The sequence below is a fragment of the Bactrocera neohumeralis genome, chromosome 4, assembly GCF_024586455.1.
Source record: "Bactrocera neohumeralis isolate Rockhampton chromosome 4, APGP_CSIRO_Bneo_wtdbg2-racon-allhic-juicebox.fasta_v2, whole genome shotgun sequence".
Taxonomy (NCBI): domain Eukaryota; kingdom Metazoa; phylum Arthropoda; class Insecta; order Diptera; family Tephritidae; genus Bactrocera; species Bactrocera neohumeralis.
This window is the reverse complement of record NC_065921.1, coordinates 48,563,323-48,707,501: the sequence shown is the minus strand read 5'-3', so window position 1 is coordinate 48,707,501 and position 144,179 is coordinate 48,563,323. Positions and strand designations below refer to the sequence as shown.

General features: G+C 36.8%; 5 protein-coding genes and 1 long non-coding RNA gene across 13 annotated transcripts in view; 1 reads left to right on the top strand and 5 right to left on the bottom strand.

The window, feature by feature from the left end:
- The window catches only part of LOC126754517 (kinesin-like protein KIF12), a 69,124-nt gene extending 39,667 nt beyond the window's left edge, over positions 1-29,457 (bottom strand). The window contains exons 1-4 of one of the 2 annotated variants that reach the window (XM_050466569.1): positions 28,633-29,457; positions 8,408-8,579; positions 8,050-8,277; positions 6,966-7,106 (exon numbers count right to left, since the gene is read on the bottom strand). In XM_050466569.1, coding sequence (XP_050322526.1) covers positions 6,966-7,106; positions 8,050-8,277; positions 8,408-8,579; positions 28,633-28,931 — 840 coding nt within the window. In that variant the 5' untranslated portion in view covers positions 28,932-29,457. The remainder of the gene's footprint in view (positions 1-6,965; positions 7,107-8,049; positions 8,278-8,407; positions 8,580-28,632) is intronic. The other variant, XM_050466568.1, reaches the window with a different exon arrangement.
- A 10,229-nt stretch (positions 29,458-39,686) lies between these two features.
- LOC126754489 (uncharacterized) lies at positions 39,687-50,533 on the bottom strand. Of its 2 annotated transcripts, none has more exons than XM_050466498.1 (5): positions 50,204-50,533; positions 48,694-48,738; positions 45,801-48,617; positions 44,702-45,706; positions 39,687-44,644 (listed from the first exon to the last, which is right to left on the bottom strand). In XM_050466498.1, the coding sequence occupies exons 3-5, from the start codon at positions 48,602-48,604 to the stop codon at positions 40,519-40,521; spliced, it is 7,935 nt and encodes a 2,644-aa protein (XP_050322455.1). In that variant the 5' UTR covers positions 48,605-48,617; positions 48,694-48,738; positions 50,204-50,533; the 3' UTR covers positions 39,687-40,518. The 2 variants fall into 2 exon arrangements, with proteins under 2 accessions (XP_050322455.1, XP_050322454.1); XM_050466497.1 differs by having other exon boundaries at positions 50,227-50,533.
- A 1,974-nt stretch (positions 50,534-52,507) lies between these two features.
- Positions 52,508-86,199, top strand: LOC126754689 (uncharacterized). Of its 2 annotated transcripts, none has more exons than XR_007666361.1 (3): positions 52,508-53,077; positions 53,136-53,385; positions 85,706-86,199. It is a non-coding gene; the product is annotated as an uncharacterized LOC126754689 (long non-coding RNA). The 2 variants fall into 2 exon arrangements; XR_007666362.1 differs by lacking the exon at positions 85,706-86,199 and adding an exon at positions 60,527-60,779.
- LOC126754580 (uncharacterized) lies at positions 62,538-82,340 on the bottom strand. 5 transcript variants are annotated; one of them, XM_050466679.1, is made up of 4 exons: positions 82,012-82,340; positions 65,027-65,271; positions 64,625-64,968; positions 62,538-64,517 (listed from the first exon to the last, which is right to left on the bottom strand). In XM_050466679.1, the coding sequence occupies exons 2-4, from the start codon at positions 65,230-65,232 to the stop codon at positions 64,054-64,056; spliced, it is 1,014 nt and encodes a 337-aa protein (XP_050322636.1). In that variant the 5' UTR covers positions 65,233-65,271; positions 82,012-82,340; the 3' UTR covers positions 62,538-64,053. The 5 variants fall into 5 exon arrangements, with proteins under 5 accessions (XP_050322636.1, XP_050322641.1, XP_050322637.1 ...); XM_050466684.1 differs by having other exon boundaries at positions 64,634-64,968; XM_050466680.1 differs by having other exon boundaries at positions 82,207-82,340.
- A 40,950-nt stretch (positions 86,200-127,149) lies between the features above and the next one.
- Positions 127,150-129,103, bottom strand: LOC126754578 (uncharacterized). The gene is made up of 2 exons (XM_050466674.1): positions 129,019-129,103; positions 127,150-128,960 (listed from the first exon to the last, which is right to left on the bottom strand). Exon 2 carries the CDS (start codon positions 128,580-128,582, stop codon positions 127,557-127,559), a length of 1,026 nt encoding a protein of 341 aa, XP_050322631.1. The 5' UTR covers positions 128,583-128,960; positions 129,019-129,103; the 3' UTR covers positions 127,150-127,556.
- Positions 129,104-133,773: 4,670 nt separating this feature from the next.
- The window catches only part of LOC126754502 (activated Cdc42 kinase Ack), a 14,327-nt gene continuing 3,921 nt past the window's right edge, over positions 133,774-144,179 (bottom strand). Inside the window, exons 2-6 of the mRNA XM_050466524.1 lie at positions 137,577-138,094; positions 136,843-137,513; positions 136,449-136,774; positions 134,472-136,389; positions 133,774-134,362 (exon numbers count right to left, since the gene is read on the bottom strand). Of these exons, the coding sequence (XP_050322481.1) occupies positions 134,263-134,362; positions 134,472-136,389; positions 136,449-136,774; positions 136,843-137,513; positions 137,577-138,074 (3,513 nt within the window). The 5' untranslated portion in view covers positions 138,075-138,094 and the 3' untranslated portion in view covers positions 133,774-134,262. The remainder of the gene's footprint in view (positions 134,363-134,471; positions 136,390-136,448; positions 136,775-136,842; positions 137,514-137,576; positions 138,095-144,179) is intronic.

Below are 144,179 nucleotides of genomic sequence, written 5' to 3'. Positions count from 1 at the left end.
AGATTCTAATAAAGTTATACGTACAGCCCTTGATATTTGAGCCAAAAGTTTCTCTAACATCACATAAAACTAACTGGTTGAAGTATAGAAAGTATATGAGCAGCCACATCAATATTTATTGCAAAATAAATACAGGAAGAGACATACATAGATGAAAGCATAAGAGAATTTAATGATGTAATAACTAATGCAGGTGTATTGGCAACACCAAACAGAAACAATAAACCAGTTGGTTTTAGAATGATCACCAATAATGAAATAGAGAAACTTGTAAATGAGAAAAGGCGAGCTGGACGTGAATGGTAGTTAAGTCGCTCACCTTCAACTCTTCTTCAACTGAAATTTGCTGTGCGAAAGCTAAAAAAAGCGCTTAAACGCGAGGAAGAACACAACACTGAAAATTATATGAAGAAACTGTGTCAAAATCTAGCAAGCAAAACTTCCTTTGGAAAGTCCAAAAGTCGTATAATCCACCAGCAGATTCCAACATGCCTCTAAGACAGTTGAATGGGCACGTAGGGATGAGGATAAGGCAAATTGCTTTGCAAATCACCTAAAAAGGTATTTCAACAACTTTAAGTTGCCAACCTTGCCCAATACCGGTAATGATTCGCTTGTGTCTATTAGGATTTCTACTTCAGAAGTTACTAGAATCATAAAAGAGCTAAATCCGAAAAAGGCATCAGGACACGATAATATTGCTCCAAAAATGATTATTGAGTTAACAAAAATTGCTACAGCGGAGCTCATCTTGCTCTTTAATGCAGTTCTTAGTTTCGGATACTATCCAATTTCGTAGAAAAAGTCGCAGATCAACATGATACATATATAAACCTGGTAAAGACCTAACACAGCCGTCTTCCTACAGACCAATAAGTCTCTTACCCTGCATTTCTCATATATCTGAAAGTGTTACTATCAAGGATGACTCCTTTCCTCCACGAAAATAATATAATACCAACGCACCTATTCGGTTTTCGTGCTAAACATGGCACTGTAGAGCAAGTAAATAGAATTACTAACGAAATCAGGAAAGCATTCAAGCACAGAGAGTACTGTTCACCTATTTTTCTAGATGTAGCTCAGGTGTTCGATAAGGCCTTTTATGGAAAATCAAAAGCCTTTTACCTTAGGAATTGCATAAAACTTTGAAGTGATATTTAAGAAACAAGAAATTTAGAGTTAAAGTAGCAGACTTCATCTCAGAAGAATGAGTAATAAGGGCTGGTGTAAATCAGGGTAGCGTCTTAGGCCCCACTCTGTACATAAAATATACTGCATACATTCTGTCAACGATAGATGGCAAGCCTACTAAATGAGCAACAGGTGGCAAGACGAGGGATGCTTGCGAGGGAGTATCGAGAGCGAACGCGAGGAAGTAAGACGCGCAACTTTGGTTTTTGGAGCTTTACGTTTAATATTCTTGAATTAAATACTAAATTAAACATTTTAATATTCTCAATTAAATATAAATATACTCGGTTAATAAACGGTGTTTTATTTTGATCAATACCTCACAATTCCAACAGCTACTAACGTATTGACACCACTTTCGAGGATGACATAGCTCTAGTAAGCCGTAACAAATGCCCCATCAGAGCATCAAGAGTATTAGAACAGCACTTAACTTTTGTCGAAGAATGGCCAGCCAACTGGCGTATTAATATGAATGAGCAAAAGTGCAAACATGTTACATCCTCGCTAATACCAGAAACTTGTCGGGCAGTGAAAATAAACAATGTTCTAGTACCCCAAGCGAATGAAGTAACTTATCTTGGGATTCACCTGGATCGAAAAATGGAAAACATATGGCGAGTAAAATAACTTGCAAGAAGTTAAGAACAGTAAATTTAAATAGGCTTTTAAACAAAAATTCTAAACTTAGCCTAGACAACAAAGTCGTGTTATACAATGCAATAATAAAACCGATTTGGATGTATGGCATTCAACTGTGGGGTACGACCTGTGCAAGGTTCCAATCTGAAATGTTTAGAATAATCACGGGTGCATTCATAAAGATCTTGATATGCTACGATAATTAAAAACCTGTGATTTTTTAATATATGTATAACATGTAAACATTACATTATTATATTATTATTAATCTTATTATTATTATTATACATATTAAATGTTATATAATCACTAATATTCGAATACGTGTTGGGAAATAAAGAAGAAGAATGATGTAGAGAAAATACATTGCCTACCTCGCAACGTTACGATCGACCACAACACGTGCGGGATGGGATTGATACCGAGAAATGAGGAGGGAAGCGAGACGCATTTGCAGACAGAAAAACAAAGAGGCCGAAATGCATGAGTATGAAGAGCTTGACAAGCTGGCCGCCGGGGGTAATGCTCGAAAAATTTACGAAAAAATGCGGCGAATATCACAAGGTTTCAAGACCAGATCGTACTCTTGTTGAACCCAAGGAGCTGATCTAGTAACCAATTTCCCAATCGATGACGATGGAAGAGACGTTCCATTGCTCGACCATAAAGAAGTTCTAAGACCAACTACTCGTCTGAAGAACAACAAAGTAGCGGGGGCCGATGGATTGCCGGCCGAGCTATTCAAACACGGCGGCGAAGAACTGATAAGGAGCATGCATCAGGTTCTTTATAAAATATGGTCGGATGAAAGCTTGCTCAAAAAGGGAGGCTCCAAAATCTGCGCCAAATACCGTGGGATAAGCCTCCTCAACAACGCGTATATGGTTCTATCGAGCTTTAGATCAGGCAAATCAACAACTGACCTGATATTCACCATCCGCCAAATCTTGGAAAAGACCCGTGAAAGGAGAATCGATACACACCACCTCTTCGTCGATTTCAAAGCTGCCTTTGACAGCACGAAAGTGAGCTGTGTAAGCTAACGTTGAGCAACACGAAAAGCTCCGTCAGGATCGGGAAGGACCTCTCCGAGCCGTTCGATACCAAACTAGGTTTCACACAAGGCGACTCTCTTTCGTGTGAGTTCTTCAACCCACTGCTGTAGAAAATAGTTCGAGCTACAGAACTAAACATCTGTAGCATCATCTTCTATAAGAGCGTACAGCTGCTGGCGTACGCCGATGATACTGATATCATTGGCCTTAACAACCTCGTCGTTGTTCAGCTTTCGCCAGAATGGATAAGGCAGTGAAGCAAATGGGTCTGGAAATGAACGAGGGCAAGACGAAATATCTCCTGTCATCAAACAAACAGTCGTTACACTCGCGACTAGGCTCCCACATCACTGTTGACAGTCATAATTACGAAGTTGTAGATAATTTCGTCTATCTTGGACACCAACAACAACGTCAGCCTCGAAATCCAATGCAGACAGGTGCTACTTCGGCAATTGAGAAGTAAAGTCCTCTCTCGACGAACAAAAACAAAACTCTATAAGTCACTCATTATTCCCGTCCTGCTATATGGTGCAGAAGGATGGACGATGACAACATCTAATCAGTCAACGTTGCGAGTTTTCGAGAGAAAAGTTCTGCGAAAGATGTATGGTCCCTTGCGCGTTGGTCACGGCGAATATCGCATTCGATGGAACGATGAGCTGCATGAGATATACGACGACATTGACATAGTTCATCGAATTAAAAGACAGCGGCTACGCTGGCTAGGTCATGTCGTCCGAATGGACGAAAACACTCCAGCTGTGAAAGTATTCGAAGCAGTACCCGCCGGGGGAAGCAGAGGAAGAGGAAGACCTCCACTCCATTGGAAGGGTTAGGTGGAGAAGGACCTGGCTTCGCTTGGAATCTTCAATTGGCGCCACTTTGCGAAAAGAAGAAACGACTAGCGCACTGTTCTTAACTCGGCTAGTTGCTTGTGCGCGACTTTTTGGCCAAAAACAACACACTAATGATGCCGCAGCCACCGTATTCCCCTGATCTGGCCCCCTGTGACTTTTTCTTGTTCCCTAAACTGTAGAGGCCCATGAAAGGACGACGTTACGCTTCTCTTGACGAGATAAAGACGGCATCGAAGGAGGAGCTGGAGAAGATAAAAAAAATGATTTTTTGAAGTGCTTCGAAGATTGAAAAAACCGTTGGCACAAGTGTGTAATATCTCGTGGGGATTACTTTGAAGGGGACAAAATAGATATTCATGAATAAATAAATAATTTTTGAAAAAACACAAAATTCGCGATATTTTTTGAACACACCTCGTATGGACCTTTGCGCATTTTCAACGGCGAGTACCGCACTCGATGGAACGATGAGCTGTAGGCGCAATACGACGACAGTAACATAGTTCAGCAAATCAAGAAAACACTCCAGCTTTGAAGGAGCACCTACCGGTGGAAGCAGAGGAAGAGGAGGATCCGTCACTCAGTCACTCCATTGGAGAAATCAGGTGGAGAAAGACCTGGCTGCACTTGGTATCTCGAATTGGCGCCAAATTGCGAAAAGAAGAAACGCGGTGTTTTTAACTCGGCTATAACCGCGTAAACGGTGTCTACGCCATTAAAGAAGAAGAAGATATAGCTAGACGGCATCCTCCTTAGATACAGATCTAAGAAAACTTACGGAAGTCGTTTTAGCTGTTCCAGCAACCAAAGTTTCAGTGGAATAGGTATTTAGTGTAATATCCCTATTTTTTTTTTTTTAATTTCTATATTTATTGGATCTGCTTGGTAAAGCTTAACCAAGCTCAAGAATGTGGTTGAGCTTTTTCTGGTAGAACGTTGCTCTCTGGTAGGCTTGTAGATCACTTCTTTTTAAACGTGTTTGATTGTGGGAATTTAGAAAAAAATCTCATTCTGCTGTCCTCTATTTCCTTCTTTATCATAGGAATATCAAGATCTTTATGAATGTTTTCATTATGCATGTACCATTGTGAACCTGTGATTGTTCTAAGCATTTTAGAGTGGAACCTTTGTATTATATCAATGTTGGTTGCGCAGGTCGAACCCACAATTAAATGCCATATATCCAAATCGGTTTTATTATTGCATTCTATGTTTGTTGTCTATGCTAAATTTAGAATTTTTGTAAAAAGCCAATTTAAATATGCTGCTCTGAGCTTCATGCAAGTTATTTTATTCGCTATATGTTTTCGCCACATGAGCCTTCGACCCAGATGGATTTCAAGATAAGTTACTTCGAGGTATTGTTTATTTTAATTGTCGACACGTCTCTGGTATTAGCGAGAATGTAACAAGCTTGCATTTTTGCTCATTAATATTTATACGCCAGTTGGCCAGCCATTCTTCGACAAAAGTTAAGTGCTGCTCTAATACTCTTGATGCTCTGATGGGACATTTGTTACGGCTTACTAGAGCTGTGTCATCCTCGAAAGTGGATGTCAATACGTTAATAGGTGTTGGCTTGTATTCTGTATATAGTATGTACAGAGTCGGGTCTAGCATGTTACCGTGAGGAGTCATCTTTGATAGATTTGATTTCAAATATTTTAAAAATACAGGGTGAGAGACTTAAGTCTGTAGGAAGACGGCTGTGTTAAGTATTTTCCGGGTTTATCTATCATGATGATCTGCGACTTTTTCCCTGAAATTGGATAGTATCCGAAACCAAGGAGTGCATTAAAGAGCAAGAAGAGCACCGTTATAGCAATATTTGGTAACTCAATTATCATTTTTGGAGTAATATTATAGTGTCCTGATGCCTTTTTCGAACTTCGGAAGTAGAAGTCCTAATAGACACAAGCGACTCGTTACCGGTATTGGCCAAAGTTGGCAACTTAAAGTTGTTCTTTGGTCAATTAGGTTGAAATACCTTTTCTAGGTGATTTGCAAAGCGATTTTCCTTTTCCTCATGACTACGCGCTCAATTACCATTCAACTGTCTTAGAGTCATTTTGGAATCTACTGGTGGCTCAAAAGACGTTTGAGCTTCCCAAAGGCAGTTTTGCTTGCTAAAATGTGGGCACAGTTTCTTTATATAATTTTCAGCGTTGTGTTCTTCCTCGCGTTTAAGTGCTTTTTTTAACTTACGTACATCAGATTTCAGTTGAAGCGGAGTTGAAGGTGAGCGACTTAACTGCCATTCACGTCTAGCCTGCCTTTTACAAGGCTATTCATTTTAATGATCTTTCTAAAACCAAATGAGATATTGTTTCTTTTTGGTGTTGCCAATACAGCTGAATTAGTTATTACATAATTAAATTCTCTTATAATTTCATCAATGTCTCTTCGTGTATTTATTTTGCAATCAATATTCATGTGGCTGCTCATATATTTTCTATACTTCAACCAGTTAGTTTTATGAGATGTTACAGAAACTTTTGGCTCAAATATCATTGGCTGTTCGTATACTTCATCAGTACAGAAGAATGATCAGATGATAGGTCTGTACATGTATCAGCTGTCATAAGCGATCTATCTATATTTTTGGCTACAACAAAATCTATAACGTCTGGTATTTTTTATCTATCACTGGGCCAGTATGTCGGTATACCAGGAGATATTATATCAAGGTTATTATGCTTATTCATAAGAGTGTAGTACACACTAATTTTAATAAAAATCGCTCGAAACTAAACTGCTAAATGCTGCTATCATTAATAATTTACTTATCACAAAACCAAATTTCTTCACAAGACAAAAATTGTTTGGTTTACTTACTTTTGCCTATTTATAAACAATAATATTTCCTTAGTTAAAGAAAAAAAATTATTTGAGTGCATTTTTCAAAAAATTTGAAGTACACAGATGAGCATGTGTTTCATATTGAGGTGCACACACAAAAATTTTGAGCAAATGAAAAATATTTTTAAACATACACAAGTGTATCAATAAAAATTTCTTTAAAACTCATGTGTGCAAATTCGAACCCTCCAGAACTCCTTATTCATGACATTTTATTTTTACGGTCTAATCGCACTACATAATTTATCATTAATGTATAAAAATTGATGAGATATACTTTAAGTATATATGTATATCTAATATTTAAGTATATATATTCTAATATTGTTTATAATTAAGATTAAAGAGCACTTACTCGTTCATTGTAGATTTCAAGAAAAGATGCTTTCAATACATAATTTACGTCCTTTCGATTTTTTATCAACTGGAAGAGGTATAAAAACGACCGGAAGATAAGACCATGTCGGGGATCGTTTAGATTCGGTTTGCCGTGAAACTGTAATAACAAGAAACACCTTAATTATGATTCTTCTTTATACGAATATTAATATAGGTTTCAAATAAAAAAGACAACTGATAAACTTATTCAAGAGCGCAACATGTTATAATAACTGTAAAAATCACTTTTTGTTGAAAAGTGAAGAGAAGTGATTCAAAAAGGCTCAATATTTCAAAAAGAGCCTCTGCTGCACTAAAAGTTATGTCATTTATTGTAATAATATGCTAATTAATCTAAATAAATTGAAATAATTACAACCATTAAAAAAAATTTATTGATATTGCGGTTCAAGCGACGGCAATCGATCCGGGAGGCGAGAATATAACATAACGGTAGTAATCTCGGAGTGGAAATATATGCTAAAAAAACTATCAAAATACCTACATATATTGACCGAAGACGTCTTCAACTGAACAACTGAAAAACTGAAATTTACAGCGTGTTGCTATCATTAATAATATTTTTGCATGCAACGGAAACAACTGTCATGAAATTTTACTATTGTTAATTTACTCACTTAATGATTAATATTTAAAACAACACATTACATAATTTGTAAATCTATCACCACTACGCCATCTTCGCGCAGATTCATTTCAATATGAATATACCACATAAAACCTACATCAAAGGTAGAGGTTTCACAAAAACCGTTAATTTTTTGGTTTTTCTTGTTTCAATATGTAGACAAAAAAACTTGATCATAGCTTCGGTTCTACTCATCAGACACTGAATAGATTTCTTCGGCACTCGCTCTTGTTCTTGTAGAGAATATCTAACCCCTGTCTGTAGGAAGTTCAATTAAGAATTTCCATAGATTACATTTGACGTCTTGAAAAAAGGTGTCAATAGGAATATTGGGAAAGGAGTGTTTGAAATGTTAGTTCGAACAGATATACAGAGAAATACATGCTTTCAGTTATAGCTCAAACTTTCTTACCAAGTCAGGTGGACCAGTCAACGTATGAGTTTTCCCCGATCCAGTTTGTCCATAACAAAATGCAGTACAGCTAAAACCTTCGATTGCCATGTCAATGATGCGTTTGATACCTGAATAATCCAAAATATCCTCCTGAGTCGCTCCGGGTTCAAATACAACGTTATAAGTAAATACATGAACATTCTCTTGATTTCGTGATCTCTTGTTGTTTCTCTCACTGCTTTCGATCTGTAAATATAGTATATTTAAACAAACACATGTTTTATAATTGTTTGAAAGTTAGCTTCTCCTTAATATATAAATATATTGGTATTAATTTAAGCAATTAAATAAATACATATGCGTAATTAGCTCTCACAATAATTTGTCCATTTCCAGGGAACTGAAGAATCATGCCATATCTGTCACGTTTTTCCTTCTCATTCAGCGGTCGCACCCTCACCACAACATTGATGTTGTCCTCCGGTGTCGAGGGTTCACTGCCAGTGGATTTCGAGGCCACTATTTCCAAAGTATCCGCACTACCAATTCTGCAAAATCAAAACAGAGATCAAAACAGATACTTACAGATATGTAAATATTATATATGTATATGTGATGTGTTTGGGAAGTAAAAGTCTAACTTTACTTAATTGGGTTAAGATTTTAGGCATGAACTTGACTCATAACCTTGGTCGAACAACATTTCCTTGAACTTGACGTCAAACTTCGACATCCGTTGCGTTGGCTGTGGAATTGCCTATACACATGTACACACATAAGGTACATATGAAATCAAAGACGGCAACCACCTTTTCTATGCTGAGGTAGGTGAATAATTATACTACATCGTATTTCAGCAAAATAGCTTTTGTACTCCCATGCCCATACAGATATATACGTGGATGTACATGCTATGTACTAACATAAATACGTGTTAGTCAGCCGTATAAATTAGTCAAGTTAAAGTTAATGACACGCGAGCAACCCATTCCTGGTCCGTTTATTACGTGATTGTGTCAGTTTGTTCATTATATGTATGTTTGCACTGTGCACAAATATAAATATAAAGGAGTAGAAATGAAAATACTTTTTATACTCTTGCAACGTATTGCTACAGAGTACCTGTATAATAGTTTTGTTCACCTAACGGTTGCATATTATGTATCATCTAAAACTAATCGAGTTGGATATAGGATTATATACCATATATAAATCATCTGGATTATGATACGAGTAGAAATCCGGGTGACTGTCTGTCTGTCCGACCGTCTTCCGTCCGTGCAAGCTATAACTTGAGTAAAATATGAGATATCCTAATGATGTAAATGGGTGTGATCACGCCCCACCTAAAAACGCCATTAAAGGAAAACCTATAAAATGTCGTAACTAAGCACTAAATTAAGATATAGAACAGTAATTTAACACAATTGATTGCGGTAGAAAGGGGCACCAAAATTTTGAAAGAGTGGTCGTGGCCCCGTCCCCTAATAGGTTTAATGTATGTACATACCTCTCAAACCGGTCAACCAAAAGTAACTAAATTCACTTAAAATAAATCCTATAATAAACTCCTACCGAAAGTGTGAAAATTAATGAATTCGGATCATAACTCCGCTCAATCCCCCTTTAACGATACTGTTAGAAAGCCCTAAAAGCGCGAAAAATCAATTACCAAAAACTCCAGAGACGCACGTATAGTGTCTGTAAAATATGCTTTATAGTACAAGTACCAATGAAAACTAAACGACAACTCTTGCCAACAGGTGCTACTTCGGACTGAGTAGGCAATTGAGAAGCAAAGTCCTCTCTCGACGAACAAAAACCAAACTCTATAAGTCACTCATAATTCCCGTCCTGCTATATGGTGCGGAGGCTTGGACGATGACAACAACTGATGAGTCGACGTTGCGAGTTTTCGAGAGAAAAGTTCTGCGAAAGATTTATGGCCCTTTGCGCGTTGGCCACGGCAAATATCGCATTCGATGGAACGATCTGTACGAGATGGAACGACATGAGCCAGAGATTACATATATTTCTGCCATTGAATGCTCATATCTGCTAAATAGAGCGACTTACTTCAATCATAGTTCAGAATTCAATTTGCACCTTCTCTATGTTTTATGTTCTCTGGTTCAGCGAATTAAAAGACAGCGGCTACGCTGGCTAGGTCATGTTGTCCGAATGGATGAAAACACTCCAGCTCTGAAAGTATTCGACGCAGTACCCGCGCGCGCTGTTGTTAACTCGGCTATAATCACGTAAGCGGTGTCTACTCCAATTAAGAAGAAGAAGAATATTGGAGATGCTATAATTTACTACCATAAATATGTGAAATATGGCGGTCAGTGTATCTGTTATATACATATATGTATATGTAATTGCTTGGATTCTGAACCTCTGGTTGACGTTTTGCACCTTAAGGCATTTCCCTGGCTTTGGTCCTGGCAAGTTGCAAGAGTATGAAATATTCGGTTAAACCGTAATATACTGCGTTTTTCTTTAATTATTGTTATTAGATTGATGTAAAATACTTGAATTGAAATACTTTGATTTAGTGCGTGCGTTTCATTGCATACTATATGTACATATAGCACATATATGTATATTTGGAAAAGAAAATTCATTAATTTTATAAATAAATAAGTCGTAGTAAATATTGACTTTATCAGACTTGGCTAAGTAACTTAGTGTTAATGAATGTGTAAGAATATAAATAATCCATATATCATATACCAATACAATAATCATTAATAGTATTGATCATCCAACGTTTGTATGTCCCACTTAAATTAATCGGGGTAGATACAGAGTTATATATAGTAATAGAGGACCCGTTCACGCCATACTGTGGCTGATACATATGTAGGTGGTACTACTAATACCATCTCTATGATTTCTAGTCAGTATTTAAAAGAAACGTATACAAATTTGGCAACTGGGAAACTATTAGTTAATGAGATATGTATATCATTTTGGGTAAAAAATAGGTTGAATTTGGGTTCTGCACAGGGGAAATTAATCGTTGAAAAGAGATGAAGGCAGTGGACTCCCTAAAGAGGCGAAAGCTCTGTGCAAAGTGGTTGCCGCGCAAGTTCACAATCCAACAAAAACAACAAATAACTGATTCTGAGAAGTGTTTGAGTGCTCTTTAATCATAATACAATTTTTTTGCGTCGGTGTGTGACAATCATTTCACACTGGAGTCCAATCGACAGTTAGCCTAGTATACTGCACATAATGAACCGGTCCTCAAGCGTGGAAAGATGAAAAAGTCGACTGGCAAGGTTATGGAATCATTCCTTTGGGATGCAGTTGGTATAATATTCATCGGCTGATTACTGAGCCTGTTATGATCCATTGCACTGCGTATTTGATTACAGTCGAGTCAATACTCAGGGTGACTGAAGTACTTTCGCATATTACTCCTTTAAAACTATAAGTATTTTATTACGTAATATTATTATTTAATAAAACTAAGTTGTTTATTAAATTTAAATAAGAACATATCTATGTATATGCATGGAAATATTGTTTATACTCATTTTAATTTGAAATATAATTTATAGAAGCTTCTTTTTATTAGAACTAAGATTGCTAAATAAAGTAAGAGGAATTATAGCGAAAAGAGAAATTTCAGGGAATTGCTCTTATCTGTTTATTATCATATGGCAGCGTTCCATGTCCTCATAATTGTTGACATATAAATGATGTTCACAACAAGTGTAAAAAGTAATTTTTAAAATAAAGATTTCTTAAGTAAAAAGCCTGCAAAAAGTGTAAAATATGGATTTATTTAAATGTTTATAGTTTAATTTAATCAATATGAAGTAAAAAATGTGCGTAAAGTGTGTTTAATGTGGTGAAATAGCTTGATGAAATGTTCGAATTTTGGGGAGAACTTCCTCTTTCCAACGGTACCTTCAGATCGCGGCGCCAAAGAAATCGGAATTGTGCCAAATAGGTAAGTCGTAGTAGGTGGTGAGAAGTTATGGAGTAGTGCAAAGTAACTGTGAAAATTATACGAAAATTGTTGCATACGAGTATGAATATCAATCTCATAGTTCCAAAAGATTTCATAAAACCATAATTTAAAATACAAATAATACTTAAATAATAATAATAGTAATAATAATATTTATACCAAAATATACATACATACATAAGGAGTTTATTAATATTTTATACATACATACATATGTACATAAGAGCGAGTCGATTTACTGGGAACCAAAAACGGAAAAAATCGCGTATGCGGCAAATGCTCTACGGATCATTCTAAACAACTTTGCTAGGGGACTATGGGTCTAAAAGCGGTTCATTGGTGATGTCAATTCACGAGCAATCAGTGTGCAATAGATTGAAATTATCACCGATCTATCGAGGATGCGGCGGTTTACGTGTTTGCTTAGTGTGAAATAGCATTTTATAACGACTAAAAATCCTTTGGTTTATATTCACAGATATTTTGTTCGTATTATTAATATTTATCCCAAGATCTTAAACCCGATAACCAATTCAAAGTTATGCTCGCCAAATATTAAGTTTTGTTCGTACTATGGTACACTGATTTCGTCGTTGAGAATATTAGTACTTTCGTTCTTTCTTCGTTTATTGTAAGACCCATAAGCTTTACAGCTTGTTGTATTCTTATACTGTTGCTTTAAATTATAATAGTTTTGTTCACCTAACGGTTGTATGTATGTATCAGCTACAACTAATCGAGATAGAAATAGAATTATAATATACTAGAGGACCCGTCCACGCTTCACTGTGGCTGAACCATAGATAATACTACTACTACCATCTATATGATTTCTTTTAGTTGGATTATAACTATTAGTTAATGAGATATAGCATTTTTATGAAGCAACTTGTGTTAGTTTAAAAAAAAAATGGATCATAAGGCATTTCGAGTGTTAATAAAGCATTGCTTTTTGGGGGAAAATACTGTTGAATTTGGGCTCAGGGAAATCCACCGATGAAAAGATATTTCCTAAGCTTAAAGAGGCGAAAGCTCTGTGCAAAGTGGGTGCCTTGCAAGTTCATAATCCAACAAAAACAACGAATAACTGATTCTGAGAAGTGCTTGAGTTCTCTTTAATCGTAATAAAACCGAATTTTTGCGTCGATGTGTGACAATACAAAGCTTCATCATTTCCCATTGAAATCCAATCGACTGTCATTCTAGTGAACTGCACATGATGAACCGGTTCTCAGGCGTGGAAAGACTATAAAGTCGGATGGAAAGGTTATTACATCAGTCTTTTCGTATGCATGTTGTATAATACATACTCAACAACTGATTACTGAGCCAGTTATAATCCATTGCACTGCGAATTTGGTTGCAGTTCTTTTCTACTATTACAAATACTTAGCAATTGTATTATTTTTGAGGAAGAAACTGTTTAAAATTGTACGCATATATTCAAATGATTCCTACAAACATGAATTTTGAACAAATGCTTATTATGTGAAATATAAATTTTGTATTTATGAGTTGTATGTATTAAATTTTGACATAAAGAGATAAAAGGTATCCTATGTCCTTACCCTGGTTCTAAGCTACCTCTCCACCAATTTTCAGCCAAATCGGTTCAGCCGTTATATTTATAAATGGTGTAACTAACACAACTTTCGTTTATATATAGTATATACATAGATGTGAGAGTTCGTAGATGGGCATAATCGCACAACTGCCACGGCCACAAATCGCCATTAACCGAACACCTATGAAGTTCCATAAGAAGAGCACTAAATTAAGATATAAAATTGTAATTTGACACAGGGAATCGCAGTAGCAAGGGGCACTTGTAGGCCAAAATTTTTGAAAAAGCAGGCATGGTCGCGCGGTCTAATAAATATGTATAATGTACATATGTATCTCTTAAATATGCTATAGCTACAACAACCAAATTTGCTGAGCGTAAATATTATAAGAACTCCTACCGACAATGTAATAATGGATGAAATCGCAAGATAACCCCCCTCACTCCCCATATAACGGTACTGTTCAAAACTACTAAAAGTGCAATAAATCAAAAACTAATGACACCAGAGATATTAAATTTTACCTCCGAGATTTTATAAGAAGGTTTTATGGGAGCCGGTGTGAAAATTAGACGATGGGCGTGGCACCACCCACTTTTTGATGAAATTACATATTTTGGGACCCGACCAACTGATTTCGACAAAACTTATTATGCCTTGATCACACGTAACGAGTAGAGCGGCGAGACAGTGACTCTGCCGATTTAGAAGTAAAGTCCTCTCTCGACGAACAAAAACAAATTAAAAGACAGGCGCTACGCTGGTTAGTCATGTCGTTCGCTCCAGATCTGAAAGTATTCGACACAGTACCCGCCGGGGGAAGCAGAGGAAGAGGAAGACCTCCACTCCGTTAGAAACACAAGGTGGAGAAGGACCTGGCTTCGCATGGAATCTGCAATTGGCGCCACCTTGCGAAAAGAAGAAACGACTGGCTGTTGTTAACTCGGTAATAACCGCGTAAACCGTTTCCACGCCAGTAAAGAATAAGAAGCATTTGAATAAGTTATTACTTCAAAAAAAAAAAATAAAGCCATTTAATCCTTTCGAGCTGGTCCAAGAATACTACTTTACGTATAGGCTAAATTAAATTAAATTTGAAATGCTTATAATTAACAAGTAAGGAACGGCTAAGTTCTCATGCACCCGAACATTTTATATAGCAAGCAATTTTATATATACATATACTTTATAAAACTCCTACACTGACCGAAATATTCGACATAAGGTCTGTTAGAAAATCGAAAACATTTTATGTAGAATATAGGAGTGGTGGTATACCAAACCGATTTTATCAATTAACTATTATCATGCCACGTACTAAAAAATGTTCAGTGGGTTTTAGTAAGGTACCTCACATACAATCACACATCACATGGAGTAAAGTCAGCCGGATGTTCGAAAATCCTGATATTAGTTATATGGCGGCCAAGTTTTCGCTCAATTTTATCAATTTTAGGCACAAAGATGCATTATTATGAGTAAAACACGCTCTCTACTTTTCATTCGCCGATATACGCAGTATAAAGCCACCCGGAAGCTCGAAAATGTTTATATGAGGTATATAGGGCTCAGGGAAGTAATGACCCGATTCAACCCATTTTCGGGACGGATGGATGGACAGAGTTAGTTTTAGGTGATACGTAAAACCGTAAGGTGAAAAAGCTGGTTACAAGAGTATAAAAAAGTAGCTAAAAGGTTCAACTTCATTCTTTGACAAAATCAAATTTGCTATCAAATTATCTTATTTTGATAGTTTTCTCCTATTATACTTTACTTCCCGTCAAGGAAAATTGTACTAAAACCACTCGGGGCAGAGAAATGGAAGGGCGGTTGCATTAATTTTTGAAATTGTTGCCGGACATTTCAAAATCCTGAATATCAGTTATATGGTTGCTCAGGGGCTTGTATACCACTTATAACATTTTCGTCTTAATTCATTCCACATGAAATTTTACTGTATTGAATGGCTTATAATAATATAATTTAGTGTATACCTAGTACAGAAACTTGTGACCGTCTACTTTTAAATAAAATAAAACTATTTTGTCTTTCTTTCAGCAAAACGAACCTCATCTTTCTGAAACATATTACCAGCAAGGAGCAAACAGTACGAATATGTAGAAGCATTAGTACATAGCTGAGGATGACCTTCAAATGTGTTTTTGATAAAATAATATTTATTTCTATAAGAATTCATTCGTGTTCAAAGCAGTATAGCCGATATAACCCCATTTTCTGGTTGACGATAAAAAATTTTTTCAGACTGAGAATGAAGACACATTTAAACTACTTTTGATACTCGTATGCTTTAAAGATCTGCCTTATTTATTTTAGATTTGAGAACTGGGAGTATTTGAATATAAGTGACCAGAAACGGATAAAGGTAGGGCTTTCGCAGCTATAATGCCATAACGTTAACGTTTTTACCAATTTTGTCAACAATTCACATTACCCTAAATTTTTTTGGTGGTATACCTTGTATTGACAATGTTCGGATATCTAAAGTTACTCCAACGTCTAATGCAGCCTTTAAAAGAACTGATAGTCTTGGGCAGCGTTCGTACACACAAAATAGCCGGCAAATAAAGAAAATATATATTTGCATTTATATATATGTCGTCAGTTTGCGTCCTTATTACAATTATATTACCCAATTTAAAGGAGGTTGTGGTATTTCTCTATTCAATTAAAAACAGAGGTAATACATTTGATACATGGATATAACAATGTGCAGTAATTTGGCTAGATTAATGTGACCCCTCATTCCGGGCATTTCCCTTTATTTAAGTCTTCATTTATCTCGATGATTATTTTCTGTCACAATTATAATTATACAGTTAATTACGTATTAAATGCATACCAATTTATTTGACGGTAAATATGGAACGATTAAACAAAAGGGTCGTACAATTCCATTGTAATAAAGCTCATAATTTTATACAAATATATGTGCACATATTAACCTTAATATATCAACGCAAGAACTTGAATTTATATTCATTCAATCGACTCATGTACTTTTCAATATCTAATGATTAGCCTAATAGAGTGTAACAGTATATTTTTATCATTATCTTCCGGTGATTGCGGATTTTTTATCGTTTATTTTTAGCATTAATTCTTTATTCATAAATGGCAACCTCATCGATAACTAGAATTGATCAAAATTTAGTCTTTAATTTAAATTATGTAAAATATTAGAATCTATTGTGGAGGCGAAGTAGTTCGTAGTAAATAGTATTAAATGAATATGTACTTTAAATTACAACTATGTACCTCTTGCAACTCTGTATTCCTTTTCTATATTCTCTTTTGTTACATCCTTTTATAAACTGTAAACACATGTTTATCCATATTGAATAAATTCAGTCGTTATTTAACCTTAAACCTTCTCGGACCATCAGGTTATGGGCCCAGCATCCCATGTGATCGCGAACGACTGGTCGATATAGAATAAAAGTGCATTTAATTAATTGAAAAAATAATTTGAGACTTCAGCATAATGGCTGGTATAGTAAGAATCGAGCCGCTAAACGCGGAAAATTATGATTCTTGGAAGCTACAAACGCGGGCAATTTTAATAAAGAATGATTTGTGGGAATACGCTGATGGCACTAAATTGTGTCCCACAGACGAGACAAAACTCTCCGAGTGGAAAAATGCTGACCAGAAGGCATCAGCGGACATTACGTTGGCGATAGCGCCATCAGAGCTAGGGCTGATTTCAGAGTGCAGAAGTGCACGTGATATTTGGATAAGGTTGGAATCGACATTCCAATCAAAGGGGCCAGCTAGGAAAGCAACGTTACTTAAACGTGTAGCGTTGTCGCGTATGTCAGAAGACGAGAAAGTTCGAGAACATCTTAACGGGTTCTTCGATGCAGTAGCGAAGCTAAAAGAAATAGGCGTCGAAATTGGCGACGAGTTACTGGCAATCTTGTTATTGTACAGTTTGCCGGCGTCATACGAGACATTTAGATGTGCAGTTGAAACGCGAGATGAACTACCGAAGCCAGACATTCTTCGTGTTAAAATTCTCGAAGAACACGAGTCGCGAAAGTCAAAAGAAGACAAAATGGAAGACAATAACGTGCTTTACATAAAGAAAAAGCAAAGCCAATCGTATGTTGATCGTAATTCGTCAAATTCAATGGAAACAAAAAAGTGCTATCGGTGCGGTAAACCGGGACATTTCGCGTGAAATTGCAATGACAAACAACAAGAACAAAATACGTGTGTGAGTGAAGAAACAAACGAAAAGGCAAAAGTGGCTTTATGTTCAGTAGAAAAAGCATTTGCCGTCCCTATAGGAAATATGAGATGGTGTTTGGACAGTGGCTGCACATCTCATATGAGTGCGAATAAAAACATTTTTGAAAGTGTTAAACTAGTAAATGACGAACGAAGTTTGGCAAATAATTGCTCAACGAAGATAAGTAGTGTTGGTAAAGTGTGCACCACAGCAAACGTTCGCGGAAAACAAATTGACTTAGACTTAGAAAACGTTTTACATGTGGCCGATTTGCGTACAAATTTGTTGTCTGTTGCTAAAATTACTGACAGGGGTTACACAGTTAAATTCAAAAAGAACGAAGCCGTGATTATGAACAAAGATAATGAAGTGGTGTTGGAAGCTGAACGAATTGGCAATTTGTATTATTTAAAAACTTCGAAAGATTTCGCCAATTTGGCAAATTACAAAAACAATATTGATTTGTGGCATTACAGAATGGGACACGTTAACGAACGCGATTTGAAATCAATGGCAAACGGTTCGGTATATGGTTTAAAATTTAAACAAACTGAAGTACTTTCCGATTGTGAAATTTGTGCAAGTGCGTGCAACTTTTCCTAGATCAGATGGAAATAGAGTTGGCGATCTGCTAGAGATTGTGCACAGTGACGTGTGTGGACCAATGAGGTGTGAGTCCCATGGCGGTGCGAAATATTTTGTGACATTTATTGACGAAAAGTCAAGGTGGTGTGAAATATTTTTCATAAAACAAAAATCACACGTACTGAAAGTTTTTAAAGAATATAAAGCTAAAGTTGAGACATTCACGGGAAAGAAAATAAAAGCGTTGCAATCGGACAACGGGCGTGAATATTGCAATAATGAGTTCAATACATTTTTAAAAGAGTGCGAAATCAATCGTCGACTTACGGCACCGTATACTCCGCAGCAAAACGGTATGGCTGAACGTAAAAACAGAACTCTCGTTGATATGGCCAGGTGCATGATGAAACATGCGGGTGCACCACCATCATTTTGGGCTGAAGCGGTGAATACGGCGTGTTATATTCGAAATCGTTGTGTAACAAGAACAACGGGTGATTCCATACCGGGTATGGACCAAGAAAAATCCGACAGTGGCGTATATGAAAATATTTGGTACAATAGCATACGTTCTAAACAAAAATCCTTCAAAAGGAAAATTCGATTCGCGCGCTGAGCCATGTATATTTGTTGGCTACTCATGCGAATCAAAAGCGTACCGTTTATATTCAAAGACTAAAAAGTGCATTATAATAAGTCGTGACGTAAAGTTCATCGATAAATCTGCTTTTGATGGAACTTTTGAAGAATTTGAGCACGAAAATGAAAAAGACGTTGAACATGAAAATAAAATGGACGTTATATTCGAAAATAGTAATACAGATAGCGAGGTCGAATGTGGAAATGAAGACTTGGTAGACGCGTCTAATTGTGAGGTAGGTGTAGGTAATAAACTACGTGGCAGAGGCCGACCATCGTATGTACGTACGGGGCAAAGGGGGCGACCACGAAAAGTGTATCGCCAGTTAATCGCTAATAATGATTCAGAGGAGGAGGTTACTGATCCAGACGATTTCTACGAGTGCAACGAAGCACGTTTTATAATTCATGATCCACAAACTTTGGCAGAGGCATTGAAGTGTGAGGACGCGTCTTTATGGGTAAAGGCGCTTGAAGACGAACTTATGGCGCATATGAGAAACCAAACTTGGCAAATAGTTGAAAAGCCTTTAAATCGTAAAGTAATTGGTAACAAGTTTGTGTTCCGTACCAAAGATGAACATTTAAAGAAAGTTCGACTCGTTGCAAAGGGTTATGCTCAACGACCGGGGGAAGATTTTCACGAAGTTTCTTCTCCGGTTGCACGGTCAACTTCAGTACGGCTCTTTACAGCACTGAGTACAGAGCTGGATCTCCAGATACATCAGATGGATGTAGTCACCGCATATTTGAATGGAGATCTAGACGAAAACATCTACATGGATGTTCCAGACTTACTTAAGAGTGTGTTGAAGAAAATTCAACGAGGTCAACCTGTGGGCTTAAAAGGCTTGACAAAGCATAGTAGCGAAATACAACAAACAGCAAGAGAATGGCAAGCAGCTCTACAACGAGAAAACCCCGTATGCCCCCCGTGAAGAAAGCATTGTATGGTTTGCGACAGTCAGGGTTAATGTGGTATCACAAATTATCAGCAACTCTAAACAAGATTGGATTAAAATCAACGAAATTTGATCCATGTTTCTATGTACGTCGAGAAAGTGGTAACATTATGTTGGCTATTATATACGTAGATGATTTATTGTTAGCATCTAATAACGAAAGTTGGTTAAAAACAACGAAGAAAACGCTCTCGCAACATTTCGATATGAAGGATATCGGTTACGTCAGTCGTTGTTTGGGTATAGATTTTCATCAGAATCTAGAGAAAGGCGAAATATTTATATCACAGAAGACATACGCGGAATCAATAGTGAAGCAGTTCGGAATGTTAGAGTGCAATCCTTCAAAAACACCTATAGAAGTGAATTGCAAACTTACCATTCCTACGACAAAAAATGAGGCGATTATGGCGAAATATCCATACCAAAGCTTAATCGGCGCTTTGATGTATTTGGCGGTATCTACAAGACCAGATATAGCGTATGCCGTAAATTTTATGAGTCAATTTAACAGCAACTACACTGAAGAGCATTGGAAGTCAGCAAAACGAATTTTACGTTACGTCAAGGGCACAGTACAACAGGGTTTACTGTATAAGAAGACAGGTGCAGATTTGTATGGTGTAGTTGATGCTGATTGGGGAGCAAATTCATTAGACAGACGATCGTATTCAGGTTTTGCATTTATATATGCTGGGTCGTCTATAAGTTGGGAAGCACGGAAGCAACGTACTGTTTCGCTTTCCAGTACTGAGTCAGAGTACATCGCCATAACTGAAGCGGCTAAGGAAGCCCTTTATTTGAAAGGCGCTTTGGAAGAGGTGGGAATTGAGTGTGCCAGCGTAAAGTTATTTAACGATAACCAGAGTGCACAAAAGTTAGCAGTATCCTCGAATTTCCACCCTCGGACGAAACATATCGATGTACGGCATCATTTTATCCGAGACTGCGTACGAGATAAGGCAATTACACTAGAATATATGTCAACACAGAAAATGCCAGCGGACATATTAACCAAGGGTCTTACGGAACTGAAGCATAGTAATTGTTCATCAAGTTTGGGCCTTATCGAATGCAATCAAGAAGAAGAAGAATAAGCTCTCTACTTCGAGAGGAGGTATTGTGGAGGCGAAGTAGTTCGTAGTAAATAGTATTAAATGAATATGTACTTTAAATTACAACTATGTACCTCTTGCAACTCTGTATTCCTTTTCTATATTCTCTTTTGTTACATCCTTTTATAAACTGTAAATACATGTTTATCCATATTGAATAAATTCAGTCGTTATTTAACCTTAAACCTTCTCGGACCATCAGAATCTATTACAAATTGGTTAAAATTGTATGCTTGTATATTAAAATCTTATAGTTTTTTATTTTAAAATCTTATAATGAATACTCAAGCAGAAAATATGAAATGTTTCAAGGTTTTTCAATTCTGATATTGTAAATTAGCGAAAGTATTCTTTGACTAATTTCAATCAAGAGAAGGACTAGTAATTTGAATATCATCCATTTATACATATAGAATGCATGCTTGGTGATTGGATCATTTTTATTTGTAGCTATGAATCGTTGAATTAAGTGAAATAAAAAGACTAACCGTTCACACCATAATCAATTTCAACTAATTTCCTTTGCTATATGCACATATGCACACATACATATAGAACTGTACATACAAACATACACTCGTTAGTTAAAAGTTAATAGAATCAGCACAAGGTGGTTAAGGGAGTTGAAGTTAGGGTTGAAGTAAAATAAAGTGTCAGACGTTGTGCTTTTACAAGTAGAACCAATGAGCGCGAACAATGATAAGATATTGTTTACGTTATTAGTTGTAGCCTTCCCCCTTAGCTTATATTTTTTCGGAACGCAATCGATTTTACAATTATTGAAAATAACTCCCCACGACTCATAAAATTTGGCTTATTGTAGCAATGCTATGCAAATGAACTTAATTCAAACGAACTTTGGAATTTTTTATCGTAAATGATTTTTCTAGTATATAGTATTTATGTGTGTTTTGAGAAAATTAACCTAATTTCTTAAATATGTTTTCATTAAGAAGAATAGATTTGTACACATAGATTTTTATTTCCTTATATTTAATTCAACAGACATACTATTATCTACAGTATGTCAACTATTTGATATTATCAAAAAAAGGTTTTTGTTTCAACTTTTTTATTTGTAATGGCAATCCAATTTTATTTTATATACAAAACAATTAAAAGTAATATAATAAAAATAACACATTTGTTTTTCAAACACTTCCTAGATTTTATAGAATTTCAAAAAATGTCTCCGCTGCACATTTGATCAATTGGTTGACATAAACCATTTTTTTTACTTAATATTTAATATGACCCCCTTTTGCTTTGATTACTGCCTCAATTCGTTTGGGCATGGACTGGACCACCTTCCTACAGAAATCTCCGCTAATATTTTGCCAGGAATTTTTGGCCTTCTGCCATAAATCGTCAAGATTCGGACACTCACCTTGGTCATCAGAAATCGCACGCTTGACCTCAACCCAAGCATGTTCGATTGGGTTGAGGTCTAACGATTGAGGGGGCCAGTCGAGTACTTCAAAACCATTGTTTTGAAGCCAAGTTTTGGCTACACGAGAAGTGTGTTTCGGATCATTATCTTGCTGAAAGATGACGTCCGACACATTCTTGCCCCACACTTCCAGACTCTTGCGCAAACCTTGTTGAAGGATATCGACATATTGGTTGGCATCCATTCGTCCTGCAACCCTTACGCACTCTCCTACCCCTTCCATCCTCATACACCCCCACATCATTACATTACCGCCTCCAAACTTGACCGTTGGTTGAACAATACGGCTAGTCAAAGGTTCTCGGGGTTTCCTCCAAATCCATTGACGCCCATCTTTTCCCAGACGGTTTATTTTTGTCTCGTCGGACCATATGACTCGCATCCAGTCATTTTGGGTGTAGGTTTTATATTTTTTTGCAAATTGGAGTCTCAATTTACGGTGTCGTTTTGTCAAGATTGGTTTTTTTACTTTCGCACGTCCGTGGAACCCATTTTTCCGCAATTTCTTCCTTATAGCTTCACTTGTTACATTTACTCCATCACTATGGAAGAAATCACGTCTGATTTGGCCCGCATTCTCATGCACACCAAACTTTATCTGCCTAACAATGCGCCTTTCCAGGGTGGCATTCAAAATTGGCTTTCGTCCGGGAGGGTTTTTTACACACGAAGGGCTCCTTGATTGTCTTATTTTTGAAATCACGCCTACAGAAACACCAACGAGTCTTGCAATTTCTCTATGCGTTGTGTTTAAATGAATAAGCCTTTTGATTTCATCCATTTTTGTTGCACTTAGTTTTTTCATCTATAGTCAAGCCAAACTTAAGAAAATAACAAAGAAAAACAATAAAAAATACTCACATTTTACTAAAAACAAGAATCTAATGATTCCACAACTATTAATTAAATAATCAAAAGAAATACTTGAATTTCAGAGCAAAATTACGGCGATCAATACTCATTTACTTCACAAAGTCAACTAATTGATCACATGCCTTTGTCTACATTTGTAAATATTCTCTGAAAAGTAACGGCATATTTTGGGTAACTCCGCACTTCCTAACTTCGCTTGCATAGGCCTACTTAGTGTACCTATCTCTTTTACTCAAAAGTTTATTTAAATAAAAAAGAACAAAATAGAGTGTTTTTGGAAATGTATGTGATCAAATAGTTGACATACTGTATATATTATATGTATGTATGTGAGTATACTCTAACCCTGGTCGAGACCAACGGTCTGATACACTTATCGAGACCAATGGTGCTTGGCTAGGCTAAGTGGTGTTTACATACATTTGTATGGAAATACGTGTTGCATTTACGCTCATACATATATGTACAATATAGATACATTTTTGAAATTTCTTACCTCTCGATTTGGTTGAAATCAAATTGACTGCCTTGTTCACGCTTGGCGTGGCAATAGCGTTCACAAAAAATGTAACATTTTGAGAAAAATTACATTTTTCTTAACCTTTAAAACGCTCTAGCGGCTAAAGTATTTGACCTAGACAAACACACAAACCAATTTGGACATGTAACGAACATGAAAACAGATAAATCAACCGTGCGAAGTACCAAAGTTCATATATTTTCATTCAAAATATATGGGGTCTAGCCAAGCACCATTGGTGCACTAAGGTGTAATATTATAATATCCTCTTTTCGTCCTTTTCGATACGATATCCTTGAATTTTTTTTCTGAATTCTATAGACAATAAAATTCTAGGAAGCTACCTGGAAGCGCAAGTCGTTTGCTACACTCTAAATATATTTAAATAACGTTTAAAAACAAAATATGCCTTGCCAGACCCGAGGGTCTCGATGAGGGCTAACAGGGTAAATTACTTGAAGAACATGTTAGGGCTCAAGCCTTCATTGACTTCATCTCTTTTAGTATGCTTACTTTCATTACTTGGCTACTTGTTAGAATTTGTAGTATCATATAAGAAACCAATTCCAAAATACTGACATACATACATATACCTAATTTAAAAATCCCTTTTGAAAGAGCAGAGCAGCAACAAGAATTCCCAACTGCAATCGCTAAAACTTAATATACATACGATATAAAGCAGATGAATTAATATGCACAGAATTTAATAACTATAATCCTCTTATGCACCATATTATTCAATAAACGGATCGAGAATACTTGAATTAAAGCAAATACATATGTATAGCCGAATCGTTGAATAATAAAACGGGATAATTTATTGGTGTAAAGAAATTCTGAATTTAAGTGTGAAAAATCAGACCAGGCCATAATCCGCCCATAACCAATGAGATACATATATCATTATTCGTCTTGAATATTGAATATTTTGGAAAATTAGAAACATAGATATATCAACGAAACTTAGTGAACAGGGGTAAATTAGCAACTAAGTCCAAATGTCTAACACATACATCTGATATCTGGCACCTTTATTAGCATAAGATCAGATCATAAAACGAATTTGAAGAAGCTGCACTGATTTGATAGTAAATGATCCCATATCGAAGTCCGAAAACACTGGATTTGTTTTTTTACGCAAAATTGTTTAAGGTTCGTGATTTTTAGAGAAAAAAAAATGGCCGAATTGTGCAATTGTAGCATAAAATTAATTTTGTTTGTAAACTTTAAATTAGACCTAAAGAACAATTTTCGAATTTTTAGTATATCTTGATTAATAGCTTCTTCTACTTCTTAATTGGCGTAGACACCGCTTACGCGATTATAGCCGAGTTAACAACAGCGCGCCAGTCATTTCTTCTTTTCGCTACGTGACGCCAATTGGATATCCCAAGCGAAGCCATGTCCTTCTCCACTTGGTCCTTCCAACAGAGTGGAGGTCTTCCTCTTCCTCTGCTTCCCACTGCGGGTACTGCGTCGAATACTTTCAGAGCTGGAGTGCTTTCATCCATCCGGACAACATGACCTAGCCAGCATAGCCGCTGTCTTTTAATTCGCTGAACTATGTCAATGTCGTCGTATATCTCGTACAGCTCATCGTTTCATCGAATGCGATATTCGCCGTGGCCAATGCGCAAAGGACCATAAATCTTTCGCAGAATTTTTCTCTCGAAAACTCGTAACGTCGACTCATCGGTTGCTGTCATCGCCCAAGCCTCTGCACCATATAGCAGGACGGGAATTATGAGCGACTTATAGAGTTTAGTTTTTGTTCGTCGAGAGAGGACTTTACTTTTCAATTGCCTACTCCGTCCGAAGTAGCACCTGTTGGCAAGAGCAATCCTGCGTTGGATTTCCAGGCTGACATTATTGGTGGTGTTAATACTGGTTCCTAAACAGACGAAATGATCTACAACTTCAAAGTTATGACTGTCAACAGTGACGTGAGAGCCAAGTCGCGAGTGCGACGACTGTTTGTTTGATGACAGGAGATATTTCCTTTTGCCCCCGTTCACTGCCAGACCCATTTTCTGTGCTTCCTTGTCTAGTCTGGAGAAAGCAGAACTAACGGCGCGGGTGTTGAGGCCGATGATATCAATATCACCGGCATACGCCAGCAGCTGTACACTCCTATAGAAGATGGTACCTTCTCTATTTAGTTCTGCAGCTCGAACTATTTTCTCCAGAAGCAGGTTGAAGAAGTCGCACGATAGGGAGTCGCCTTGTCTGAAACCTCGTTTGGTATCGAACGGCTCGGAGAGGTCCTTCCCGATCCTGACGGAGCTTTTGATGTTACTCAACGTCAGTTTACACAGCCGTATTAGTTTTGCGGAGATACCAAATTCAGACATCGCGGCATAAAGGCAGCTCCTTTTCGTGCTGTCGAAAGCAGCTTTGAAATCGACGAAGAGGTGGTGTGTGTCGATTCTTCTTTCACGGCTCTATTCCAAGGTTTGGCGCATGGTGAGTATCTGGTCGGTTGTTGATTTTCCAGGTCTGAAGCCACACTGATAAGGTCCGATCAGTTTGTTGACGGTGGGCTTTAATCTTTCACACAATACGCTCGATAGAACCTTAAATGCGATGTTGAGGAGGCTTATCCCACGGCAGTTGGCGCCGATTGTGGGGTCTCCTTTTTTATGGATTGGGCAAAGCACACTTAAATTCCAATCGTTGGGCATGCTTTCGTTCGACCATATTTTACAAAGAAGCTGATGCATGCTCCTTATCAGTTCTTCGCCGCCGTGTTTGAATAGCTCGGCCGGCAATCCGTCGGCCCCTGCCGCTTTGTTGTTCTTCAGGCGGGCAATTGTTATTCGAACTTCTTCATGGTCGGATAATGGAACGTCTGCTCCATCGTCATCGATTGGGGAATCGGGTTCGCCTTCTCCTGGCTTTGTGCGTTCACTGCCATTCAGCAGGCTGGAGAAGTGTTCCCTCCATAATTTAAGTATGCTCTGGGCATCGGTCACTAGATCACCTTGGGGGGTTCTACAAGAGTATGCTTCGGTCTTGAAACCTTCTGTAAGCCACCGCATTTTTTCGTAGAATTTTCGAGCATTACCCCTGTCGGCCAGCTTATCAAGCTCTTCGTACTCACGCATTTCAGCCTCTTTCTTCTTCTGTCTGCAAATGCGTCTCGCTTCCCTCTTCAACTCTCGGTATCTGTCCCATCCCGCACGTGTAGAGTCGATCGTAACGTTGCGAGGTAGGCAGCCTGTTTTCTCTCCGCTGCGACACGGCACTCCTCGTCGTACCAGCTGTTCTTTTGCACTTTCCGAAAACCAATGGCTTCGGTTGCAGCTGTACGCAAGGAATTTGAAATGCCGTCCCACAGTTCCCTTATACCGAGTTGTTGAGAGAGCAGGAGTGCAAGCCGAGTAGAAAATCGTTCGGCTGTCTGTTGTGATTGCAGCTTCTCGACGTCGAACCTTCCTTGTGTTTGTTGACATGCGTTTTTTGCTGCACAAAGGCGGGTGTGAATCTTGGCTGCAACAAGATAGTGTTCCGAGTCAATGTTAGGACCTCGGAGCGTACGCGCGTCTAGAACACTGGAGACGTGTCTTCCGTCTATCACAACATGATCGATCTGGTTGGTGGCGTTTCGATCCGGAGACAGCCAGGTAGCTTGATGTATCTTTTTGTGCTGGAATCTAGTACCACAGATAACCATATTTCGGGCCCCGGCGAAGTCGAACGGCCTCAACCCATTTGGGGATGTTTCGTCGTGGAGGCTGAATTTACCGACCGTAGTGCCAAATATATCTTCTTTGCCCACCCTGGCGTTAAAGTCGCCAAGCCCGATTTTGACATCGTGGCTGGGGCAGCTCTCATAAGCGCGCTCCAAGCGCTCATGTGACATCTTTGGTCACATCGTCCTTCTCTTCCCTCGGGGCGTGGGCGCAAATCAGCGATATGTTGAAGAACCTCGCTTTGATGCGGATTGTGGCTAGACGTTCATTCACCGGAGTGAATGATAGTACTCGGCGACGGAGTCTCTCTCCCACCACGAATCCAACACCAAACTTGCGCTCCTTTATATGGCCACAGTAGTAAATGTCACAAGGACCTACTCGTCTCTGTCCTGGTCCCGTCCATCGCATTTCTTGGACGGCGGTGATGTCAGCCTTTATTTGCGCGAGGAAATCAACCAGCTGGGCAGCGGCACCTTTCCAATTAAGGGTCCAATTAATAGTTTAATTAAATGAAAAATGATCAATATATGAAAATGTTTATATACAAGTTAACACCACACTTGTTACTAATAAGTATCTTCCGGCACGTGTTTTTTAATAACCAAAAGCTTAACTTACATAGTAGATTCTTTAGAAAAAAATTAAGTTTTTGCACCTCTACAATAATGCCTAAACAAATTAACAATTTCACATTAAATAGAGTGTGTCACTGCTTAAAAAGTAATATCGCCATAAAATTTTAATACTGTCTTTAAGAGTATGTGTATTTGTTATAAATCGTGACGTAGTGGGTTTTGTATTGATTACAGTGGGAAGCAGCAGAATATTATGAAATTATTTATTCTGACTAAACAATTTTAACGCATGTTAAATGATGAAATGTGTCAATACCAAATGCCTTTAATTTTATTTCAGACACATAAGTTTCAATAAATCGTCTAATATGCATAGTGTACTCACTCGTTCTCCCTGGAACGTAAAAAGACTGGAGTGTTTCTCGAGCGCACACCACCCGAACTATTTGAGGACTTTTGAGGAGTGACTCTTTGCATTCCGTGGGTAAGGCTTCGAGAACGCGGCATGCTGCCTGGTGTACTGCGTGTCTGAATGGGCGTGACACTTTTACCAACATGTCGTGTTCGCGAATTGGGCAGGCGACTTCGCCGACCACTAGATCCGGACGCGCTACCGGCGGCGCTTTCATTGCTGCTTCCGCCACTGCTATTCAAATGGGGCACACTGGATGCTCGTGTAACCATACTTCTTCAATTTTTTTCAAATACGTTATGCTTAATTTGTTAATTATGTGTAAATATTTAGATTAGCATTATTTAATATGTACACATACACATATATACATATATATGTATATATATTTAATCGATTTCTAAAAGGTCTCAAATACTTTCACTTTCTATTGCCTTAATACGATGGTGAAATCAGGCGCCATAATTCCTTCTCACTTCATTGCCACTAATTTATTTCATTTAAATACACCAGACAATTACACTGGTACATATAGTACGTTTTCATTTGCAACCTGAGTTAGTGACTTTTAAATTTTTATACGTTATTAAACACCAGAAGCACCGTAATTTTTTCGAGTAAAATCAACAACGGGGTGGAAAAGTTCCTTTGTAATTATAAGAACATTAACAATAATAAGTATGAGTTTTGGTCGAGTGTTGCACATTTGTACTATAAACTAGCGGTAGTTTGTCAACTTTTGGTGTTTGTGCTCCGAAATCTCAATTCCAACTGGCGAGAGTGCGTGGCACTACCACTTTTTATTTGAAACATGTTCGTTGAAATCGCCGATTAAATTGTACATGGCGGTCGGCCGCGTCAATGAGTACTTTTCGTTTGATGCGTGATACTGGGAGATTTATGGTAATTTCTATACGCGACCATTCTGACCATTGTAATGACCATAACTTGACCGTTAGCTTTATTTTCTCCGAAGAGAAAAATGTAAAGGAGAGCATATATGTATGTAATAACTATGGTATGTCACAAATATACCGACCAAAGAGTTACGTTATATTCAAGGTTATTCTGTGTTTTGTTCAATGTTAAACCAAAACTCGAATGAAAAATGTAAAATAATAATAAGAATAAATTAGCGTTATAGGAATTAAAATAATTATTAGTATTATAAATATAAGAGTACATATATGCACCGGAATTCCTTAAACGGCTTAATTGATTTTTAAGTAATTTCGAAGAAATCCAGACAACCAATCTTTGTACTGATGATGAGAATCAAAGTTGTGTTTAAAAAATTCATTATACTTTCCGCCTTATTTCAAAACCTATATTAGCCAAAAACGACAAAAAATAAGAGTGCTCTGTGGCACTTTCCATATTGTATCTGACTTCATAATGTTGACAACCCAACCCAACAACCCACAAAAGTCTTGCGGTATTTTTATTGAATTTTTTTTTTATTGAAATTGAAATGAATTTATGATGACTCATGCCCAACTCTTGACCGATGCTACGGCTGCTACTATGCCGGTCTCTTTCGACCAATTCAACGATTTTATCGCAATTTTCGACGACAGGCCTTCCGGAGCGTGGCGCATCTTCGATGCATCGATGGAAACTGTATCGGGTCCATAAACTGCACAAATTTTATTGGCGGCTTGAGATGCATTTTTGCCTTTATCGTAGTAGTACTGTAAAATATGCCGTATTTTCTCTTTATTTTGCTCCATGTTTGCGACGCTATAACTCACGAGCGACTTAAAAGAAACGACAATCAATCAAACTCGTGTTAGCGCGTGAAATGGGCTTTCCAAAAAGGTATAGCATGACCCGATGCGACGAATAAAACTAGAACTACTCGCTTTCAGCGCCAACTATCGAAAATACCGCAAGACTTTTTTGACAACCTAATATTTGAGGCACATATTCTTGTCTTGTAAAACTAGAGAATTGTCTGCGAATCTTTTATCACTCCAAAGCAATAATTTTTGATTACCAGCTTTTCAATTGCAACTTAATGAAATCGTTTCTTATGTTTGAGAAATAACCTTATGTTTCGAATGTTCAAACGGACCCTAAGGCATGCAGTTTTATATTCTCGTGGTTTGTAACACATTTAACTAATAAAGAAAGATATAGAATAATACATTTCAAAGTGATCAGCATGAAGAGCTGAGCAAATTTCATCCATCCGCCCATGCAAGCGATATGTTAAGTAAAAATTTAGATATCTTGTTAAAACTTGGTAGACGTATCTTTTGGCATTGAAGTTATGAAGATACGAAGTCATAAATTAAGGAGGAGAGTCGGTGCAGCTGTATAAAAATTGAACAATCGATACACCATCATTTTGATTATTGTTTTGGATATGAAGCGTGTCAATACTAGACTCGTATCAAAATACCTGAATGCGTCGTCACGTTTTACCATAATTGTAACTGACTATGCAGCAAAACAGGAAACAAGAGTCATCGCTCAGTCAGTTAACAGATTTGGCTCCCTGTGGCTTTGTTCTGCTTTCGAAACTGAAAAACTGGCTGACTAACTTCGGGGAACGCGTGAGGAGTCCATTGATCCATTATAAAAAAATCGCCAAGCATTATAATCAAACAGTTGCCAAACACACACTTAATAACATATGAAGATCCAACTTCACAAAATTTTTAAGAAAACATAATAAATGCAATCAGCTCATACTTTCCCTAGACCCCATATTCCGAATGTAGTGAGGAAAATGGGCTCCACTTTGATCTAAACACCATACCCCTAAAAAATGATTTTTACCCCTATGGTCGATTTTTATCCTCATATTTTCCATATACATATATAATTTCGTTATATGTCATGTGTCCACAACGTCCCCCAACACTAAAAATTAGTAATGAAACTATAAGTGATCATATGACCTAACAGGCCTACACAGGCCAACAAATTTTTTTGTTTTGAGCATGTTTTTTATTTAATATATTCTGGTTATATAATATATGCAAATATATATAAGAAAGAACAATTACAAATTGAAAATATTTGCTTTTTAAGCAAGTATAGCGACTTTACCACTTTTCGCGCCCATATAATGTTAGTCTTCACGCGCTGTTGCCGTCAAAAGAGAGTCAAGTGTACAGTAAATAGTGTCGTTTGAATCGGTCGTTGTATGTAAGGTATTTGCAAATTTTAGAGAAATAATGTGTTTCATAATTTATTTCCTGTAACAACCGTTCTCCATTAAGGCCAAACGGTAGGAAAATGAAAATTCTGACAGATAAAAATTTTGACGTTTTTCGTTTACATGGCCGTATTAGTTTTGCGGGGATATCGAATTCAGACATAGCGGCTTAAAGGCAGCTACTTTTCATGCTGTAAAAAGCAACTTTGAAATCAACAAAAATGTGGTGGGTATTGATCCACTTTTCACAGGTCTTTTAAAAGATTTTTGACTTTTCAGACCTGACGTCACACTGATAAGGTTCAATCAGTTTGTTTACGGTGGTTAATCTTTTATACAGTACGCTCGAACTTTACATGCGATGGTGAGGAGGCATATGGAGGATGGAGTCATGTGTAGAAGTTCACGCAAGTGAGGAAAGTTCTGTGATTTACATTCATTTGGGAGTGACCAGAAGCAATTCGTTCACATTGGCTTAAACAGCTCACAACTTCCTGTCCTAGATCTGGGTAGCCAAAGGCGAAGGCGAAAAATTCCATCCATAGGATTGTGCGCCCCCAATGAAAAGAAGAAAACAGCCTCGGATGAGAGACACTCCTTTTGATGACGACCATGACAAACTCATTAAGAATACCGATTTAAGGGCATGAAATGTCCGGTGCCTTAATTGGGAAGGCGCAACTACCCAGATGGTTGATGTCCTCGTTCGAGAAAAGGCTGATATCACTGCCGTCCAAGAAATGGGATGGACGGCACAAGGACTGAGACGAGTAGGTCCTTGTAACATTTACTACAGTGGCCACATAAAGGAGCGCAAACTCGTTATGGGATTCGTGTTGGGAGAGAGACTCTGTCGCCGAGTACTGTCATTCACTCCGGTAGATGAACGTCTAGCCACAATCCATATTAAAACGAAATTCTTCAACATATCGCTGATTTGCGCTCACGCCCCGATGGAAGAGAAGGACGATGTGACCAAAGATTCCTACTACAAGCGCTTGGAGCGCATCTATGAGAGCTGCCCCTGCCACGATATCAAAATCGTGCTTGGCGACTTTAACGCCAGGGTGGGAAAAGAAAGATGCCTGTTGGCACAACAGTCGTAAATTCAGCCTCCAAGAGACCCAAATGGGTTGAGGCTGATCGACTTCGCCGGGGCCCGAAATATGGTTATCTGTAGTACTAGATTACAGCATAGAAAAATTCACCAAGCTACCTGCCTGTCTCCCGATCGAAAAGCCTCCAACCACAACGATCATGTTGTGATAGACGAAACGATTTTTTACTCCTGCTCTCCGAGAGCACTCGTCAATAACTCGGTATAACGGAGCTATTGGAAGGCATTTCAAGCTTCTTGCGTACAGCAGCAACCGAAACCATTCGATTTCGGAAAATGCAAAAGAACATCTGGTACGATGAGGAGTGCCGTGTCACAGTGGAAAGAAAGCAGACTGCCTACATCACAACGTAACTGAAGGAGTATGTACAAACATTTATAAGGAAATAATACTGTGATCAAAGTGAAAGGTCAATTTTGTCCATTTCATCTCCATCCAAGTAATCCCCTCCCACTGCTAAACACTTATGCCAACGAATTTTCCAGTCATCATAGCACTTGGAAAAATCTTCCGTCGTGATGGCCATCAGAGTCTTTTTCGATTCAGCTTTTACTATATCCTCAATTGAGTCAAAACGGTGTCCTCGGAGTGGTCATGTGAATTGGCTGAATAGCCAGAAGTTACACGAAGGTAAATCAGGCGAATGCAGTGGTGCCATTACGATATTAGTTGAAAATATGGCGAAATGATCACAAATAACCAATGCAGTATGAGATGGTTCATTATGGTACTACTTTGTTCAATAAATTCAGACGTAGTAAAAATCGATGAATTCACTTTTAGAGCCTCACAAAACGACGCGTATCTCAAATACTAATGAATATTTTGCCGTGAAATTTAGCACAGATGTCATTAACCGTACTACCAACTTACAGAAAAAAATTACCGATTGGAAAAACACCCGAAGTATAAATTAAAAATTCACCTTTCAATTTGATCACAGTAGTATAAGTATTGAACTATATACATACATAAGTGTTGAAGTATATAAGTATTGAAGAAAATAACCACGAGGATATTTCACTCACGGGAGCTGCGTTAGGACAGTTGGGTTTGAAAGACATAAAAGATATAGGGTTGGATGGCAATAGGCACTGATGGTTGTATTGTTATGTTAGGAGATCGCGGAGCTGTAAATGAAATTGAAAAATAAGCTACAAACGCTGAGATGATACCATGTTTTTCCCATAAACTGAACTTTTGCTTTGATTGGAAAGATATCGGAAATATTCAGAAAAATTGTGCAGCTTTGTGAGACAAGGTGGGTAGAAAGAAATGATGCCGTTCATCAATTCACAGTCACCCTTCCAGAAATCGTTGAAGTACTGACAAAAATAAGAGAATGGAAGAATAGAACGACTGCAGTAAAGCGTCGAATTTAGTCACAGTAGAATTTGGAAGAAATGTATTTATCTGTACTCATTGAATGTCTAATTAGACGTTTTGGGAAAATCTTGTCCGGAAACAAAGAACTGCCAAAATGAAGCTCAAGGCACAAGTAGCGCTTTTTCAACAACCATGCCTTAGAAAGCTTCAGCACCGTCGATTCATATTCTCCTTCACGAACTCTGCACTTTGCTAGCCACAAATTCTAGCGCTAAACGATCCTTTTCTTCTTTGCGCCGAATCAAGACTTGGCTCATAACAACGATGCTCCAGAAAAGATTGAACGGCTTAGCACTCCTCAACCTAAACTACGAAATTCCTGTGGAACCAGAATAAATAATAGAAAGATTCAGTAAAATGAGCAAACACCGTGTTAATTTTATGTTGTAAATTAAATGTTGAGGCATGTCTTAAATCAATTACAAAATCATAAAGTTCATAAGTTTTCGAGAGAAAGGTTCTGTGGAAGATTTATGGTCCTTTGATAATTGGCCACGGAAAATACTTCGTTCTATGGAATGATGAGCTGTATGAGATATATATGTATGTATATGACAACATTGACATAGTTCAGCGAATTTGAAGACAGCGGCCAGATCATGACGTCCGTATGGACGAAAACACTCCAGCTCTGAAAGTATTCGCCGGGGGAAGCAGAGGAAGAGGAAGGCCTCCACTCCGTTGGAAGAACCAGGTGGAGAATCTCCATTTGGCGCCACCTTGCGAAAAGAAGAAACGACTTGGGCGCTGTTGTTAACTCGACTACCGAGTAAGCGGTGTCTACGCCAGTAAAGAAGAAGAAGAGGAAGAGGCTTATCCCAGGGTAGTTGGCGTAGATTGTGGGGTCCCTTTTTGAGAACTGGGCAGAGCACACTTAAATTTCAATCGTCGGGCATGCTTTTGTCCGACCATATTGTACAAAAAAGCTGATTCATGCTCCTTATCAGTTTTTCGCCGCCGTATCTGAATAGCTCGGCCGGCAATCCATCGGCCCCGCTTTGTTGTTCTGCAGACAGGCAATTGCTATTCGAACTTCTTCATGATGGGGCAATTGAACGTCTGCTCCATCGTCATCAATTGCGAGTACAATCATCAGCCTTGTTAAGATCGGAAAGGACCTATCCAAGCTGTTCGATACCAAACGAGGTTTTAGACAGGGTGATTATCTCTCGTACGTCTTTTTCTCTATAATGCTGGAAAAGTAATACCTGCCGCTAATCTGAACCACAGTGGCACTGTCTATTCTAAAAGTACAATGTTACCGGGGTAGGCAGATAATATTGACATCATAGGCCATAACAATAGAGTCGTCAGTGCAGCCTATTCAAGCCTGGAAAAAAAGCGAAAGAAGTTGGACTTATGGTGAGCAAGGGACCTGGAGCCCACATACAAATATTTCTTGCGTCTTGGGAACAACGTCATTGTTGGCAGCTATAAATTTGAAAAATTGCAGGTATTATGTATCTGGGAACCTCCATAAATTCCATCAATAAATTAAGCCTGGAGATCAAGCGCAGAATAGTTCTTGTCAATATGTGCTACTTTAGCATCGGTGTTCCATTAAAAAGTAGATCCCTCTCTTGACGAATAAAAATTACGCTCTATAAGCCTCTCATTATTCCCGTCCTAAAATACGACGCAGAAATATGGACGATGACGACCCGAGATGAGAAAGCACTTGGAGCATTCCAGAGAACTGATAAACGTAAGCTATGAGTATCGAAGAAGATGGAACCACGCACTGTATGAGTTATATGGCGACATGGTATAATTAAGCGCATAAAAATTCAACAAATGCGGTGGTTAGGCCATGTCGTGACCATGCGTGGACAACGGAAGCAAGGCGCCCACGAATCCAATGGAAGGACCGAATGCATAGGGATATGTCTACACTTGGGATGTACAACTGGCGTGAACTCGCCTCTATCCTTTGCGAGCCAGCAGCTAGCGAAGTTTCGTGTACTAGGCCCTGACCGATCCTCAGTTGTAGTGTCAAAGAAGAAGAAGAAGGTCAATTAAAAATAATTTTAGGAATTTTAGTTAAAATTTAGTATAAATTAATAATAAAGCTTATCAAACTTACCACGCCTTCGTTGCATACATATTGAAATGTCAAAAAGCATGAACTTTATTTGTAACGCGCGATTTTCTAACATGACTTGTTACCAAATTCGCTCCTAAAACTATATAGCTTGTTAGCATATTTTGCACATTTTCTTCATAATTTGGTGTTTTATGGTCACCCAGAAAAATACTAATGAAAGACTACCAACAAAAAACCCTTCCAAGCTGAAAATTACGGATAGTCATAACTTTGATACAATCTTTTATGAATCGCCGTATTAAAGGATCAAGAAATAGTCCAACTACTTCGACTTTTTTCTACCAAGCCTTGGATATTTTCTACAAATGTAATTGAAACAATATCTAACGCTTTGACCATTGGTTTAATCTTCCCAAATTGATTACATATTAGAACAGTGAGACCATTTTGAGAAAAAACTTTCATGTAGCCTATTATTCATATCCATTGGTAGATTGCACTGATATATGGGTGACTTCATTGTTTCTAAGTAGATCTTGCGAAGTTCTTACGATACGAAAGCGATGTATTCATTTAGTAAAAATAACATTTTATAGACTAAGACTAGATATATTCACGTTTAATTTTTAGTAAAACTTTAAAACTCTGAGCACATTTTCGGTAAGTAGAGAGAAAGGTTGGCGTGACGTTAGCCCACGCGAAAAAGGTGTGCAGAACCCTAATCATGACTGGAAGCTGACAAGCCAATAATTATCAAAATATTTACCAAAAGTTTCTTTACCGAAAGAAGGAGTCTTGGTTAAGTTTACCAGAACTTAACTGACAGATGGCTGCTAACCAGACATTGAGGTGCCGTATTAATAGAGTTTAATTATTACATACATTGTACCAAAAAAGTACTCCAAAATTGCAAATAAAATGCAAAATATATAATTATTCATCAATATTTATTTTGTCGTTTTCAAAGTAATCCCCACCAGATATAATACACTTATGGCAATGATTTTTTCAGTACAGGTCCTTCAGCGAATTTTGTTTTATCTCTTCGATCGATTAAATACGGTGGTTGATGGTATTTATTGCGATTTTGGCTTTAATTTTTTTCACAATCGTAGTTCGATGTGATGGTGCATTATCATTGTGTAAAATCCATGAACTGTTCTTTCACAATTTCGCCCGTTTTAGACGGATGTTCTCACGCAAACGCCTCAATACGGCCATATAGAATTCCTTATAGACCGTCGGTCCCTCTGGAAAAAATTCATGATGCCCAAACCACGAATATCGAAAGAAGCAATGAGCATCACCTTGATTTTTGAGCGGCTTTGGCGATGATTGCTGACTTGTTTGCAAGTCAAACTCTTAAACCCATGTCTCATCGGGAGTCATAATGTTCTCCATGCGTATGGGATCAGAATTCGTACGATCACACATGTCCAAAGAGATCTGTTACTCTTTAGGAAAATAATTCAGCTTTATCGCGACGAGTCGAGCAAAATATAACCACCAAAATTATTCGAACGGACTCGTGAGATATGTCGAGCTGTCTTGTCATCTCTCCAGTACTTGCCTGATGATTTGCAAGTATCAGATCCTTCACTGTTTTAATACTTTGATCAGTTTAAGAATTCGAACGAGGCATGTCTTCAACTATCTCTCGGCATTTGACTAGAAATACAAAATTTGCGACAAATTCTTTGTTCGATCAATGTTAAAAATCGCTTATTGTTGTAACCAAACCACTTGTTTGATACATCCCGCTTATTATTAAGGACAGTCTTACCAACTTACCAAAATATTTTTTTGAAATATCATTGATAGCAGGTGTTTAAATGAGTTAAGCATCCACCCCCTCTATCCGGTAAAACTGGCGCATCCTAATACAACAGCACAGCTGATGACACTACAACACAACTCAACACACCTGTACACCAACCCACTCAACAAAAAGGATGGACAACGGGAAAGCAGACACACTTCGTTACACACAATTCGATAATCAACATTAGCATAGACACTCATCGATCAGCAACATTAGCATTCAACATTCGTTCTTGATACTTTCCACGTTGCGTCACGTCGACACCAGCCTTCGATTAGTTACTTCGTGGTACCTTGATCTTGTGCGCTACGGTCAAGTCGATACTAACGCGATACGACGACGAGCCTGCGCGATAAATCCTTTGGGCACCCAATTCTTTTAACATCGGCATCCGCATTTTTAATAACTATAAAACATTTACTTGTATTAAAAGAAATTTGTTTACTAAATAAACATAAAATTAAAACGATTGTTCATTTTAAAAAAGTTGGCGTTTTGTTTGGCGATAGTAAAAGTGGTTTGTACTTCCGTTTGCAAATTTGAGCAGCACTCTTAAAAAGCAGGGGAATTTGAATTACAATTTCCGAATACTTTTTTGTCACCATTTATGTATGTATAAGAATAATAAAATGAAAGAATGTGATAGTTTAAGGTGGTATTGAAAAAGTAGAAGTGAGAGACGAATTTCAAGATATTACTGTTGAATCGACAAATAAATCAAGTGATAGGGTATGTGGTTTAACCCAAAAGTGGGCGGTGCTACGACATAGTCCAATCTATATATACAAGTTATTCAGACTTAATTCCGCTACTTTTAGGATGGTATAGCCGAAATCAGAAGTTAACCCCCACGTTGCACGACACTATTCGAATATTAAGATCGTTTTCATGAATAAGTATGTTACTTGGTTTTACTGAATTGATTAAAAACACATATTTTTTAGCCACTTCACTCATATTTACGGTCAATGGTTTTATATCTTTTTTAATTATTTATTTATTTATATATTCATAATATACATAAGTTATAGATAGTGTTAATACATACATGTAAATTACTAATTTTGTTTTTTTTTCGTTCAATTACTTTATACATTTTTTTATATTTAAATCCTTTGCCAATATAAAAAAAAATGTACTGCACGTTTAAATGTTTGAACGGTTACAAAGTATACCCATTATCTTCTCAGATTGCAGATGCTTACTCATTACATACATTTACATACATTTACATATTGAGTTCAAAAACTTTGACGGACTGAATAAATATTTAAATGACCCCTATTGTTGAAGCGTTTTGAATATGCATTCATAGAAGAAATTTTTGAGTAATAATTGCATAAATACAAAAATCGGCGATTATTTATTTTGTTTAAAAAATTTGGTGAATAAATGAGTTTCACATGTATGAAACTCAATCAGAAAAAATATTGGTGATCCTGTAACGAAATGTTTAATTGTAAAAGTCATTGAATTAACAAAACGCAAAAATCATGTTTACTATGGGTTGAGGCGGTGGTATCATACGTATGTATTTATTTCAAAGTATTTCAATATTAACGTAGCGAAATTCGATATTAATTTTGGTTCGAAAATTAATGATTAAATATAGCAAACTCAGCTATTATACAATATATGAATATGTCTATGCTATCTCAAAATTCTGAATATTTTAAATCTTTGGAAATCGTAAAACGAAACCTCCAATTTCAAAATAAAAAAAAAAATACCCCGTACAGCAGCGTACCTACAAACTTATAAGAATAGTGTATTTACAAACTTAATTCAAATTGTGCAGCTAACATTCTTGGCCACAAATGAAATGAGCTGCTCCGATGTAGTCACTTCACAGCTCGACTAAATCTAATACAAAGAAAATATGGTATAACATTGTGAAATTGAATTGTTTCCTTAGCATTTTGTTGCTATTTCTTACTTCTCAAATTACAAGTGACAATTTCATGAGCAATTAAATGTAGGTGACTCTGTAATTACATATTTACATACTAATAATAAACTAAAACCAACATATTGCATATATTTATGTGATATTGTGTTATTCACCAAGTTTCAAATGTTCTAAGAAGTATTAAAACGTGGTTTCCAGTTTTCATCACCTCTGAAATGTTAAACAGCCCAAATATGTATATAGTATTTAGTCTACAATACTAATATTAATGGATTTTCTGTGTAATGTTATTGTTAAATTTAGAGTAGAGGAAATTATTAATTAATAAGCGTATTTAGGACTTCATGTAAATCTATCTGTTATATCACTTCACATTATTCTGGGTCCCTTACCACAACTAAATCCGTTAAAGTTTTATACATTGCCTCCAGTTGGATATAACTCTTCAGAGTATTTGGGACGACATTCAGCGCAGAACCACTTGCCCTGAGGAGCCACCATGATGCCCACACACTCAAAGTGAAACCACTCGATTAGGCAATTCTCGCCATCACACGCAATCATTTCGGATACTTCGTCATAGGGGCAGCGACAATAGCAGTAAACTGATTCGCCTTCACGAGCCTGTCGAGCGCCAGCTGGCGGACGTATAGGGTAACGTATATTGTTGGCTTTGAAATATTGTAGTGTTTCAAAATTTGGATTCGGTAACAGAGCTGGTGGTATCTTATGGTTAAACACTGTTGCTTGTGGCGTTTGTATGACTGGATGGGACGCAGGTGCCGTTGGTTGTTGTGTATGTATAGCAGGGACTATTGTCGCTATTTGCGAGTTCTTATTCCATTGGTTCGATGTTGACGCCGTTAAACAAGCATGTCTGCGTACCCCAGTCTCATCGTCAGAGGAGGGATCGCTGCTGTTGTCATCGTCCTCGTCATCGGTATCTTTACTCGATGAATATATTTGAGGAGTGGGGAAACGTTCAGTTCCAGTAGCCGAACCATCACTATTTAGGCCCAGTTGCGAAGGTCGTATTTTAAGTGTGGGTATTGGCGGGAGTGTATTGGACAAAGATGCTTTCTTCGCGGGACGTCTGCGTGTCGACGACTTTTCAGAATTTTCTGCCGACCGTTTCTTTTTTGAAGAAGTAGAAGTAGATAAGTGGGGCATTCCACCGCTTAGAGTATTTACTGGTGTTCCTGGTGTTTTCGGAGTTCTTCCGGTTTTACTCTTTGGGTTTAGGATGCTTTTTGAAGGTGTCGGCAAATCTTCTTTTCGCCAAGTAAGCTGTGGTGGCGGTTGCGGTTTGATGGCGCGCATGCCGATCATCAAAGGCTGTCCCAAGTTAATTCCGCTATTCTCATCGTCACTGGTATAGCCGTAAAATTTATTGGGACGGCGTGCACGCTTAGACCGCTTTAAGGAACCGTCGGCATCAGAACAGCTACTACCTTCACTCATTCTGCTGGGTAGATGTGATGAAGTAGCTATCGGACGCGGCGTCAACTGTTCCATAGCTGGCAGTGTTAAGGGAGCATATGACATTGTTATATTGCTTTGCTGTACCACTGGAGGATCTGTAACTGTTTTTGATGACTGTGCCACTTTATAAGAAGATTTAATATCAATACCACTCAGAGATACTGGGGTTACAGTTTCAATAAGCGTTTTATTCTTTTCACTCTTCGCCTTTGCGGCTGCTGACGTTGCATTCACAGTTAAATTTATTTTACTGCCCGATTTGCGATCACGTTTTTTCTTCTTTAATTTGACTCGTGTCGTTTCACAAACAACATCTTCAGGCAACGACGGAGTGGACGGTCTACTGTTTTCCACAATATCAAAATTATGCGAAGGTGACAAACGAGTTTGGGCCATCAACTGAGCACGTTTCTGTGCTAATAACTCACTAGCCAACTTTTGTGGATGTTCATCATAAAACTCTTCATCCGTTTCTGATTCAGCTGTCTCTAAATCTGATTCATAAATTTGCGGCTCCTTCGGCAGGGATGGTGCGCGTTCGGTAATTGTATTTGCCACTACTTCGATTGCTAGATCGTCGTCAACCACATTTATAGTCTCCGAATTTGAATGTTTCTTAAGTGGTGAAACACTTTCGCTCTTTTTTCTTAAACGATCTCGTTCGGATTTTTTATGATGTCGTTTACGTGAAGCGTTCGAGGCAAGCGATGAATCGCTGTCTTCCGAACTGGAGCTACTCGAACTACTATCACTGCCACTAGAACTACATGAACAATTTGAGCCACAGGAACAACTTGAATCTGAGCTAGAACTAGAAGAACTGGAAGAACTTGATGCAGAGCGATGACTGGATAGGTGTCGTGGTGATTTCGAAACTTTATTGCGCTTCGTTGGCGATAACGCAGGCAAAGTCTCCTTTGTCTCCGCCTTTACTGACGCACTCGGTGGTGGAGGTGGTGGAGGAGATGGCGGGCGGAACATCTGACAATAATCATGGTCAGAGTACGCAACATGTAATGAACGCGGTGTAGGATAATTATCTTCGTCATAATCTGCTTCGGCTTTAAGAGTAGCTTCTGGGTCCATACCCTGGTTGGTGCTATCTTGTTGAGCTTGTAAAAAGTTTTTCCAAATTTCCAAAACCTTACCAGTACCAACAGAATCAACATTTTCCGCTTCCTCAAGTGAGGGTTGTTTGTCGCCCTTTCCTTGCTGCCCATCCACCTTAGAAGTCTTGAGATCCTCCATGTCATTTTCAGCCTCGGAAGGTGGGGATAACATAACTTTAGGAACTAGTGAGTCTTCATCACCTTTCGATTTGCTGTCTATTTCCGATTCATCACTACTATCCGTCTCTGAAAGGTTCGGAGCAATTAAATTTAAATCTTCCAGAGATTCTTTGGATCGCTTATTTTTCTTTTTCTTTTTGCGAGGTGTCTCTTCGCTTTTATCTTGTGCAAGAGCCGTTTTCTCATCCTTCGAAAAATCAATATTTTTCACATCAACGGTCGAGCCAGACTTACATTCTCCATCCACTTCATAGTTGCTATTGTTTTCTTCACCCTTAACAGGTGTGTTTGGTTCAGTGTTAGACTCAATTACTTCTTTTTTAATATCAATATTTTCGGATTTATTATTCTGGTCAATGACGAAATTGCCTCTTTCATTGCTATCCTCGAACTCACATTCTCCCTTCTCCTTAAATGTGTCCACAGCATTGTGATTTGAGGTTTGTTCTAAAGCTGCTGCATGTACTTCCTGTTGCAAATGTGATGCGGTATGCTTTAGTAGCAATTTGCGCGAAATAAATTTTTCATCGCAATTTTCCTCTGAGCAGGGATAACGTAAATCGCCGCTATGCAAACGCTTGTGTACTTTTAAATACATAGCCTTTGAGAAACACAAATTACACACATCACAATTAAATGTAATCGGTGGCACACAGAAGTGATATACATGACGCCAGCGCTTTTGTAAACATCTCTTGCAAATTATACTCTCAGTACCGTGTTTCCAAAATAGATGTTTGGTAATATCCATTTTGTTTCGGTATGCAATGCCACAACGGTAACACAGATGATGCAACTTATGTTTCCACACGTGTGACGAAAGTCGCCCTTGATCTCGGCAGTCCTCCAAGCATACATCGCAAGCAAAGTGACGTTTGCGCAAATGCACCATCAAACGAAAAGGTGAAGGGATGTTGTCGACATCACAAAGACAACAGCGGAACTTTACATCGAAAACTGGCGTTTTATTTGGAACACCTGGACAAATATGACACAAAATCTCACTAAAACTGAAAAAATTCGCCCGGCACATGAAACAAAGTATAGCGGTTTTTAAGTGCATTTTTCTGTTATGCAAATACAGTTCCTTATGGGTTGATGTGACAAAGCGACACTGAAAACATTCAAAGATCCTTTCATTAAAACTATGTGAAGAAACGCCGTGTCCCATCGTGCAGTAGCTCGATGAATTAAAAAATTCATTTTCCAGTACTGGTAGGAAAGTCTTCATTTTAGCACAAATTGTATCTGGTTTCAACTCCTCCGCTGTGATGCTGTCTACAGTAGCATTGAAACGATGTTGCGCAAGCATATGGAGTACAAGGCTTTGACCATTTACGGCAATTCGGCGCGCATGATTACAGTACAAACAAAGGGGATAAACAGCTCGCAGACATGTTCGAATGAATTCTACAATTTCTATTTTTTCTAGTGGACGATCGAGCTGCAAATCGGTAGCTAAAATATCGTCGCTAGCCACTTCAATTCCGTCCTCAAGCACACTTTCCTTTATTTCGGTAGTCTCTGACTGCATATGTTCGATTTGCTCTGGAATTTCAGCAGCCGGTCTAATGTCTTTGTTACTGAACTCTTGCTCTTGTTTTATTGGAGAAAGATCAATATCCATTAATTGTTCTTGTAGAAGAGGACTAGGGGCTGTATCAGCGCTGGTGTTCATAATGTTTACTATGGCATTACTTTCGGATGAGGTGTTCAATTCCTGGCTTGTATTGCTTGCGTCAATATTATGTGAATGCTCCTCGGTTTCTCTGGAATTTTATTTAAACATAAACATTTGCACTAAAGAAATACCATTTTCTTCATACCTTGGTGGTTGTTGTGGCAATGATCCCGTTATTGTCTCATCAATATCCATGGCATCACTTCCCGCTGAATTTCTCCTCTGTGATGTTTGGCTGTTTTCTGGTAGTAACTGTGGTGTAACGGCATCTGTAAAGGGACTAGTGGTGACTTTATCGGATTCTCCAGGAGTCGGACAACGTGCTTGCTTTGGTGAAGTCGGCGGGGTAGGTGTCCAGTTACGTGTGTTTTGAGCTGATGTTGTTAATGCTTCGTCAGAGATATCTTGTTTCGCTTTAAGTGTATGATGCAGTGTTTCTTTTGTGCGCTGGATATCTAATTTAGTACGTTCAATTTCTTGAAGTATGCGAACCAGGTTCGTGCTAGTTCCGTCCATCCATTCTTTATCCACTGATCGACTTTCCTGACTATTATCCTCATCTATCCGTTTTTGTGACGATGCCGGTCCATCAGTAATTGCAACAACACTATGTTTATCCGCGTTTAAATGTAGACTGTTTTCATCTAAAAAACCTGTCGCAGTATCTGTTACATTATAGTGCTTCATTTGGCTCTGTCCCTTATCACCACAAGCATTCACGGCTCCATCGTTCTCTTCATCCTCTTCATCCGCCTCGCTCTCTGTAGAGCTAAGTGCCACATCAACTGACTTTTGAAACTCTTTTGGTACTCTTAATTTGAACTTCGGCACTATTAATTTCGGCTCGACTAGTGACTCATTTCTCCCAGAGAATAGATTAAAATCGTTTTTATTTTGTGCCTGCTGTTCAAGTTGCCAACGTTCATCCAGTTCCTTAAAAGGGTTCACAAGTGAATTGTGAGTTGTTGTGCAGGATTCATCAATAACCATATTGCTACTGCTATTGCTATCTTCACTATGAATCAATATATCAGATCCTGGTCTTGTTTTTTCCATCGAGGGCTGACTGTTCTGGTTGTTATCACAGTTTAAGGAAGCAGCATTTGTATTGCTATCAGCAGGCGGTATTGATGGCAATAGTTTGTGATTTCTAGAGTTATAAAGAAAATTATACAATCATATTTAGTAAGTATAAGTAATACAATTATAGTTAATGAAACACAATAGTTAACGTAATTATTCACCTAGAAGAATCGGACTGCGGAGCTTCACTAATAGATTTCTTTAATCGTTTCTTTGACTTCGAAGTACGTTTTGCGTCCGGATGAGCTTTACACTGATTGCTGTGTCGACCTTTCTGCCCACATAGTGTACAGGGTTTCATGAATTCTGCACAATTATGATCAGAGAAAGGTTGACTTTCTTCAAACAAATGTTGACACGTACAGCACATTAGAAACCGCGACTCACTAGGCGTACCTTCTACCATGGAAACACTTTTCCTTAGCGCCTCCTCTGAATTAAAATGGTTTTGTTCAAGATCGTGTTTTATTTCCAAATGTACTGAAAGCTTTTCTGCTGTTGGAAAGAAACGAATACAGTACAGACACATATGTCGCAGATGTTTGTCTCGAATATGTAAAAACAGATTCCAATTTTCGTGAAATGTATTACAACTGGAACACTTGTAATATCTCTTCTTCTGAGTTGCTGCGTCTGGCACGGAAGGTGGTATAAATGATGAAAGTGGTGTTTGTATTAGAGCATTCCTTGCCGCCATATCTACAGTAGCGTCTGGAGATGCCGAGGATGGAGGCGTGGCAAGTTGCGGGGCTAATGATAGGTGATATAGACTGGCATTTTCATTTAATCCTGCTGGTAACAGCCGTGTATCCGCCAGGCATTCTCTTTGGTGTTCGTTTAATGCCGCAAACGAAGCAAAATTACCAACTTTACATTTAAAGCACAAATACTTAGTAGGGGTGGATATATGTCCGTTGGGACTTGAAATAGTAGCCGGAAACTTCGGGGAAGTTGTATCAAATGATATTTTGTCCAGTTGTTGTGTGAAATTCGGAAGTGGCGCCGAATATTCTGTAGATGGTGGAGGTGAATATGGTTTTTGTAAATGCTGTAAGAGTAATGATTTTAATGGTGCATATTCAGCATCAACTTTATGGGTGATGTCTGAAAACTGCATTGAATTTCGTTCTTCTGTAATGAGTTCAGGCATTGCCTCAGTCTGATCCTTATCACAGGAATTTCTACTGTTTTCGTTGTCATTTAATTCTAAGTCTATATGGGGCTGTTTATGCAGGGGCGAGGAGCCAGTTTCATTTGAATTGCTTAATTTTCTCTTTAATGATGGTTTTAAAGTATTTACCTTTTCCAACGTGTCGTGTGATTGTATTAATGAATTTATTTTACCGTAAGCAGTACTAGCAGCTGATAGACCCACATCCGATTCATCCATGGGTTGATCGATAACAAGTTGTTGCGAGGATGACGTAGCCGTAGAATTAGAATCAGTGGACGCTAGAGATGAACATTGACTATTTTCATCGTCGCAATTAACTTTGCTTTGTTGACTTTCTGCACTCATTGAATAATTAGATATTCCCGTTTTGTTAAGTTTGTTATCAATATCTAACTCCTCATCATCGACCTTTTTCTTTTCTAATGCATCATTTTTAAACTTTTCGCATTCTTCAATTTCTGCAACTTTTGGATGCTCTTTGTCATTTATTTCTGGCTTTTTTGCTTCCAATTGTGTTTCCAGTTCTGTGCTATTATCAATTTGAGATTCCCATTTAGGCTTAGGAGTTATTTTATGGTCACCATTCAACTTCAATGGCGTTTGCAAATTATTGTTTTGCACACCACTTTTCCCATCCAACGATGCTTCTTTTTCTTTTATCAACATCACTTTCTTACTTTTAGTATTTTCCACTGCTACTTGATTTATTTCGTCGAATTTGATATCATCCTGAATAGATGAACTTTCAGATGATTGTTCACGTTCATAATTATCTATTTCAATTACTTTATTTTCTTTACAAGTGCCTTGATTACTGTCATCATCTGCAGTGAAGTTAGAACCTTCAGAACCAATTTCAATTCTATTCTCATCTTCTTCATTATGGTTGCTTTTTAAAATCTCAATGCGATTTCCATTTTGGCTATCATCCTCATTTATATCAATTAAATCGCTGTCTTCAGAAGTTTTCGTATTTGTTGGTGGTTCTTCAATGGAATAATCATCATTTGGGTTAACTGGAGATGAAGGCTGTTTGGTATTACTATCACTTGTGGCAATACTTTGAAAGGAATCATCTTCGTTTGATTTATTATTTTTTGTTTCCTGGTCAACAAGGTTTTTATCCCAACTTTCCGTCTTCAGCCCAAAGCTATTCATCTTATCTACATTGGTATTTTCTGCTTCTGCAATAATTTTTTTCTCTAGCTCTTCTGCTTTGTTTTCCGCAATTTTACTGTCCATACTATCTTCAGATTCGTCATATTGGAAATTCGTATTTTTTTCTATAACCTCACTAATGAAATCTTGATTCTGGCATCTTAGTGTATTTTCATAATTTTGTTGAGAAATTTCAGCAGCCGCAGCCGCTTTTTCCTCCTTTGCTGGTAATTCATGGACGATTTCTTCATCAGTAATTTTTTCTTCATTACGAATTTCAACGAAATTGTTTTTTTGTAAATCCTCTCGTTCTATGGAGTCATGAAAAGAATCCGCTTGATATTTTGTTGGCGGTGAGACAATACATTTTTCATCGTTTTCTGAAATATTCAAATCCTTTGGTTGATTGGTTGAAGTTCCAAAACCTGTAACATCTACGTCTATTTTATCCTCTATCATTGTGTTTTCATCCTCCTTTTCTAATAAATCACACTCATTACCTATGTTATGCAGTGTTTTGTGTACATAATTATCATAACAAATTATTTGGGATTCAGTTTTTAGTTCTTTATTTATATTGGTATTTTTCACTTTAGAGCGATTACTGGCCACTTGGTCTTTGGAGGTTTCCATTGTATTTTATGGTCTAAAAACATTAGAAAAATATATATAAATATAAAAAAAAATATTCTGTGCTCTCTAGATTAAACCACAATATTTACCTCAACATTTCCTAGTATAATAAATTTGGTTGGATTGTGTAATGGCTGAAAATATATAGAAGAATATGAATGAATTCGCAAAAAATAATTTTTTTAATTAAAAAACTTGATAACTTAATTACAAAATGATGTTCATATGTAAATACTCTTTGTCTTTAATTAAAATAAAATTTCGCATTGTATACTTGCTTTAAAATACAAAAGGTTAACATTGAATTTTTAAGACTCAGCTCATAAATTCGATTATCACATTAAGATTGAGTAAATTGTTATGTGAACATCTTTCCTCATCGGTGAATTTTTTAAACTCAGCTCGCAGATTTGTTTACCAATTCGATTGAAAAATTTATTACGTGAACATCTTTCCAGACAAAATTTAAATTCATCTTAATAACCTAAATAAGCGAAATTTTGAAAATGATGTCAAACTGCATAACATTTTTATAGGATTATTTTTCTTTTTCTCATCAACACTAAGTAATAATGCGTAATTACGATTACGAATAGACCCAATATATATAATACATTAAGTATTATTCAAGCCGTCATTGGCTGTTGCATTGGCTATAATATTTTATGATGAAACTAATATAAAATAACATTGAAATTTCAAACTTTCAGCATTGGGAAATGTAAGAATTCAGCGACATTTTAACATGTACACATCTAGAATATAAACACATTAATTTCCAGACAGTTTAATATATAAATATAGCACTGGATATAGTTTACATATATATTTCCCTACTGCACTTTTTTTTATTTTTGGTCATTGATATTGCGGTTATGTTGATATGGTAACAGTTGAATAAGTTTTTCAACTTTAAATGTAATTATCTTAAGAACAAAAAGTTTCCCACGGTTACATTTATTTACTTCTTAATTTGAAAAACATACACTATCCGCTCATACAAATTTTAAACCCGAATTCGGTGGATTTTATTCTAAATCCCTGATGTATATAGATTTATTCCCGCCTTCTTCACAACAAAATATGTATGTAGTTGAATAAAGCACATGGTTTTCGAAACTCCAATCTACCCCGTTAGAGGAAATTGTATTGTAAACAATAAGCGTAATAACAAAAAAGAGATAATGTTGCGTGCATTACATAGGTTTTTTAAAGTCTAATTCGAATATTCAATTTCTCACATTCAAACAATACACAATTTATGTCCGATAAACTTTAAACTGCTAAGAGAACAGGTACAAAATGTCACATTTGCGTGCAACGTTACTATTTTAGAAGTCCACATCCAAAAGAAATTTAAATGTTTAATTTATAGTCAATAGTTATAACGTTCTTACAAAATTAGAAAATATATTTGAAAAAGTTTAAAGAAATTCATTGATGCAGCTTTTTAATAACCGTAACCATGTGAAGCTTTGAATGTTGTTAGTACGACTTGTGACTATCACACCACCACCCCTTTTTATTATATTTTTAATTCTTTTTCACTTCTAAGTAAATTAAAAACAATATAACAAAATATTATAATTTGTTACGCACTTGGGTCAGAATGCAAAACTCACTTTGTGAAATCCTGCTGCCACTCGCCAGCGTTCGCAGAGCCGACCAACCAATGACGACCACAACCGTGGCTGAGAGGCACACAACCAACAAAATTCACTTCGTAAATTTGCTTCTAATTGCAAAAATTTGTGTTCCGTATTATCGGTTAATACTTTTCTACAGCGTTTATTATGCACACAAATTTCAACTAGTTCTTAAATTTTAATATTTTTTATAAAATAAAGTTATTTGCTGCTTTGTTAATGTACAAAATTTGTGTTTTTAAGACGCACGTTTCCCAAACAAAAAATCGCGATTCTTGGCGTTAGCCATTTTCAAGCAGTCTGCCAACCTAACGCAACTAAATGTCAAAACGCCATCCACATTTCCCATTCAATTATTCTCTTACAATTTTTCCAATTCGTACCAATTCAAAAGTTATCGCTTATGCACGAACAGTATTGGTCATATGCTTAGCACACTTCATTATGCTAAATGCCAATGCGTATTAAGCCAATAAATTTGACATATGAAAGTAAAATTTTGACAGAGAGAAGCAAAGGTTTCCTTTCAAGGTTATTTGTTTACTAATTGAAACTTATTAATACATATCGATATTTGTATGCCATTCGTGATTGCTGGTTTATGGGATGTATATTTAATGAAGCTATAGTGCTCAAACCTAGTGGAAGCAAAATTTTGAGACACCGACATGGTTCCCATGAATTTAAAAAAATAATCTGTTTCGAATTTTTTGATTGTTTTAAAAACGTTTTTTTTTTCACCAATGAATTGTCAAAAGTTATCAACAATGTATTACTACTTATTAGAGCTTGGACGCAGTACAAATTAATCGTGCGATTCTGTAAAGTGATACAGTCTCAAGTTTCTAATAGCGGGATTCTATAACCAGTCTCTAGTCTCTATTTGAGACATTTTGAGGTAAAGTCTCAATTTTTGACTAGTTACTATTCACTAAACAGTCTCTAGCATTAGTCTCAAAATATCGACTCAAACTTGAGACCTGGTAATTAGCAGGTCACAAAGCCAAAAAGAACTCTTGTCTGCCATTTTGAATATACTGAATAGAGATCATCATAGATATTAATCGATTGTCGTTTTTTTATATTTTGTAAGCAACTCAAACACGAAAGGGTTAAAAATAAATCAATTTTACATAAATTTCGTAAATTTTATGAAGCAAAGTCAATATTTATTCTTATTTTTATTGATAATTATGTTTTTTACTATGTTATAGAAAATTTAATATTTGTTATCGACATATTTATTTTCATTCAAGTGTAAAAACATCTCTGAATAATGAAATGTAATAGATTTTGTGACTGTCACCTACAGAATAGCAAAATCGTCTCAAGTCTCAAAGATTGTCTCTAACTTAAAATTTCAAATTTACAGTGCGATTCTATACTGTGATACTGTCTCAAGACTCTAAATTTGAGATTTTAAGTTGGAAACAACTGCTAACTACCAGGTCTCAAATTTGAGGCAATATTTTGAGACTAACGCTAAAGACTGGTTAGTGAATAGTAACTAGTCACAAATTGGGATTTTACCTAAAAATGTCTCAAATAGACATTAGAGACTGGTTAAAGAATCCTGCTATAAATATGTCGATAACAAATATGAAATTTTCTATAACATAGTCAAAAAAAAATAATTATCAATAAAAATAAAAATATCTGTTGACTTTGTTTCATAATATTTACTAAGTTTATGTACAATTGATGCATATTTAACCTTTTCGTGTTTGAGTTCCTTACAAAATATAAAAAAACGCCTATCGATTAATATCTATGATGATCTCTATTCAGTATATTCAAAATGGCAGACAAAAGTTTTTTTAGTTTTGTGACCTGCTAACTATCAGGTCTCACATTTGAGGTAACTAGTCGCAAATTGAGACTTTACCTCAAAATGCCTCAAATAGAGACTAGACACTGGTTACAGAATCCCGCTATAAATTTCCACAATATACAGTGGTGGCCTTATAAGTAGAGACAGTAACTTCGTTTTCAAAAGTTGAACATTTCATGGAGTTTTTAATTTTATTTTATATTTATATTAATTTAAAATAAGTTAATTTTATTTAATTGCTAAAAAAGGATAAAAACAACAAGGACACTATAACTAACTTGTACCGATTTTAAAATCATTTTTCGGTAGTATTCACGGGTCGAATCGTTATGGAAGGCATACACGTATCAATTATTCTACCAATTTCATTGAATTGTACAACTGATTGTTACGTACTTATATGGGGAATTTGGGAATGGGGTATGAGTTGTACCAACTGATTGGATGAAAATCAAAATTTTTTTGATATTTTGTCAAGTTGGATCGTGTTTGGGTTGGTCGTGCGATTTCAAACGTTTTCGCCATTTTATTTCGGCTGTCGAAGAGAGCGCGTCATTTATAATAAGTAAAGCAACAACTTCCGAACTCATGTTTAAGCAACGAAGTGAATATTCAAAATGAAGTTGGCCTCAAAATTGTGTCGTATGTAGCAACAAGAGCAATTTCGAGCAATTTCTAGTCTCACAACCAACTAATTGTTGCGTGTATGCCTTCCATTACATCCGTGCACGGATCGGCAAACATACGAAAGAAAATTACGTGATACGTCAATCGTATCGGAGATTGGCATTATGACATACAATAGCAAACGGATCGTAATGTAGTTTTTAAATTTCACATTGCTTTGGATCGTAGTTTTAGGTCAAAATAGATATGGAATTGTCAAAACTGTAGCGAAATTTTCAATAAACTAACAAAAGCTAATTAAGTCTCAAAATGGATCCAACTTTGTTTTTTTTATTTGAGCTGTTGTGAAAGTGATGGGGATAAAAAATAGTGCGATATTAAAAAAAAAACAAATTATGAATCCTCATTAGCAAAATTGTCTTTGTAGATGTATCGTTGAACAAAGCGTTGCAACCTTAAAAAGACGGTGGAGAATTTTAGGATATGGCAAGAGAGGAAGGTATCATCTCACAAAAGTGGAAGATTTGCTAACATTTGTGCAGCATTACATAACATCTGCATAAAATTTGCAATAAGTTACGACCCTCAACATTGCGATTCTTATCACACACAAAAATGGACAACGGGGTAGCGAACCGCTTCACCGCAATCGACCAAACGATAAGAGACCAAATAAGGTATTCTTTAATGAAGTTAATTCAAAAATGTATATGTCCTCAACCTTATAAATAATTTTATTTTTAATGTCAATTAAAATACGAAAATTTTGTTCATATAAATAAATCTTTTTTAAATTTTTAATGAGATATTCCATTCATTGGTTTCTTGTTTATGTTCTTTATTACTAAAAATTATAAAAAACATAAAATTAAAAAAAAAATTTGCTCACATTTCCATAAATTTGTCTATTACGATTGGTAGTTTGCGTTCGAATGACAATTCGAACGAACGGATACGTTTATATACTCGTTCACGTATGTCAACATGCCAGATTACTGTAGAAGCGTTACGATCACGTATGTCATAATACGAAATACAGGCTTTTACATGACGAGTGATACGTTCACGGTTCTTCCACTTTTATGGGGTAATACCTTCCTCTCTTGCTATATACTAAAATTCTCCACCGTCTTTTTAAGATTCTAATGCTTTGTTCTACGATAAATCTACAAAGAAAATTTTGTTAATTAGGATTCATAATTTGTTTTTTTTTTTATATCGCACTATTTTTTATCCCCATCACTTTCTCTAGAGCTTAAATAAAAAAACAAACTTGGATCCATTTTCATATTTAATTAGATTTGTTAGTTTAATGAACATTTCGCTACAGTTTTGACAGTTCCACATCTATTTTGACCTAAAAATACGATCCAAAGCAATGTGGAATTTAAAAACTATTGTGAATTGAAAATACATTACGATCCGTTTACTATCGTAGATAAATGGATAGATTATTAATGAGGTAATGCACCGCGACCTAGGGTCTATTGTGCCCTCTCCTATATCACATGTCTTCCCCAAGTTCTAGCAGCCTGAATAGTTCCAGGAGTCTGCTGGGCGCTACTGAGTTGACGTGATCCTTCTCAATGTATATTAAACCCAGGGCCTTAAGCCTTCTTCTGCAAATCGCTGTACAATCCAGAATTAGGTGTGCTGGTGTTTCCTGTTCCAGGTCGCAGAATCGGCAGTTAGCGCAGGAGACTATGCCCATGTTGGACAAGTGTTTTCTGAGTTTGCCGTGCCCTGTGTAGATCGCGACGAGGAGGCGAAATTTGTCATGGGGGAGTTTAATTAGTTCTTTGAACTTGAGAGGTTGTACCCCCCTAGAGCAGCTCGGCATGTCGCATACCTGCTGCCTGCTGCCAGTGCTGTTCTCTCTCCGTTTTCTCTTCTGTGCGGAGCAGTTCCTTAAGGGTGTGGGATCCCACCGCTATGCATGGTTCTGGTCCCATCATCTTGGACGCTGCCGCAGAGCGGGCTAGTTCGTCGGCCCTCTCATTTCCTTCTATCCCTTTATGTCCTGGCACCCAGATTAGGTGCACCCGGTTGCACAAAGATAGGCGGTTTAGCCTTTCTATGCATTCCTCTATTAAAGCGATTGACTATCGCTGGGAATGGCGATACGCTGATTGCGATAGTTGTGGCGGAGGTTGACTTCTACGCACGGACATATAGCAAAAACTTCATGGATGGTACTGTCTTCCAACAGCGTTTTCAGCATGGAATCACTCGACTCCGTCTTGCTGCGCAGAGTAACTCTGAAGTTCTTTTTAAAATTTTTCCTCTTCGTGGTGCCGTTCTTTGGGAGGAGGGCTAGCGGTGTGCTTTCCGCTAGTGCTTCCATCTGTCGAGAGGACATTAGCTTCCCTCTTCCGCAGCCCTCTGCTGACATTAGCAGCATGATATGTTAGATGTTTGATCACCTGCTGCAGCGGTGTGAGCTCCAGTATGACTTCCAGTGCCACCGTGGGGCATGTGCGCATTGCTCTCGAAGCACATACACAGGCAAGCCTTTGCAGCTTTGATAATCTCCGGACCACCGAAGACTGCGCTGTCTTGGCGGCCCAAGCAACCGCTCCATAGGTGGCAATAGGCCTTACAATCATGGTATACAGCCATCTAATGATATTTGGCTTGCATCCCCAGGATCTGCCGGCCAGGCCAGGCGTCTGCATATCATAAGTGCTTTAGTTGCTTTGGACAGCGTTAAGTCTAAATGCTTACTCCACCGTAAGGATGAGTCTAAAGTGAGGCCAAGGAATTAATTGTTAGGGACCTCAAACCCCGGAAGAGAAAGGGATCACGGTAGTTTTGCCGGGTTAATATTTATCCCTACCGTGTTGCACCATACCTTCGGTAGGTTTAAGCCCCTTTGAACAATGTCACAGAGAGTGTTCTCAAATCTACCTCTCGCCATTATGACAATGTCGTCCGCGTACACTTGAGTTCATCTACTACCAGGCTCCATAGCAGAGGGGATAGTACTCCACCCTGTGGACAGCCCCTTATGGTGCCAAGACGGATCTTGCTTTTCCCCACCGTTGTTTCTGCTACCCTAGTGCGCAGTAGGGCTTCTATCCATCTGCATACTGGAGCCGTTGCGTTCCTTCTCTCAAGTGCCTTGATCACGCTAGTGTGAGACGCGTTATCAAAAGCACCCTCAATGTCTAGGAAGGCGCAAATCGCAACCTCGCCATTATCCAGCGAATCTTGCAACTCAGATGTGAGTTGGTACAGAGCAGTGTTAGTGGAACTGCCCGCTCTGTACGCGTGCTGTCTGGCATGTAGAGGTGCGATCTAAGCGCTTCGAATCAGATGGGATTATCTATTACTTTCTCCATCCCCTTTAGCATGAAGAATGTGAGACGAGTAGTCTCTCCTTCCTACCTTTGGAATGAAGATTACTTTTGCGATTCTCCATGGCTCTGGGATATAGGACATCACCAGGCTATCTCTCATCAGCCCTAGCAGGTGTGGCAGGAGAATAACCATACCTTGCTGCAAAAGTGCTGGAAAGATGCCATCCGCTCCCGTTGACTTATAGTTCGAAAATGAGGCCACCTGACTGAGTCTGCAGTGAACAGATTCTTCGCATTCAGCCAGTCCAGACGATCCGGCCTGCGTGTGACCGATGCTGGAGTTAGGTCAGCCTGAACCGTCTCCGGAAAGTGCGCTTATAGGAGTGTTTCTGCCCTCTCCTCCGCGCTAGTCGCATAGGTCCCGTCCTGTCTTCTGATGAATAATACCGTGTCCGTCTTACCTCTCGATAATGCCTTGTGCAGTCGAGCTGCCTCTGGGGTCTAGGAGACGCTGTCACAGAATTTCCTAAAACTATTTGTCTTAGCAAGCCTAATCTCCTTGTTGTAGATTGTTAGGTGTTGCTTGTATTCCTCCCAGTTGCCCGTGCGTTTTGCTTTATTGAACAGCCTTCGTACCCTATGCCTAAGAACCGAGAGTTTGTTAGACCACCAGGGACAGGTTTGTTGTGGCCGTCTCTCCTGGAAAGTAGGCGAATGCAAGGACGAAGTCCGAACCTTCCCTGTCCTTCACTTGTGCCGCCACCAGATCCTGCGTTAGAAACTCTGAAATACAGAAAACGTCTTTATCGATTCTAACGACTACACAAAAACGATTACCTTGCTTTTTCTCGAATTGAGGCCTCTTACCTCCCTTTTATACACTCATGGTTCCTCGATTAAGAGGATGCCCAGGTTATCCGAGATGAACCGCTTCTCGAGCCGAGACTGCCGACGCGTGATGCAGGTTCACCTGGGCAACTTCTATGCCGGCGCTGTTTACAATATTGGCTCGATGAGAGACAGATCCTCGTCCCCGTCATCTTCATCAACCTGCATGTCCAGCCCTTCCAGAAGCTCTTGGGTGGATGGTAGCGTGCCATCCTGCTCGTCGGAGAGCTCATTGCGCCTACCTTCACCAGCGGCGGTGGTTTCAACCTGCCTAGCCGAGACGGTGTCGTTGGGGGACTCGTGTCGCCCTCCTGCAACCACAGCGGCATTCTCCTGCACAGCTGAGCTGTGCACGGGAGTCGCATTACACCCAGGATTAGGAGGTGGTAGCTCTTGGTAGCCGCACACATGCAGCTTCTGCCAACCCCCAGGAGAGATGCTATGCAGCACCACCCATGACGGTTGGAAGATGTCGTACTGTGTTGCAGTTTAAGACCCTGCGACAAGGTGCCTACGTAATTTTCTTTCGTATGTTTGCCGATCCGGGCATGGATGTAACGATTCGACCCCAGAATTTGTATCGGTTTTAGGTGTCACGGAAACCAATTTTATCGGTTTTGCTATCAGAAACAAAGCAAGAAGATAGTTGCTTACAGATTTGAATGTAAGTTAAGAAATCAAGTTATTTTATTATCACGAATTAATTTATCTTTATTTCTATAGAGGAACACATAACTATAACACACGAAATGTCGTAATTATTGAGTTTTTGGAAAAAAATTCCGATATTTAAAGATATTAGATTTAAAAAACGTAATAAACGTAATTTAACGCCCAAATGCGTCTTTATTCATTCAATAAATGTTATCTCCTAAGGGGTCAGTAGGATAATCTGGCCTGTTTTTTTGACATTTTTTTCATAGAAATTTTTTTTCTACAATAGAACTTTTCTCACATATCATGAGGTATATCGTGGAGTGTATAAACAAAATTTTTCGGAATTTTTTAATGACATCTGTCGGAGAAATGGCTGGGTGAAGGAAATGCGTTTTTTCACGGGCGGACATGATTTCTCATGTTTGTGTCATCTGAAACACAAAAACCCAATTTATTCTTACGTAAGTTAATGGTTATCGTCCCTACGGCGATTATAGCCGAGTTAACAACAGCGCGCCAGTCGTTTCTTCTTTTCGCTACGTGGCGCCAATTGGATATTCCAAGCGAAGCCAGGTCCTTCTCCACTTGGTTCTTCCAACGGAGTGGAGGTCTTCCTCTTCCTCTGCATCCCCCGGCGTCGAATACTTTCAGAGCTGGAGTGTTTTCGTCCATCCGGACAACATGACCTAGCCAGCGTAGCCGCTGTCTTTTAATTCGCTGAACTATATCAATGTCGTCGTATATCTCGTACAGCTCATCGTTTCATCGAATGCGATATTCGCGTCGCCAACGCGCAAAAAACCGTAAATCTTTCGCAGAACTTTTCTCTCGAAAACTTGCAACGTCAACTCATCAGTTGTTGTCATCCTGCAAGCCTCTGCACCATACAGCAGGACGGGAATTATGAGTGACTTATAGAGTTGATTTTCGTTCGTCGAGAGAGGACTTTACTTCTCAATTGCCTACTCAGTCCGAAGTAGCATCTGTTGGCAAGAGTTATCCTGCGTTGGACTTCCTCGCTGACATTGTTGGTGGTGTTTACACTGGGTCCCAAATATACGAAACTATCTACAACTTCAAAGTTATGACTGTCAACAGTGACGTGAGCGCAAAATCGCAAGTGCGACGACTGTTTGTTTGATGACAGGAGATATTTCGTTTTGCCCTCGTTCACTGCCAGACCCATTTTCTGTGCTTCCTTGTCCAGCCTAGAGAAAGCAGAACTAACGGCGCGGGTGTTGAGGCCGATGATATCAATATCGTCGGCATACGCCAGCAGCTGTACACTCTTATAAAAGATTGTACCTGTTCGATTAAGCTCTGCAGCTCGAATTATTTTCTCCAGCAGCAGGTTGAAGAGTCGCACGATAGGGAGTCGCCTTGCCTGAAACCTCGTTTGGTATCGAACGGCTCGGAGAGGTCCTTCCCGATCCTGACGAAGCTTTTGGTGTTGCTCAACGTCAGTTTACACAGCCGTATTAGTTTTGCGGGGATACCAAATTCAGACATCGTGGCATAGAGGCAGCTTCTTTTCGTGCTGTCGAAAGCAGCTTTGAAATCGAAGAAGAGGTGGTGTGTGTCGATTCTCTTTTCACGGGTCTTTTCCAAGATTTGGCGCATGGTGAATATCTGGGCGGTTGTTGATTTTCCAGCTCTAAAGCCACACTGATAAGGTCCAATCAGTTTGTTGACGGTGGGCTTTAATCTTTCACACAATATGCTCGATAGAACCTTTTACGCGATGTTAAGGAGGCTTATCCCACGGTAGTTGGCACAGATTTTGGGGTCTCCTTTTTGTGGATTGGGCAGAACACACTTAAATTCCAATCATTGGGCATGCTGAAGAATCGGTCCCCGCTGCTTTGTTGTTCTTCAGACGGGTAATTGCTATTCGAACTTCTTCATGGTCGTTCAATGGAACATCTGCTCCATCGTCATCGATTGGGGAATCGGGTTCGCCTTCTCCTGGCTTTGTGCGTTCACTGCCATTCAGCAGGCTGGAGAAGTGTTCCCTCCATAATTTAAGTATGCTCTGGGCATCGGTGACTAGATCACCTTTGGGGGTTCTGTAAGAGTATTCTCCGGTCTTGAAACCTTCAGTTAGCCGCCGCATTTTTTCGTAGAATTTCCGAGCATTACCCCTGTCGGCCAGCTTATCAAGCTCTTCATACTCACGCATTTCGGCCTCTTTCTTTTTCTGTCTGCAAATGCGTCTCGTTTCCCTCTTCAACTCTAGGTATCTATCCCATCCCGCACGTGTTGTGGTCAATCGTAACGTTGCGAGGTAGGCAGCCTCTTTTCTCTCTGGACGGCGGTGTTGTCAGCCTTCACTCTAACGACGACATCAACCAGCTGGGCAGCGACACTTTCCCAATTAAAGGACCGGACATTCCAGGTGCATGCCCTCAATTCGTAGTCCTTATTTCGTTTGCGATGGTCGTCATCAAAAGGGGGGTCACTCAACCGAGGCTTGTTGTTTCTTTTCATTGGGGGTGTTTTTTTACGTGGCGGGTCCCAACCCCAGCGCACAACCCTATGTAGGGGATGTTTCTCCTTCTCACTTTAGCTCGCCTTCAAACGGATGTTTTTAGGCTACCCAGAGGATACTTGGTCAAAGGCCGGAAGTCGCGAGCTGCTTGAACCATAAGTAAAAGAGTCCTTTCTGGCCACTCCCAAGAGAATGGCGATCAGAGAACTTTCCTCACTTGCGTGAACTTCTACACATGACCCCATCCTCCGATTTCTAGTACTATTTCCGGATATTTTGACCCACTAAGTCGATGATCCCGTTTTTTGGCCTTCGTCTATGAAAACCAGCATTATTCAACGCATTCGCTACTGTTTGTGAATTTACTTTTTTTGGATACGTTTCAAAAATGGGTACACAAATGAATCTGAACATTTTAAGAAAAAAATTTAAATTTTAAGTGTGCATAAATCGGCTGTTAATAGCAACCATTTCTATTTACCACAGGAAAACGACCCAAAATACACAACTTATCTTGTAAGTGCAGGGTTGTCATGGAAATAAAAATAACTCCATAGGTCCCGGAATCACTATACATTAATCCTATTCAAAATATCTGGAACTTTGTGGAAAATCGTGTACGAAAACATCGAATTTCATCAAAATAAGTCAAAAAAACGGGATCATCGACTTATTGGAAATAGTAATTACTTTGGATTTATATAAATAATTATTGATGCACGTAAACTTTTTTGATATGAATTAGGTGCATTTTAAACTTTAGCATTAATTTTTTTTATTTGTGTAAAAAAAAATATTTTGATATCCTATATTTAATGTTAAATATACATATCTTGAAATGGATAGAAAAAAAAACACAAAATCTATTAATTTTAAAACAAATAAACGTGTCGTGATTTAATAGAACTAGGTGTATGTAAACTTTATTGGTCCACTGTATATGTATGAAGAGGACATATTTTCTTCAGAAAACCGCTTCATTCTACTCATTAGAGTATATCGTTGTAGAGGTTTTCGTTCATGCGCTCTGTTATACGTGGAATTGGATTCTGCCCAATCCCCATATAAGGATTATGTCGAAAACTACTAAAAGTTTGATGATTCACTAAATAATACATCATTAGGACTAAATTTCACAACTTATATTGATTGGAAAAAAATGGAACCAAATTGGACATATTTATGTGAGATCCTATACCACTGGAGCTTATCGACCAATTTTATTTTTAGTATTTCTTCTTGCCTCTAAAAATTATCAAAATCGGATTATAACTTTTCAAGGCCATAAATATCGAATATGTGGACCCAGGATTTTTCTACCGAAAATATCGGTTAAATGCTGGGAGAGTATTTTTATGATACAATTGGGTAAAATCGGGGCAATACTTCAATACTCTGAGACCATCTATTTCTGGTTATGATATGTCGTAATGCCACAAAAGGATAAAATCGGCTTAATATGTGCCCTAACTCACCACATACCTTAGCAAAATTATGTGAACATACTATACATATGTTCTCAAGTATATCAGAGCTTTATTCAAAATTAATGCTGTGAGCCCCGACCTTTCTTTGTCCTTAAGCCACCCCATATATTAATTTTCGACTTTCCTTGACTTTCGACGACCTTGACTTTAAACCATTTAGGTTGGTCAAATTAGAAGATATCTTAATGAAATTAAGTAGAAAGGTTTCTTTAAAATTATATGGTTTAGCGCTGAATATGAAGGAATTCGGTCAAACCTTGGTTCAAACGTCATATCTCAAATATAATGTAAATATAGTATATTTATATATAAATGTTTCAAGAATACACAGCGAAATGAAGGAAAAAAATTATTTTTTTTGGGTTATACGAAACCTCCGACAGCGCTAAGAAAAGCTTTTTTTCGTGGATGAAATCTAAAAATAAAAAAATACTGGTTAAACTAGACGATATTTTCCGCACAACGATATACGATTAAATCAAAAAAATAATTTTTTTTTACATTTATAATAATAAATAAATAAACAAATATGTACCATTTTGGTCTACCAGTTTTTGCCCTTTTTCCGCTAGAGGCATTATTTCATCAGTGTAAATCGAAATTTCCAGAACGGAAGCGAGCTAACAATTGTTGTGCTACACGAACTGATATGTCATCGTCTCCGTAAATTTCATAAATTTCATTGGTGGCTTGCGTGGTATTCTTCCTTTTTTATAAAAAAATTTCAAAATATAGCGAAATTCTTCATTATTTTCACTAATTTTTGAACAGCTGCTTTTTTTCAACTTCCCCTAATTTAGTTAAATGAAGCATAAAATCTCACCTTTCCAACACAATATGGTATGGCACAATGGGATCAGTAGCACTGGAGATATACGACTGCAAAGACTTCTATTGGCAAAATACGAAATTACTTTTTCGACTACCTTTTATATCGGACAATAAGTAAGACATGCTCGCCAAATTAAGTGGACGTGTAATATTGGAATATACATATTTAAGCATTATGCTTAATTTCGAAACTGGGTGTGTGATATTTTATTGAATTTAAGTTTATTTCTTTGAAATAATGTGGTTTAGCGTTGCTATGGCTATGGTATTGTAGTATTTAAAATTGTTCTATTATAAGTTATTCAATAGAGTGAATGATATTTATGAATAATAACGGAAACGTTATAACCGGTATACAAAACCATGGGGTTAAGTCTTAACATTACTTCGAAATTTGTAAACACATTTTCTTTGAGTTGCTTTTAAGGACAAATATATATAAGGTGTTTAATGAACAAGTTATTTCCAAAGTTGTTAGTGATAGGAATTACCTGTCACGTTTTCTCCGGAGTAAACACTTACTACTGAGTAAATTTCAGTAACATTTTGCACATTGTACCATTTGTATCTAACTTAAGTGATAGGGTACTTTATATCTCAATTATTTTAAAAGTCAAAACAGTTCATAAATAAAATATATTTTCAAATAATCCAAAAAAATAATAGTAATCATATATTTTCAATAAAATACCGAATGGAAATGTAAAAGTTTTTGCCATTGACAAATATTTGTATCAATCATTTTCAAAATGATAACTTATGTACAATCTCTTGTATTTTTATATCTGCAATAAAGTTTCACTGTATCAAATAATTTATTAAATAGTATACCATAGCCTCAGCAACGTATTGCTGGATCTATTAGTATGAATATATTTATTTTTTGGTAATTTATGACTTACTAAGAAATATTCGTCTATCAAAATAAAATATTTTTATAATAATAAAACAGTGTAAATATAAGATATACTATATATACAACATACAATATATATATTAGAATGTTTTTTTTGAACTATTCATTTTTTCAATCCCATCATGAAATTTCCTTGGAAATACCCTAAAAAAATTTCCTGAAAATTCGAGCCCTTAATATTAACATTTAGGACTGGACCGCGGCATGTAAAAACTTTCCATTGAAAATACAGGACAATCGTGATTTTTTATCTTTGAATTTCTATTGCTCAGAGGCATTTTATGGCATCGCTTTGACTTTAGACACATATTCCTCAGAATTGAACACTCTACAAAAGTGCCCATTGCGGCAAAGTCGAAACTCACACCGGCGAGGTAGTACGGGGCTCTAAACCTGACTTCTCCACGAAATTCGCATTTTTTTGTATATATCTCGTAAATGACAAGAGCTATAGAAAAAATGTACATGACAAACTTGTAGGAATTTTTTTACATACCCTCTATGAAAATTTCATACAGCCTTACTTAAAAAGCCGAGTATCTCGAGAAGTATTAATGATAGCGGTTTTGACCTCGGATCTTTTTTGTAGCAAATAAAATTTTGGGTATTTTTTATGGAAATTTCATGATGGGATTGAAAAAAATTAATAGTTAAAAAAACGCCCTAATATACATATATATAGTATTACTTGCACAACAATAACGATAATAAGATTAATATCTCAATACAATGAATAGTTATAATAAGTTGGCTCTTTCCGAAGCTGTTCATATGCATATTTAAAAATGACGGCTCATAATACGATCCAGATCATTCCAACTGCAGGAATAGTCAATTTGCAGAAGTCCCTTTTTACTCAACCCGAATTTATGCGCGTAAATTCCGCTGTAGAGTGAAGAGGACGGTCTTGTGCTGCTGTAAATCGTACTTCCTTTATTGCTGCACTCTCCGTTACTGTATAAATCATATACAGGTTGTGGAGAGCCATAGATCATAGAGCAATCATAACAATCAGAAACGCTACAATGTGGTAGAGTTGCATAAGGATTGGAGTAATCATGCGAAAAGGTTGGTGGTGGAAGTGAGGGAGGCGCTGGGAACTGCAATTGTGGTGAAGGTCGGCCATATGATGGTAATGTTACGGCATCGTAGCCAGAAGTTTTCTTCGAAGTTATTGACTGTGCTTGATAATATCCTTCACCAATAGAGCTATCCAACTCCGTGGAAGATGATGATGAAACGCCTGCAAATATATGAATTTGGGAATAATTTTTAATCGGCAATATATAATTTCTATCGGAATAAAATTTATATAAGTATATGCAAATCAATTGTTTCAATCACACTCACTCCCATTACCATTGTATGCATCCTCTTCGGCTTCTAGATTCATGATAACGCGCGACATATAATCTTCGTATTTGCCACGACCAACACCCAAAAGTTCACTTCGAGTATCTTCATACATATGTGGACGTAACATTGGTTCTGATGATGTGCAACAACGCAGCTGACATGACTGGTTCCAATGGGAACGACGTCGATTTCGCGGCATAGTTTTGGCCATGCGCTTTTGTTGTGCATTCGGTATTTTCTCATGCATTTTTGGCGGTGCACTATAATAAGGGCAAATCGGCATCGATGTTTCATAGTAAGGCTCAGGGGAAGTACGTACTCCCGTTGAATCCAGCTTTCTGTTATGGGATATTTATCTATAAATGTGCACAAATTAAGAACATTTTGTCCAAATACTTTCTGACATAGTCGTAATTCTCCAAATCCCACGGATCCACATAACAGCGCTGCGACGGCAAGAGGGTTGTGCCATAAATATCTTCCGTATTATCAATAGTATAGTAAGGTGACTCTGAAACCTCTTCATAGCTTCCTCGACATGGTGCTGGTAGTGGCAGTTTAGGACCACGACGACGAGGTGTGGTATGACTGCGCCCTCGCATTTTTCACAATAACTGAGAGATTGTATACTCTGATGAAATCTATAAAAGAAGAATTATGTTATACTTGCAGTGAAAAAGTCTATCAACAGCAATAAAAAATACAGCATTAATGAATATAATAAAGATAATATACCATGAACAAGATGAAAAGAAAAACTCTCAAAAGGTGATATTATTTTTTTCGAAGCGCAATCGAACTTTTCATATGATATCACAACCTGAAAACGGTGAATTCAAAATTCATTTATAAGTTCTATAACTAAATTGTTATATTTTTAGTTCTCATATCCAAATCAATAGCGGTTTATGTTATAGAACTGATACTTATCAGTCAAATCGTACCATTTTAGGCAGGCAAAATCAGTATAAAAATAACTTTAAGGTCTTAATGTGTTAGATTGCAAATTTTATTGTTGCGTTAGATTTTAAAATAATATTTATTAAAGAATCTCTTCTCAATTACACGTTATTCCACCCATAGTATTTTCTACAAACATACAAGTATTATTTAAGGTTGTACTAATTTATTGCTTTTGTACCGCAGTGTTTTATTTATACTCGTATATGCATGTATTTTCCCTAGTCAATTGTTGCTGCTGTTTTTGGTATATATTATACATTGCATTTGCATGCTTTTTTATTTAATTAAAGTGGTGATCATAATTTTATGATTAGTTACCAGCGTCGCTTGGCTAGCAAATTACAATTTTCGTTTCATCTTCCAAGTTTTCAGCGGTCACGCAACAAAATTAAAACCAACAAACAACAAATAATAAAATTGCAAGTTCAAAATTAAAAGTGAAAATTTTCACATAAAATCTCGTGCCACTTTTCCTTGCATTGAAGGCGAAGGCAATGTGCTGCAAAATGTACATGAAATAACATGAAAATGCTCAGCATTAAAATTACATACAACAATATGTTTGAAACAAACTATGCTTCGTTTATTGCAGTTAGTCGGAGCGTAACGGAACATAATTTGTGTGCAGGCGTCAAAGATATTTTTAGGGTACATTCATCTTAATAGTAATTATAAAATATAAAAAAATTATCTTTACATAAACTAATAGGGGAGTGATCAATTGCTACGTTTGCATTTTTACTTTGAAACGGTCTAAGTGATCCAAAGTACATACACCTTTGATGAAGTGAAAGCAAAGTATGACACTTCAATTACATCTCAGCTATTAAGAATCCAGTTGAACTATACATACTTGTATATGCAACGAAGCTTAATGAATGGGGAGAGTTTGTATATGGCCATATACATACATACTACACATGTATAAAAAAAGAAGGCGTGTAGTCAGATTATTTTTAATTCAAGAACGGATTATTCGACTTGAAAATAGGTAAGGAGGCGGCTTAGAACCAGATGGCGAACATATAATACTTTGCAACTTTTTATATTCACAGTAAAAACAATTCATAAATAAAAGAAATTATATTCCATCAGAAGCATGTGTTCAAAACTCATGCAACAATCGTTTTATATATTTTTTTGCTTAAAAAGATAGTGTTTAAATGAGTTAAGCATCCACCCCCTCTATCCGTTAAAACTGGCGCATCCTAATACAACTGCGCAATTCACCACAGCCGATGAAACTACAACACAACTCACCACAACTGTACCCCTACCCACTAAACAAAAAGGATGGACAACGGGATAGGAGACACAATTCGTTCTAAACCATTCGACACGTCAATTCGCTACCAACGTCCGAATCTATACTTCGCCTCGTCAAGACCTTTGGATCTGATCGACATCGTTCCGCCCGCGCCGACATACAGCATTGTAAAACATTGGACTGTGCTTCGTTACCAATACAATTTTATAATATAGATATATATTAATACGAAAATTATAAATATATTCTGCTTTTTATAAATACACTGATTTTTCTTTGTAAACACTCGCGCGAATGTGAGTGCAAGAGGAATAATTTAAATTGAGTGATTGGTATTTCCCAATAAATTAATAAGTTATTACACAATTAAACAGATAGCAATATATGTATGTACATATACTCCTACTAGTGCAAGAGTGAAGTAATTTTAGATTAGGCATTGTAGCTACTTTGCTGGATGAAGGACGAACGATGGATAGACAATATAACGAACCAATCGTATGTAACATAAAATAAGAGGAATTGCGGCGGTGTTGACAAAAATTTCAATCACAATTTGAGATGAGTGCATAATGGCTCACAAATATTTTCGACGCATTGCACAGAACAATGCAAGATTTAAACGGTGATGGTGGTGTCTATTTTCTGTTGGGTGATTTCCAACAGGCAGATATTCCTAGCCTTTCTTAATCCAATGAGATTAGCAACTGTTTAAACATTTGTGTATGTGGTGAAGGATGTAGTTATGTGTAGAAGTTCACGCAAGTCAGGAAAGTTCTTTGATCGCCATTCACTTGGGAGTGGCCAGAAACGATTCTTTTACACATGGCTCAAGCAGTTCAAAACTTCCGGTCTTTGACCAAGTATCCTCTGGGTAGCCTAAGAATATCCGTTCGAAGGCGAGCTAAAATGAGAAGGCGAAACATCCCCTACATAGGGTTGTGCGCTGGGTTTGGGACCCGCCACGTAAAACAAATACCCAAAATGAAAAGGAACAACAAGCATCGGATGAGAGACCCCCCTTTTGATGACGACCGCGGCAAACGAAATAAGGACTACGATATAAGGGCATGCACCTGGAATGTCCGGACCCATAATTGGGAAAGTGCCGCTGCCCAGGTGGTTTATGTCCTCGCGAAAATAAAGGCTGACATCACCGCCATCCATAAAATGCGATGGACGGGACAAGGGCAGAGACGAGTAGGTCCTTGTGTCAACATATCGCTGATTTGCGCCCACGCCCCGACGGAAGAGAAGGACGATGTGACCAAAGATGCCTTCTATGAGCGCTTGGAGCGCGCTTATGAGAGCTGCCCCGCCACGATGTCAAAATCGTGCTTGGCGACTTTAACGCCAGGGTGGGCAAAGAAGGTATATTTGGCACTACGGTCGGTAAATTCAGCCTCCACGACGAAACATCCCCAAATGGATTGAGGCTGATTGACTTCGCCGGGGCCCGAAATATGGTTATCTGTGGTACTAGATTCCAGCTCAAGAAGATACATCAAGCTACCTGGCTGTCTCCGGATCGAAAAGCAACCAACCAGATCGATCATGTTGTGATAGACGGAAGGTACGTCCCCAGTGTTCTAGACGTGCGTGCGCTCCGAGGTCCTAACATCGACTCGGACCACTATCTTGTCGCAGCCAAGATCCGCACCCGCCTCTGTGCAGCAAACGCACGTCAACAAACACAAGGAAGGCTCGACGTCGATAAGTTGCAATCACAACAGACAGCAGACCGATTTTCTACTCGGCTCGCACTCCTGCTCTCTGAGAGCACTCGTCAACAACTCGGTATAAGGGAACTGTCGGACGGCATTTCAAACTCCTTACGTACAGCTGCAACCGAAACCATTGGTTTTCGGAGAATGCAAAAGAACAGCTGGTACGACGAGGAATGCCGTGTCGCAGCGGAGAGAAAACAGACTGCCTACCTCGCAACGTTACGATCGACCACTACACGTGCGGGATGGGATAGATACCGAGAGTTGAAGAGGGAAGCGAGACGCATTTGCAGACAGAAAAAGAAAGAGTCCGAAATGCGTGAGTATGAAGAGCTTGGTAAGCTGGCCGACAGGGGTAATGCTCGAAAATTCTATGAAAAAATGCGGCGGTTTACAGAAGGTTTCAAGACCGGGGCATACTCTTGTAGAACCCCCAAAGGCGATCTAGTCACCGATGCCCAGAGCATACTTAAATTAGGGAGGGAACACTTCTCCAGCCTGCTGAATGGCAGTGAACGCACCACGCCAGGAGAAGGCGAACCTGATTCCCTAATCGATGACGATGGAGCAGACGTTCCATTGCCCGACCATGAAGAAGTTCGAATAGCAATTACCCGCCTGAAGAACAACAAAGCGGCGGGGGCCGATGGATTGCCGGCCGAGCTATTCAAACACGGCGGCGAAAAGCTGATAAGCAGCATGCATCAGCTTCTTTGTAAAATATGGTCGGACGAAAGCATGCCCAACGATTGGAATTTAAGTGTGGTCTGCCCAATCCATAAAAAAGGAGACCCCACAATCTGCGCCAACTACCGTGGGATACGCCTCCTCAACATCGCATATAAGGTTCTATCAACAAACTGATTGGACCTTATCAGTGTGGCTTTAGACCTGGCAAATCAACAACCGACCAGATATTCACCAAGCGTCAAATCTTGGAAACGACCCGTGAAAAGAGAATCGACACACACCACCTCTTCGTCGATTTCAAAGCTGCTTTCGACAGCACGAAAAGAAGCTGCCTTTATGCCGCGATGTCTGGATTTGGTATCCCCGCAAAACTAATACGGCTGTGTAAACTGACGTTGAGCAGCACGAAAAGCTCCGTCAGGATCGGGAAGGACCTCTCCGAGCCGTTCGATACCAAACGAGGTTTCAGACAAGGCGACTCCCTATCGTGCGACGTTTTCAACCTGCTTCTGGAGAAAATAGTTCGAGCAGCAGAACTAAATAGAGAAGGTACCATCTTCTATAAGAGTGTACAGCTGCTGGCGTATGCCGATGATATTGATATCAACACCTCAACACCCACGCCGTTAGCTTTGCTTTCTCCAGAATAGTTAAGGAAGCAAAGCAAATGGGTCAGGCAGTGAACGAAGGCAAGACGAAATATCCCCTGTCATCAAACAAATAGTCGTCGCACTCGCGACTAGGCACCCACGTCACTGTAAACAGTCATAACTTCGAAGTCGTAGATAATTTTGTCTATCTTGGAACTAGTATCAACACCAACAATAATGTCAGCCACCAAAAATGATGTCAGCCTCGAAATCTAACGCAGAATAACTCTTGCCAACAGATGCTACTTCGGACTGAGTAAGCAATTGAGAAGTAAAGTCCTCTTTCGTCGAACAAAAACCAAACTCTATAAGTCGCTCATAATTCCCGACCAGCTATATGGTGCAGAGGCTTGGACGATGAAAGCAACCGATGAGTCGACGTTACGAGTTTTCGAGAGAAAGGTTCTGCGAAAGATGTATGGTCCTTTGCGCATTGGCCACGGCGAATATCGCATTCGATGGAACGATGAGCTGTATGAGATATATGACGACATTGACATAGTTCAGCGAATTAAAAGACAGCGGCTACGCTGGCTTGGTCATGTTGTCCGGATAGATGAAAATACTCCAGCTCTGAAAGTATTCGACGCAGTACCCGAGGGGGAAGCAGAGGAAGAGGAAGACCTCCACTCCGGACCAAGTGGAGAAGGACCTGGCTTCGCTTGGAATATCCAATTGGCGCCACGTAGCGAAAGAAGAAACGACTGGCGCGCTGTTGTTAACTCGGCTATAATCGCGTAAGCGGTGTCTACGCCAATTAATAAGAAGAAGAAGTATATGGTGTAGTCTTGAGACATTTTGGTTGGTCATGAATACATATGCGTATACGATTGGAAATTGATTAATCAGCACAAATAACACGTGATCCAAGTAGAGGTACTTTTTTCAATAGCCTTTTTTTGTCAGATCACACGTGGGTCGTGTCAAGTTGTCACTTACTACAGAACGACGTTTACAAATCTTTTACTTTTAATTCTGTAAAGAAAGTGTTTAGCGCGCTTTGCTCAACTTATGGTTAACATAATCGGCCTACTGAGCGTACTATCCGTAATAAGTACCATCACCCATCTTGAGGCCCAGCATTAATTATGGGATAATATTCAGCAGTAGCTGAGAGTGTACATGAAGACCGTGGAGAGTCGATTTGGCGCCGTTCCCATCAACTCGGACTGACGTATGAAACGACTTGGCACATTTTACCGCGATATCTTAAACTGAAAGCGTACAAAATACATCTTGGCCAAGAATTGAAGCCGCTCGATATCCGGCGTTTTCGAGCAAAATTTTGTTCAGCGATGAGGCCTACTTGGGTCCACATTTCTTCAAAAATTATGCCGATGAGAACGTAACCGTCAATGGCTACCATTAACGCTATTTGATGCTTGAAATTGAAGCTCGTGATCCCGGCGACAATTGGTTTCAGCAAAACGGCGCCACTTTCCACACATCGCATCAATTAATGGATATATTGAGAGAGCACTTCGGTGAGCAGATAATTTCACGTTTTGGGCCGGTCGATTGGCCACCACGATTTTGTGATATCACACCGTTTTTTCCTGTGGAGATATGTAAAGTCTAAAGTCTATGTAAACAATCCGTCTTCGATTCATTCCTTGGAGCAAAACATCGCACGTGTCATTCGCTACTGCCTTTTATGGAAATGAAGACGTAACTTTTCAAATTGTGTTCTAATTTCCGGAATGCCATAACATAATCTTCGATTGAAAATTGGTTCACCTATTCTTCAGCGTAATGTGAATCTATCGCAATTAAAAAAAAATAAAAATATCACATTAAATACTATTGAAGCAACCATTGATTGGAAATGCACCAGTTGCCATGTATTCCCATGATGATTTCAGAATAAATGATTCTGTTCAGAAAGCTATACTTCCCCAATGGAGTGTGGGAAAATCATCGAATCAGTTAACTAAGAATATTATTCTACGAATAGAGCTGAATAAAATAAAATTTTAAAATAACTATAATTAAAAACAGTAAATGTTATTGTTAAAAATTAAGAATAATCCACCCTGGCTATCTAGTTCATTATCTTAAGTATTATTAACTAAAAACTTTGAAAATTAAAATTTGGAACTTAAATATGCTATACTTGCATTAATAAATCAATTTCTGACACTTTCATTTCATGTTTCATCATTGTAAACATGCCTTTTCTGTGAGTGGAATTATTCTAAAAGAAAAGGGATGAAACTGTCGTAATCAATATTTCTACAATTTTTACAATGTACTTCAGTAGTTGGCACATGGTCGAAATTTAGTTATGTACATAATATTGTACATATAGTACATACTCCTCGTAAATATTTTGCGATTTACCAGCTCCAAAGCAGCATATTTGTTAAAAGTTGTGAATGAAATCAATATTATGGAAGAAAAACCTTGACATCGAATATTATTGATATATAGTATTAGTTAGTTCAATGCGAATTTCAAAACATCTTCAAGCGCTTACTTTATGTGTAAAGAGTTTGTAAAGTGTGAAATAACGCATATAAGCATTAACAAAACCACAAAAATTTCTGTTAAAATACCACAAGTATTGGCAACAATAAACAAACAATGTAATGTAAATGTAATTATGCATGTATTCGTGAGTCATTAGCCTATTGTGCATATGCGAGTTTGTTGCTTAACTCTTTTGCTGTATTTCTGAGTTTCGTAGGAAGCTGAGAGGTGAGTCAACGATATCAATTTGATAACGTTGAAAATATTACAATGTGCCATAACGACTTTTAAAATTTACATCCTATTACAGAAAATACAAAAAATGCAATTTTGACAACTTAAAAAACTATAAATTCACATTATTTTACGATACTCTGGTAATTAATTAAAAAAAAAAGAAACTTAATAAATAGTTAAGTGAGTCTAAGTTTAGTCGCATTTGATTATTAGATACTTCCGCAATATGTAAGTATGAGAGGCTGCAATAAAATTAAAAATCATTATTAGGAGAAATTGCTAACTATTGGCCCCATTCATCATAATAGAATATGTTTTAACTAACATGAATTTATTATTTTACTCGGTACAAAGGTAGGCCAATGTAAGTGCTGATCATCATCAAATTTTGAAAACATTTATTTTTCGTTAACCTTAATAGAGGACTTTTTAATTTCTTTAAACGCTTATAAGGATTTTAGCACAGTCACAAACCAATTTAAATATTATCAATATAAAATAAGAGTGATATGAAGAGAGTCTGGTTTATTGCTTAAGACCAATGATTCCGCAAGAAGTAGTTTAATGGTGTTAAATCACAACTTAATGGAGGGCATTCAATGTCACAATTTCTTGAAATAATGGAATCTCCAAACCTTGCTCGCAATAATTCGGTTGTTGCACGTACTATGTGCTACGTAGTCCCGTCCTGATGAAACCAGATGTAACGAGCAACTTCTTCCTATTGCGGCCATAAAAAGTTGGTTATCATCGATCTGTACCGCTCTCCAAGTACCGGCCGATATCTCTGCCAGACCAAAAACTTAAAAAAACTGTCTCAATTTGGGGAAATGTAATCGTTATTCATGAATAATTTGTGGGTTTTCTTTGCTTTCGAATGTTTTGATTATTTCTCTCACCACTCAGATGGAATAGAGCCTCATTGGAGAAAATGACTTTCTTAATTATTTATTATTAGTTTAAAATTGAATAATTTGTAAAGGTTGTTCTTACGTATATTTTTCTATGATGAAGTTGTAAACATTAATGAATACAATGAAATAAAATTATAGACATATTAAAAATGGCCGAAACGACAATTAGAAATCATACTATCCCTATTGGAAAACCCGATACTTTTCCTTATTTGGAATGACAAAAAAAAAAAATGAAAATGATATTGGCAAATATCGTTATCATGTTTGACGGATTGTTCTCTTAGTTTTTTTTTTTGAAATGAATATATAATGTCTTCAACCGAAAATATTAATTTTATTGGAACAGATAACAGAGTATTGAAATATTAAGCTAAATATTTAACAGATTTTTCTAAATTTGTTTTCATTTTTTGACATAATTTAAACTATTATTATGAAATACTCGTATAACTATCATTTTGAACAGTAATTTTGTCAAAATTGTTCTGACTATGAAGATACAAGGTGCTTTTCAAAGTAAACAGAACTTTTTAAATCCACAGGACTTTTTAAAGCCATCTATATGACGACTTCATGACATTTCATTGATTGGAAGTGAAGTTATTGAGTTTTAAGTGTCAGAATGTTTGTGTTATCGGTGCGAAAATGAGCTTCGAAAAAAGAGCCAACATTAAATTTTGTTTTAAAATTGGTGAAATTTTTATCGAAACTTTTCAATTGATGAAACAAGTTTATGGCGGTGATTGCCTATCCCGTAGCTGAGAGCTCCAGTGGTTTCAACGTATTCAAAGTGGTCGAGAGGACATAAATGACGATCAACATGTGGGCCAATCTAAATCCGTGATCACCCGAAATTCCATCGAAACTGTGGGTGAATTCATCAAAAATCAGCCAAAAAAATCATCATTGAAATTCATGGAAATGGAATTGAACATCTCAAAAACATCGATTTATCGAATTTTGACCAAACATTTGGGCTTACGAAGCAACCGCACAAATTGACTGACGACCAAAAATTGCTCAGAATGCAACATTCGAAGGACAGATTGTGACCGATTATTTGACCAAAAACCACATTTTAAACATTAACCACTCCCCGTATTCACCTGATACGGCACCGTGCGACTTCTTCCTTTTCGGATAAATGCATTTGACTATGAAAGGAAAGCGTTATGCAGACGTAGAGGCCGTTCGAGCCGGCCAACGAGCTAAAACACTCGTTCGACATGCTTTTGGACTGCGCAAAAAGCTGAATTGAGGCAGAAGGAGACTATTTTGAATAAAATAAATTGATTTTGCCGAAAAAACCATTTGTTTTGTCTTTTTTTTAAATCCTGCTGACTTTGAAACACACCTTGTAGTAGCCTCTTAAAAATCAATATTTTGATTTTATAAGTAACAAGAAATAAACGTTAACTTCGGTTGCAGCGAATACCTTTCACAAATAGGAAAGATGCCTTTTATATTATATAAGCACTTGATTCCGATCATTCAGTTTGTATGGCACCTATTCGCTACAGTATCGGCACCTCCGACATATGAGCAGATTCTTTGTGAGAAAAGGATGGGTGCAAAACTTCAGATCGATATCTCTAAAACTGAGGGACTAGTTTGTATATATAGAGACGTATATATAGGGCGGAAGGATAGACAGACAGACGGACACGGCTAAATCGACTCAATTCATCAACTGATCATATAAAATCTTTATAAGGTCTGTGATGTTTCCGTTGGCGTGTTACAAACAGCGTGGCAAACTTAATATATCCTGTTAAAATGCTATTAACCTTATTAACATTTTAATTTAAGAAGTAAAAGAAAGTATAAAATCGAAGACAGAATCTTGAAATCTCATTAAGAATAACATATTTCATAGGTATTTAATGAATCAACATTCATTACTGCTTATTTTCGTTGGATTTTGCATTCATTACGAAATTTTGTGTACCCATAAATATTGCATTCGCACTTGTACGTATTGTACGCACCCATAAAAGAACACGAAATTTCTATACCGCAATATACCGATTTGCTTTATTACTTGACCATTCATAATTCTTTTACCAAGTATGAAGTGTAAGTATTTTCTCTCGCCATATTTGGTGTGTCGCCCTCAATATGATTTTTAATTGAAGTTTCACCGAAAAAGTTTGTTTGTATTTGTTTAACTGTCTCTTTAGTTTTGATTTCAAATAACAAAATAATTATAGTTTGGGAAACTTTCAATTTTTCAATGCCTATCACAAAAGGAATATCACAAAGTTACGAATTTCTTTATGACTTTTAGTTTGGTATATACATATTTAATATTCTTGAATATATAAGTAAAGCAAATACCAACAATTCGTGAAATTGAAAGTAAAAATGTATATTTTGAATTATGGCATAAAATTGCAACGGGGACAATAGAGAAGTACTGAAGATTTTCTAAAAGCCCTCAATCTCTGGTGAGTTGAACAAGTATCGAAAACAACATTGCAGAAAACAGTCTGCCAATTTTCGACCTAGCGACCAATTTCATCGGGTCTCGGATAATTTAGTTTTATGAAAAATGTTAGCAGTCTTTATCTACAATATATAGAATAGAACTGAAACCAAATGCAAAACAATGCATTAAACTGACAGACAATTTCTGCACTTCTGTGGACGGAGTTTATTTCCAGATATCGTAGTTGTTGTCAGGCAATTTTTTGTTTTTAAATCTTTCACCACTGTTGTTGATGAAAATGAAAACGTAAAGTTTCAAATTGTGTATCTGAATTCTCTAGATATATCGATGCCATCACATAATCTTCGGTTGAAATAGTTTGGACTGCATTTAGACTGCAGAATTTAATGGAGAAATGGTTCTGTTGCGACATATTCCAATACTCTCAAAGTATACCATTTCGTTCAGAAAGCTAGAATGGATTCCGCGTTAGAGTGTGGGAAAGCCATCGAATCTATTTGAGCTGAACAAAGGATATTATTCAACGAATAGGGCAGAATTAAATTATCTATCTAATTCTTTATCATGTTATCAACTAACAAGTTTGAAAATTACACATTTTTCATAAACTTAAGTACATAATTTATAAAATAAAAATTCAAGAAGTTGATTGAGCTTCATAGCAAATCATAGACAATTTTTATAAATTATTTTAAAAATTTGAAGAAAGGTTAAAATTTTAACCCGTTTTTGTCTTTATTATTTTACTAATATCATACCTTTTTACAGTATTGCACACTTTATAATAAAATAATTTAAGTACACCTTAGCCACAAACCAAGGGGACTTCTGGTTAATAGTAAAGTTTGCATTGTAATGTCTTAGAACGCTTTCGCTTGGTTACAGCAGCTGCTAAGCCGGTACACCTCAATAGTGTTTTTCGATTTTTACAATGGATAAAAATATCGAACAAAGAATTTGTCTAAAATTTTGTTATTCAAACCAATTTCTTGTGTGGAATCATTGCGAGTATTGGAAAAGGCTTACGGTAATTCAGTTTTATCAAAAACATAAGCTTACGAATGGTACAAAACCTTCAGCGACGCACTAAGGGGTATTTGATGCAAAAAACCGGTCAAAAGTGGTTTTACTAAACTTTGCCAAATGGTATTTACGCCGCATGTTTTACTATTTACAATAACCGCTTCAACCTGCGCAACCCTCCCCCGCCCGCTTTTTACCTCGTTCTCGCCACGGATCCAGCCGGAACCCAATCATTGAGTGTAACGCGTGTCTCTGTTCTCGGCGTTCTCGATTATTTACATAATTTCCTTTGGTTGATACGGCTGCGTGTGGAGATTTACTTGGAAATTCTTTATTGAATATGGAAGTAAAAGGTATGTACTTATGATTAAGACGTATAACAGTCAATTTATTTTTAAATTTAAGCATTTAAACTGATGTTGTTAGTTGCCTTTGCAAGAATGTAGTATTTTTACAAAAAAAAGTATAACATTATTGTTTTTGTTTATTTGTCGGGATTTGTCGCGCCAGAATTCTGGTACGGAAATGTAATTTGGACTTTCTTCTATCCGAAACAGAAGTAAAATTGTCCCCCAACCCACCCCATTTTTATAGGTATTTTTTTAAAGTGCACGGTGTAATTCTATACTGTTCAGATTTCTGAACAGTCATTATCGCTAACACATAAAAATACAGTTGTAATTATAAATATGTATGTACAAATACTCATTTCAATCATCATTGTAACAAATATTCATTTCGGGTATTGTTTTATGCTACATAATATGGGTTGTTTTCAAGGTCACATGCACATTTGTATTCAATTACCTAAATGCACATCGATCCAAAAGGATCGGAAATGACCCTAAACTAACAATAGACAATTGTGTCTGCCCTTGAAAACACTTATGCTTAAGATATGTGTACATACTGTGGGCTCTATAAATAAAGGAGCTCTGGGCAACCAGAGCTGAGTACAATTTTATAGTCAAAACCTTTCACGTCGTTTTAATATTACATATACAAAATACAAATTTTCACAGATTCTGCAGCAATGTTGAAAAATATCACCCGAATGGAATTATACGTTATTATAAAGGAGTACAAAGGAAAAAAAATGAACGAAAAATTCACCTTTCTGGAAGATAGAATTGCTCAGTTGACGTCATGCCCAACAGAGGATAGAAATGTTTTGTCTCGTTCTTTGAGGCATTTCAAGACAGATTTAAAAAAAAAAATGGTCAGCAGCTCGTAACACTGATGAGAGGTTCGTAAAAAATAACGAAGAATGGCTAAGAACAACATTAGAACTTCCTTCGTGGTCGGACAAGCCTGGTCGTCCAGTCAAAGAGTTTCGTGAATTAAGCGAAAGGAGTAAGCGGCGCAGAACTGTAGATTTACGGGCTCACGTACCTGTCGAGGAGTTGACTTTTGCTGCATGTGTAAGTCAGGGCACTTCCGGAAACCTACACACTTCAAAGATGATTAAGGAAATAACTTCAACACCTACGAGAGCCAAGAAGATCAGAAATATAATTTCATCTAAAAAAGACCACGTGGAAAAAAATATACTATAGAAGAAGCATTATCCTTATTTGTTGAAGGTAATTTCACAAGAAGTCAGTGGAATTTATTACAAGGCGGACGTAAAACTATCTATCCTTGCTACTCTTTGCTGCAAAAGGCAAAAAAAGTGCTTACCCGGAGGAAGATAAAATAACGGTTACAGAGACTAGCTTTAATGTAGAACTTCAAGCTTTGTTGGATCATACGGCTTTGCGCCTCATCCAATATTTAAAAGAAGTCATAGATACATTAACTGACGCCGAGAAGCAGAGCCTTCTTTTGATATCAAAATGGGGTGCGATGGATCACACCAAACTCCATTTAAGCAAAAATTTGAAAATCTTTCTGGTGACGATTCAAGTATATTAGTGAGCTCGATTGTTCCAGTGAGGTTGGTTGTTACCTTCAATGGTGAAACAACAAAAACCATTTGGCAAAACCCTACGCCTTCTTCGGTGAGATTCTGCAGGCCTATTAGAGCTCAATTTACTCACGAAACAAAAGATGTAACAAAACAAGAAATAGAATACATCGAAAATCAAGCCAGAAATCTGGAAGATACAAGAGACAGTGAAACATCAGCGCACATCAATCATAAAATATTACTGACAATGGTAGACGGGAAAGTTTGTAACGCTGCAACGGATACAACCTCTACTATGCGATGTTATGTATGCGGTCAGACTTCAAAAGATTTTAATAAATTAAAAAAAGGTGTCATAAATCAAGAGGCTTTAAAGTTTGGCCTCTCAGTACTCCACGCCCGAATACGGTTTTTTGAGTTGTTGTTGCACTTAGCATATAAAGAACCCATAAAGAATTGGCAAGCCCGTACAGCAGAAGACAAAAAGATTATTAAGGAAACAAAAGAGACAATACAAAAATGTTTTAAAGATGAAATGGGTCTACTGGTTGATGTTCCTAAACCTGGTTTTGGAAACAGTAATGACGGGAATACATCTGGGAGATTTTTCGAAAATGCAGAATGCTCTTCTCGCATCACCGGCATCAACATCGAAGTAATCAAAAGATTTAAAGTTATTCTTGAAATAATATCAAGTGGTCATGAGATTGATCCTCAAAAATTCGATGATTATGCCCAAGACACGGCAAAATTGTATGTGGAAATGTACGGTTGGTATCCAATGTCGCCAACTGTCCACAAAATCCTCATACACGGAGCGCAGGTGCTGCAAGAGGCAATTCTTCCAATTGGACAATTATCCGAGGAGGCAGCTGAGGCCCGAAATAAACATATCAGAAAATATCGGGTAGATTTTGCCCGAAAGTTTTCGAGGATCGAGTGTAACAGAGATGTTTTGAACAGACTGCTTTTAACATCCGATCCACTTATCAGCTGCAATCGTCCAAAGAATAAGAAGAAACTCATGCCATTTTCCGAGGAAGCAAAATCAATTTTAACTGCAGCAACACCTAATCTCAATAGGTCAGACGAGAATACTGTCGAGGAAGAGGATTCTGATGTAATCAGCGAAGTAAATTATCCTGAAACCGATTAATTTTTTTTAAATTATATTATTTTATTTTCAGTATTTTTTTTCTATTCTAATCATGTATTTTTATTAATAAATGCTATATATTGATTCAATATTGTTTTTTATTATATTTAAAGATAATATAAGTCCCTAAATAATTATGACCGGTTTTTTGCATCAAATACCCCTTAGTGCGACGGTGGAGAGTTCGTTATAGACATGCCTCGTTCTGGACGAGCTTCGACCTCTTCAACTGACGAAAATATTAAAAGAAAGGAAGATATGGTGCTCGAAAATCGTCAGATAACTGGCTAAAGACATCTCTCGATATGATATTTTGGGTATGAAATGCGTTGTTGCTCGAATTGTTTCGATTAAGCTGAACTTTTTTCAAAAAGATTACGTTTATGACCGAATTAAAGCCAAAAACACAATGAAAACCACCCATCAATCACCTTATTCATCAGGTTTGGTTTCTTGTGATTCTTTATTTCTTTTCGTTCCCCAAACTGATATCGCCGCTCGAGGAGCTGAAGGCCATCCCAAAAAGTGATTATAAAAAGTGTTTTGAGAACTGGAAAAAGCATTGGCATAAGTGTATTACATCTGGCAGAGATTACTTTGAAAGCGACAAAATTGATGAAAAATTGATGAATATTTAAAAATGTTGCGTTTTATTTACAATTTCCGAGTACTTTTTTCACAATATGTTATGCAACATTGTTCAAAGTTGGGAACTTTTTTATTTATATTTGAAAGTTATTTTTAACTGTTGTCTGGGCGTAGTGACGAAAAATTTCCAAATACGTAACTCATTAGTTATAACTCATCAGTTATAAAACTACATAAACACATATAATATATAATATTTACATAAACACTTATTTGTGTGCAATGCGTGGTAGTGATTGCTGCTTCTTTTTGCAAATGTGTATCTTCTAAATTTCCTCTTTATGGCAAGTCACCTTGTATATTTATTAGAAATTCTGTTATGGTATAACAATAATATATACGAAAGTAATTGTAAAAAATGATTGGTTGTATGTGGTCTGAGTGATAATCTCAGTATAGATTTGTATAAAAGCATAGCACTTCTGTTTAGACGAGTAGTATTTCAATTTTAAATATACATGAAACCACAATTATGTTAGTATGTTATATTATTAAACACTGATAAATTTAATTTAACGATTCTATTGCATTGATTATTAAATTATTTCTAACATGGAAAAAAAACCTCATAAAAACGGAAAAATTATGTGAAAGCATCCGCATATTTCGGATAACATCAAGGCAGATCATAAAGGGGTTACTCATCTATCAAATTCTAAAGCCAAAAATTAATAACCACTAAATGTGAGCCCAATGTTGAAATGGAAAAGCGAGCACTGAACTCCCCTAAAAATTAAACACATATTTCACAAGTATTTCAACAACTTTAAATGCAGATATTTATGTATGTATGTATATTCTCAAAGATTTTCAAAAATATCAATTCAGTTAATGACATTCAAAGTATAATTATTTTTACAAGGAAACATAAATTTTTGTAAACTTCTGCGTAATACTTGTACATACTTAAAAAAATTTGCAAAGTAAAAATAATTAACCAGTTATAAATGTTCTTCTAATATTCTATTTGATGTTTTTCTACTCTCGCAACAAGAGAACTTAAGACCTATAATATGTATATATAAGTTGTTCAGATACCAAATATGATTGTATCCTTCACCTTTTAGTCGAATATGAATGTTGAATTCTCTTATAAAGTTACGCCAACATTTGTATTTCGACGACTTTGATCCCTGCAAATTATTAAAATATAAAATATTCCCTTAGCTGCACATTACTTGTTATTTTAATAAAACCCTGGGAAGACTTTCATCGCTCTAAATCACTCTTAAGAATTTTAAACGTACACATACACAATGTACACTTTGAAACTCACGATTCAACTTTGTTATTCCTTAGAACACTGTGTAAATCGATGTCAATTCAATTGAAAATTGATAAACAACTTCACAAGCTTCAGCATATGATGTCCATCAATGATACTGGTTGTTTTCTATCATGCATATATATTTTGCTAACTCTTCACACATTCTTAGTAACTATTTAGTTAAAGGCTGCAGCATTTAAATACCTCTATTTTCTCAAAATAGTTCAATTGTAAAAATTTAACACCGAAAAAGTACAAATACGAGCTGTTAATAAACAACTCCCCGTATAAAGCCAGATTGATCGTCCGACCACAGACAGTCACGACCGATGTACGCAATGGCTTCTATCAAACTGAAAAGGTACGACCATCAGCACCTTAGCAACGATCACTTTGGCCAAATGAACAATCGCTACAACATGGAGTGGTTTGATCGGTTGGTTTTTTCTATTTCTTTACATTTCTTTATTCATAACATTAATTGTCATTAGGCCTCAGCTGTTTCAAACGCTCGCTTTTATTATACTCTCGCAACAAAGTTGCTAAGGAGAGTATTATAATTTTGTTCACATAACGGTTGTTTGTAAGTCCTAAAACTAAAAAAGTCAGATATAGTGTTATATATACCAAAGTGATCAGGGTGACGAGTAGAGTTAAAATCCGGATGTCCGTTAACTTGAGTAAAAATTGAGATATCATGATGAAACTTGGTACACGTATTTCTTGGCTCCATAAGAAGGTTACGTTCGAAGATAGGCAAAATCGGCCCACTGCCACGCCCCCAAAATGGCGGAAACCGAAACCCTATAAAGTGTCATAACTAAATCATAAATAAAGATATTAAAGTGAAATTTGGCACAAAGGATCGCACTAGGGAGGGGCATATTTGGACGCAATTGTTTTGGAAAAGTGGGCGTGGCCCCGCCCTCTACTAAGTTTTTTGTACATATCTCGGAAACTACTATAGCTATGTCAACCAAACTCTATAGAGTCGTTTACTTCAGGCATTTCCATATACATAAAATGGAAGAAATCGGATAATAACCACGCCCACCTGCCATACAAAGGTTATGTTGAAAATCACTAAAAGTGCGTTAACCGACTAACAAAAAACGTCAGAAACACTAAATTTTACGAAAGAAATGGCAGAAAGAAGCTGCACCCAGGCTTTTTGTAAAAGTTGAAAATGGGCGTGGCGTCGCCCACTTATGGACCAAAAACCATATCTCAGGAACTACTCCACCGATTTCAATGAAATTCGGTATGTAATATTTTCTTAACACCCTGATGACATGTACGAAATATGGGTGAAATCGGTTAACAACCACGCCTTCTTCCAATATAACGCTATTTCCATCTGATGCCTTCTCTGTATAATATATGTATACATTAGGAACCAATGATGATAGCGGAATAAAACTTTACACAAATACGATATTTGAAAAATATGTAAATGACGGATAATGAAATCTCGATTATCACTTTATCATGCGAGAGTATAAAATGCTCGGTGACACCCGAACTTAGCCCTTCCTTACTTGTTTTTTATGAGTTTTTCGATATCGAACTCTGCATTAATGAAACTCAGCATAATTTTGCTGACCCAATTACATACTTATATGTGGCATATTTCGATGTTATTGTTTCAAATAGTTGCCTTCGATACACCGATTATAATGTTTATATTTTTTTCGATAACGTTTTCGCAGCATCATTCGCGTTTTGTTTCAGAATAAGCTTTATTCTCAGCTCTCCATTGCTATTAGATTAATTTCTAGCAACATTGGCTTGAGTTCTGAGAGAAAAAAAGTCTTTAGGGAATATATCTGGAGAACTTGGCAGTCGAACAACCGAACCACTTAATCGATAGTGATAGATAAAACTTCCTTCATGTGCATGCCTAAATATAGGAACTGTTTGTTGAGTTCAGGTCTTCTCACGCTTTTGATTTGGTCCATCACGTTCACACCTCTCGTCTTCCACTTAGTAATGGTTGACGATTCTAATTTTCAGATTGCCTGTTATAAAGAATAAGTTGTTATCTATACCTATTTTATTACCGGGTTGCAAAAAACCGTTATGTGAATAAATCTTTTATTATTAATGAGTAATATTATATGTTAGCTTTAAAAAGAAAGAAGGGCAACTAACGCACATTACAATATATTACACCCACATTGTAGAAGTCTAGTGGATTATATTTAGTTGTGGTTGTTTTTGAATGGGATACTGGAACAGAAATGTGAATTGAGGAAAGCTATAGAAGTCAGTCTACTTGAAACATCATTGCATTTACATTTTTGGGTCTCATGAGAATTTAAAATAGTTATTTTTGGAAGAAATTAATTAATTTCTACGTTCGTCCTGAAATCTCAGGTGTTTAAGTTGATTAATATTGAATCTTAAAATTAATTACAAGAATATGGCATTTATTTACATTTAAAAATGTCCTTAAAAAATAAAGTTTTGGAAAAATGTGTGACTTTATCAAAATCGAACAACCAATTATTGATAATTAATTCTTGGGTTTTCTGTAATGATATTTTTTACAATTTGGTCACGCATAAACATTTTCTGTACGCTCAGCGCTTATAAAATACGCACTCATGTACATATGTATGTAGGTACAAGTGCTTATACATACATATGTACATATGTGTTTATGTGTTTTGTTTAGGATTTCCAATTATTTTTTTTACTTGTGTGACCAAAAAACGTTAACCGATTCGAAGCTAGGAAAAACAAAGACATAAGTACCTGCACTAATTAGAGAGTCTAATAGTTTCATGGGTCCATCGATGGATAGATCTATATATTGTATAAACTCAATGTCGATTCATACTTATACGCACTGAATTGCCATACCAGAATACATGCTCGTCTGTAAATATGTATATAAGTATGTATGAATATAAACGCTAGACTACGTACGTGTTCAGAAGCTCTGTTGATTTTCAATTTTTTTACAAGGTGATTGACCAATTCCATAAATTATAGCTAGCAATACCCTCCACATAAGTAAGTAAGTATGCAGCTGCAGTGGCCATTACGTCTTGGTTGGTGACTGTTGCTTTTGTATTTGGTAGTTGGTAATTAACGAAATCAGTGGTTTAAGCTCAAATTAATAGCATTTTTCAATCTTCGTCTACAATAAGTGTTTCGTTAAACAAAATGACAGAGGTTATCATTGGTATTAAAGTTTTGTATAAAAAAGGGATGCACGAATAACGAAATCGGTAACAATGTCAAAGATTTAATAGGCCATTGACATTGTTGCAGTGAAGCACTGTCTTTTATACCTCAAAATAATATAATTTCTTTTAGCCCACAAAGAAGTGGACAGTTTCAAATGTATAAAATATGTACTATGTTATTTACCCCTTATTTGGTATCCATATCATGAAAATGATCCTGTCTTGGGTGCAAACTTATTTATAATACCATAAAAGGAATTGAACCAAGATCGTTTAATGGCTTTGGCTTATTCGTCCAGCTGTCAACATTAAAAATAACGGAAGGACTTAAATATGTACTACTCGTATATTCGTTAACAGGGCGAGTAATTTATTTCAATCTGAATACATATATAAACCAATGTCACCAATATAAGCATAAATTATTACTTATATCTGAAGAATACAGTTGTGTCAAACTGGGATCCATTTTTAATGGAACAACTTTCTTTTCTTTTCTTTTCTTTTAGAACAACTGGACATATATCAACCATACCACTAAAACAACGTAGAACAGTAAATTCTGAGTGGTACACAATCATTTGTTTGCCAGTTATCTTTCAAGAAAAAAAAAACGAATGCCGAGAACGGATCACTTTTCACCGCGATAATGCGTGCTCTCAAACATCGACTGAAACAATTGCATTTTTGAGAATTCAAACTTTCAATTTGATGAGTCATCCACCGTATAGCCCTGGCGTGGGACCAAATGATTTCCGTACGTAGGAGATAAACTAATAGGTCGACGTTTTTCGACACTTGATGAGGCGGTTGATGCCTTCAGAATGCATGTTTTGGAGATACCTCAATCAGAGTAACAAAAATGCATCGAAAATTGGTTCAAACGCATGAAAAGTATATACATACATAGACCTTAAGGGAGAATATTTAATACGACTTCAATTATGCTAGTTCAATAATTCATCTACATTTTATATAAATAAAAATGAATCGCCAAAATGTATGTACGCTCATAACTCAATAACGCCTGGACCAATTTGGCCAATTCTTTTTCTTAAATGTTCGTTCGAACAATTTCCGGAAAACCCCGAAAAACAGCCTTTTTCTTTTCCCCATACAAACGTTACATACATATGTACATACATACATACATACATATGTACATATGTACATATGTATGTATGTATATAAAAATGAATGTTTGTTTGTTAGTAACACTAAGAGAACGGTTGATGAAATTTTTAAAGGTTGTTTGTTGTGGATCGGGAAAGGTTTAGAAACAAATACCTTATACTTTTCATGAGGAGAAGTCGGAAAATTGGACAATTCCAAAAAGTAACATTTTTCATACACATTTTTTTAAATTTTTGTTTGGTTTGTTTTTCAATATTTTGATTTGTAAATTATTTGAATCGTTCAATTGCGGTCGCTTGCTTTTTTATTCCGGCTATCAAAGGAAAAATTATTGAAAATTATTCAGTGAAAACTTTATGTGTGTTTCAGACGAAGTGATCAATGACTGGTTGAAATTTGTTACGAAGCCACGAAGAGGTCGCGCTAATATTTGTCGGCGTTATTTTTGCCATCAACGTATGGCAGCCCAAAGAAAGGCAAGAAGTACTCCCAAAATGCGATGACATACGTGCGGAATTATGGATCGCGGTCAATCAGCCAGCGATCGTAACGATATCACAGCACGACTTTTTAAACAATAGCTGCGATGTTTGACGGTCTTTATCTTGAAGCAACCTATGGTATATATGGTGCTGTTAGATGCTGAATGTATTCTGTTGCGTGTTGCCGCACGCACACATTCTTCTTTGGATGCGGATGGTGATTACACCAGATCAAATTGATGAAATCATTTCAGAGGAAATTCCTGATTCAGAGATAGATCCAGAATTATACGAAGTGGTGAAACCCAATATGGTTCATGGACTTTGGGAACCTTACAATCCCACTTTGGTTTGTATGTCTGACAATAAATGCACGAAACACTACTCATGTGCTTTTCTTTCGGAAACGGAAATGGGAAATGATGGATATTCACTGTATCGGCGTGGCTCACCAGACGACAATGACAGAACATTTAGCATTTAGAGGCGTGAATATCGACGTTAACAACACATCGAAGTTGAAAACTTATGGATCGTACCATATTCGCCACTTTTGTCTAATTCACATTCAAAACTCATGTCAATGTTGAATATTGCAGATTGGTGAAATCGATCAAATACGTTTGCAAGTACGTCACCAAAGAAAGCAACATAGCGGTTATTGGCCTTGAACAATATGAGATCAGCAGTATCAAATGGGTCGATATGTGAACCGCAATAAAGCGCTTTGTAGGATGTTTACTTTTGCAATTCATGAAAGTTTTCCGACTGTTGTGCGTCTCGCGGTTCAACTTCATTTAAGTCATTGCGTATTGTGAATGGTACAGTGTGTGCATCTTTTTGAGAAGCATGCCAGCAGTTGCGTTTGCTGGAACATGCTAATCACTGGAAACAGACGAAGGACAATGCAATAGTTACTTCGCATGCCACTGAAGTTCGCATAGTTTTCGCGAAGATCATTTCGACATATCCGCCTTCAAATTCGCATTAATTATGGGATATGAAAAAATTAAATTGCCGATGACATTTTACATTGTATTCGCTAAGAATTGGAAATGGGCAAATTTCGGTTGATACTTCCAGTGGTTTGATATCAATTTCACATCCCTTTTGTTAATTTACTTCAAGGGAAGATGAACTCATTACGAACGTTTATCCGCACATTGGCAAAATTATCGTAACTGCAATTGCTTGAGTGCACGCGCAATTTTAGTTGCCAAAAATACCGATGTTTATGCCTTAAACTGGAAGATTCAAAGTCAAATTCCGGGAAGTTTGCGCTCCTATAAATCGATCGATCGTCTTGACAAGAAAGACGAAACCGTAAATTATCCAGTGGAATTTCCAAATTCTTTGGAGAGCCTTGGTATGCCCCAGCATCATTTGCGTCTCAAAGTTGGATCTGTCATTATTATGTTTCACAATATTCATGTGCCGAAACTGTGTAATGGAACCCGACTGATTATGACGCAGTTATCGAATACAAGGGACAGCCATTTCATTTCAAACGTATTCAATTTCCAGGGAAAATTAGCCAGATATATGTGGCGTGTTGACGAGTTGGAAACCCATCTTCTTTGTATATTTACGCACCAGAACAGAAGTGAAAAAAATTATGTTTATTAAGCTGCGCTACACTAAAAAAATGTAGAAAAATCGAAAATAAATCATTTTCGACACAATATAATTTCAACTTTTTTTTCATTTCAAAGCATATAATTTCACGCAGGACAACGGCTGCGGGGTCAGCTAGTATTTAATGAAATCACGAAAATGTTCGTCAATGAATGAAAAGAATGTGAACTTTTAAATGTTAGATACACTTATTTGATCACAAAAATCTTTTTCTTCTATATTTCCTGTAGTCGTATTCGGATCGATTATGACATCTGCAAAACTGGCTCAGTCCAAGAATTGTATACATTACATTCTTAACAATAAATTAAGTATTCATTTGGTCATTTTTTAATCATTACGCCAAACTCAAAATGCCTTTAAAAGTAAAAACCAGCTTGAAGTTATCTTGTGCCAAACAATTTTAAAAGATGTTAGAAAAAGAAGTAGCACAAATTCTTTCGGACGTATTTGGTCATGTTGAGTGAACGAGATTGGCCAGTAGTACCTTCCAATTGCGACCATCGTTCGCATTTACTTACATATAACTGTTGTTATAATATTACAGCCCGTTGCTACAGAGTATTATAGTTTTGTTCACCTAAAGGTTGTACGTATCACCTAAGCCTAAACGAGATAGATATTGGGTTATTTCTTCTATATACATACATATAAATGATCAGGATGATGAGAAAATACAAAAGTTGAAATCCGGTTGACGTTCGTCCGTACAAGCTGTAACTTGAGTAAAATTTGAGATACCTTGATGAAATTTGGCAAGTAGGTTCCTTAGTTCCTTAGTACAAAAACGTAGTAAGTAGGTGGGCGTAATCGCCACTGCCACGCCCACAAATCGCCATTAACCGAAAATATGTAAAGTGCCATAACTAAGCAACTTAAACTACTAAAACTGTAATTTGGTACAGAGGATCGCAGTGGTAAGGGACACCTGCGGGCAAAAGTTTTTGAAAAAGTGGGCGTGGCGCCGCCCTCTAACAAGTTTAATGTACATATCTCCTAAACCACTTACGCTACAACAGCCAAATTTGCTGAGTGCAAATCTAATAAGAAATTCTATCGACAGTGTAAAAATGAATGAAAGCAGCTCACTCCTCATATAACGGTAGGTACTGTTAAAAACTACTAAAAGCGCGATAAATCAATAACTAAATACGCCAAGGACATTAAATTTAACCACAGGGATGGTATGTAAGAGCTTTATGGAAGCTGGTGCGAAAATGGGACGATAGGCGTAGTACCGCCCACTGTTTGGTGAAATCCTATATCTCGGGACCCGATGTGTGTGATGTGTGATTCCCGGGTGACTTTATACCGCATACATATATCGCCCAATATGTGAGTTATCCCAATGAAAAAAAAGAGACCATGTTTTACTCATAACAGTGTATCTTTGTGCGTGAAATAGATATACTATATAGTATGTGAGCGAAAACTTGGCCTAGCTCCTACATAATTAATATCAGAATTTTCAAACATCCGGCTGACTTTACTTTATATGATTGGTTTTCCCTGGCTTTGATTCTTGCAGGAGTATAAAATGTTCGGTGGCACCCGAACTTACCTTACATTTTATCTGTCGTAATGAATTTTTACGCATATGAAAACTGTGCCATGAATTTTATGAGAATAAAATCTTCTTAATTTGGAATTTACTTTAATATGTATGACGCATACAGTTTTATTATAGTACCTACAGCTTTTTGTAACAGCACGCTTTTTAAAATACAAATTACAGTAACTTACAAACACAATCGCATATTAAAAATTTCTAGGTGGTATATTATTCGCTTTTCAAAACAACATCTACATAGCTGCAGAGTACAATAGTTCTGTTCTCCTAACGGCGGAATTGGTGGAATTGGCGGAACCGGACCACTGACATGTCCACAAAATTCCGTTAATCGGAAACCTGTAAACGTCGAAACTAAGTTGCAAATTAAGATGCGAAACTGTAATTTCTTATAGCGGATCGCATAAGGGAGACCAAAAGTGGGCTGAAAATGTGTAAAAAGAGGGCGAAATCCCGACCCATAATAAGTTTTATGTTCACATCTCACAAACCATTATGGGAATATTAATCGAATTCGCCCAATGTCACTGTAAATGGGTAAAATCGGATTATAACCGCGATCTATTTCCATGTAATGATTATGTTGAAAACTTTAATCTATATACATATATAAAGGAAAGTTGATGTTAGTTACACCATTTATAACTCAAGAACGGCAGAACCGATTTGGCTGAAAATTGGTGGAGAGGTAGCTTAGAACCAGGGTAAGGACATAGGATACCTTTTATCTCTTTATGTCAAAATTTAATATGGGTCGGCTTTAGTATACCATCCCAGGATTTCGGGAATAAAATGGGTATGGTCGGATAGAGGAGATTCTCCAGATCACGAATATATATGGTTATAGCCGCAGGAAGCTTATAGTTTTCGAGTTATTCGCGTTTTAAGTTGAAAATTTGCAATATTTTAATTACATATTTTCGATATATAAAATTAATTTTGCACTTATATTTTTCACTTTTATATACGCTAACACATCACTTATTCATTTGCACACATTTATTTTATATAATATAGTGCAAAAATAGCTTTTAATAAACATTTAAATTGTTGTTGAATTTGATTATTTAAGAATAACAAATGAATTACAAACTGTCATATAATCAGTGTTACCTTATCGACATCATTTGTAAAAATAAATGTGTCAAATAATCAGTGTTACTATAGTAAAATATTTTACAAACTAAAATAAAAAAAAAAAAATATAAAGAAATATTATACCCTAAATACAGGAAACATAATCGTTGATAAACATTAAAAAAAAATATACAAGATTTAAGTGGCTGCCAATGTAAAAATGAGCGCTGGACCGACCAGGGGAATTTTTTTTTTGAAGCGCGGCCGAAGGCCGCCCACGCAAAAAGGAGTTGTACGCGAAAAAAATTTGATACACTCCGGTGTTGGACCGACTAGGGTTATTTTTTTTGAAGCCGCCCACGCAAAAAGGAGTTCTACGCGAAAAAAATTTGATACACCCCGGTGTAGGACCGACTAGGGTTATTTTTTTGAAGCGCGGCCGAATTCCGCCCACGCAAAAAGGAGTTCAACGCGAAAAAATTCTGATACACCCTGGTGTTGGACCGACCAGGGATATTGTTTTTTATAGGTTGTTGATTTTCGTATTTGGGGTATAATCTGTTCCCTTTATTTCATTTAGTTATTTTACAAATGATGGTGATAAGGTAACACTGATTATATGACAGTTTGTAATTCATTTGTTATTCTTAAATAATCAAATTCAACAATAATTTAAATGTGTATTAAAAGCTATTTTTGCACTATATTATATAAAATAAATGTGTGCAAATGAATAAGTGATGTGTTAGTGTATATAAAAGTGAAAAATATAAGTGCTAAATTAATTATATATATCGGAAATATGTAATTAAAATATTGCAAATTTTCAACTTAAAACGCGAATAACTCGAAAACTATAAGCTTCCTGCGGCTATAACCATATATATTCGTGATCTGGAGAATCTCCTCTATCCGACCATACCCATTTTATTCCCGAAATCCTGGGATGGTATACTAAATTCTTCCCTTTAATATAACTCATAAATACAAAATTTATGTTTCAAATAAGTATTTATTGAAACTTCATGTTTGTAGGAATCATTTGAATATATGCGTACAATTTTAAACAGATTCTTCCTCAAAAATAATACAATTGCTAAGTATTTGTAATAGTAGAAAAGAACTGCAACCAAATTCGCAGTGCAATGGATTATAACTGGCTCAGTAATCAGTTGTTGAGTATGTATTATACAACATGCATACGAAAAGACTGATGTAATAACCTTTCCATCCGACTTTATAGTCTTTCCACGCCTGAGAACCGGTTCATCATGTGCAGTTCACTAGAATGACAGTCGATTGGATTTCAATGGGAAATGATGGAGCTATGTTTGTATTGTCACACATCGACGCAAAAATTCGGTTTTATTACGATTAAAGAGTACTCAAACACTTCTCAGAATCAGTTATTCGTTGTTTTTGTTGGATTATGACCTTGCGAGGCACCCACTTTGCATAAAGCTTTCGCTTCTTTAAGCTTAGCAAATATCTTTTCAACGGTGGATTTCCCTGATCCCAAATTCAACAATATTTTCCCCCAAAAGCCAAATGCTTTATTAACCCACGAAATGCTTTATGATCCATTTTTTTGTAAACTAACACAAGTTGATTCACAAAAATTATATATCTTGTTTACTAATAGTTATAATCCAACTAATAGAAATCATATAGATGGTAGTAGTAGTATAATTTGTGTATCAGCGACAGTGAAGCGTGGACGGGTCCTCTAGTATGCAATAAAGCTGTAAATAAATACATCAGAAATATTAAGTTTCATACCCTATATAGTACATAAGGGCTTCTTAAGAACTTCTTCTTTTTTACTGGCGTAGACCTCGGTTACGCGATTATAGCCGACCCCTCCTGGTGTTAAAGTCGCCAAGCACGATTTTGACATCGTGACGGGGGCAGCTCTCATAGAAGGCATCTCTGGTCACATCGTCCTGTTCTTTCGTCGGGGCGTTGGCGCAAATCAGTGATATTTTCAAGAACTTCGCTTTGGTGCAGATTGGGGCTAGATGTTCATCTCCCACCACGAATTTGCGCTTCTTTATACGGCCACTGTAGTAAATGCCACAAGGACCTACTCGCCCCAGTCCTTGTTTCGTCCATCGCATTTCTTGAACGGCGGTGATGTCAACCTTCATTCTAACGAGGACATCAACCAGCTGGGCAGCGGCATATTCCCTATTAAGAGACCGAACATTCCACATGCATTCCCTTAAATCGTTATCCTTATGGCGTTTGCCATGGTCATCATCAAAAGTGGTGGTCTCTCATCCCACGCAGTTTGTGATTTTTCATTGGGGGCGGTTTTTATGTGGCGGGTCCCAATCCCAGTGCACAACCCTGTGTAGGGGATGTTTCGCCTTCTCACTTTAGCTCACCTTCAAACGGATGTTCTTTGACTACCCTTGGTCTAGGACCGGTAGTCGTGAGCTGCTTGAGCCATATGTAGAAGAATCATTTCTGGCCACTCCCAAGAGAATGGCAATCAGAGAACTTTCCTTGCGTGACTTCCACACATGACTCCATCCTCTATCTTCTTAAGAACTAAGACTAATATAAGTTAATAAGATACCAAAATTTTATTGTAATCTAATCGGTATCTTCCAATAATACAAGTTGAATTCTTACGCAACATTTTTAATATAAAGTTTTGCAAAACCTGAAAATATATAATATGACCGTGCAAATGGCGAGAGTATGATATGACTGGAACTTAGCTCTTTCCTTCTTGTTCACCTACAATCGAACAGCGGGAAATATTTTTGAATACTATAATATACTATAAAAATGGACGATCGGTCCTAGAAATCGTGAATAGAGTAAATTTGTGTTCTCTGCCACACAACACTTGATTGGGCGGACTGTTTACGAAAATCGAATAGGATGAGGTATATGAGGAAATAGAAACACCAAAACTAGTCCTTCCGCTCCAAGAACCATTGAGTTACAATATGAATTAGGGCCGATGTAGGAAATCTGAAGATTATTAAGGGAATGTAAAATATATAGACTTGACAAAACATCCGCGAACATCCTTTATTACGTCAAATGGTTATAGCACCAAAAATTAAAAACAAAAACCAATGAAATTATTTGCGATATTCGATTAGAAATGAACACATACATATACAAGTAGGTAGTTATAAATAAAATTTGTGCAGTATCGTCACACTTTCACTTAATTTTCAGTTGCGAGACGCAAATCTCGAGCTCATTCAAGCGCACCTTCCAAATGTTACATCAATTGCCTAACAAAACACACCAACTTACATATTTAGTCGACTATTAGTGAAGCAAACAAACAGCGTAGTTTGGTATATTCGAGGTTTAGCTAGTCACTTGGTCAGTTTTTGATCGCTCGTCTGTTGCACTTGCCTTTTACTTACTGCTCCTCCATAATATGCTTTAGCGAACATTTTAGCCCCACCGTCAACCTCCTTCAATTATAATAACTGCATGCGTTGCTGTTGGTAGTACGTATTCACTTTGGTTATATATTGTACTTATTGTACGGTATAAAGCGTATCATGAAAATAAAAGTGTGTTGCTATATATATCAGCAATTGATTTCACAGCATATTGCACATTTGAAAAAAAGAAATTTTTGCTTCTTTGCAGTTCAACGGAGAAACGTGAATACCATTCTAAATACAAAAAATACTTTACATTTTATTATTTTCTTTGTTATTAACATGTAGGTACTTAAGTGTCCGATCACGACACTCGGGCTAAGTAAAATAATAGATCGACAAACCACAAGCGTCAGTTGTTAATATGCCATGTCATGTCAGATAACCACGAGAACAATTATACATATTTAGTATATCATTACTTATAACTTTAATTTATTTTTGCTAAAATATCACAATATCTTCAGTTTCCAAATACTTAGTTTATTTGTGATATATTCCTTATTGTCCGAAATAATAAGGATTTAAATCATTTGGATGGCGTTCGTTATATATATTCGAAATATTTTATTCCGCCTGCAAACCATAATACCCTTACAGGTGCATTTCTTACAGCAACTACATGTATGTATGTATAACTAAACCTAAAGAAGCAACCGGTCAACGTCTTTTACTTATAGGAAGTCGTTTTGCTAGTTCTAGCAACTTTGTTCGACTTGAAAGTTGATTATTCAAGTCGAACTGAGGTTACTTAATAAGCAAACAAATCTTTTATTAAGTTATTTATCTCTATTTTGACTGGTCAGTTTGAGTGGCAGCTATAGTACATGCTTTAGAAGTTCTATCTGAAAAGCATATTCGGAGATTGTAATGCTACCTTAGACAATATTCCATACAAGTGATCGATCAATTTGTAAGGGAGTTATATCCAATAGTGGTCCGATATCGTCAGTTCTGACAAATGCCCAGCTTGTTGGGAAAAACCGTGTGCAAAATGCCAAATCGATATATAAACAAGTAAGGAAGGGCTAAGTTCGGGTGTCACCGAACATTTTATACTCTCGCATGATAAAGTGATAATCGAGATTTCATAATACGTCATTTACATATTTTTCAAATACCGTATTTGTGTAAAGTTTTATTCCGCTATCATCATTGGCGAGGCCACGCCCACTTTCAATTTTTAAAAAAGGCCTGGATGCAGCTTCCTTCTGCCATTTCTTCCGTAAAATTTAGTGTTTCTGACGTTTTTTGTTAGTGGGTTAACGCACTTTTAGTGATTTTCAACATAACCTTTGTATGGGAGGTGGGCGTGGTTATTATCCGATTTCTTCCATATTTGAACTGTATATGGAAATGCCTGAAGAAAACGACTCTGTAGAGTTTGGTTGACATAGCTATAGTAGTTTCCGAGATACGTACAAAAAACTTAGTAGGGGGCGGGGCCACACCCACTTTTCCAAAAAAAATGCGTCCAAATATGCCTCTCCCTAATGCGATCCTTTGTGCCAAATTTCACTTTAATATCTTTATTTATGGCTTAGTTATGACACTTTATAGGTTTTCGGTTTCCGCCATTTTATATATTATATAATACGTGTACCAAGTTTCATCATGATATCTCAATTTTTACTCAAGTTACAGCTTGCACGGACGGACGGACAGACAGACATCCGGATTTCGACTCTACTCGTCACCCTGATCACTTTGGTATATATAACCCTATATCTGACTCTTTTAGTTTTAGGACTTACAAACAACCGTTATGTGAACAAAACTATAATACTCTCCTTAGCAACATTGTTGCGAGAGTATAAAAACTGAGTGAAATGTTCGTGTATATACGCACAGAAAGACGGGCATGGCACCTCCTCCAATGGTGTAAAAAAGAGAAATCGGATGATTAACACGACCACCCCTCCTATAAAAGTTATGTTGAAAACTAATTAAAGCGCGACGTCTCATTAAATAAATACGTTATAAGCAATAAATTTCACAGCTAAAATGCTACGAAGAGGCTTTATAGGTGTCGGTGTCGAAATTGGGTAATGGGCGATGCACTGTTCGCCTTTAGATGTCATTCCTCATGACTTATTCGAAGAATCAAATTTTGTAATTTACACTATACTGACATATTTATCTCACAATGGGAAAATGGGAAGAATTGTGATACAACCACGCAAGCTTTCCAAATACATAGTAAAATTTGCAATTCCAATTCATTCATTCACTTTTCATTTTATAAATCAAGCAAAAATGCTATCTTAAGTCCAAAACTGGTCATAATCGGATCATAGCTTTTCAATCTTCCAGATACTGAATATGTTAGTCAGTGTCTATGGCTGAGTGTTTACTAAGAATATCGGTCGACCTGTGAGATATACTTACTATATTTTTTAAATTCAGAGAGTTTTTTCCTGATAATATATCTTCGTGTCAAAAATGCATAAAATCGTGTCCGTGCATTCTCTAACCCGATTATACGTGATATAAAGATGTTCGAACTTTATACTCTATGACTTTATACCGTATATATAGGTTAATTCCTCAGGATTTTTGTTTGAGAAAATAAGATTCATAGAGCGTTTTTTTCTGGATTCTATTCCATAATGGATTAAATCGGGCCAATATTAGCCCTAGTAACTATTCTAATATAATTTATTAAGATACCAAACATAATTGTAAACCTTTAACCCTTTCGTCGAACAACAAACGTTGAAAATTGAAGGTATCTCCCCGGCTTTGATTCTTGTGAGAGTATAAAATATATGGTAACACTTGAATTTCGCCCTTCCTTACCTGTTTATTTTGTCATAAATAAGCTAAGTCGCAATACATACTGTTAAGTTAAAATTTTTATATACCGTACTTATATGTATGTACGTATGCTCACATGTTTGCACAAACGAAGACTTGGTTGACATTGATTCGTTGATTGAATTTAAATTATTAATGAAAATGGTAAACATTGAAGAGTTAATTTTTCGTTTTACATACATATGTATATAGTCTGTCTGTTGAAGCTTATACGAGTGAATGCAAATTGTGCAAAAATGTAAACATTAACAGTAGCAAGTAAGGAAGAGCAAAGTTCAGATGTAACCAAACATTTTATACTCTTGCAACTTGCAAGAATCAAAGCCAGGAATTACCAGAGTATCGGAAGCCAAACAATTTTGTATATACATACGTATAAAATTTATAACTCATACACTGACATACATATAAGGTTTGTTACAAAAACGAAAATCATTATAATGGTTTGTCAAAAAAGACTTGCGGTATTTTTATTGAATTTTTTTTTTATTGAAATTAAAATGAATTTTTGATCACTCATGCCCAGCTCTTGACCGATGCTACGGCTGCTACTATGCCGGTCTCTTTCGACCAATTCAGCGATTTTATCGCAATTTTCGACGACAGGCCTTACGGAGCGTGGCGCATCTGCGACCACCTCTACACCAGAACGAAAACGTTGAAACCATCGTTGTGCGGTGGAAATGGAAACTGTATCGGGTCCATAAACTGCACAAATTTTATTGGCGGATTGAGATGCATTTTTGCCTTTATCGTAGTAGTAGTGTAAAATATGCCGTATTTTCTCTTTATTTTGCTCCATGTTTGCGACGCTCTAACTCACGAACGACTTAAAAGAAACGACAATCAATCAAACACGTATTAGCGCGTGAAATGAGATTTCCAAAAAGGTATAGCATGACCCGATGCGACGAATAAAACTAGAACTACGCGCTTTCAGCGCCAACTAGCGAAAATACCGCAAGACTTTTTTGACAACCAATATTTAGTATATGGAAGTTGGGGTGGTATCGACCTGATTTTATCTTTTTTCCCAATACCACCTACTATAACTATGCCACATACTAAAAAATAAATCATATAGAGTAAAGTCAGCCGGATGTTCGAAAATCATGATTTTAGTTTGTAGAGGCTAGGTCAAGTTTTCGCACAAACTTTTATGTTTTAGGCACAAAGATAGGAGTAAAACTTGCTGTCTCATTATCATGGAGATAACTCACATATTGGCCGATATATATGTATATGAGGTACAAAGTCACCCGGAAGTTCGAAAATCTTTATATTAGGTATATCGAGGCTACGAGGACTATTTACCCGATTCAATTACATATCTCACACATTGAGCGATATTTTCGATCAAAAGACAACTATAGTTACTGTGGTTCAAATATTCGGAATCTAGGGGCTTCAAGACTAATGATTGGATTTCAACAATTTTTGTTCATAAGGTGGCCATTTTCGTACTGTGACATAAGAATATGATAGCGTTGCTATGTACTAAATTTCGTCGAAATCGGTAAGTTGTTTCTCGAGATATCAGACATCATCGAAAAATGGGCGATGTCACGCCTATCGTTCAATTTTCACATTGGATCCTATAAAATTATCTAACATCAACTCGGAGAAAAAATTTAATATCTCTGGCGTATTTAGGTACTGATTTTTTGCGTTTTTAGTTTTAAACAGAACCGTTATATGGAGAGTGAGCGGGGTTATCTTTCGATTCCATCCATTTTCACTCTGTTCATAGGAGTTATAAGAACTGTGCAAATTTGATTGTTGTAGCCACGCCCACTTTTTTAAAATTTTTGGCCACAAGTGCACCTTGCTACTGCGATCCTCTGCATCAAATTATACTTTTATATCTTAAGGTATATTCGAGAACACATGTACTAACAGCTCAAAGTCTTTTTTTCGCGGAGTGTCACTTATGATGAAAATAATGTAAAACTTTTAACTGGATCCGCACCTGAAAATAACTTAACAACATTTTCGGAAATTTTTAGGGGAATGAATGAAACACGATATAAAATGGAACATGAATTGAAACATAATTCAGATATTGGTTAAAACTGGATTTTATCTGATAGCAGAACCTTAAAATTTTGGACATACTTGTATGTACTTATATGTATGTAATTTGAAGTAGTGAATCGTAATCAATAAAATACTCCATTTTGAATTTTGTGATCATACGTTATTTTGCATTTCATACATACATATCGATCGACGATATACATATCGTCATCTGAAATGCAAAATAACGTAACATCACTTTTCGTAGGTTTACAGGAGAAGCAAAAAACCGTATAAAGAGAAAACCACTTGAGATATTGAAACAAAATTCTCAAATGTGAATTAACATGAAACTATAAGTATATTTTAGAAAAAAATAAGGAAAATTAAGCAAATTTTATAGTAGGTGTCTTACGTTATGGCGTATGCCGATGATATTGATATCATCGGCCTCAACACCCGCGCCGTTAGTTCTGCTTTCTCCAGGCTGGACAAGGAAGCACAGAAAATGGGTCTGGCAGTGAACGAGGGCAAGACGAAATATCTCCTGTCATCAAACAAACAGTCGTCGCATTCGCGACTTGGCACTCACGTCACTGTTGACAGTCATAACTTTGAAGTCGTAGATAATTTCGTCTATCTTGGAACCAGCGTAAACACCACCAACAATGTCAGCCTAGAAATCCAACGCAGGATAACTCTTGCCAACAGGTGCTACTTCGGACTGAGCAGCAAAGTCCTCTCTCGACAAACAAAAACCAAACTCTATAAGTCACTCATAATTCCCGTCCTGCTATATGGTGCAGAGTCTTGGACGATGTCAACAACGGATGAGTCGACGTTGCGAGTTTTCGAGAGAAAAGTTCTGCGAAAGATTTATGGTCCTTTGCGCGTTGGCCACGGTGAATACCGCATTCGATGGAACGATGAGCTGTACGAGATATACGACGACATCGACATAGTTCAGCAAATTAAAAGACAGCGGCTACGCTGGCTAGGTCATGTTGTCCGGATGGACGAAAACACTTCTGAAAATATACCCGCCGGGGAAGCAGAGGAAGAGGAAGACCTCCACTCCGTTGGAGTGGAGGAGGACCTGGCTACGCTTGGGATATCCAATTGGCGCCACGTAGCGAGAAGAAGAAACGACTGGCGCGCTGTTGTTAACTCGGCTATAATCGCTTAAGCGGTTTCTACGCCAATTAAGAAGAAGAAGAAGAAGTCTTACGTTATTTTGAATTTTCATTTCTGAAACAAAATAACGTATGATCAATCTAAATTTGTATAAAAATTAAAAATTTGAATATTAATACTTTTTTTAGTTTTAAATAAAAACAGTTGCAAGTTTTTCATATTTCATGTTATTTTTATTATTAATATGTACATAAGTACTAAAAAAATTTAAATATTTCAAGCTAAAAAATGAGGATAATGTTTAATTATTATTTATTAAATAACTAATTATTCAAAAGGTGTATTATCATAAAAGTAAGTTCAGTCCGCTGGAATGAAAGCTTCTAGGTCCTGCAGATGTTGCCATTTCTTCTTAGTTATTGTTAATCTTTGCAAAAGAATAGGCTGCTGAATTCCTAAAAAAGCACGGGTCTGATCACTTGGATCATGGAGTCGCTAAACCGAACTCTGGCGGCTCCTTCTCTACCCATATACCGAGAGAGTTGTGGGTGGGAAGAAGCCGTTGGAGAAAAGGGACACTGAGCTTTTTCAGAGATGGGTCAAAGGTGGGGGATCTACTGTCAGCAGCTCTCTATCAACTCCAGTTTCTCCAACTTCCTAAGTATTGCAGTGTCTTCCAGACCGAGATTGGAGACATTAAGGTAGCAGTAGAATTACTACTCCGGAGTACAGCCTCCTTCAGAGGAGTGACCATCGACTCAGATAGAAGAGCGGCGATTCCAGCCTTGAACTCCTTAACAATGAGAGAATTCAGAGCTGATCGAAGATCGCTATCAATAGCATCGAGTGTCTTTGTGATAAGAATGATATGAGTGCCAGACCACAGCGGAATCGTAGGAAACATGAGCTAGCAACAAGAGGCACCCTAGAACCGCTATCGGTAGAATGGGAGCGGATCTGTGCTCCCGTATGCTATTCTATTACTGCTGGGCCACAATTTTTACACACGCTGTCGAAAAAGTCTTTTGTCCCAAGATCGTTCGCATGAGGTCTAGTGATCTCTTTGCCACCAGTAAGGCGAGTACCTTCAGGCATCCCACCGAACTGGCGGGAAGCGTTTTGTTAATTTATAAGTTCGAACACAGGAGTTCTTCTTTTCTATGGCCTCACAAAGGACTACATATACTTATGTATATAGTAGTCCACGTTCGATCAACCATGTAGCCTAAACTAACCAAAGCATATTGAACTTAATCACTAAAAATAAACATAAACAATAAATGAAGGCTAACTTCGATATAAAAAAAAAACAAACACTCTGTAATATTTACATACATGAGTGATGATACGTTATTTTGTTTAACGAAATCAAGCACTTGATGATACGTTTTTTTGAATTTTTAATATAGTTTGGATATTTTTGATCGCAGAAGCTTAAAATTTGTGACACATATGTATTATGTATGATGTGGTGAATCGTAATTAGTAAAAAGCTCAATTTTGAATTTTTGATGATGCGTTATTTTGCATTTCAGGTGACGATATATGTAGTAATTGGGGGGTATGGGTAATTCGTTGTTATATAATATGGAATATAATATGTTCGGTAAAGTTTGTTTAGATATCTAATGTTACAAATTTACCGATATATACGGTATAAAGCAATATGGAACTTTGAATAACTTATTTTAGATGAGAGGTGGGGTTAGTTTTGACCCGATTTTATCTATTTTTGGCATGACTCGATATTATTAACAGAAAAGTTAATCTCTCAGTTTCATTAAGGTACCTCACTTACCAACACCACTATGTTTGAAAATGCTGATATTAGTTATATGGGGGGAAGGCAACCAGATTTTAGGCACAAAGATCCACTGTTATTAGAAAAATACGGTCTCTGTATTTTAATAAGATGATTTTTCTATCAGATATACGGGGACTAAGGGAATTATTGAGTGGATTCAAACGATTTTTGGGACACGAAGATATTATCAGATAAGGCCTATCTTGGAGTTTCTATAATGCATCTCACAAACCGACCTATATTTACCATGAACAATTCTGAGAAATATGCGTCGAAAGTCAAAGCGATGCCATAAAATACCTTTGATCTGTAGGAATTTAAAGATAAAAACTCACGATTGTAGAGTATTTCTATGGAAAATTTTTACAGGCGTTGGTCCAGTTCTTAATGTTAATATTAAGGGCTAAAATTTTCAGGGAATTTTTTTTTAGGGTATTTCCAAGGAAATTTCGTGACGGGACTTAAAAGAAATTAATAGTTCAAAGAAAAAAAAAAACACCATAATATATATATATTTATATATATGATTTCGTCCATTTTCGCATTACCATTTGTCGAATTTGATTGAAATCGTTCGAGCAGATCCCGAGATACAGCTATTCACTTAATATGGGCGGTGCCACGTCCATCGTCAAATTTTCACACCGGCTCCCATAAAACCCTCTATACCATTTCGGAGGTAAAATTTAATGTCTTTGGCGTATTTAGTTGTTAATTTATTGTGCTTTTAGTAGTCATCCGATTTCATTCATTTTTGCAATGTTAGTAAGGATGATTAAGGACGAGAACGCGCCCATTTTCACAAAATTGTTTACCAATGTGCCTGTTGCTACTGCTAACCTCTAAAATCCAAATTAGTGCTTAGTTATGACACATTATAACTTTTCGTTTAATGACGTTTTGTAGGCGTGGCAATGATCCGATTACTTTTTGCAAGGAACACGTATACCAAGTTGCATTACGATATCTCAAGTTACAGCTTACACAGATAGACGGACAGATAGACATCCGGATTTCAACTCGTTCATCATCCTGATCATTTATATAGGTTATACAAACAACCGTTAAGTGCACAAAGCTATTTTACTTTGTGGCAACATGTTGCAAGAGTACAAAAATCTGATATTCAAATACCACTGCGTGAGTGAGGTAAGTAGAGGTCGTACGCAGATTAAATTTTGAAAAGTACATATAAATCTATATAAAGGATGATACCACATCGTACAAGTAGGTACAAAGAAGTTTAATGAATGGTTGAAACATCAAAAAAAAAACCGAAAATGTTCTCATAACTATTTTGTAAAAGTGTTGAATATTCATTAGATACCCTTTTTGCCGTGCAGATATTTGACATTTGATGCGATTGCAATACTTGCCATTATATTTGAAAGCAATCTATGAAGTGACTAAATTTAAAATAAAATACGAAAAAACATTCGCTTCCAGCCAACTGTATCTTCTTCTTCTTAATTGGCGTAGACACCGCTTACGCGATTATAGCCGAGTTAACAACAGCGCGCCAGTCGTTTCTTCTTTTCGCTACATGGCGCCAGTTGGATATTCCAAGCGAAGCCAGGTCCTTCTCCACTTGGTCCTTCCAACGGAGTGGAGGCCTTCCTCTTCCTCTGCCTCCCCCGGCGGGTATTGCGTCAAATACTTTCAGAGCTGGAGTGTTTTCGTCCATTCGGACAACATGACCTAGCCAGCGTAGCCGCTGTCTTTTAATTCGCTGAACTATGTCAATGTCGTCATATATCTTATACAGCTCATCGTTCCATCGAATGCGATAATCGCCGTGGCCAACGCGGAAAGGACGGTAAATCTTTCGCAGAACTTTTCTCTCGAAAACTCGCAACGTCGACTCATCCGTTGTTGTCATCGTCCAAGCCTCTGCACCATATAGCAGGACGGGAATAAATAGACGAAATTATCTACAACTTCAAAGTTATGACTGTCAACAGTGACGTGAGAGGCAAGTCGCGAGTGCGACGACTGTTTGTTTGATGATAGGAGATATTTCGTTTTGCCCTCGTTCACTGTCAGACCCATTTTCTGTGTTTCCTTGTCCAGCCTGGAGAAAGCAGAACTAACGGCGCGGGTGTTGAGGCCGATGATATCAATATCGTCGGCATACGCCAGCAGCTGTACACTCTTATAGAATATGGTACCTTCTCTGTTTAGTTCTGCAGCTCGAACTATTTTCTCCAGAAGCAGGTTGAAGAAGTCGCACGATAGAGAGTCGCCTAGTCTGAAACCTCGTTTGGTATCGAACGGCTCGGAGAGGTCCTTCCCGATCCTGACGGAGCTTTTCGTGTTGCTCAACGTCAGTTTACACAGCCGTATTAGTTTTGCGGGGATACCAAATTCAGACATCGCGGCATAAAGGCAGCTCCTTTTCGTGCTGTCGAAAGCAGCTTTGAAATCGACGAAGAGGTGGTGTGTGTCGATTCTCTTTTCACGGGTGTTTTCCAAGATTTGGCGCATGGTGAACTGTATGCTGTACCATAATTGGACATAAGTGGCAGATAACACGAAAAGCGCCGGAATCAGTTATTTCAGTAAAAATTCGATATCCGGTAAATCAATGTGGTCCGTGGTGGTCGATTACAAGTGGTAACCGGTTGTGTGTGCAGCGGAAGTAATACTAGGCGTTATGACGCTATCACATCCACTATTGAGTTCGTTACTCATCGGCACACACAACGCAGTACTGATTTCTTCATGTAAAGCCGACTTGTTTACGGAAGGTTGTTTTTTACATAACTGTTATTAAGTATCGACTTGTGTAGTATGCATGTGTGAGTACAATGCGTCGGCTGAGACGGAGTGCAACAAACGACGTAAACGACACAATTTCCAAAGAAAACAAGTTGACATTTATAGTTAAGTAAGTGCCCGACATCGCCCTCGATTGGGAATGTTTAGCAAGCCGGTTTAAAAAATTATTTTTCTTCGAAGAGGCAGTTAATAGATTTGGCTTTTCTCTTCAATTACTTATTATGCCGGTATTCATTAGATAATAACTGGATATGCATACGTATACATATATATATGTATAAATATGTTTGTATTGAGGAATCAAACTTGAACTTGATTTAGAAAATGAAATGAGGTGCTACTACAGTTGAGTGTTGAACATTTGAGCATATTGAAAAGTGTTTATGAGTTAGGTGACCTCCACCTAGTGAATTGGAGGTTCGAATCAGGATCAGAGCAATAACTAAGGTTATACATGTTCGATAAAAATTTATTAAAGCAGGCAAAAGTTTGAATAGAAATAACTTTTGTGAAACAATTCATAGCATACATACGTACATACGTGTCAAGTATGATCATTTGCGGTCCAAATAAGAAAACCAACCTTAAAAAATAAGATATTTCCTCAAATATAACATCATTATTTTCGAAATAATTATTGGTTTATAAATATGGTTTTATATCCAAGAATATCTAATTATCTCCGCTATTATATCATTTGCTTATTATAAAAATAATCTTGGAGAAAATAAATAGCATTTAAATATAATAATATCTTCCAAAATAAAGAAGTACATATTAAGAATTAAAATTTATATTCCCTATAAAGAGCCAAATGAGTTATTTATTTGATATCTCCTTACCGTTAGTTTTTTATTATTACTGAACTTTTTATCTTTAAAAGGAATTTAGGCCTATTCTCCTTAGAATACTTTCCAATAAAAATTTACTTTTTGAGGGTCTAGGCTCCGGAACATCTTTCTTTATATATGCAATCGAATCGAATTTGACCCGATATAAACCTACATTTTCAATTATTTTAATAAAAATGTTTTGGGATAGCCTTCAGTGTGTTTACTGAATTTTAGTTTTTTCGGTTTCGGCTTATTTTCGTTGCGCTATTCGCAGTAACAATGCGTTTTATGAATATAGTGTCCTCAGATACATTGCCAAGCATTTCTTTTGAGACACTTCTACTTGATGTCGTTTTTGCAGAAGATTCAGGTCTTTTGGTATAAGTCTAGCATTGACACACTTCATATCAAACATGTTTGAGTCCATTCATAAGAGATGTTTAGATTCTTTTCTATCTCTCTGACGTCAACACGACGATTTTCAGCACTGCTTCTTTAACTTTTTCGATGTTATTGTTATTAACAGAGATCGATGGACGACTCGCATGAAGCATTAACTTCACTGAATGCTTTGTGCCACTCAAATACTTGTGTTTATGATAGACTCCCTAAAACTTCAAGAACTCTTTGTTCAATTCTTGTTTTTCGTGGTAGAAATCGTCAGATACACTGTTCTTATTGTAAACAAACACACACTAATTGGCTTATGGAGTTCAAATTTCGCAAACACGTTTACCAGAATGAGGAAGTTCTAGTTTGCCTAAATTTTGTTGGGGACGATGGAAAGTCCGCAATACTTCATAGGCTCAACCCTATAAAAGGAGCTGATTGGATTTATCACACATAATGTATAATTTATAATAGTTATTCTAAAAATAAATCGGCCGAGTAAAAATTATTGTTAACTCGGCAAATAAATTTTGTAGTTGGGTCATATGTACCGACTTTATGTATTAAATTTTTTTTTGTTTAATTGTATTTATACATTACAACTAGTTAAAATAAGAAAGAACTAACAAGCAACTTGAATATGACTTAAACCTATAATTACAAAATTACAAAACTGCTATGAGAGTATTGGCTAATTTGAAAGATCGCTGGGTTTGAGGTGTTTGAGTTGTCTTGGTAGTCCATCTCTAGAAGTTAACATGGCTAACTCTTCGTTACAATGCTGTAGCAATCTTGCACTATGAGCTGTTGCAATTTTTAATATTTCTGCGTTAACCGAGTTCACGCCTAGATCACGCTCTATATCAGCACATCTACAATACCAAGGCGCTTTGACAATTAGTCTTAGTACTTTATTTGGAAATTATTGGATGACTTTCTTATTGTTTTCGTTAGTACATAACCAGAGTTGTGCACCATAGCTCCATATCGGTCGGAGTATTTGCTTATAGATAAGTAACTTATTTTCGATGGATAACACAGATTTGTTACCGATTAACCAATTATAATTTTTGAGTCGGATGTCCAGCTCCTTACGTTTGTTTTTTACGTGAACTTTCCACCGTAGCTTAGAGTCAAGCGTCATTCCTAAGTATTTAGCGGAATTAAAGTATGGTATTCGTGCACCGTCTATGAAAATTGGTAAGTGCTGTATCTTATTGTATGTGAAAACAATGTGTACAGACTTAGCTTCATTCAGTTTTACCTGCCATTTCTGTGCCCATTGTAGGACTTTATTCACAGGCTGTTTGGAAATTAGTAGTGGACTCGTGTTCACCGTTAAAAAAATATACGGAAACTAGTAAACGTTATAATAGTAAAAGAGAATAGAAAAATTGTTATGCATAAATTATTTGGGAACAACGGAAATACATACAACAAGTAAGGAAGGGCTAAGTTCGGGTGTCACCGAACATTTTATACTCTCGCATGATAAAGTGATAATCGAGATTTCATTATCCGTCATTTACATATTTTTCAAATACCGTATTTGTGTAAAGTTTTATTCCGCTATCATCATTGGTTTCTAATGTATACAGAGAAGGCATCAGATGGAAATCAAAATAGCGTTATATTGGAAGAAGGCGTGGTTGTTAACCGATTTCACCCATATTTCGTACATGTCATCAGGGTGTTAAGAAAATATTATATACCGAATTTCGTTGAAATCGGTCTGATAGTTCCTGAGATATGGTTTTTGGTCCATAAGTGGGCGAGGCCACGCCCACTTCAATTTTTAAAAAAGGCCTGGATGCAGCTTCCTTCTGCCATTTCTTCCGTAAAATTTAGTGTTTCTGACGTTTTTTGTTAGTCGGTTAACGCACTTTTAGTGATTTTCAACATAACCTATGTATGGGAGGTGGGCATGGTTATTATCCGATTTCTTCCATTTTTGAACTGTATATGGAACTGCGTGAAGGAAACGACTCTATAGAGTTTGGTTGACATAGCTATAGTAGTTTCCGAGATATGTACAAAAAACTTAGTAAGGGGCGGGGACACGCCCACTTTTCCAAAAAAATTACGTCCAGATATGCCCTTCCCTAATGCGATCCTTTGTGTCAAATTTCACTTTAATATCTTTATTTATAGCTTAGTTATGACACTTTATAGGTTTTCGGTTTCCGCCATTTTGTGGGCATGGCAGTGTGCCGATTTTGCCCATCTTCGAACTTAACCTTCTTATGGAGCCAAGAAATACGTGTTCCAAGTTTCATCATGATATCTCAATTTTTACTCAAGTTGCAGCTTGCACGGACGGACGGACGGACGGCACGGACGGACGGACAGACAGACATCCGGATTTCAACTCTACTCGTCACCCTGATCACTTTGGTATATATAACCCTATATCTAACTCTTTTAGTTTTAGGACTTACAAACAACCGTTATGTGAACAAAACTATAATACTCTCCTTAGCAACATTGTTGCGAGAGTATAAAAATATATGGCAATGGCAATCTGAAAATGGTTTACAAAAAGGTTCAAAAATTTATAAAAATTATTAAAAAATAGCATAAGTTGCTCATTTCGTTAGTATTTTGTACTACTTATATAACCACTATTTTTAATCACTAATTTCTAATACTAGGGTTAAGGGCTTGACCTTTATGGACCACGTACAAATGTTTTTCCATCTGTCTCTATTGCAAATTTTGATGTGACGTTTTGACATTAGTGGTTTTTTCTGCTAATTCGTCCAAAACATTTTTATTCGTTGATTCGTCTTCCTACAAGCTTTCTGGACAGGTCCAGACCATATTCGTCATTAACTTCGATCATAATTTCTCTGGCTGATTTAAAAGGATCCGCTTTGCTCTTTTTATATACCATTTTTCGAGAGCAATGTATTATTTCAGAAATTTTGGCAGGAGCTTTTTCTTTTTTGCTCATATCGCACATAAGCATTCTCTTTTCTGGCGTGCAATGTTTTCCCCGTCTGATCTTAATAAAATATCAATGAAATAATTCTTGATTTACAAAATTGAATTTAAGACACGCGAAAACTTCACACAAAATTCAAAATAAAATACTAACTTAAAAATGTTCTATTTATATGTCCACTACAAATCAAGACCATACGCAATAAAATTAACGCGTACAAAATTTAATAGAAAAACAAGTAAGGAAGGGCTAAGTTCGGGTGTCACCGAACATTTTATACTCTCGCACGATAAAGTGATAATCGAGATTTCATTATCAGTCATTTACATATTTTTCAAATACCGTATTTGTGTAAAGTTTTATTCCGCTATCATCATTGGTTCCTAATGTACATACATATATATTATACAGAGAAGGCATCAGATGGAATTCTAAATAGCGTTATATTGGAAGAAGGCGTGGTTGTGAACCGATTTCATCCATATTTTGTACATGTCATCAGGGTGTTAAGAAAATATTACATACCGAATTTCATTGAAATCGGTGGAGTAGTTCCCGAGATATGGTTTTTGGTCCATAAGTGGGCGATGCCACGCCCATTTTCAATTTAAAAAAAAGCCTGGGTGCAGCTTCCTTCTGCCATTTCTTCCGTAAAATTTAGTGTTTCTGACGTTTTTTGTTAGTCTGTTAACGCACTTTTAGTGATTTTCAACATAACCTTTGTATGGGAGGTGGGCGAGGTTATTATCCGATTTCTTCCATTTTTGCACTGTATATGGAAATGCCTAAAGGAAACGACTCTATAGAGTTTGGTTGACATAGCTATAGTAGTTTCCGAGATATTTACAAAAAACTTAGTAGGGGGCGGAGCCACGCCCACTTTTCCAAAAGAATTACGTCCAACTAAGCCCCTCCCTAATGCGATCCTTTGTGCCAAATTTCACTTTAATATCTTTATTTATGGCTTAGTTATGACACTTTATAGGTTTTCGGTTTTCGCCATTTTGTGGGCGTAGCAGGAGGCCGATTTTGCCCATCTTCGAACTTAACCTTCTTATGGAGCCAAGAAATACGTGTACCAAGTTTCATCACGATATCTCAATTTTTACTCAAGTTACAGCTTGCACGGACGGACGGACGGACAGACGGACGGACGGACAGACAGACAGCCGGATTTCAACTCTACTCGTCACCCTGATCACTTTGGTATATATAACTCTATATCTGACTCTTTTAGTTTTAGGACTTACAAACAACCGTTATGTGAACAAAACTATAAAACTCTCCTTAGCAACTTTGTTGCGAGAGTATAAAAATAAACGGTATTTTTGAGCAGCGAAAGAGCTTCATAATGGTAGGTACATACCATATTTTGATTGATGAGTTACTTTACGATTAAAGATGTTAGAAGTAATACGAGTATTGGATTCGGATTTGTGTTATTTATATGTCCATGCCGGTAGTTTTGTTAAGCTTCCAAATTACTTTACGCACTGGTATTAGCCAATTAAAAAAGTCATGTTATATAACCAACCTTTTTAAGACAGTTATTGATATGCACCGCTTCACATTCGTTTCCGTTACAGACAACAATAATCTAACTGACTTCTTAATGTTCTACAGTTTTCGCTTTGATAATGAATTTGCCATTAGAAGTGTAGCTAAGTGGTGAAAATGTATTATTCCGGTCTTCTTCAGTAAGCAAGCAATCTAATTAAATTCCACAACAATTATGAATATATTTATTAGCATACAAATACGTTCGGTATTGTACATATGATATGTTATAGTTATATTGCAAAAATGTGTAACAGCGAAAATAAAATTAAATTTAAGAAGTAAAGGTCATCAAATATTTGTGTTACAATTAAGTTTCTATTTTGTAACATACAAATAATGAAACTTCAATAACAATAAATAGGAAGGAAGTTTATAACTACTACTACAAAAAATCTGTATAATTAGCCTTCAAATGACAAAAAATGTTCAAAAAGGCGTTAAATATTGTTATTAGTTACGTCACTGTTCGTCGAAGTTGTGTATACTATGTATACAATAACAAACAGGACGGGACTCTAAATCATCTTCTGTCATAAGATAAGAATGTGATGATTATATATCATTTGATAATCTTGACCCGGACTGGTCTATTTAAACTGCATGAAAATTAACTTTTGCTAACAAAGTACATACATATATTATTAAGAGCAACATCAAATAATATTTACTCTTAAATGAAATTTCGAAATTATGTAAGCCTTATTATCATGCTCTTGAAAACTAAACTCATAGCAAATGAGTTCGTACAAATTACTATTAAGTAATTCCATTTCACATTCATATAGCTCTAGCAGTGCCTTAAGCGCCTTCCTTTTCATTAAAGTTCAATGCTGCAAAAGCACCAATGCCAGCAACATCATTTGCTTCAGTTTTCTTGTCGCTTTCACTTACTTCATTTCCACGCCGACTATTTCACAATTTGTTATTTCACTTTTATTTTATCTTAGATTTACCTTTCGTTCGCTAGAAGCTTCATTTCAACGGTAGTGCTTACTCTCATCGACCGTTGCGGCGGTGGGAAGCTTGGTCAAGTTTAATTCATGGTCACTGGTAACTACAACAACATATGGTACATATTTACACTTATACATTTACATAATGTATATGTATAAACATATTGTGTTTGAATATGTCCAAATTATGTGCTGACTTTATATTGATGATTTTTTATAGTTTGAATAGGGTATTTTAAGTTTGCCAAAATGTTAGTAGCATCCAAAGCACCTGAAATCTTGTAAAGTGTACATCAGAGAGCTGCAACGAGTATGATTAAATCAAAACAAATTGTAGTACCAAAAACACAATCAAATCAATTCAGTTCAGCGTAGATAACATGGTTGATCAATTCGAGTACCCACCAGCGACAAGTGATTTGATGCAACATGAACAATCTGTTCTTCGTCAATCACGATCGAGTAAACGGTATGGCTGGCTTCGGTTCAAATCGTATCATGTCAGTTCATAGCGTTGCGACGATTGTTAGAATCGTCGTGAAACTGCGGGTAAGCTACGAGTACAGCAAATATTTCGCTGGATTGAATTGAATCATGTGTGCTACAAAATGAATCAGCTTTGAACATGTGCGCATGTTATAAATTTTCAATTCGTAAAAAATGGAAATTCCATCGAGTACGTACATACATGTATATATAGGGTTTCCATATCGGTCTCAGTCAAAATCAGTCCCGTTGCATATATACCCTTTTACACAACCGCCCAACTCCATCGTATTCTTTTATCTTTTTTCTAAGATCATTTTTTCGATTGAGTTAGTAGTGTTATACAGAAAAAAACTACGTGAGTTGAACTCGGTCGAGTTTAGGGACGCAACCATGAATGATATGATTGATGTAAATTCTTCCTACGTGTGGCGCTTAAATTCAAAACGCCCAAGTAGACTTAAACGCTGTGATGTGCTTAAATGAGTTAAGCACCCACCCACTTTACCCGAAAAAACTGGCGCACACTAATAAGAGAGCTTAATTCACCACAGCTGATGACTCTATATCACACCACAATTGAGAACATCACCCAGCAAGCGGCCACCACACTAATAATACAATACCACTCAACTCAATTCACCACACTTCTACATCGATCAACCCACTCAACAAAAAGGATGGGAAAAAGGATAGCGAACACAATTCGTCAGACACTCTTTGCATAACCACATACTTTTGCACGTCAACAATTCGACCCATACAATTCGATAATCCACTTTCGTCTACTGACAAATCAGGGAATATGGTAACCCTACATATAGACATAAATTTGTTGTATGTATGTACTCGAAGGAATTTATATTATATATGTATATAACGTATGTAGTATATACATATGTACATATGTATTTGAAATAGAGCAGAAGTGCACCAGTAAATCAGTGTATAGGGGATGATATACAAACCGAACGCTGTCGTACATTTCAATCATTAAAATATGAGTACGAATCATTACCGGGTATTTTCTGCTAATGCTAACGTTCATAAACAAATCATGTATAAGCCGATCGCTAGTGATTCAAAATTGTTTTCTATAGCTGATTTGAAGACAAACGGTTCGATTCATGTACATGAATTATTATAGCGAATCAAGTAAGGAAGGTCTAAGTTTGAGTGCGCCCGAGCATTATATTTTTGCAATTTTCAAAATAGGAAGGATGTAGGAAATATTTTTAGGTATTTGAAAAACGTTATATTAAACATCATTTGCGAAAGTATTATATAAAATTATCACAAAATTCGTTATTCCACTAAATAACATATGTTTTAATTTTTGCGATACAAACAATACCAAGAGAGACAAAAACAATCTATTGGGTATATGAGAGTCGACCGAAGAGGCTGAAATTATTATATTAGGGTTGTGGGACTAGATCAAGATTTTTATATGGTACATGGGATCACAGTAGCATAGGACACCTGTGCCCTAAAATTTTTTTTAATAGTCGGTTAAGTGTCATAAGTTGTGTAATGTTTATACCAGGTTGTTCAATAAGTTTTGTCAATTTTATGACTCAAAATACACTTTATTATTCAGTATAATCTCCCTGAACATTAATACACTTGCTCCAACGATCCTTTAATCTGTGGATCCCATCCCTGAAGTTAGAATCCGGAAGGTCTGCAAAATACGCTTGAACAGACGTTACGACCTCATCATTTGCTTTCCACGCTCGCATAAATTTTTGGAGTTCTGGAAACAAATGGAAGTCGCTGGGGCCAAATCTGGTGAGTATGTGATGCTTAATTCGAACTTTAATTCATGGATTTTAGCCATTCTCAAAATGCTCTTGTGACACGGTGCATTGTCCTGATGAAAAAGGATTTTTTTCTTCTACAAAGCGGGTTTTTTTCGCGATTTTTTTCTTTAAACTGGTTAAAAAGGTTGAAATAATATTCAGAGTGAATTATTAACCAGTTTGGAAGTAATTCACAAAGAAAATTCTCTTGCATCCCAAAAAACTGATGCAATAGCCTTCTTGGCCGATTTCCGGACACTAAATCGTTTCGAAGCCGAACAACCAGGTTCACACCACTCTTTAGCCTCTTTGATTCAGAATCATGGTGATAGACCCAAGTCTCATCCATTGTTACACATCAACGCACAAAATCCACTTTATTCTTTTTAAAACGCTCCAAATGTTGCTGAGGAAGTCGCATTGTGCATACAGCTTTCTAAAACCCCAAATTTCACTTAAAATATGGCTCACGCTGCCTAATGAGATGCGTAGAGTCTCTACTAAATCTCTCTCAGTCAATAGACGATCTTCTAAAATCATATCCTGTATTTTGGCTATGATTTCTGGTGTTGATGCGCTTTTTGGACGTCCTTCACGTGGATCGTCTTCAAGGATAGTACGACCACTTTTAAATTCGGCAACTCATCTTTCTACTGTTCTAATTGTAGGTGAGCAATCATTATACACTTTTAAAATTCGTTCGTGAATTTCTTTCGGTGTTACACGTTCCAAAAATAAGAATTTTTTCACTGTACGATATTCAATTTTTTCCATTGTAAAAAAATACTATGACACGGCGACACTAAATGGCTTGTAAAGACACCGACAAAACAAAAAAAATGAGCTAGTAGCAACGCCCTCTCTTATCGAATGACAAAACTTATTGAACAACCTGGTATCTTCCAAACCACTGAAGTAAATCAACCAAACTTGCTAAGAGGAAGTATATTTGCCATTTCTTTATAAACCGTGAATAAACCAGAATCTTGGTAAAAGCAGAATACAATCACGCCTACACTCCATATAACGGTTATGTTGACAACTACTGAAACTGCGATAACTCACTGAGTAAATGCGCCACAATCAAGTTGGTAAATAGGAGCCGGTGTAAATGGTGCATGAGTTTACCCAAACATTGTATATTAGTATTATACACTTCGAAAAGGGACGAAATCCGACAACAACCGCGGCTATTTCCCATATTAAATTCCATCCGATTCATTCACTTTACAGTATCGTTAGAAGTCAAACATCAGTTAAGTTATCAGAACAAAACTTTTCACCAATTTTGTCCTCAATGTATTTCATTTTATAACTAAAAGGTAAATACCTCTTCTCGTCCCGATATATAGAATTTCAATCAGTCGCTTCACTTACCTTATAAGTATGTATATTGATCAATTTGTGAGATTTCTTAATTTGCAAATTGCGGGATTATACCAATTCGGCTACTCCCCAACTGTGCTCTTACATACCTGCTTAGTATAAAGTTTTGTAAGAGCTGAAAGTATTTCCCCGCCTTTGTCAAATAAGGTCAGTCTTATGAAATTTTGAACGGACAATAGATGAGATATATCAGAAGAAAGAGGGTGCCTCAATCAAGCCCTTATATCATTTTGCGTCGAAAGTCTAGTAGTTACAAAGGTTTGATATCAGCGAAATGCGTTCTGAGGTATTAACTGTCTTGCAAAATTTTTACACTTTATGCAATAATTAACAAATTTTTAGTGTTTTCAAAACCAAACCAAAAATGTTGTGATCAAAACTATAAGTTCATTAATCGTTAAAGTCATTCTACATTAGTATGAATTGCTAATTACAAACCAAATTTCTAGGTATATGAACATCTATTTAATATCATATCTCAAAAACATTACAAAAGTATTAAATTTACTGAAAAATTTAATCGTAAGACTACAAGGTGTTATTCAGGTCCATTGTACCGTGCTTCTCTTTTCCATACTGATCTGGAACAAATGCGTTGTGACATAGATCCCACGATAAAGAAAGGCTTGAAAATAGATGCCCCAAAAACAACATTTGTCAATTTAATAAACCGTAACAATAACATTATTTACTTACACACTTTTGTTAATACGTATTTATTCAACTAAGTTAACAATAGCATTGTTCAATGCAAGTTTTAAGAGGGTACTCTCATGTGAACGCATACATTTTACCACTTTTTAGGAAAATTTTTTTTATGCGACAACAAAATTTAATCATTTTACTTTTTTATTATATTTTTTTTTGTATTTTGAAATGTACAAAAAAAAATGTTTTTTTTTTCGTGTTTTACATTTTTAATATATATATTTTTTTTAATCAAAGTAGTCCCCAACAAAAAAAGTAGTTCACTGGTCATGGTGATAGCGGCTGTTCATGTTGTCTGAAATAAAAAAATCGAATGGATTATTATTCAGTAGTTCTGCGGCTATCGTCTCTACCAAATATAATCAATTTCATTAAATAAAAAATGCCGAACTTCAAAAAAAAGTCGTTAAAATCTTGTTTTTTTCGTTAAAAATCGTTTAGAAAAAATATGAAAATATTTTCGAAAATAAACAATTCTGGTAGGGACGATAACTATAAATGAGAGAAGAACATATGTATGTAAATTTTAAAGCAATCGGTTGAATATTTTTTTTAGGACCATGACAGTTTCAGAAAATGATGATTCGAGAAAAATGCGAGACTTATCATGGCGCCTAGGAGACAGTCGCTTACGACACGTCGGCGACTATGAGCTGTAACTTATCAAATACTATGAATTTCGGTCTGAATTTTTCACAGCATGTTTTCAATAGGTTTTACTATCAAAAAATAAAAAAAAATCGATTTTTCGAAGTGATTACATGAGAATACCCCCTTAAAAAGTTAATATTATCTACTCCAATGATCTTCTCCTTTGATGCAAATAGCAAACTCATTCGAAATATTCAGCATACATATATATAGTATGTACATTAGGGTGAATCAAAAACAACCCTTTCGAATTAATGGGGTAAAAAAACTATCCAAAGAAAAATGTTAAGTTTAATTTCAAAATGGGTCGCTGTGTATTTCGAGCTTTCCATATAAATAAACTTGTATGTAAAAAAATCCGTTTCATTAAAAATACCATTATATAGGATATAAGTATCTTCTTCCGTAGCGGCGTAGACACCGCTTACGCGGTTATAGCCGAGTCAACAACAACGCCCCGGTCGTTTCTTCTTTACGCAATATGGCGCCAATTGGTGATTCCAAGCGAAGCCAGGTCCTTCCCCAACTGATCTTTCCAACAAAGTAGAGGTCTTCCTCTCTCTCTGCGAGTACTGCGTCGAATACTTTCAGAGCTGGAGTGCTTTCGTCCACTGTCTTTAAATTCGCTGAAGTATGTCAATGTCGTCGTATATCTCATACAGTTCATCGTTCCATCGAATGCGATATTCGCCGTGGCCAACGCGCAAAGGATCATAAATCTTCCGCAGAACCTTTCTCTCGAAAACTCTTAAGATCGACTCATTAGATGTTGTCATCGTCCACGCCTCTGCACAATATAGCAGGACGGATATAATATATATTATAGAGTTTGGCTTTTGTTCGTCGAGAGAGGACTTTACTTTTCAATTGCCTACTCAGTCCAAAGTAGCACCGGTTGGCAAGAGCAATCCTGCGTTGGATTTCCAGGCTGACATTGTTGATGGTGTTAATACGGTTCCTAAATAGACGAAATTATCTACAACAACACACAACAAGTTATGACTGTCAACAGTTACGTGAGAACCAAGTCGCTAGTGCGACGACTGTTTGCTTGATGACAGGAGATATTTCGTCTTACTCTCGTGCACTACTAGACCCATTTGCTTCGCTTCTTTATCCATTCTGGAGAAAGCAGAACTAACGGCGCGGGTGTTAAGGCCAGTGATATCAATATTATCTGCGTACGCCTACAGCTGTACATTCTTATAGAAGATGGTACCGTCTCTATTTAGATTTGCAGCGCGAATTATTTTCTCGAAGAGTAGATTGAAGAAGTCGCGCGGAAGGGAGTCGCCTTGTCTGAACGGCTCGGAGAGGTCCTTACGATCCTGACAGAGCTTTTGGTATTGCTCAACGTCAGTTTACACAGCCTTATTAGTTTTGCGGGGATACAAAATTCAGACATAGAGGCAGCTCTTTTCGTGCATCCAAAAGCAGCTTTAAAATCGACGAAGAGAAGGTGTGTGCCGATCGTGAAAAGTCACGGGTCTTTTCCAAGATTTGGCTCATGATGAATATCTGTCAGTTGTTGATTTTATAGGTCTAAAGCCATACTGATAAGGTCCAATCAGTTTGTTGACTGTGGGCTTTAATATTTCACACAATAAGTTCGATTAAACCTTATATGCGATGTTGAGGAGACTTATCCCACGGTAGTTGGTGAAGATTGTGGGGTCACCCTTTTTGTGATTTGGCTGGGGAAGTGTTTTCTTCATAATTTTAGTATCTGGGTATCGGTTAATAGATCACATTTGAGGGTTCTGCAAGAGTATGCTTCGGTCTTGAAACCTTTTGTTAGTCGCCGCATCTTTTCGTAGAATTTTTGAGCATTTCTCTCTTTGTTTGTAAATGCGTCTCGCTTCCCTCTTCAGCTCACGGTATATATTGTACATATACATATATTTATATTAGAGTGATTCAAAAAAACAATTTTTTTGTTTTCGTTTGGTACTCGGAAAAATAGGTTCCTAGACACCTCTAAGAAAGCCTCTCCAAACATGAGTTTTTAATTGTAACGGGAAGGTCCTCCTACATACAGTTTTCTATTTTTTCTTATTATCAGATAGAAAAATTTATATCTCGTTTCCAACTACTTGAAAAAATATCTTGTTCCTTAGATTTTGTAGGAAATTGAATGCTCTACAAAAAAGGTCTAATATGATTTTTTCGTAAACCCAAAGGATTAAAAGATATTAACAGTTAAAGTTTGATTATTTTCGGGAAAATTTTTTATTTCTTATGAATTTTATAACTCAATGAAAAAAAATTATTATGAATGATGAAACTCAAATCAAACGATTACAACCGAAGCCAGCCATACGTTTACACGATCGTGATTGCCGAAGAACAGATTGTTCGTGTTGCATCAGGTCAGTTGACACTGGCGGCTACACGAATTGAGTAACAATGTTGTCTATGCTGAACTGAATTAAAGACAATCAATTTTTGGCACGACTGTTTGTTCTGATTTTATCATACTCGTCGCAGCTCTCTGCTCATTACATTACAGTGCATTGCAAGTCTTAATTCGTTTTTTGATAAAGGGTGAGATAAACAAACCAAAACTTCCAATTAGGACGAAACCGAGTTTGTCAGTATAGAAAGATAATAGATGCGAAATAGTCAAAATGTAGTTTAACATCAATTCTACAAGGTGGCGCAAAAATAACCTTCCGATGTTTTTTGCCTGCAATTAAAACAAAAAATGATAAACTTTGATTCTGCCTGTGGATTATTTTTATTTGGTCTTTTAAATTTTTTTACATCAAGTCGAGAATATGATATCATACTCGTATAAATAGCCGCCGCCACAGTTGATTGTCATTTGAGCCCTTTTTATGGCATTTTCCATCACTTTGGCCAGAATTTCCGGCGATAGGTCCTTACATTCTTGATGGATATTGTCTTTAAGAACTGCAAGAGTCTGAAGCTTGTTGACATAAGCCCGCGACAGCAAAAAGCCCCACAAAAAGAAGTCTCGAGCGGTCAAATCAGGCGATTTTGCTGGCCAGTGCAAATCGCCAAAACGGGAGATTAGGTGCCTGGGAAATGCATCCTTTAGCATATCGGTTGTGGCACGTGCAATCCCAATTCGTCAAGTTGCGGTAAAAAGAACTCGTTGATCATTGCTCTGTAGCGCTCACCACTCACAGTAACCGTTTGGCCCGCGACGTCTTTGAAGAAAAAAAGATCCGATGACTCCTCCAGCGAAAACAGCACACCTTACAGTGAGTTTGAGTTAAATTTGGCTTATTTACGTACCTGCTAAGATGGAAATGGGCCTTATCGCTCATGATTATTTTTGATGAAAAATCATTTTCCTCTTGGTGGTAATTAAGGATGGCTTGAGCGCATGTTAGACGCGATTAGCGGTCAGCAGCTAACAGCTGATGCACCGTCTGGACTTTGCACTGAAACATATTCAAGTCTTGTACCAAAATTCGCTGTAAACACTGTCGACCGATACCCATTTGCGTGACACGTCGTCTGGTCGATGTCGACGGCGCTTCCATGACATCCTGGGCAACAGCAGCAATATTATCTGCAGAACGGATACTCCGGGGTCTGCCACGGCTGGCAGCATCTCGTGTTGTGCCAGTCTCTTCGAGGCGAGTGCCTAAACGTCGCAGTATTTCACCAGTAGGCGTCGGACGGCCAGGAAATCTGCGACGAATTTCGCGTTGTGCCAAAGTCACCGACCGATTATTGGTCAAATAAATAGTCACCAATAACCCACGTTCTGGTGCAGTGTAGCGTACCATTGTTTATTTATGTACGTGTATTTCGCATGTGTTTACTACACAAATGTCAAAACAGAACTGACATTAGAGGTCAATTGCAAAATTTATAGGAACTTCTGATAGGAGGATTACTTTTGCGCCACCCTGTACTATTAATTCAGAACTATGTAGAAATGGATGCTCTGCCTTTTTTTACGCTGTCCACATGTTGCTAGAAAGTAGTATAATAGTTTGTTTCACCTAATGGTTCTTTGTATCATCTAAAAATAATCGAGGTAGATATGGAGTTATATATACATTTATGAACAAAATAATAAGGTGAGCTTAGTTAGTACTGTTTTTCGTCAAATGGTATTGCCCTTGCTACTTTTTTATACCGTTATATTTTTATGGTGAAGTTAAATCTGAAGAGCGTCAGTATCAGTGGTTATTTCGAAGTATTTTCATTTCAATGTAAGTATTGGAGTTTTTGGAATTTTATATTCCTTTAAAAAACTAAAAGCAACTCCACTAATGTAGAACGTCGATTGGTAAAAAATGGCAGTGATGAAGGAAAAACGTACAAATGTGAAATATTTTAATAGCTATTTAATTGTAGATACATCACAGATACAATTCAACATTGTGCGGAAACATAATGGTGTGGTGTAATTTTATTTTGGATAAACGACACAATGACCGCCTTTGAGCACAAGATATTTTCAAAACCTTATGCTACCATATGCTGATGAAAACGTGGGCTGAGGTGGTGTTATCAGCAACATAACGACCAGAAACATACATCGAGGTTGGTATCTGAGTGGTTCAGGGATGGAACACGTGTACCAAGTTTCATTACGATATCTCAAGTTATGGGTTGCACAGACGTACGGACGGACAGACAGACAACCGAATTTCAACTTGTCTCTTCAATCTGATCGTTTATATAAGTATATATGTACATACCTCCAGCGAAATAAATATGAGACCAACACAAAACTTTAAATGTGTCAAGAAATAATGTTACTTTATTTATTTTTGCAAGCTACTTACCATGTATGTACATATGTATGTATGTTTATTATTTATGTACTATATTTACAGTATTTTTTGTGAAATCAAAAGAACAAAATTATTCATCTAGAACAGAAAAAAATAAGATTTTTTAATAACGAAGCAAAAACTCTCAAATATAAATTTATTAATAACTGGTATTATTTAATTTTCATTCAAATATATCAAATTTTGGTCCTTCAATTGGCTTCAATTGCTGCCTACACCATAACTGATCCATCATCGAAATTGAGCACGAACTGGACAACCCAAATTACATTTTTTTTCATCACAAAGTACCCACTCTTCCACCCAGAATTAATATTTTTCAGCATACACGGACAATAAAATAGAATCATCCATGGTACTAAAAATACTAAAAAAAAAAATAAAAAAGGTGCGTGGAGTCCCTACGCGCGGAAGAAGTTATACTTCTAGGTGATATTCAGAAATGCATATCATTTTGTATGAAAGAAAACTAGAACATTTAAATTCATTATGCATATTTTATAAAGCAAAGTCTAAATGAAGGAATTTTGACTCGGAAAGTAGTTCTGTCTCTTCGTTGCGGAAGGGAATATGCAGCGTAACCATCTCTTTTTTGTACTCTTCGAATTGGGTTGTCATATTATATTTGTATATCTTATATAAGGCCCGTTCAACATAATTTTGTGAAGGGCCAGGTTTAGCATTTTCATAACCGTAGCGGGCCAAAAAAAAAATAAAATGACCTTCAGTTTTGGTATATTTATTTATTTATAAAAAGCAACATCACATAAATCTTAATATATTATTATTAATGTAACTATGGCCTTAGCATATAAATATATTCTTTTTCTTAAAATCTAATTAATGAGATGTCTGAAATATTTTCTGTTTGCACAGCGCATCTATGTCAGCTGGAGTTTTAGAAGTGGCTATGCGCAAAATGCCTTTAAGATGGCTATCTAATAAAGATGATCTGGTTTTTGATTTGTTAAATTTCATGCGAGAAAACAGCTGCTCGCAAACATATGTACTACCAAATAAAGAAATATGTTGAATAGCCAGCTTAGTAAGGTTTGGGTATTGACTGGGTGTAATATACTTTTTGTAAAATTCAATTAAGTTTGGAAGACAATATCCTGTTTTTAGATGAGAGCTGCTTTGCAATTCTATTAACTCCAGCTGAAAACTCAGCGCAGCGCCTTCAATTTCAACATCAAATGGATTTTGAAACACTTTCATGCAGGGAGTTTGTGATTTGAAGTCTGCGAATCTGTCGTCAAACTCGTTCCTTAATCTTTGTAACATCAACACGTACTTGTCAAAATCCAAGGTATCTTGCTTTCTTGTAGATAAGGTCTCCCAATGAATTAACTGCTTTTGTTCCAGCTGCTTTTCCAACATCAAAAGCTTTTTTGTGAAAGCTAGAACGTGTTCGTATAACTGTGTGCATAGTTGGTCTTTCCCTTGCAGTTGCAAGTTATGATCAGAAAGATATTTAGTTATATCAACCAGGAAAGCCAGATCAGCCAACCACTCCTCATCAGTAAGGAAAGTAATTTCGCAGCGGAGAGAAAACAGGCTGCCTACCTCGCAACGTTACGATCGACCACAACTCGTGCGGGATGGGATAGATACCGAGAATTGAAGAGGGAAGCGAGACGCATTTGCAGACAAAAAAAGAAAGAGGCTGAAATGCGTGAGTACGAAGAGCTTGATAAGCTGGCCGACAGGGGTAATGCTCGAAAGTTCTACGAAAAAATGCGGCGGCTCACAGAAGGTTTCAAGACCGGAGCATACTCTTGTAGAACTCCCAAAGGTGATCTAGTGACCGATGCCCAGAGCATACTTAAATTATGGAGGGAACACTTCCCCAGCCTGCTGAGTGGCAGTGAACGCACAACACCAGGAGAAGGCGAACCCGATTCCCCAATTGATGACGATGGAGCAGACGTTGCATTGCCCGACCATGAGGAAGTTCGAATAGCAATTACCCGCCTGAAGAACAACAAAGCGGCGGGGGCCGATGGATTGCCGGCCGAGCTATTCAAACACAGCGGCGAAGAACTGATAAGGAGCCATGCATCAGCTTCTTTGTAAAATATGGTCGGACGAAAGCATGCCCAACGATTGGAATTTAAGTGTGCTATGCCCAATCCATAAAAAAGGTGACCCCACAATCTGCGCCAACTACCGTGGGATTAGCCTCCTCAACATCGCATATAAGGTTCTATCGAGCGTATTGTGTGAAAGATTAAAACCTACCGTCAACAAACTGATTGGACCTTATCAGTGTGGCTTTAGACCTGGAAAATCAACAACCGACCAGATATTCACCATGCGCCAAATCTTGGAAAAGACCCGTGAAAGGAGAATCGACACACACCACCTCTTCGTCGATTTCAAAGCTGCTTTCGACAGCACGAAAAGGAACTGCCTCTATGCCGCGATGTCTGAATTTGGTATCCCCGCAAAACTAATACGGCTGTGTAAACTGACGTTGAGCAACACGAAAAGCTCCGTCAGGATCGAGAAGGACCTCTCCGAGCCGTTCGATACCAAACGAGGTTTCAGACAAGGCGACTCTCTATCGTGTGACTTTTTCAACATGCTTTTGGAGAAAATAGTTCGAGCTGCAGAACTAAACAGAGAAGGTACCATATTCTATAAGAGTGTACAGCTGCTGGCGTATGCCGACGATATTGATATCATCGGCCTCAACACCCGTGCCGTTAGTTCTGCTTTCTCCAGGTTGGACAAGGAAGCACAAAAAATGGGTCTGGCAGTGAACGAGGGTAAAACGAAATATCTCCTGTCATCAAACAAACAGTCGTCGCACTCGCGACTTGGCTCTCACGTCACTGTTGACAGTCATAACTTTGAAGTTGTAGATAATTTCGTCTATTTAGGAACCAGCATTAACACCACCAACAATGTCAGCCTGGAAATCCAACGCAGGATTGCTCTTGCCAACAGGTGTTACTTCGGACTGAGTAGGCAGTTGAAAAGTAAAGTCCTCTCTCGACGAACAAAAGCTAAACTCTATAAGTCGCTCATAATTCCCGTCCTGCTATATGGTGCAGAGGCTTGGACGATGACAACAACGGATGAGTCGACGTTGCGAGTTTTCGAGAGAAAAGTTCTGCGAAAGATTTATGGCCCTTTGCGCGTTGGCCATGGCGAATATCGCATTCGATGGAACGATGAGCTGTATAAGATATATGACGACATTGACATAGTTCAGCGAATTAAAAGTCAGCGGCTACGCTGACTAGGTCATGTTGTCCGAATGGACGAAAACACTCCAGCTCTGAAAGTATTTGACGCAATACCCGCCGGGGGAAGCAGAGGAAGCGGAAGATCTCCGTTCCGTTGGAAGGACCAAGTGGAGAAGGACCTGGCTTCGCTTGGAATATCCAATTGGCGCTACGTAGCGGAAAGAAGAAACGACTGGCGCGCTGTTGTTAACTCGGCTATAATCGCGTAAGCGGTGTCTACGCCAATTAAGAAGAAGAAGAAGTTATATTTTTATTATTTACTTCATGTCAAGGCTATTGATAGCAGTAAAAATAGTAGAAAAAACCAATTCATAAATATTACAAAAACAAAGGTAAAAAATGTGTTTCAAAAATTCGAAGGACAAAAAAATAGAATCAAAATTTTTTATATTAAAAAAAAATATTTTTTTAATGCCGTTTCTCAGCATTGTCACCTTTCGGAACCAAGTTGCAAAATCAATTTTTCTCCACTAGTTATTTTCTTACTGTTCTTGAAGACATTTTTGCACATATGTAATTCCTATTGATTGATATTGATTGATTCTACAAATCTAATTAAGTTAATATAACTACTTATTACGCTTTTTAAATTCAATATTTTTCGTTTATGAATCCATTTCGCTATTGATTCTATTATTTTATCACTAAGCACGAGGCACGCTATTTACACTTTTTAAATTACAGTTAACTGTAAAACTTGACAATGCTATCTTTTCCTCTTTTTTAAAAGTACATATTATTGCCTTTGTTATTTTGCAGAAAAGTTTCTACATAAATGAAAAATTTCAAAAAAAATAAACCACTGTTTCAAAGCAAAACCTTTGATTCTTCTTTATTGTCCGTAACTGACCAATCTGACTAAAAATAGACAACAGCGCCAACTTCGGTTTAGAGACTCGCTTTGTACAAGTTTATTTTATGTAGTTTGGAGTCAGCCCTCGACCGGAATGATATGAAATTTTCTGTGTGTATTCTTAAGAAAATAAAATGAAACAAGTAAGGAAGGGCCAAGTTCGGCTACAACCGAACATTTTATACTCTTGCAACTTGCAAGAATCAAAGCCAGGGAAATACTTTAAGGTGTAAAATCAATCATATAGAGTAAAGTCAGCCGAATGTTCGAAAATCCTGATATTAGTTATACGAGTATAGGAGCTTGGCAAAGTTTCCGCTTAAAGTTATCTATTTTAGACACAAAGATACACTACGAGTATGAGTAAAATACGCTCTCTTATTCTCCTTGGGATAACTCACATATTGGCCAATATATCCGGTACAAAGTCACCCGGAAGTTCGAAGTATATGGCTAATTGAACCCATTTTAACATGCAGACATTCCATTATAAGAAAAGGATTATCCCTTAATTCCAGTTATATATATCACACATTAACCACATTTTCTATCAAAAGTCACTTATAGGTACCGGAGTCTAGATATTCGTTACCTAGAGGTTTAAATAGTTTTTATTGAACTTAAACAATTTTTCGTCATAAAGTGGCACACACTAATGTCTTTCGTGCAAAGTTTTATCCCGTTTTATTATTTGCTTCTTGATTTGTGTACTGGAAACTGAACAAATCAAGTGGAATTTAAAGTTGTGCTACATGGGAAGTGGGCCTTGTTGTTGTCCGATTTCGTTGATTTTCACAATATGGCATTTATATGTAAAAAATACCACGTACTAAATTTTGTCGAAATCGGTCGATTGGGTCCCGAGATATGGGATTTCACCAAAAAGTGGGCGGTGCCACGGTCATCGTCCAATTTTTACATCGGGTCCCACAAAGCTCTCTCATACCATATCGGTGGTAAAATTTAATGTCTCTTGTATATTTATTTATTGATTTATCGCGGTTTTAGTAGTTTTTAACAGTACCGTTATATGGGGAGTGAGCGGGGTTATCCTCAGATTCCATCCATTTTCCCCACTGTCACTGACATTAAACTTGTCAGAGTTCGGGGCCACAAACTCGTAATTCTTTTGATACCAAGTTTCATCAAGGTATATAAATTTTTACTCAAGTTAACTCTAGAACACACACCCGGATAAAAATTTATCCACTTTCAACTTTGAAGTGTTGTAACTTTTGAACCGCTATACCTCTATACCGCTAACTTCGGATCTAGGAAGATTATTTAGTTTTGAGTTCAAATTCAAATTTGAACCAGATCGGACCATTTGTTCAGGAGCTACAGCCTTCCAAACACATTATATACGTAAACACACACCCGGGATACGTTTGTACCCCAATAGTAAAAATCCTCATAATAATCAAAAAAAAAACATATTTTATATTATTTTTTATTTGAAAAAATAAAAATATTCATTTCACACATTATATATTGAATTTTATTATAAAAATGAATCTTATATCTAAGGAAAATCTTGGCAAATAGAGCAATTTGTTGATGTGACCGAATGTTCAAGACACATTGGCTTCTTACATTTGGCGCACAGCTTTATGGTTTTTCTACGGCGTTTTTCCTCTTGTGCGTAACATAAATAGCAAGATCCGAATACAGGTTTTGGCGTGCACGCTGCGGCAGATTTTGATGCTGCTGTTGACACCATTGATTCCACCGGTCGGTTGAAATATGCTTCAATAGCAATTTTAGTCGAAAAATTTCGCGTCACTTGACGATTTATGGCTCTGGCTTCAATAATGGGCATACACAATGCTTCAGCCAAGCTGCGCAGGATCTGCTTACGCTTGTTGTTTGTTCTCCAAGGCAACATAGGGTTATTCAAATCGTAGACAATGTAGGCTGCATAAGCTGTAATGTCCAATATGTTGAAGAACATCGTTTTGTTTGGCTTTGTGTTGGATATTCCGCAAACATTTGGTCCATTCGACCTTTGGTACGATTATAATATTCAATTATTTCAGGTTTCCCACTGTCAGCTATTTCAGCATCATTATGCATGGTCGAAAGCAAAATTACTGCTTTATTTTTTTTGGGAACATAAGAGCACATTGTCACATTATTTTTGAAGCCAAATGTTGTTGAACCAATTGTCATGTTTTTGTTCTGCTTCATTTCTTGAGGAATATATGATTTGTTTTTGCGCAAAGTTCCAACGATCGTGAGTTTCCAGGTGAGAAGCAGTTCTGCAACTGGCAAGGTCGTAAACAAATTGTCCATTGTAATGTTTCGGCCACTTCCTTGGTATTTGGCAGACAAATCCTTCACCACTCGTTCGCCTTGGTTCGTTTCCCTACCAGTTTCTGCTTGGCCAGTATATATTTGTCCATGCAGTGGATATGCATTTGTGGCATCGCAAATCCACCAAACCTTGACACCATATTTAGCAGGTTTTGACGGTATGTACTGCGTAAACCGTGTGCGTCCACGGTAAGGAAATAATTGTTCATCAATCGTCAAGCATGAGCTGGGCTTGTAATGATTATTGTTCTTCATCGTCCACAACTCACTGATCGGTGCTGCTTTATCAGTTAGTAAGCGTGTTGCACGAGTGTTTTTATCGTCAAGTCTTAGGAACCGCAATATCGAACAGAAACGGTTGACTCCCATTGTGGCGCGATATAAAGGATAGTTTTTGACGCTCCATAAATCTCGAACATGTTCTCTATTGCTATGGTTCGCACCAGTCATAATAAGTATGCCAAAAAATGCAAACAGCTCTGTTATTGACACAGGAGTCCATGACTTAGAAGTTGTGTTTGGATGCGCATTGTTGTAAGCATTATAAGTTTCTTTTGCTAACTTATTTGTGTGGCGCATAATTATAACATCCATTTCAACGTTCATGAAACATTTGAATGTTTGCTCTATTGACTACATTTCAGTGCATCTAGCGGGTCCAGAACGTTCTCTTATAATATTTTGTCTGAGTACCTGACGACTTACATTTGGTTCTTTCATCCACTCAGTACCATCACGTGCAACAAATTTTTCGGCACTAGCAGGTAATTCATTATTTTCTTCTACTTCTTCTTCTTCATCATCTTCTTCATCATCCTCATAGTCCGCATAATCAGGTAATACTCAGCATCGTCATCAGCAATTTCAATGTCATTGATTTGAATTTCTTCTTCATCTTCTGAGTCAAAGTCATAGGGAGCGTCATCGTCACAAATTTCATCAAATAAAGATTGTATATATGATTCTCGCTGTTCCTCAGTTAGCCTGCATAATAAAAAAAATTAGTATATGTTTACATTGTTGCTTATTTTAGATTTTTTACCTTCTATATGCTGCACTTGATAAATATTCGTTTCTTCTTGAAGTCATTTCGTATCCAGTTATTTATAGTTTCAGTTATATTTATTTTCACTTCTTACACTTACACCAAAACAATAATGAAAATATCAACAGGCAGCATTTATAACAACACCTCGTGTGAAAACAACCCTTGCAGCTGCATATAAAATACAAAAACCAGTTATACCAGTGTATTTGCTACCTACGTACCCATACCTTGCGCGACCTTTTTGCACATATCTTTTGAACCAGGTAGAATATTTAAAAAAAAAATCATAGAAATCGGTTGAATAAGCATTAAAAAAACCGCAAAATAAGGTCCCGGGTACAAACGTATCCCGGGTGTGTGTTTACACTATCTCGCTTAGTTTTAGGTAATACGTACAACCGTTAGGTGACCAAAACTATAATACTCTGTAGTAACTGGTTACTAGAGAACTAGCCTTATAGCCTTTACAGACGGCAGCGTTAATCCGGATTAATTGCGCACTTAATCAGATCCAAATTTGTAGGTGACAGACGGCAGCTATGCGAGTTTGAAACTCTCGTAAACAGCTGATTGTCATTTTTATATTATTTTCAATGAAAATGGATAGAAGATAAACATTACGGTTGTTAGCCGACCAATTTTTACAAAACCACTTTTCATTACAAAAACATATCAACACGTAAAACCTTTTGTTTTATTATTGAAAATTTGAAAAACAGCTGTAAGTTTCGCTTGTTTTTCATTCACAATAGATTAAAATTGGTCATTTTAAACAACGAAAATGCAGCTAACTCTCTAAAATTTTGAGGATTAAATGGGAGTTAGCTACGGAGTTATCTTCACTAACTCCTCAATTAAGGGGTCAGTAAGGTAATCTGGCCTGTTTTTTGACATTTTTTTTCATAGAAATTTTTATTCTACAATAGAACATTTTTCACATATTATGAGGTATATCATGGAGTGTATAAACAAATTTTTTCGGAATTTTTTGATGACATCTGTCAAAGAAATGGCTGGGTGAATGAGATGCGTTTTTTCACGATTTCTCATTTCTCACAAAAACCCAATTTATTCTTAAAAAGTACGTGAATGGTTATCGTCCCTACTAGAATCATGAACAAATGTTGATAAATAAAAAAAGTAATTGACGTTTTTTTTTTAGTTTTTCCCCATGTTTTTTAACATAAATTTTGTCATAACATTGCCAATAAATTATTAAAAATTATGAATCTAGTAGGGACGACAGACAGGCGTTTTATGAACATTACAAAAAAATTAGGCAAATCGGTTGAGTAGTTCGACCGGATCATGTCCGCCAGTTTAAAAAAGTGTGTGTTTGAGAAAACGCGTTTAAAGTTTGAGGTGTGCACTCCGAGCGCTCCGAGCGTCGAGCAGTATTATTATTTTTTAGCCTTTTTCGAAACCTTCCAATGGTAAAGTGGGTTTCTACATTAATTCTAAGGGTATAAGAGAATAGAAAAAGCAAAAAAAAAAGTTTTGTTGAAAAAAGATTACCTTACTGACCCCTTAAAAAATGCTAAAATGAATCAAATAATTCGAAGTACATCTGCGCTCAGACACTAGTTGTCGTTTAAGGCATGAAAATACATATTACAAGCAACGGTATTAGATTTGGCAATAATCTTACGTGGTGAACAGGAGCTTTGCATTTTGCGGTATAACAGATAACAGTCTTATAAACATCGTACATTTCTAGCTGTTAGAGCTGCAGAAACAGGACTTAAAATCAACATCTCGACATTTAAAAGGGACTAAACCGGGGAAATATATTCAGCTGTTGCAAAACTTTATATTAAAAAAGTAAGGAAGAGCTAAGTTTGGGCGTAATCAAAGATTTCATTGCAATGCCAATAGTCACTAAGATACTAATATGATATCACCTAAAGGTGACCGGCGCTCCCATCGCCCAGGGGGTTACGCACTTTTAGTAGTTTTCAACATAACCTTTATATGGTGAGTGGAAGCGGGTATTATAAAATGTTTGGTTACATTCTTATACCTTACTTAATATTTTATAGGTAAGGTTTTTCAATTTCAATTCATATGAGTTAAGTTATTTCCTAACTTCCAAACGATTGTGTATTTATCAATATGTATAACTTTTACCTAATGCAAATTATGAAGCTTAATCAACAATATTTGTTGGCCAATCGTCTTTAAAGGCCGACTAGTATTTTTATAACACGAATTCCTATATTTATATAAAAATAGTAACGTCTCGCGACAGAAAAAGATCATTATGGTAACGTCGAATCGACGTAATTGCGTGTAAAATCAGCTTAGCGACATTGCTATGAGATGCAAATGCATTTGAGTAAATAGTTGTAGATTGAAATGTTTGTACATAAGTATTTTGAGAAAATTGCAGTCCGTATGTTGCAACAGATGCGCTCATTCATATGTATGGTAGTATCTGTGAGGCATTGTACTTTTGGAATAATGTTAATAAAACTTTACGTACATACATACATATGTATTTACATGTTAAAAATAGCAACAACACAGGCGCATATGTAATGCTTCAAGCATTGCAATGATCATATTAAGGTGGTGAGACAAGACTGGCTAAGACATGTAACACAATGTACATAAACGACCCTACAATCAGAAATGTATATGCATACATATGTAGTTTACCTATAAATTCTTATATTTTTAACAAGATTATACAGAGCTGGTTTTCGATGCAAGCTATCTGGGAAATTTACGAAAACATCCTCACAAAATAGCTTGGGGAGTAGCATTCTTGCTTTGTTTGTGCGTTAATGCCGCTCAATGCTGAGTTATTGCGGCACGGGCCGCTAATTATGAACGAAAACAATAATGCATCATCTGATTTAAAATAGGTGCCATTTTTTGTTCATTTTTAATTTAAGAAATTGTACTTTTTACAGGGTGTAATGGAACATTGGTACAATGTTGCCGTATATTAAGCAGGGGCGGATCCAGAAATAGTTTTTTTTTGGGGTGAAATAAACATTTACTTGAAACATGAATATTATTATATTAAATATAGTGTCTTTATAGTTTAATATCATGGGGGAAAAATTTCATATCGACCTTCTAATATTAAATCTTACTACAACAAGTTTTGAGAATATTTCGAGAACTTCTTCTATAGTAGCAACACTAGGCCGACCAATCTATCTTTTTTCATGCGGCGAAGTGTCGAAAAATAGCGTTCAGAGCTCGCGGAGGAAACTATGAATTATGGGGTATAGGTCTACATCGCAGATCTTCAACCTTGTTTTTTAACTTTTGCTTCTGCCCCAATGGCACTGTCAGTAATAAAGTTCACCTTTGAGCTTCAAACGTCGCATGACGTTCTCATTATCCAAAAGTCCTTTGAATCTACATAGTATCATTCAAGCAGTCAATAAGATTTTCCTTTTCTTTGGTTTTCAAAGCACATACTTTTTCTGGAAGCAGCAAACTCAGTTGAAATCCATCCAATACTTATCTAGAAAAGCGCGTCTTAAAATCTTCACCGATTGTATCCAACAGAGGATTATTCCTGGGACCCTGTAGTATTCTTTGCAAGTTCTCTCGCAGAAATTTTCGCGTTTTGTTTGTCGGCCGCAGACTCTTGGTTTTTCTTCGTCAAGCTTTACTTCTGCCGTATCGTAAATGTTCCTCAGCTTTTTGTCTTCGATTTCGGAACATTACAAGCAGCGTATCTAACATATTTGATGCCTTTGCCTCTGAATCTATCGCTGATTGAGGAAACTTTTTAGTGGAGAGAAGAAAATGCTATTAGTGTTGTTGGAAGCCATGTTGATTATCACTTACGCTCAAGTGGTCAGTGAGGCTCTAAGTGTCTCCACTACTAGGCAAAAAAGATATATCAGACGATATGAATATCGGATCGCCGGAGTTTTAGATAGCAGTAGTAGAAATATTCCCCCAATCTTCCGAGCCTATAAATGTATAGTGCCAAAATACTACTTCAGTCTTAAAAGTAAACGAGGCCAGAATTTTGACCAATTAAAGAAATCCCTTTATAGCAATTATCGATCCCAAAAGAACTGCGCAGGTTCGACGCATGAAACAAGCAAATCTTTTATTCTCTGTTTTGATGATGCAACATGAGTCCAAGCGTTTTCAAGATGGAAATTTGTTGCCTCGTGTCTAATTCTGAGTGTTTTCAGCAATTTGATGATTTGTTGTCGGTAGCGTTCCCCAATAATGAGTTCACTGTTTTGAAATGGCTGTTGGAATGACTCACAAATATTTCGCAAGCTCTTCTTGTGTTTGATAACAATCTTTCACCAAATACGATGACTTTCGGCTGAGATTTTTTTCACATGAATGTAATGAAGAGCTCACCGCCAAATCACTTTTTATTTGAGTGAAAAAAAGTATTGTTCTTTCAAATGAATGAAATATGCTGTAAGAGATGCAGAAGGACAGTTGCCTGTGTCTTGGCAAACCTCACGAAAAAAATTATAGGTACGATATAAAGTAATGTCTGTTCAAATATTTTCTTAAGAAAAAAATCGTTTTACTAATTGAATTTATCATTATTTTAAATCGTTATTCTAAAATCAAATTGTGAACACCGAATGGTATGAATCTTCTTATTTTAAAAACATAAGAAAACATTTCTCTCGTGAAAGAACAGATCCGTGTAACATTAAGAAAATTAAGGATTTTTTTAAACATATTTCAAGTTTTCTAAATATTTTGAAAAGCCTTTTCTTTGTAATAACTACAAGTAACTCAGCTCTGTGCATTTAACAAGTTCTATACTTTTATTTGTTTACATAAAAATATATCTATGCATGTGTTGATTCTTTCATGCGATTCAATATATATAATATTTTGAAGTCTTATCTAGTTGACATCGGTATATTGGAATTTTGATTTAATTCATTTATATCTATATTTTAATACGTCGTGTGCTTGTTATATTTTATAGTTTGCAAATCATGAATAAAATGCTTTACGCTCTAAATAAATTTACTGATTCGAAAGTTTTAATATCAGGTATTTTGAATATTATCGTTTTTTGTTCCAAACATAGGACGGCGAATGAATTCAAAACATGTAATGTTTTCTATATTCGATGATTATCTTTTGAATATTTCTATTTTTAATACATGAGCTGTATTATAAAAAAAAAATAGTCATGCAATTTTGGTGAGGCAAAAATGTGATGTAATTTGGAATGATGAATTGTGGTATAATGGATAAGAAATTTCGGTATTCGTAAATCTTCTAAGAAGTACTTTCTAATAACACAGCAGCTGCAAGCTCTAAGCTCCAACCGGTTTTTTGTAACGCCTGTTCACACTGGGGACGATTGGCAAGGCCGAGTCTGCAACAAGAGAGGCATATGAAAAAATGTAAATAAATACAAATATTTACATATAAGAACATAGAACAAAATATATTAATTGATGTCATAGATATTTGAATTAACACACCTGGTGAGTTGGTCAATTTTGTAGTGTCGTATTGCAGCATTTGCATCACCGTTTGCTGCTCTTAATGCATTACGCACATCTACTTCCTGTGCAGCTGAACCTAAATCCTTAAGTATTTGCTGAATTTTTTCGTTTTCCTTTGCGGCTTCGGATGGAACAGGCGCATATAAATTTCCACCCCCATTCTCCTGATGCTGCTTTAGCTTCTCCAGACGACGTTGTATTTGCTGGGTCGAGAGTAGTGGTGGAGCTAACGGGGCTGGTCGATGTGGACGTAAATAGTCGTCGAGCGTTACTTCGTCGTAAACCGCAGCGGGCGCTGCAGATGCTGTAGTTAATGCACTACTGAAAATACTGTTGTCAGCCTCAACGGCGTTCAAAGGTATTTGACCATAATACGTTGAGGGTGTCGCAGCTACAGCGTCATATAATTCACGCCCACTGACACTGCCATACAGAGAAGCCGCAGATCCATATATTTTACTACCCTGTGTTGCTTGCGGCACAACTCGATTTGAAAGCGCCACGAAGCTATGGTTTGACTCCTTGCCATTGATTGCGCTACCATATCGATCTGCGTAATTACTCTGATTTTGGTATGCATTTTCGGGAGGTTGAGAGTAATAAGTTGCAGGTGTTGAAGTGCCATTGACACGATCATACCATATTCGATTAATAACATCTTGGGTGTTTTCAGTAAGCACTTCGGTTCTCTCCTCACCACTTGTAGTGGTATTTGTTCCAACAGCCTCTAGGTTATTTAGTTTATGCTGATCATTAAGGCTTTTGCGTGCTTCAGTGATAGCTGCGTTTGAGTATTGTACTTGGTTGTATGTTTCGAGATTTTGCAGTTTAGGAGAAACTCCGCTGCTTGATGCATTTGTTGTGCACGAGATGCTGGTTGAGTTTTTTAAAGGCGTCAAATTTTGTTTGTACACATTTTCCTTACTCGTATACATTTGAATGGAATTGCGTTCGTAATCATTTTGACCCTTACTGCTGTACATATCCTTCTCTAGTTCAGCAATAAAAGATTGGTCCAGCAAAACATTACTCTCTGTAGAGGATTCAACCGTTGGCTTTTCCAAGGTGAGTGAAGACAACCTTGTTTGGAGCGCATCTTCGCTTTCAGAGATCACATTATTTTGGTTTTCTGTGCCAAGCGAATGTGGAACATTCTCTTTATTGCCGGAGGAATTTAATGTTCCAGAGAAAAGGCTTTTTCTTGCTGTAGGACTGTTATATAATGACTGTATTGAATTTGCGCGCAATATTGACTGTTGCACCTTGTACGGCGAATGACCTATTACATTTGTGTACACTGCATTATTTCCTGTATTTTGATCATAATTCAAATGCACGCTACTGGTATCAAATGGGTCACGATGTTGCATTGATTGTGATTGTTGTTGTGTGAATTCAATTGTGTTCGAATAAGTGGGTGGCATTTGATAAGGCGGCGGTTGAAGTCGTTGTGCCAGCGGCGAAGTTCCAGTTAAAAATGTTTGTTGTGCTGAGGCGCTACTGTAAGCAAACGAGTTTGCATCGTACACCTCTCCCTCTGTTGGGATATCTATTGGTGCGTCCAATAAACACAAGGAGTTTCTAATATTTACAGACCCGCTTTCATCACAGTTTATGGAAGTTGTAGGAGGCCCAAACTCTGGTGAAATGTCAATCAATATACCCTCTATTTGTTTTTGTTGCGGTGGAGGCGGGCGTTGAGGGCCTTGTTTGGTGTTATTAACTCCCTTTCCTTTTGCGAACTGCACTGATTGATTTCGCTGTAGTTCTGCGGTACGCTCGTTAACCAATTTATTGTACGCAAACTGTTTACTAGATACAGATTTCCGTTCTTTGGCATGATGCGCTGGTTGTTGCAAGTGTGGTTGCATTGAGGCACATTTGCGATTTCTCTCTATAATCAATGTGTTCAATTCAGTAAAATTAGGCGACTGCATATTTTACGTAACTAACCTGATTGGATTTCGGCACTCGCACTCATTGCTCCAGCTCCACCCCAGCAAAATCCGAAGGGTGAACTGGAATGTCCGCCGCTTTGACGAATGCTTTCATGCATTGGTTGTATTAGATCGCTGCTTGTGTGCTTTTGTTTTTCCAATATATTGCGTGGGAAAACTCCAATATCAAATGTTCGTTGGTTTTGACCTTTAATTAGCTTCAAGTCAGCGCGACCATCAATAATGGCCAAGGTGTCGCCAGCATCGATCTGCAGCCGATTCTCTTCACGATAAGAGCGTGCTGCTTTATATAAAGGCGGAGACATTCCTACTAAGAATTCCCTTAAAATAAAAATAGATTATATATTGATATAAGAAAATTAATATTGTAAATGTTCAAGGATATTTACTTCAACGCAGCGAACGTTGGACGTTCTGCAGGTAATTTATCCCAACATTGTAACATCATTTCATACACATCTGGAGGGCAAGCATCTGGCTGATGCAAACGTTCACCCTCTCTATCAATTTTTCGTAATATTTGAGATCCATTTAGTCCAACCCATGGATCTTCACCGAATGTGAACATTTCCCAGAGCGTTACGCCAAACATCCAAGTATCTGAGGCATGTGAAAACTGCCGGAAACGTAAGGATTCTGGTGCGCACCACGGAAAGGGTACCTTTTTGTGTTCAGACATCACATAGCAATCATCTTCTTGCGGAAGTGCTCGCATGAGACCGAAATCGCCGATCTTTATTTTATTGCCGGAAGCAAGTAACACATTTCTACATGCTAAATCTCGATGCAGAAAGCGTTTGTGTTCTAAGTACGCCATACCGGTGACAATTTGTACCGACCAATTCCAAATGTTAGTTAACGGTGTATGTTTGCACTGTTTACGTAATGTATCCAACAGCGAACCACGCTCCGCTAATTCTGTGATCATCATCATTGGCTGGGATAAAACAACACCGTACAAACGCACCAAATTCGAATGGTCCAAAGCATGCATTGCCTGCACCTCACGGAAGAAATCATCAATTATACCCGGTTGCGTGAGATTATCCGATTTTAGCACCTGCAATCAAACATTAATATTGTAGTATAATATTGATTTGTACTTTTCTTAACAAAAACAAACCTTCACAGCAACGGGCATTACTTTTCCATTTGGGACGGAGTGCCATTCCCCACGCCTCACCACCCCGAATGAGCCATCACCTAATTTGATGCCAAGTGTAATATCTTTTTCGTGTATAAGACACGTAAGTTGAGTATTTTGATGTTCCTTATTAACAGCTTGTTGTGACTTTTTCGATGACGGTTGCTTTCCGCCGCCAATCAGTTTTGAGAGAATATTTTTACGCCACTGATGTGCTTTTTTCTTCCGCACGGCCTCCATAAGTCTACGTACGGCAGGTTTTCCCAAACCACAACGTTCGAGATCCTCCGGTAGCACATAATCAAAATGGGCCAATCGGGTCACTTGCAAATCATCGCGTATACGTTCCAGGAACTGCTCAAGTTGTACCTCGTGCAACAGGTCTTCCAACCACTCAGTTTCTGCAATTGAACTGGAGAAACTGAAGATCGAACTTGAAGTTGCAGCAAATGTGTCACTGTTTACCGCAGAAGTCATCTTCTTTTTTAAAGAACTATCTAAATATGAAAAGAATAAGAGTTTTAATAAAAATAAAGCTTAAAATTAAAGAAAGTTACTAAATATTTTTATCTGGGTTCAAGTGGCGAAAGATAGTTAACATATTACATCAGAACAATTTAGCAGCCATTACCGCCAATATAAATGCCTTGAACAGTGTTAATCCATGGTTTTGTTTTGTGGACATCTTAAAATTCAAACGAACTGTTTAAATGGGTTCAGACCATAAGAAGAGGGGTGTTAGGTGTGTTGGTTGCTCCAATTGCAACTTTTCGAGCATTTCCGCAATTTTATTATCGTAATAATCGTCCACCTGTGCTCGCTATTTGTCGAATTGTTGAAAATTTCGAGCATACATTTTCTTTACATAATGTTCAAGTACCAATAAGACAAAAAACCGCTCGAAGTAATAAAAAATACTGCAATTTGTCGATTCTAAGACTATCTCGGACTGTCTCAAAACATAACCTGGCAGATTTTGAGAAAGGATTTGGGCTTGCGTCCGTATGAAATTGTTCTCACTCAAGAAACGAAGCCATTGGACCACCGTGAACTTCGGAAATTTGCTGTTGTTGCCTTGGAATTGGAAGAAGTTGATCTTGACAAAATCCGATTCCAACAAGACGGGGTTACTTGCCACAAAGAACGTGCAATAACCGAATTATTGCGAGAAGAGTTTAAAGATTCGATTCAAGAAATTGTGCCATTGAATGAGCTCCAAGAAGTTTTGAGTTAATACCATTATACTATTTCTTGTGGTGTTATTTGAAGCCATTGGTCTTTAGCAGTAAACCAGATTCTCTTCAAGCTTTAGAAGTCAATATTGAACGTGCTATTCATAAAATAAATAGTAATTCATTATATTAGGGATATGAGGTGTCGACCAAGGTCTAGACAAGTTTCATTCATATTCAGCGCCTAAATACATAATTTTTAACTTGTCTATTTAATTTAGATCAAATATTAGAAATTTTGACCAACCCAAATGGTTTAAAGTTAGTTGCAAAAGCGGAAATCTCGATATTGACTATATTGGGGTCAAAGAAAGATCTGAGATCAACTTTTGACATTCGTCAGGTATACTTGAGAATATATTTTGAAGCAAATTTATAAATACAGTTGAACTTCCATAACTCGAACTCTTGAATTGGCAATATAAGTCTCTCTAACTCGTTTTTTTGTCGATCATGCTGAATCGAATTAGGTAAGTTCCACTGTATATATTTTTTTGTTAGTGTAAAATATAATTAATTCATTATGTGTAGTATACTATGATAGTTGGTAATATTTACCAGATTTTATCTATTTCTGGAATTACTACATATTATTAGTAGAAAAAGATGCTGAGTTTTATTAAGGGACCACACAAACGATCATCAATATACAAAGAGTCAAGTCAACCGGATGTTTGAAAATGCTTATATTAGTTATATGAGAGATGTTATTAGCAGATAACTTTCATATTGTGCGTAAAATCAACCAGAAGTTCGAAAATCTTCATAACAGTTATAAAAGGGCTAGGGAAAGTATTGAACCGATTTAACCCATTTTGGACCCAGGCTTATTATTACAGTGTCACTAAAATATATGTAGCTACTGACGTTTGCGTGCCACTGAAAAAAGCTACAAACATACACATGTGAAACGAATGGTTATCACTATACCAAAAATAATGTAAACAAACGTGCATGTGTATAAGTATAGAAATGTGAAAGAAACATCATTTAAACTTGAACTTTCAGTGAGCACTTTATTGTAATAATGGTTTCAATAGTTATTTGTGTTGGGCAAGCAAGCATATAAATATTCAATGCCTGTTATTTTTTGTACATACGAATGGAATGACAGAATAAAGAAACACAACAAAATGCGATTACATCAGTTCCATTTCAATTATATCATCGCTCGAGCGTCTGATGTGGTAAGGCAGGGGGATGTAGTGGCCTTATGCATATAAATAAATTGAGAAAAAGTGGAATTAGGCGCACTTGCCCCTGAGGGAAATATTTTGCCATTTAATATCGTAAACAGTGAAAGAGCCTCCAGTTTGATAACAAATCCTGCAAGTGAAAACTATTTTATCTAATCAGAATTTCTTCCCGACAACTTTTCAGTGTTTATTGGACTGATTACTAGAATATGTTATGTATTTAAGTATATGAACTTATTAATAAAAATATAATTATAGACTGTTCGTGCAAGAGACAAGTTAAGGTAGCGATGCATGAATTTTTTGCAGTCAAGGACTGCAACATTGTAGCATTCCACAACGATATTTGATAAAAGTTTTACACAGTTACGGAGAGATCAAAATTTTTTATATTTGTATCATGTCAATGATAAGAGTCCAGATATCACGAACGAGAAAGTTAAATTTTATTCAACAAATTAAAACATACTGCAAGTCAATTGAGCTCTTGTGGCTATACTAATCAGCAGTTTCGATATGAATACTTAGTAAGTTATCTGAAAGCTAAATAAATATTTAAGTAATACTAATTTATTATGAAAGTATAGTAAATTGTGACAAGTGGTTATTTCTCAATGAAAATATTGTATACTTATTATTTATAAATATGAAATGATGCTGTGCGCATTCATATGTACATTTGCGTCATTCATCATAATTAGCTTATTTTTCGCAGTTGTGATTATATTTAACTCTTGTGTATTCTTGGAGGGAAATAGTAGTTACTGGCTAAAGTTTGAATTTTAATAGAATTAAGCAAACTTTACACTGAGTGGAGACATTTCATTTCAAAATAATTAATATGTGAAAACCGATTGAATGCTGTGATGTACAAACATTTATGGAATTTTAAATTACAACTTACTTCCATATGAATAATTCCACTTAACATGAACCAATTTTCACACAAATGCATTGGAATGCAATCACAAAGAAAAAGATTAATATAAAGGAATGATGATAAACTAAAATAATAAAATGTTTATTTATACTCGTATACACATGTATGGAATCAATGCAGTACTTACATAGTATATACAGAAATTATGATATAAATATGTATTTATTTCCGGTATGACGGTTGCGGGCGCATTACTTTTTAATTTGGAATTGCTTTTGTGCAAACAGGTTGTAAATGAAGCTAAATCTTTTTACCAGCCTAAAATACCATAGAGTGTGTCAAATTCAAACGATTTCTTGTTTATTTGTAATTGTATAAATATCGCAAGAAATCAGTGGTTTAGTTAATCTAAAATAAGCATTTCTGGATGATGTTGTTGTTGCGGAGTTTCTTAACTCTTCTGGGGAAGGGGAGTCGAAATCAGTACAATATCAATATGTCAATTGCAGATAAGTACGAGTATAGCAAACCAAAATCCAGAACAAAATTTCGCGAGGGTTATTCTGGTTTCGAATCATCTTTTGAAAAATTCATATTGTTATGATATAACAACAAATCTGCAAAGCCAAAAGTTTGATTCCACCTATTTTCACATTGGCGGAGGAAATACTGAAAAGATTTGTCTTGGGGAAATTTTGTTGATTTTGTTTTAGTGGTTTGGGACACGACTCTTGCAATTTTTTTTATCCACATAAGCTCGACCTTAATGCGATTCCTTTTTCGTATAAAAATTAAGTGTTGGGTTTTGTCCGGGATAATCTGTTAAACTACTGAACCGATTTTAGTAAATATAGATAGGAAAGTTAATATCTCAATTATGTTAAAAGTCAAAACAAAAATTAGAAAAATATAATCGATAAAAAATGTGATAGGTCTTATGAATTCAGATATTATTCAGGCGATACAAACATGCACGTAAATGCACTTACGGTTCCCCACGGACATCATGTTGATTACTGTGATCTTTAAACATTTTTATTTTCTTCTTCCAAATAAAATAAAAGATAACATTGGTGACCGTATTGTAAACCTTAATAAAATTGCTGGCAAATTTATTCATTTGCAAGTTGCATTGAAAGTCAGGATTGAAAAAATTTTGAACTCAAATTCATAATCAGCACACCTCACGGATCTCATATCACATCAGTGACAATTTTTTTCAATATTTTATTAAACCTCAAGAAGTATCCAATAACGTTTTCGCATTTATTCGTAAGTATTTTTTCGCTTCCTTGAATAGATTACTATAATATTATTTAGTGTATACCATAGCTACAGCAACGCGTGGTTTAATTTAAACTTCGCATGTTTTTTTGAATCGGTAAATTTTTATTTCTGTAAGTTAGTAGTACTGTTAGTGACATCTATGCTAAATTTCACGTCAAAATACTATTAGTATTAGAGATGAATTCTCCGACTTTTACTATGTCTGAATTTATTAAACAAAGAAGTGCGATAATGCACCATCTCATACTGCATTAGTTATTCGTTATCATTTCGCCACATTTTCAACTAATATCGTGCCGCAACCATCACCGCATTCGCCAGATATACCTTCGTGTAACTTCTGGCTATTCAGCAAATTCACATGACCCCTCCGAGAACACCGTTTTCACTGAATTGAGAATATAAAACAGAATCGAAGAAGGCTCTGATGGCCATCACGACGGTGGATTTTTCCAAGTGCTATGATGACTGGAAAATTCGTTGGCATAAGTGCATTGCAGCGGGAGGGGATTACTTTAAAGGAGATAAAATGGACGAAACTCACCTTTCAATTTGATCACAGTAGTATAACTCAATTCTATCTCGATTAGGTTTAGGTGAACAAAATTATTAAACCCTATAGCAATATGTCGCATGAGTATAAAAATTGGTGGTAGGAATAAACATAGAGATCCATTGAGAATTTCTTGTAGCAAATCGTAATTTTCAAATCTATGAAGCACTGAAAATAGGAACGACAGTTTTATCAATATAATTAAACTACAATATATTGCTAACTTTTGTACAATGAGAATCTACTTTTATCTTAAACTGGGGTATCATATCGAATGATGCTCTACCGAATCGATATTGATACGTGCTTGGAAAGTATTTCACCACCGGTAAAACATAATAAACTAAATTGAAACACAATTGCCGCATCTCCTCCATATACCTGCATTTTTTGCTTCACACTATCAAAGATACATACAAGGTGAGTTCCAAAGTAAACAGGACTTTTTGAATCTAGATCCCCCTGGTGGCACCATCTATATGTCGACTGTCATCGATTGTCCAGTGAGATTTCAACGATTGGAAGTAAAGTTATTACATTTTAAAATTGGTAAAACTTTTACCGAAACGTTTCAATTGATGAAGCAAGTTTATGGCGATGATTGCCTATCCCGTAGCAGAGTGCACGAGTAGTTTTCAACGTTTTCAAAGGAGGACATAAATGACGATCAACATGTGGCCCAATCAAAATTCGTGATCACCGGAAATTCCATCGAAACTGTGCGTGAATTCATCAAAAATCAGCCGAAATCATCATTGAAATTCATGCACAAATTGACTGACAACCAAAAATTGCTCAGAATCCAACATTCAAAGGACGATTATTTGACCAAAAACCTCATTTTAACCAATGACCACTCCCCGTATTCACCTGATATGCCATAGTGCGACTTCTTCCTTTTCGGAAAAATGCATTTGCCATGAAAGGAAAGCGTTATGCAGACGTAGAGGCCATTCAAAAGGCTTGTACCGGCATACTGGCGGCCATACCGGCCAACGAGCTAAAACACTCGTTCGACATGCTTTTGGACAGTGCAAAAAGCTGTATTGAGGCAGGAGGACACTATTTTGAAAAAACCATTTGTTCTGTTTTTTTAAGTCTTGTTTACTTTGGAACCCACCTTGTATATTTTCCATTCTGTGTCAGATACCGGGGGATAATGTTACTGCACCGGCGCACTAGTTTCTTAGCGGTTGTTGAACTTTTAATGGGAGTTAAAAAAATAAAATAGTGGAACATTACTTGCGCATTATTCCATTCTCAGAGCAATCAAGTAATACAGGTATTGACTATTAAAGCAAACCAGTGAAGATTACAATGTTTTGATTATTTATATAATAATTTTATTTCTTACTTAAGTTTTTATTAAAATTAGTTCACATATTTTTAATATAATATGTAATATATTTCTGACGTCCCCAACTGATATCCCTG

Excerpts from the sequence above, each read along its gene's own strand:
- LOC126754580 (XM_050466679.1), bottom strand. The coding sequence starts at position 65,232 with ATGCGAGGGCGCAGTCATACCACACCTCGTCGTCGTGGTCCTAAACTG. Across the intron at positions 64,969-65,026 it reads AATTACGACTATGTCAGAAA|AAAGCTGGATTCAACGGGAG; the intron begins GTATTTGGACAA and ends ATCCCATAACAG. Across the intron at positions 64,518-64,624 it reads TGCATACAATGGTAATGGGA|GCGTTTCATCATCATCTTCC; the intron begins GTGAGTGTGATT and ends ATATATTTGCAG.
- LOC126754489 (XM_050466498.1), bottom strand. The coding sequence starts at position 48,604 with ATGGAAACCTCCAAAGACCAAGTGGCCAGTAATCGCTCTAAAGTGAAA. Across the intron at positions 45,707-45,800 it reads CCGCAGTCCGATTCTTCTAG|AAATCACAAACTATTGCCAT; the intron begins GTGAATAATTAC and ends TTATAACTCTAG. Across the intron at positions 44,645-44,701 it reads TTGCCACAACAACCACCAAG|AGAAACCGAGGAGCATTCAC; the intron begins GTATGAAGAAAA and ends ATAAAATTCCAG.
- LOC126754578 (XM_050466674.1), bottom strand. The coding sequence starts at position 128,582 with ATGAACGTTGAAATGGATGTTATAATTATGCGCCACACAAATAAGTTA.